This window comes from Anopheles ziemanni, chromosome 3 (genome assembly GCF_943734765.1).
Source record: "Anopheles ziemanni chromosome 3, idAnoZiCoDA_A2_x.2, whole genome shotgun sequence".
NCBI classification, from domain to species: domain Eukaryota; kingdom Metazoa; phylum Arthropoda; class Insecta; order Diptera; family Culicidae; genus Anopheles; species Anopheles ziemanni.
The window spans coordinates 42,631,029-42,733,488 of record NC_080706.1 but is presented as its reverse complement, the minus strand read 5'-3'; the positions used below and the strand labels follow the sequence as shown (position 1 = coordinate 42,733,488).

The 102,460-nt window shown below is 46.1% G+C and overlaps 11 protein-coding genes across 12 annotated transcripts; 4 read left to right on the top strand and 7 right to left on the bottom strand.

The window, feature by feature from the left end:
- Nucleotides 1-1,317: 1,317 nt before the first annotated feature.
- Nucleotides 1,318-7,502, bottom strand: LOC131286094 (uncharacterized). The gene is made up of 10 exons (XM_058314960.1): nt 7,427-7,502; nt 6,383-6,461; nt 5,950-6,050; nt 3,847-4,081; nt 3,546-3,738; nt 3,255-3,469; nt 2,999-3,163; nt 2,564-2,916; nt 1,805-2,505; nt 1,318-1,727 (listed from the first exon to the last, which is right to left on the bottom strand). Exons 2-10 carry the CDS (start codon nt 6,445-6,447, stop codon nt 1,572-1,574), a joined length of 2,184 nt encoding a protein of 727 aa, XP_058170943.1. The 5' UTR covers nt 6,448-6,461; nt 7,427-7,502; the 3' UTR covers nt 1,318-1,571.
- Nucleotides 7,503-9,285: 1,783 nt separating this feature from the next.
- On the top strand, nt 9,286-21,951 carry LOC131284773 (hornerin). Its single transcript, XM_058313632.1, has 7 exons — nt 9,286-9,404; nt 9,918-10,481; nt 10,559-10,929; nt 11,002-11,088; nt 11,186-11,286; nt 11,373-11,727; nt 12,248-21,951. Exons 2-7 carry the CDS (start codon nt 9,930-9,932, stop codon nt 20,418-20,420), a joined length of 9,639 nt encoding a protein of 3,212 aa, XP_058169615.1. The 5' UTR covers nt 9,286-9,404; nt 9,918-9,929; the 3' UTR covers nt 20,421-21,951.
- A 356-nt stretch (nt 21,952-22,307) lies between these two features.
- Nucleotides 22,308-23,797, bottom strand: LOC131289036 (methyltransferase-like protein 17, mitochondrial). The gene is made up of 3 exons (XM_058318232.1): nt 22,830-23,797; nt 22,488-22,768; nt 22,308-22,407 (listed from the first exon to the last, which is right to left on the bottom strand). Exons 1-3 carry the CDS (start codon nt 23,778-23,780, stop codon nt 22,308-22,310), a joined length of 1,332 nt encoding a protein of 443 aa, XP_058174215.1. The 5' UTR covers nt 23,781-23,797.
- Nucleotides 23,798-24,101: 304 nt separating this feature from the next.
- LOC131284772 (uncharacterized) lies at nt 24,102-25,709 on the bottom strand. Its single transcript, XM_058313631.1, has 4 exons — nt 25,520-25,709; nt 24,672-24,806; nt 24,335-24,596; nt 24,102-24,246 (listed from the first exon to the last, which is right to left on the bottom strand). The coding sequence occupies exons 1-4, from the start codon at nt 25,707-25,709 to the stop codon at nt 24,102-24,104; spliced, it is 732 nt and encodes a 243-aa protein (XP_058169614.1).
- Nucleotides 25,710-29,117: 3,408 nt separating this feature from the next.
- LOC131284771 (uncharacterized) lies at nt 29,118-62,192 on the bottom strand. The gene is made up of 12 exons (XM_058313629.1): nt 62,155-62,192; nt 60,008-60,091; nt 53,296-53,314; nt 52,453-53,116; nt 48,651-48,672; nt 41,199-41,207; nt 37,367-37,525; nt 31,390-31,607; nt 31,207-31,310; nt 30,745-31,138; nt 30,252-30,667; nt 29,118-30,170 (listed from the first exon to the last, which is right to left on the bottom strand). Exons 1-12 carry the CDS (start codon nt 62,190-62,192, stop codon nt 29,868-29,870), a joined length of 2,430 nt encoding a protein of 809 aa, XP_058169612.1. The 3' UTR covers nt 29,118-29,867.
- A 3,198-nt stretch (nt 62,193-65,390) lies between these two features.
- Nucleotides 65,391-68,356, bottom strand: LOC131286861 (protein prenyltransferase alpha subunit repeat-containing protein 1). Its single transcript, XM_058315866.1, has 3 exons — nt 68,037-68,356; nt 66,835-67,304; nt 65,391-66,655 (listed from the first exon to the last, which is right to left on the bottom strand). Exons 1-3 carry the CDS (start codon nt 68,117-68,119, stop codon nt 65,823-65,825), a joined length of 1,386 nt encoding a protein of 461 aa, XP_058171849.1. The 5' UTR covers nt 68,120-68,356; the 3' UTR covers nt 65,391-65,822.
- Nucleotides 68,357-68,826: 470 nt separating this feature from the next.
- On the top strand, nt 68,827-69,868 carry LOC131286668 (iron-sulfur cluster assembly 1 homolog, mitochondrial). Its single transcript, XM_058315652.1, has 5 exons — nt 68,827-68,996; nt 69,088-69,141; nt 69,214-69,289; nt 69,397-69,471; nt 69,535-69,868. Exons 1-5 carry the CDS (start codon nt 68,913-68,915, stop codon nt 69,636-69,638), a joined length of 393 nt encoding a protein of 130 aa, XP_058171635.1. The 5' UTR covers nt 68,827-68,912; the 3' UTR covers nt 69,639-69,868.
- Nucleotides 69,869-70,858: 990 nt separating this feature from the next.
- On the top strand, nt 70,859-75,765 carry LOC131286194 (ras GTPase-activating protein 1). Its single transcript, XM_058315117.1, has 8 exons — nt 70,859-71,119; nt 71,491-71,892; nt 71,962-72,075; nt 72,153-73,138; nt 73,207-73,553; nt 74,270-75,182; nt 75,271-75,427; nt 75,523-75,765. The coding sequence occupies exons 2-8, from the start codon at nt 71,715-71,717 to the stop codon at nt 75,672-75,674; spliced, it is 2,847 nt and encodes a 948-aa protein (XP_058171100.1). The 5' UTR covers nt 70,859-71,119; nt 71,491-71,714; the 3' UTR covers nt 75,675-75,765.
- Nucleotides 75,766-78,380: 2,615 nt separating this feature from the next.
- Nucleotides 78,381-81,083, bottom strand: LOC131289611 (probable isocitrate dehydrogenase [NAD] subunit alpha, mitochondrial). Of its 2 annotated transcripts, XM_058318904.1 has the most exons (5): nt 81,005-81,031; nt 80,594-80,728; nt 80,158-80,322; nt 79,538-80,068; nt 78,381-79,463 (listed from the first exon to the last, which is right to left on the bottom strand). In XM_058318904.1, the coding sequence occupies exons 1-5, from the start codon at nt 81,029-81,031 to the stop codon at nt 79,122-79,124; spliced, it is 1,200 nt and encodes a 399-aa protein (XP_058174887.1). In that variant the 3' UTR covers nt 78,381-79,121. The 2 variants fall into 2 exon arrangements, with proteins under 2 accessions (XP_058174887.1, XP_058174888.1); XM_058318905.1 differs by lacking the exon at nt 80,594-80,728 and having other exon boundaries at nt 81,005-81,083.
- A 3,273-nt stretch (nt 81,084-84,356) lies between these two features.
- LOC131284770 (uncharacterized) lies at nt 84,357-85,126 on the top strand. The gene is made up of 2 exons (XM_058313628.1): nt 84,357-84,395; nt 84,470-85,126. Exons 1-2 carry the CDS (start codon nt 84,357-84,359, stop codon nt 85,124-85,126), a joined length of 696 nt encoding a protein of 231 aa, XP_058169611.1.
- Nucleotides 85,127-87,193: 2,067 nt separating this feature from the next.
- Nucleotides 87,194-87,968, bottom strand: LOC131284769 (cuticle protein 8). The gene is made up of 3 exons (XM_058313627.1): nt 87,939-87,968; nt 87,447-87,881; nt 87,194-87,358 (listed from the first exon to the last, which is right to left on the bottom strand). The coding sequence occupies exons 1-3, from the start codon at nt 87,966-87,968 to the stop codon at nt 87,194-87,196; spliced, it is 630 nt and encodes a 209-aa protein (XP_058169610.1).
- Nucleotides 87,969-102,460: the final 14,492 nt, after the last annotated feature.

The window sequence follows — 102,460 nt, the reverse complement described above, 5'->3', positions numbered from 1 at the left end:
TCTACTTCCTTAAACTACGTAACTTAACACTTCGTTCGTGGCTTATTGTCTATCAGCTACATTTTTCAGCAAACACTTCGTTCCACAGGGCTCCGGTTCGTTGGAGGATTTCCCGTTTTCTGCCAGGGACGGCGCGGTTTTTGGGCAGCTTTTCTCGCCCGCTCTGCTAGTGGCTGGCTTCGCTAGGGGCGAAGGAATATCTGGTCGTAATATTGCGGACGGTACGCGGCGCTTAACTAGAACGAACGAGCGCGCAGTGTCTGGTCCGTCGCGGCCGTCACTTTGGCCTAGGCGAGGCGACGTTTTCATGAACCTTTTCCCTAGCGAACTATTTTTAGACGGCTCTAGACCAGATCCGACAATAACGTACACTTTAAAAATAGTGCCTAGATGGGAGTAGGCATAGAACGCCAGAACGGTACACGCATGCATGCCACCGATCGATCCACACAGCGGCCAATCGAGTCGCTTTTCTTACGCAGGAAAAGCCAAGATAGAATGTATGGCGCTTAGTGGAGCTAGCATAGAAAATGTTACAAATACAACGTATCTCAATTCTAGCTTTTTGACAATGATAACCATTATTGCCTCCGAATATATTTTTTTTATTTTATACTAAGTCTCCTCATTACATAACTTTCTTAAATCATCAGATCTTGTCGTAATTTCCAAATTTATGAACTCTACGTGGTTAACTAAATTTCCTCTTCTTTAAATCATGTTGCTCTTTACCAAATTACAATTTATAAAATGTTTTATTCATTTTTTTCATGCACGCACAAAAGACAGGTGGTTTTCCAACGACTTGTACGACGTGTCCTCGCTTATTTACCCTGAGGGCAGTCAAATAAAACGCCTGCTTTGTGATGTCACCGATCCGTCCTCGAAGGGACCGATCGTCACCGTAACATGCCGCCGTAAACGGAGAGCATAAATGCAGTAGAAATACATACATGTTCAACCGCAGCATGCACCCATGCTTGGGTTATTCTTGGCGCAGCACGTGAGCCGCGGTGACATCTCCGCCGCGCCCTGACCAGCCTCAATGGGTCGATTGAGTGTTCCCACGCGTTCGACCTGGCCCTTCAGAGTACGCGTCGGTCCGTGGTCTTGTCGTACGGAGAAGGACACTAGGTGACAAAACCTTTTTTTCAAAATAGAAAAGCAGCACGCGTGACCTTTCATACCTGTCACGTTAAGCTGGCGCACCATGCCCTGGCCCACGCGCTCTATTGGTGTTTGTGTGTGTTTATGAGGGAGTGCATAATAAACAGCAACATTACAATCGTCGAGTTCCTTAAACTTTATTATTTTGAAGCCATTCATTTTAAAAAAACATAGGTTTTCTTTCCAACACTGGATGTTTGTAAAGCAAAATCGCGTGATTGAGTGTGTTGAGTGAGTACAGGTAAATATTAAATTATGTTATTTTTACTGTTCCATAGTTTGTTTTATCATTAGTGCTGAAGATTTTTGTGTTTTGTTGTGTTTGTTAAAAAAAAAGGTATTAAACGAAGAGAAGTGGTAAAATAAACGCTAAATCACAATGCTCCGGGTACGGGTTGATGTTTCTAGGATGAGTATCTTACAGTACAATTGTTTAACCGATTGATAACGCTCTCGAACGTTTCCTCCAAGCCGTCGTACACTGGAATGTGGTGCCGTTTGGCTAGATCAATCAAATAGGCCCGCCCACGGTTGTAATCCTTAATGGCGGAAGAAGATAGCTGTAGGAAGAGAGAAGTGAAAGGGTTTTAAAACGTATGCCACATGGGTCAGCGCCCCCCAAACAAACCAGGCTTACTGTTGGTTGGTGCCCGTGTAGTGAAGATTCGTTCGAGGAAAGCATTTGCACGCACAGCACAACGTCATAACCTAGACCAATGTAGTGTGCGGCCATTGTCATGGGTGCTAAAGATCTCGTTTCATTCGTAATCGCAAAGATGATGATACGGCAAGCATCGAGCATGGCAGCATCGTAGCGCAGGGTACGCTGCGGGTCGAACTTTTGGCCCCCGTCGTCGATCGACGGTGGACGGCAGCAGAACCCTTCATGCAGCGCAGACACGTAGTAGGTAAGTTTGTGCTCCCTCAGCATCGGAAACGCCAACCGTTGACGCCAGCTCGTCTTCATCCAGCAGCTGCCCCCGAGGTAGACATCCCGCGCTTCGATGCGCCCAAACGATAGATCCCCATCATCGAAAAGGTCGCCATCGAAAGTAAATGCACGTGGTGGAACCGTGCCCATTCCGGGGGACGGTAACGGCACATTCGTCGTATCGGCTGACTGTTCACTGCTGGACAAACGTTGACAGACCGGACGGTCTGCCGTGTTGCTGCAGCCGAATGGATCCGGGGCCATGGAAGCATCGCGCTTTCCATTCTCAGTTACGGTCATCGGTTCCTCTTGGTTGTACGAGCGCAGCACATACCGACGGGAACTCGACTCGTGCTGAAGGATACCCTGTGGGATGGGCGAGTGCTCGGAATTCGTTTGATTCCATGCTGCCGAAGGTCGATTCATTAGAAATAGAATTTAAAAAATCGACCCCTCGCAACTCACCTTGCAAATCGGTAAGATACACTGGGGGTTGCTGCAAGTTGGTGCCCTTGATTGGGGACAGACAGTTTTGCTCGTAAAAGTCCAGCATCAGTATCGACACGCACGCGTCTACGATACAAAATTCGTCGAAGCTGATAAGTACCTCGTCCGCGTTACCTCGGCGGATGAGCTCCGTCTGGAAGGTTCGACCCGCGATCTCCTCGTAGCAGAGCAGAATGTTTTGAATGTCGTCCTCCGTGACCACATTCTTCGGGTAGCCCAAACTGTACAGAGCTCTCTTGCACTGCGCGATATCGATAGCCTCCGCGTTCGTTACGTCGGCCACAGTGCGCTGGTACGTACGATACAGAGAGCTACAAACAGGAAGGACACATTTTATCAATAGATCTTCACAAACAAACATCGGCCTACGGCAGTGATGACAGCGCTACATACAGTAACCGCGACGCCAAATTGTTGGGAGGCTGCAGGCTACAGCTGCCGTGCTGCAGTTTCGTTATCTGCTCCAACGCCGTTGAAATGTTGTCCAGCACCGGCAATCCACGACGCTGGACTAGTTGCCTCAGTATTAGCTGATTACTCATGAGATCCATATACTCGCTGCAATGCATGCAAAAGTAAAACAATGCATTAACACACATTTACCGAGATTGTTGCGAGCAGTTCGGTTCGAATTGCACTGAACACATACTCTTCCGAGAGGGTTTCATTGAGAATTTTCTGTCTAATGGAGTACGGCAGTAGTACAAGCAGTAAAAATTTCGAGTTCTGCCCTGCAATGTGCGCCACCTCGATCGCTCCGGCGGCGGATCGGGTCTGGGAGTCGAGCACAAAAAATAGTACCTTTGCCTTCTCCTTGGCACGGTGTTCGAGATCGATCAGATCGGGCGTCCAGTGCGATACTTGCTGTGGGACAAGTGGGTGTGTAAAAGTTGAAGTTAATTAAAATTGACAAGCGACGCACACGGCCCTTATTCCTTACCGGATTGTAGAAGGTTATGCCTAGTCGTTGCAACGTCGGCACGGCGACATCCGCCCGCCAGGTGGTCGGATTGCATGAGCCACCGAGGAACACTTCCGGACCCTTCTTCTCCGTATCAACTTCCGCCGTCTGTGTGTCTGCCGACGCTTTCGCCTCGTTTAGTGCCCGGATGGCGTAAAACGACGACTGGCGGCTGCGTTTGGTGAAGAAAACAGAAGTACGAAACACAACGTTAGTTGAAATCAATCCACCCTGCGTCCCACCGGAGGACATCCGACGTGCGAAAAAGGAGGCCAACTACCCAAAACATTTCGTACAGGATGCTATCGCAGTAAATTCACCGAATGTTAACCGTTCCACCGGGTGCCGTTTGTGATCGTTCGATTGCACATTGTTGCCCGCGGGATGATGCTGCGATTGTGGACAATACTGTGACGTTGGCGATAGTTCTGTTTCCGGCTGCGGCACGATGGTGGACGGTGAACACTTTGCCCCGTTGGACCGTATAACATTGAGGGTGAACAAAATGTCGCGAACTGCAAATAGGGAGTAAAAATATCGTCAATAATAAAAATAATAACAATAAATATAACTCACGTACTACATGGCTAGAAAAATGCTAGAAAAATTGATGCTCTATAATTTGGGAGATTACGCTAATGCGAAAAGAATGTCGAATACAACTGACAGAGCCAGCGACACCAACCGCAATACAGCTGATTGAATGGGTACGTATCCGTACGACTCGGAAGACCGGTGCGCCAACGGACATAAATAGAAGATGATCGCGGGCGGTATGGGGACAGATTGCAATGGGATAAAGATTATTATTATACCAATCTTTGTGGATACAGTTCCTGTCCTCGGTTACAGTACCAAAGAGCGTTAAAGGGGTCAAGAAAAGTTGAATAAGTGACATGGTTCACTGTAATTAACACTTACAAGCACAAGAATTTACACTACTTTGAAGAAAAGAAAAAACTGCAATCTTTGGGGTTATAACCCCCACATTAAAACTATTGAAAAAAATAAGCTCAAAATATTGAAGAGAAATGCCGGGATCTTGGGCAAGTGACGGATGAAGGGTTTTTACTTTTACGAATGTCTCGAAACACAAACTACGCTTTTCTTAGAATTTAAAAATGCATCCGCAAATTTTTTTTAAATTTGTCTGAATTTGGTTGTCGGTTGGGATTCGAACCCACGCCGTCAAGGATGCGCCTTTACCGTCGTGGGCCGGTTTTTTAACCGGCAGACCCGTTCGGCTGTCTCGGACCCCATCTTTTGAAAGAATATTTTTCCAAAACACCAGGACTATACTCGAATATTTTAAAGCAGGGGTCGGCAAAGTCCGGCAAGAGGGCCAAATTCGAGCCGCTAGCAGATTTTATACGGCCTTTAAGAAAATTTTAACATAACATATGTAAAAAAAGGTTATTTTTGTCGGATTTGTTCAGCATAATATACTTGTTTGTCAAAAATTTGCATTAAAACTGTTGAACTGTTTGCGTTAAACTCTTATTTTCACTATTAATCGTTCTGAAATCCCAATCTCATGAATCCAGTTCTGTATCCAGCGACAAAATAACATGGTTATTTTACTTCCACAATAGCTACTTTCAAGGAACATAATATTCGACCCCATTACAAAGTAAAATGTAACTCACAGTTTTCAAAACTTCTCTAAGCTAGCTATTTTAATTACTGACAGTACGCCAGTAAAGCCTCGATATGATAAAATAATTTGAGTAGAGGGTTTAATTTCAACTATAACCAAATTAATTAACTTACATACAACGAACCAAAATTGATGTTTTGGAAAAGTACAAAAATCAACGAAAATGAGACCATATGGCTAATATAGTGAAAAGTTATGATTTTATATATTTTATCTTGTATGTAACATTACTAATTAGACAATTGATCCTCTATTTCAAAAGGGTTTAATATTACTTTATGAACATTATACCATCGGTTTAGGTAACAGGCCCGCGCATTCGGGTTCGTTTTATTCAAGAAACATATGCCGAACCCTGCTTTAGAGAGGTAAATGATCAAACATTTTTAAAAACATGCGATAATCATTCATGAAGATTTTTATTCTCAAATATGCTGAAAATGTGTATTAAAAGTTACAATTAAATTTTAAAAAGGCATGGCTATTATGATCTGTTCTTCCGAAAACAACTCTTGTATACTCCAGTTGGCATCGTAAGGGTTATTGATGCATATCGATAAGAGCTTTCGGTTTCTGTTGTTGAATATTAAATTCTATACAAATTAGATAACAGAAATATTTTCATTAAGCAAACTAACTAAACAATGCTGTACTTCTGAAGGTTAAATGGAAACGGAAATACAAAAAATGTTTCGTATCAACGTGTTTCGTTCGTTATCAACTAACCTTGTTGCTGCGTGAAGGGCTGCTGCAAATCGGCGAGGTAATCTTCAATTCCCGTTTTTTCACATGATTCCATCCGTGATTTCCAGCATCTGTAAGTGTCCCTGGAGAAGAACAATTTTTTTCTTACAAATTTTCAAAAAAAAATTGAAGGGTGAAAATTAGTGCCTTCTACGAGCTTATTTGTTATATTTACAAGTGATGTGTGATTACAAGTTGGTCAAATTGATAGGCCATGAGATAAGCCGTTTGCGAGATAAATGAGAGCTCTTATCTAGAGGCTAACCACTGGAATCTACTGTACTCTTATCTACAGCGGCTGACCGCAACTGGTTGAACGTTGTAAATCAAGCACATGGTAGACCTGGAGGAGGCGCCATGCTCACACAAACAACAAACAAACAAACAAACAAACAAGTGACAAACGTTGGTTTACCTCATAAACGTGTAGTATCCATCCTGGTAGTTTGTTTTGATATCCAACGTGCTGGGGCGCATCATGACCGCGGGGATAGCTGCTAGAGGGGGGGAAAGGATAGAGGGAAACAGACGAAAATATGCTGATGAAGACAGAGCGAACGCGATTGGACACGGGGAAATCAATAAATCATCGCCCGTTCGTCGCCGATCATCCGGCTGCCGAATCACTTAGCCGTTGTTGACCACAGCTTAAAATCCCTTCTCTTCCTGCTACTACTGCCATCGTGGCCGCCGCCCGGAAGTGATTCACTGGAGGTCGTGTAAATAACGCCGCCGATGACCGTGGGCGACCGCGAGGCAACGTGTAGGTGTGGTAACCAGTCCCGGGAGAGCCACAGTCCATGGTGAAAAGGTAGCATAAATATTCGACCACTTTCCGCTTGGAGTTGACTGCTTCCTCATCGAAGATGACGACACTCGTCAACGGTGGATTGATGTTTTTTTTTTTGCTTATTTCAAAAAATGTTCCTTGGTCAAGCCATACCGTGCTGCTTTTGCGCGGGAAACAACTGACTCATGTGGGGCACGTATAGTGTGGCGCAATGTTCGCTCATCGACGGGTCTCGAGCTCATTATTCGCGCGGCGTGCAATCGTTCGTACACGGCATGGAACAATCTCCTCACGATTGATGACCGACGCGACTTCGTCAGCGCAAAGCAGTCGTCATCGTTTAACATTAGATCATTCCGATTATCTGACACTATCGTCGACGGCTGCCGTTAGCGTTATGCGTATTATCTTCGTTTTTCGTTTTTGCGCGCCACTTTCGAAAATCAACATTGCAGCTGCTGGGGAAACGGTCATGTCGACAACATATGTTGCTGGTAATTTACATTTTCCATCTCCAAACGCTGGACACCTTTGGTGCGTTCGTCGACCCGGACGCGTCGTGGAGGGGAGCACACTTTGGGAGCCAGCATGTAGCATATGGCGATATGAAAAGACTCCTGGGGGTACTGCGAGGGGTCAATTTCATGCTAACCGTTTATCCACTCTAACCTTGTCCGGGCAGCGTAAGGTTAACGGCAAAACAGCCAACCGCCGAGGCGTAAAAATCGATACCGTCCACCGCACTGGTCCGTTACGGGCTTAGTTGGATACGGAGCATCGACCGAAACCCTTTTACTGCGCTACAATGGCGGTTCAAGGATGGACGCACACGTGAATTATTATAGAAAGCTGTTCAGCACAGCATTAAACTTTTAGCCCGCGCGTTGGGTCAGATTGTGGGCAAACACTGGCACAGCATATGGACAACTAGACAAAAATCAATCACCTCCGAATCGACCGACAGCACAAGCACACAGCAAACTTCTTCTGCCTAGGAACATCGGTTCCCCGCTTCTGGTGCTGCTCGCATGTCTTCAGAACCGTACACAGTCCCTATGCTAGGATGGTTGAATGAAGCTATCCAACCAGTCTACAAGCCAGCCGCGGTTGATGTCGAAACAGTTGTATTTTTAGAACTGACGTCATACCCCACCAGATAAGCTAACGTTAAACCACACACACTGTTCGAATCACACGGAGTTTTGCATCCGACCTAGCCCAGTCCCGCAGGATACCTATATTCACCGAAATTTTTCCTCCCAAAAGCATTATTCATTAACAATTAACCAAAAACACTTACGACACTTGAGCAGCGTTTGCAAATCAACAGACAAAACAAACCTTCCACACCAACAAACAGTGCTTGACGTGCTGCAAAGGTTGACAGCTCGAAGAGGCCCACAATGTCAAAAACGGCGTTTTCACCGCAGTGCGCAGGGGTTCACATAAGTTGCACGCCACAGCTTTTGTGATTTGCTGGATTATTCTTAGTTGTCCTGTTTTGGAAGAGTATGAAAATAGGTTGGTTTTAATCATACAGATCTTTTAATTATTTGCGATTGAATAAGAACGTCGGCGGGAGCTATTTGTGAATGTATTGTGCCGAAACATTTGACCATTTCTCCACGACTTTTAGGCCAAAAACGATTGTTTTAAAGAATGCGTTTTGCTTTTATTCAGTAATCAATAATATTTTATCGATTCTTTCATCAAAGCTATGCAATTGACGGGCAAAATGTTAGTTTTATTCAATATTGCGAAAACAAACAGACAACCAAAAATATTCAAACAAGGTTGTTGTCAGTGACATGGAAGAACTGAACTCGCCAGTGTAAATATGATAGCCAGCTGAAATCCCTCCGTCTTGAAATGCCTCACGCACCCTATTTTCATTTTACTTTGTGCATACGAGAAGGGAAGAAATTGGCCATTTTATCAAGGACTTGAAAGTTGTCTTGCGGGAAGTAGTATTGCATCGCGCGAGTGAAAAAAACGCTATTCCGGACACCCATGATTCGGATGGCGTTCCCTGTCGGTGACTTGTTCTGTGCCGTTTAGATCGTCCACATCCTAGCGCGTTTTCGCTTCGCGTTACCGTACGCTAAGCTAGCACCGAATGGGCGCGAGAAAGTGATGAACATGTATATAAATATTCAATTGTGCTCCCTGACCGGGTTACCAAGCGTTTGCTGTCACAGGCAAAAGCATTCTTGATGCTTCTGTTTTGAATCGTTTTGTGAAATCCATCTTTTGCGAGCCAGATCTGCACTACGGTTCCCTCCCGGAGGAGGCCTTTGCACGACGTCGTGCAAGCGTACTGTAAATACGCCAGGCCCGCGTTAGTGCGTAGACGCACGAAGCGATAGGCGTAGTGCCAGCGAAAAAGAAGGTTAGTGTTGTTGGTCCTGTTTTGCAATCGAAGCTCGGCTGGCCCATCCGTCTTACGATTCGACCACCCGGGTTCGCCAATAAAGTGTAATTAAAACAATTTGTTATTAAAAAGACAATCAAAATGGCCGCCGCGAAGTGGTACTGCAAATTCGTGGTTCTAGGTGTTCGATCGCAGGATTAGCAGCGCAATAGTACGCTTCCCAAGAAGCGGTACGGGTGCTGTAATACGTGTTTATGCTGCTAATAATCGTGCACGGTAAGAATCTATTTTTGCTTGCGCTCCGCTGCCTGCATCGTGCGGAGCGGTAATTTGCCAGTGTGCTTTTGCGATGGCAAAAATTCGCGTGTGTAGTCCGATCGACGACGGGTTTTTCTGCACAGTGGTGTTGGTGACGGTAGACGTACGGTGCAGTGAGCGAGTGCTAACTCGATGGTAGATTGTTCTTGCCGGCGGGTTGTTCGTTTAGATTTTTCGGCCAACATTAATTCTACGTTTCAATTTTTAATGCGTCCCTGTTCCGTCCTTGAGAGTGTGGAAAAGAAAAAAATGATAATCCGTTCGCTACGTATGAAAGTGTGTATTTACGAAGGAAGCGCGTGTGTATGTGTGCGCTCAATGTTTACTATGATTCATTAATTCTAGATGCACCTGCGTTGCGTTTTTCAGTGAATGTTATTAGAGCATAATTCTCCTTTCTTTCATGTTCCTGCCTGAACCGGCCCTGTTCCATCGTTTGGTTTGCTTCTTGACCGTCACGCACCACGCTAGAAGTCTTAGAAAATGCGTGAAAATCCAGATGACGTGAGTCCGCAGGTTTGGAAAGAATGGATACTGGAGGCGATACGGCGCATCCGGTTCCAGAAGCAGCGACCAAGCATACAGCGTATCTGCCAGGCGATCGGCAGCCATCACAAGTTTCACGAGGATATTGTGGCAGATAAGTTGGAGGAAGCGGTTGAGGCCGGTGCGGTGCTGAAGGTGTACAATAAAGGCCTACACTCGTACAAAGCCCCGACGTCGACGCAACGGCGTGTCACCAACGTGACGAACGAGAGCAACCTTTCGCGGTTGGTGGCCAAAGCCGTGCGGGACCTGGGCGAATTCGATGGATCGTCGCAGAAGTCGATCGAGAACTATGTCCAGCAAACGAACAATCTGCACATATCGGCCGATACCGACTTCAAGAGTGTCATCCGGAACTCGCTACGGATAGCCATCAGTGAAGAGACGGTCCTGCAGGAGGGCAGGTTGTACAAACCGGGGCCCGTCTTCAAACCGCAAACGAAACGCAAATCCTCGTCGCCCAAGAAACGCGGTGGCAAACATTTGGATGTAAGTATTGCACCGGAACACAGCAAACGACATTGTGTTTGAATGGGTCTTCAACTTCCGATACATCACCCTTGCAGCGTTCGGCGGATGGCAGCATTTGCTTGGTATGCCAGGACGGGGACGGTAATGGTTCGGATGATGAGGGCGAAGCGCTAACCTCCTGCAACACCTGTGGTGCTGGCCTACACGACACCTGTGCCTCAGGAGCTGGGCATAGCAGCTCAAGCCGATGTCCACCGACGGTTTCACTATCGCGCCTGCTGGAAAAAGGTAACGTTTGGCACTGCGAGGAATGCAAAACCTGCGACGGTTGCTCGAGCCAGGACGACGATGAGGACGGCGTCAAAGGGATTTGTCTGTTGGACTGCTGGAGTTGCAAAAAGCACTTTCATCTTTCTTGTCTCAATCCACCGCTTTCGGAGTCGAAAAAGTGTAAATTTCCCTGGAGGTAGGTGAAAACATGCTGGTAGGAGTAAAGTGAAACACTGCTAACGCATTTTTTTCTCTTCGATTACTACAGGTGTTCAGATTGCTTGAGCCATTCCAAGGATAGTGATAGAAAATCTAGCGTCATGCGGCCAATCTCTGGTGAAAAGAAACGAAAAAGGTTCGGAACAATGTTCAAAGCTCAATCGATATTGAGGCGTTAAGTGCCGGTGAATGGCGGATTTGTTAATGTTTACTTTTTGTTCCAATCATAACAGATTGCTTACCGGCGATAAAGATCCAAAAGGAAGCACAGATGCTATCAATATACCAGTACCTTACAAAAATCCATACGACTCACCCAGCGAAGATGCGCTAGGTAACGTGTGTGATGATATCAAAAGTAACAGGACCGTTATTTGTTAACGTATTGTCCTTCAATGGCAAATCGTATCTTTCTTGCAGAAAAACAAACCCTCCCTGATGGCGTTACGCCGCAAGACGCAGAGCTGTACAAGTACGTTCGGGAGCAGTCAACAAAGATTGTTGTCGGCGTTTCGAAAGCATCGAACAAACATCAACATAACAACAATAATAGTGATCGCGCGCGCCATTTCTCGCCCGACCGACCAAGTCATCATGGCCACCATCACCAGCAGCAGCAGCAGCAGCAAGCACCTGCAATGTCCTCGAACAGTATTGTACAGCAGTCGCCCTCGAAACTCATGGCAGCGCAGGATCGTTGTCCGGCAGCGATAGAGTTTGGAAAGTATGAAATCGAAACCTGGTATTCGAGTCCATTTCCCCAGGAGTACGCGAGGTAATAACCAGTTTTCTATGATAAAACATAAATGTACGAAATAATGGCATGTTTCATAACACGCCATTTTAAAACACTTCCTATTGAAATTCTTTCTATCCGTGTTACTAAAATTATATTCAATTTTTCAATTGCCAATCAAACCCTCAATGCTAGTTCCATATGAATTTAAATACGACCACACAAAATTGAGCCTAATTTAATCACTTCACAATAGGGATAGCGGTGTGTTGTTGCACTGTTTTGCCCGAGTGTGGCTCGGACAGTTTTTCGAGACTGGAAGGTGTCAAGAATTCAGGAGACGATCGTAAAATCCCTCTAGTAATGTTGAGGCTTGCAAATTGAACAAAACTAGATGACCATAATGCGAGTTTAAGATGAATCTATTTGATGAATGTTTGAGAAGTATTTATCTTGCTAAAAATTGCTTTCCTCCCAAAAATGTTTGTTTGAAGCGTCCCCCAGCGTGTGCGAAAAGTTTGTAACACAATTTTATATTTATTCGTTTTGCTCCTGTTAGGTTACCGAAGCTGTTTCTGTGCGAATTTTGCCTGAAGTACACCAAGAGCAAGGCTGTGTTGCAGCGGCACCAGGACAAGTGCTCGTGGCGCAATCCACCCGGCACCGAGATCTACCGGCACGACGGCGTCTCCGTGTTCGAGGTGGACGGCAACGCGAACAAGATCTACTGTCAAAATCTGTGCCTGCTGGCGAAGCTGTTTCTCGACCACAAGACGCTCTACTACGACGTTGAGCCGTTCCTGTTCTACGTACTGACGCGCTACGACCGCAAGGGCTACCATCTGGTGGGCTACTTCTCGAAGGAAAAGCACTGTCAGCAGAAGTACAACGTATCGTGCATTATGACGATGCCGCAGTACCAGCGGCAGGGCTACGGTCGGTTTTTGATCGACTTCAGCTACCTCCTCAGCCGGGAGGAGGGTCAGCCGGGCACGCCGGAGAAACCGCTGTCCGACCTGGGCCGGGTGTCATACTATGCGTACTGGAAGTCGACCGTACTGAACTACCTCTACGCACACAGGCACCGCGCGGCGGCGTCGGCACCTGGAGCGGGCGGTCGCCTATCATTCTCGGTGCAGCAGGTGTCGCAGGAAACCGGCATGGTCATCCCGGACGTTGTGCTTGCGCTGCAGCTGCTGTCCTTCATCAAGTATCGAAAGATCGATCGGGGCGGTGGCTTCAAGGTGTACCAACCGCTGATCTGCATCGACTGGCGGGTGGTGGAGAAGCAGCACGAGCGGATGGTCCGCTCGAAGGCTCGGCTGTCGATCGAGAAGGAGTGCCTCCGGTGGACGCCTCTGTTTCTCACGACTACTGCATCGTTCTCCGAGCTGGACGCGACAGGACCGATCGATGCTCCCGAGGAAGGAACCGGTGGTGCGACAGTGCAGTCAGAATCGGCCCCCATGGCGAAAGAAGAAGATGAAGAGGAAGAGGAGGAGGCATCCGAGGAGCAGGGAGAGCAGGACAAAGTGGCAGCACGCAGCAGCGTGTCCCAGCGAGGTGTTGCAACCGTTACCCGCAAGGGTAATGCCGGCGACACAGGGCGAAGGAAAAAACGTGGCCGAGAATTGTCACCAGTGCCGGAAGATGTTCATAGATCACGTACACCATCCGAGACTGTGGCGGGTACAAGTGGTCATGGTAATTCTCATGCCACGCGCAGTAAAACTCCCCTCGAGGAACCTTCAGATGACGATGAGCCGATGGAGGCGTCTACTGTAGCAAATTCTATGTCGTCACGAAGCACTACGGCAGGCCCGGGACGCAAACGGGGGCGACCGGTAGAGAAGGATGCAGTGTTGATAAAATCATCAAGTTCGATGGCAACACCGAACTTCGAACGGTTGCGTAAACGTCGTCGATTAGATTCTCAGGAGGAACTGGGTGAAAAATCCGGTAGCAGCAGCTACGCACTGAAAGACTCCTCACCCGTTTCCGTCCGTGGCCTCAGCAACCTGAGAAGAAAGCGTTTGCAGCTGCGGCTGTCAGACTCGGAGCCGGAGGGAGAGCAACTCGAGAAACCGGTGGATCAATCGTCCCACGCAAGTGCGCCGTATCATAATCATAACAGCCACTCTCATCAGACTGTTTCTCCACGTGCGAAGGAAGACACTGGCCGGTTAACACCGGTTGCGCCAGTGTCAGGCAGCAAGCGCCTTGGAATGGGCATGCGAAACTCCAAACGGCTTGCAAACGTTAGTGGCAACAGCCCGGCTACTAACTCCGACCCGAACGCTGACACACCGACATCGGCGACGATGAACACCGATCTGCCACCGTCAGAAAAACTGTCCAAACCATTTCGAGCCTCGGTGGCAGGAACTGCTGCGGTGAGACAAAAGCATCACATCGAGGGTACTTCGTCGTCTCCCGTTGGGGGAACGACTCGAGCGACATCATCGTCACCAGGGAAAAAGGAACCGACGGTGGTACCGACCACCGCAAGTAACAACAGCAGTAGCTCCAAGCTTCGCCATAAGCCTTCTCCACCATCCACAGGCCGCCATAAGAAACGTCAAACGCAGGGAAGCAAGAAGTCGACCGTTCCCGTGGTCGCTGATGCCAGTGAGGATTCATCCGGTGAAGCGGACGACGAGATGGAGGAAGAAACACGCAGCAGCGTTCCAACATCGTCGTCGAGCATTCCCGCAGCGGGTACAAAGAAATCCCCCAACAAATCGAGCTCGCCCGCTAGCAACAGCAAGTACAACACGACGCCGTCGAAGATATCCCCACGGTTACGCGATCAATCGTCCAGTCCAGATATCAAATCATCGAAAACTATTGGTGGCAGTAATAATCGAGCTGCATCTAGTGACCGACGATCAAAGCAACCGTCCGATGCGATCGAAGCACCCACGCGTGTAAAACACTCAGTCAGTCCGCAGCCGGCGACTTCGCAGGAAGAGGCTCCATTGAACGCTACAGTTTCATCCGAGGCCGTCAACAGGCCAAACAATGGTGCTGATACCGTCGAAGAACACAACTCTCGGCTCGTAAAGGAGGTTGAACCCCCCATTTCCAGTACAAACGAACAGAAGCTAACGGAAGGCGACACAACAACATCACCAAATCGTTCCTCGCCATTGGAAGGAGGATCGGTTATTAGCCGGCAGGTAGCGACGGCAAACCAGTCCTCCGACCAGGATGAAACACGACTAAGTGCGAGCGCCATTGGTGGTGCTGCTACTGAGCCAAATGGTGAAGAACATGGACGATCTGCCGTTTCAGAAGTGAAGCGAAACGAAGGAAATGAAGCTGGTGAACAGCAGGCGGTGCAAACAGATAAAATGATGCAATCCTCCGACAAGGATGAGCAGCAACAGGCGCCGAAAGCCTGCAACAGCAGCACTCCTCCGGTAAATGGCGTTGAGCTCAACGAAAAGATTTCGGTGATAACAGAATCAAAAAACTGTTTCATGAACAACAGTAGCGACACGGAGCGGAAGGGAAAAGAAACGTACTCAACTAATAGCAATGGTAAGCTGGTGGCGACGCTGAGCCCAGAAAAGAAGACGGTAACGACACCGACGAAGACGCCACCAACACTCGCGGAAGGTGCTTCGAACGGTGCCACGTATGTGAGCCAGCATCACGACGCAAGACGCCCGTCCGGGGGTGATGATCTTGCAAACATACCAACAGGAAGTGCCGCCAACAATACGGCCAGTGTGTTGAAGATTAACGAAAATTACGAAAAACATCACGGGGAAATACTGTCGCGTAACAATCGACCGAAAGTTATCGTCGACGGTCCCACCAACGTTGGCGATGGAAAGGCAAAGGAGGATCGAAGCAGCAACGCTAAGGATGGAACAACTGAAAGTGGTGCGTCTTCTGTTGCGGGCACTGAAATGGCAGAACAGAAACATGCTTCTGGCACCGAAGCGACGGGAATTATTCAACCACCACTATCGTCATCGTCGACTTCTTCTGGTGACGGTCCGACAAGCGCCCACGAGCTTGCGGCGATGCATAAGAAAAAGTTTATGAAATCGACGCAACCGCAGTGCGACAACACGGCTGATCACGGTTCGCCCACGAAAGCGTCGAACGATCCGATGAATCCGATAGGTGATCAACAGCAACAGAAGCAACAACAGTCTAGTTCCGATCAATCAGTGATCAAGCAAAACGATGAAGCGGCCAGCACGAAGCTGATTGGCAGCAGTTTTGGTGACTTCAATAATACTAGCAGTAATGCTTCGAATATAGCCACGTCACAATCGAGCACGACAAACTGCTCGTCGGTTTCGCAAGGGCCGCAAGTGGATGCTTCGGAAATTAAGAAGGAAAAGTCACCGACAACTTCGACGTCGTCCAGCGCGCCGTCCACGACGGCGACGACGACACTAAAGGTGACAAAAAACGATGCGACGTCTGAAAGGCAAACTACTAAAACATCCAATGGTACGAGCAATGGAAGCAATACAAAGGCCAGCGAAAGTACGGCGACGTCTTGTGCGACGGCGGTAGTAACGAGCTCAAGCACTTCGTCGCTACCTCCCATGCTGCAGACGGCTGGGGATTGTAAGCGAAACAGCTCCGAAATGGGTGGCGTCGGTTATCATCACGCGGAGCCACTTCAACCGATGGTGGCCACTGTTACACCCAAGATTGAACCCCCCACCAAGCGGGGGAAAGATAAATCCAGCTACAGCAACACGGCGACCAGCATTGGTGGTGGCAGTTCGACGGTGACTGCCAGCATCAATAGTGTGGTAAATGCGGCGATGAATGCATCTGACGACCCGACGACATCGACGACGGCTGGAAGTAAAACAGGTCGTGTACCTTCGAGCATAACTGTTGGTAGTGATCAGCAAGCGGCGAAACGTGGTAGTGGTTCTTCTGCCACGTCGTCATCATCATCATCGCTGCCGAATGTTGTGTCGACCAAGAGTGAACATTCTTCTCCGTCCGTCGCTACGATGACGGCTTCAGGTACGGTCGTAGGTTCGACTTCGAGACGAACAGATGGTATGTTGCGGAAAGATTCCACAAAGGCTGCGTCCTATGGGAGCGGAAGTGGCGCTGGTGTCATCGGTGGCGGTGGCAGTTCGGTCCCGGGTTCGCTAAACCATTGTAAAGTGCAACCACAGGATCAGTATCATATGAGTACGAAAACATCGAACATGACACTCATGGATAGTGTTGGTAGTGGTGGTGGTGGTGGTGGTGGAGTTGGAGTGCAAGGTAATGCTGCAATCGTTACTGGTGTGTCGACGCATGGCGCATCCGGATCCGCCATGGGAGGATCTGGCGGTGGTGTAGGAGGTAATAATATTGTCTCCACCATAGCCGGCACCATGCCCGGAGGACCGGTTGGTGGTGGTGGAGTAGTGTCTACACCTCCCGGTGCAGGAGGAAGTATGATGATGTCCGGCACGTCCGGTGGTATGGTCGGTGGAACTGGCAGCAATAAACCACCGCTGTCATCCGAGTACGGTGGCGGCGGAAGCGCACTGATGGGAATGAATAACGCTTCGTGCCGGTCGGATAAAACGACATCGACTGGAAAGCATTCATCCAGCATTCACGACGCGAAGGCAACACTGGACCTGAACAAGGTCTCGTCACAGTTCGCGGGCATTAACCAGTTGCCCAGCTACGCACCCTCGCAGTACTGGCAGTTGGACCCGTACTACCATCAGGGCTACAATTTGTCGCACCTGGACGCGAGCAGCCAGAAGTCACCGAACAAGTTCCACATCGAGCTTACCAGCATGGCGTACAGTAGCTTCCCGTCGAATCTATACTCTCCTTTCCAGCACCAAGAGCAGCAGTATCAACAGGTTCCACCGGCTACTTCGACGACGCCGACACCCTACCAAACGGGCCCACCCGCTAAAGAAACGCGCACCGGAAACGTGAAGGCCGATAGGAAGGGAGCCGCCGGCAGCACTGTCGGGATGGAGCAGAGTTCTACGGGCCACAACAATACGACCACCAAACATGGGAAGTCATCGAAATCGGCCTCAAACTCCGGTGCCGATAAGTTCAAAGGTGCCAACCCGGCTGAGGTGCATCATCTTTCACATTCCTCGCAGCAACAGCAGCAGCAGCAACAGCAGCAACAGCAACAACAACAGCAACAGCAACAGCAACAACAATTGTGTCCCTCGCCGTACGACACTGGGTTGTTGTGTTCCAAGACAGTGACGTCGGCGAATCAGTATCACCATCTGTCGTCGGCGCAGGTAGTGCAACATCAGCACCAGATGGCTCAACATCACCAGCAACAGCAGCAGCAGCAACACCAACACCTTCAGCAGCAACAACACCAGCAGCATCAGCAGCATCAACAGCACCAGCAACATCAGCAACATCAACACCAGCAGCAACAGCAGCAGCAGCAACATCAGCAGCATCAACAACAGCAACAGCATAAATCCATCCAAAAGTCCAAGCACGATACCACCAACAAGTTGTCCGACTCTTCGTGCATGGTCGCCGCGACCAAACAGCAGCAAACATCCGCCGTCACCGATGCGTCCGGTTGCCATGCGACGGTGGTTCAACAGCAGCAAACGATGCACCTGATGGCGAATGCGGCGGCTCAGCAAAAGGTGGCCGGCGGGTTCCAAACCGAATCGGATATGCACGTCGATGGAACGACGGGCGGTGGTGGTAACGCACCGAACGATATGAAGCAAAGTGTCGTCCCAGGAGCTGGTGGAGGCAGTGCAGGAGGAGCTACTGGAGGAGCGCCTACGAACGATGTACATTCCATCGGTGTTTACACACCCGAGTCGACGACGAACTCGGTGCAAAGCTTACACCAGTACGGGCAGTGCGATATTGACGTCAGTCAGCTAGGGTTGGAGTCACCGGCCAGCATTGCGAGTGATGTAACGTCGCAGAACTCGGTCGATGCAATCCGACCGCCGAGCGTTGTGTCGCAGCATGTTGGCCCGTACTCGGACTGTTCCGTGCACCAGCAACAGCAGCAGTTGCAACAGCAGCAACACCAAACGCAGATGCACATGGGCATGCACACGCACGTGCCCGAAACTAGTCCACAACATCCGCAACAGCAGCAGCAGCAGATGACAATAATTGCGAATAGCAGTGGCGGCGGAAATGGTGGTGCAGGAGGTGGCGGTGGTACGAATGGAGGTAACAATCGCGGGAAGCAGCAACAGCAACAGCACCAGCAGCACTTGACGCAACAACAGCAGCAGATTCAACACAACACCGGTGGTCCGGCCAGTGGTGGACGAACGCAGCGATCGTCGACGCCGAAGGTGAGCCGGAACACTCCGACACCGGGCAGCCAGCAGCAGCAGCGGCACCAGAGCCGCACGACGCCACCCGTAGTCAGCAATGTTATCCAGCCGATCATTAGCCCTGGTCATCAGCATCAGCAGCAACAGCATCAGCAACAACAGCAAGCGGCAATGCAAGCGGCGGCGGCAGCGGCTGCTTCGATGAACCAACAACAGCAGCAGCAACAGCAACAGCAGCAGCAGCATCAGCAGCAGCAACATCAGCAACAGTTGACGCTCCAGCAGCAGATGCATCAGTCGTACGGAGCGCTCACCGGACAAACGTTGAACCATCATACTCAAAACATGCACCAAGTGGCGGCCGGTGGTGGCTATTTGGGGGCCCAACTGGGCCTTGCCGGTCAAGCACCTCCCTATCCACAATCCCCAACCTCCTACGGTAGCGTCATACAGCATCGAATGTCGAACAATCACACGCCAGCCAGTCTGCACAGTCCGCACCAACGTCTAGGCGCGTCACCCGTGTCCTCCTGTGCCGTTTCATCCGCCAACAATTTTTACGTCCAGCAGCAACAGCAGCAACAACAACAACAGCAGCAGCAACAGCAGCAGGCGAATAATATACCTCATCCGATCGGGTCACACACGCCGATCCCGCAAGCACCAACCCCAGCACCAACGCCAACGCCCACCCCTACACCCCAGCTGGAACCGCAATCCTGCCAAGGAGGTGGTGCGGGCGGCGCTGGTCCGCAGCTTGGGCAGCAGGGTGGTGGCTCGCTGTCGTGTCTCTCGAAGCTGCAGCAGCTCACGACGAACGTGGACATTTGCAATTCGCCCGTCACTCCGCCTCCATCGGCTCACCACGGTGGTGGCGCGGGAGGAGGCGGCGCTGGTGGTGGTGCGCCGGGAGCTGCCGGAAGCAATGCAAGTATGGTGGCGGCACAGAACGTCCGCAACATCTCAACGCCACCGGTTTCGATACATTCGGCGCAGATGTCCAGCATCAGCAACTACCACAAGTACTACGCGGGCAACATGAACATGCCGCCCGGCATCGGTGGACCAAACTCGGCCACGGCGGCCGCTGCGCGAAGAAATGCCGTGGCGGCCGCCGCAGCCGCAGCCTCGTCCGCCCAAATCCAGCACATGACGAACACGTCGAGCCGCGTCAGCCCGAACGTGGCCATCAGCACGAACCTCATGTCACCGTACGGTACGCTGAATGGCTATCGGATGACGACGGCTCAGTCGGCCAGCGGTGCCGGTGGCTACATCGGCAATCCGGCCGCCGGCTTCATCCAAAATCCGGCCCAGCTCGCCCCGGTGCAGATGATGAACATGCAGTCGCAGTACCAGGACCCGAGCGCCATTCAGCGCGCCCAGCAGAACTCGATGTACTCCTCCTACCCGGCCTATCTGCCGGCCATGCGTCGCTAGTAGGAGCGTGGCGGAACAGGAGCAGCACCACAGCAACCGCCACCGCCGCCGCCACCGACAACTGTAAATCTCTGACCCATTTGCAAATAGTAGTTAGTCAAAGCTCGCGTTTTCTCGATTTCTCGAACACAAGGGCAGCCAGTAGCCTGTGGCTGTGCTTCAACGAAACGACGACGAAATTAGTCATCATCACAGGGTTAATCGCGACGAAGGAGGAGGGGGGAGGGCACCTTAGGGAACTGGACAGCCATAAACGAAACGTTCATAAAATCCACAAATGATAAAGGATTGATTGGGATTTCACAAAACTGTCGCTGCAAAGTAGAAGCAGTAGCAAAATCTGCAAGATGCTTATGCAAATGTACAAAGTGTACACGCAACAGGTGGGGTCGATAGTGTTCCGGTTATTGTTGATGCTCTCTTGTTGTCAACGTTTTAAGGGGGAAAGTTATCAACAATCCGGTTGCCGGAATGCTTAAAATTAAAGCGTATCTGTATCTGTACAGTGGCTCGGCTACAGCCGTTATTCATTTTATTTTTATTATATTATTATTGATAATATTACCGGGAGATTGCTTTAGGTTGTTTTAAATATGATGAATGATGCGTCGTCACCCCAGCCACAGCATCGCCCGAATCTGTTTCCGTTATAGCTGCAAACTGTTCCTTGCTACTACGTGAAATTTGTCACTTCCGCGCATCCCAGAGAAGTAAAAGGATGTAGAGTAGAGGTGGAAAAGACTAAGACAACCAGAAGAGTGGTATCGATATAAGATTTTTAGAAGAGACACGCGTGTTTGATGTAACGGTTAATGCAGTATAGAAAGTAAGCAGAACAAACAAACAAACAGAACAAAATAATCAAAACCCGCTTGTGTAATGGTAGGAAAACGAAAACATAAGGCAAATCAAATCTCTTTCAGTTCACCCATCCTCACGTTTTTACTTAGCATTTTTCTCCGGCTGCGTTGAAGCGTGCGCATGATAGCTTGCCGTCTAAGGCGTTGTAATAATTTCCCGTTTTGTTTTTCAACTAGTACGAAAAAGAAAACAATAGCACACAGTTCGGTGCGATGAATCAGGAGGGAACTACGGCAAAGCGACAGGGCAATGGAATCTAACAGACACGATCGAGATCATCAACCTGGCTCTCATGTAACGTACAACGTCTCGCGTCTCCAGTTCCAGTGGTTAAGTTATATTGGTTTCCATTCGTACGCTCCTGATTTGAACTAGCATTTAAGGACAAAAAAAACCTCTTAAAAATGTCACCATCGAGAACAAATCCAACCCGGAAGGTGCGAGCCCGTCGAAGAGCAGCCTTCGGCGCGCGCGATCCTTTTAATTATTATCAATATATCTGACCAGTTAAGTTATCATTTAGTGCAGGTGGTTTTTAGAGCTGGAGGGTTTAAGCAATTAAGTATAAAATTAAACACATGCAGCAAACAGAAAAAATATGCAGCGCGTTAATGGAATACTAGAAATCGATCATTCAAGTGTACACAAGTTGTTTGACAAGTAATAAACAAAAAAAAAAATCCTACAAATATTTAAACATGCTACTTGTTCTTTTTTGCGTAGAAAGAGAGTTTGTACTAACGATTAAAATTAACACGTAAATTGAAATGTTCGAATGTGACAAAACCAATCCAATCTTTAAAAGCTGCAATTCGTAGCCGTAAACTTTATATTAGTTAATCCTGATGATTTTGAATGAAACTTAAGTGCATCTTAAAATGGTTGAAGGTTTCATTAATGTTGCAATGTCAAACATTTTCATTCGATATTCTCTTTATGCTCCTTCAAATTATTCTTGGACAGAGTGGACCTTATGCTCCTGTAACTCATTTCCTACTTTATATATTTTAAGGTGATTCCTTTCAGCTAAGTATTCTCGTCTTCTCTCTCGGTTGTATCCTCCCATTCAACGTGCATTGGGAGCAGGTCGGCCCATCGACTTGCCTTCGCACACCGATGAATAACTCTGTAAATTAAACATGAAATGTGTTTTTGTTTTTAGCTTCACGTATAATATCTCTTCCCTAGACGCTTCGATGCACTTACTGTCCATGCTTCGCGGTGGTAAAGGTAACGTCACGGAGCTTCCCATCCGCTGCGCAAACATGACAAACGCAATGCTTCGAACGGACGGCGGTTGGCCGTACGAGCCTCGGAAACCTTTGGGCACTATCTGGAGGGTTTTTCTTGTACACCAGGTATGAGTAGAGGATACTGCCATACTGATGTCCGTCGCCGGACGGGAAGTTGCGGGTATATGTGGCCTCAAAATTGCACGGTGTTCCATCATCTGCCGCTATCCGAGGGCACGGTAAGCTATGGGGGCACTGTTGAGGATGGAAAACGGAATTTAAAGCTGGCTCCAGCGAGAGAGCAACGAGGTCTTACCGGAGCGAACAGATGAGAATCATCCGCGTTGTAATTTTTCCGGATGTGATTGCGAATACCATCCAACAGCTGGAATCCCGCATTCGAGCCCTGCTCGACAAAGATCAGATACTTGTCGAACGTGGCGTAAAGTTGATCGACCAGCTCCAAAAGACCTCGACGGGTGGATTGATCGAAAAGCGAAAACGAGCTCAGCACTATGTCGTACTTTCGGTTCGGATTGGCCGGCAGAAACTGTCGATAGAAAACGTTGCGTACCATCGTCGCCTTGTTCGAATCACCCTGCCGAAGGACTAGCTCGGCCAGGTCGTTCATGTGACGCGATTTATCGACCGATAGAATTTCAAACAGATGATCCCGCCAGAACTGGGTGACTGCCCACGTGCCGGTACCGACACCCGAGCCAAAGTCCAGGAAACTGCGCGGCCGGAGCTCCGGATCACGCTGGCTTATTTCGGTGAAGATTCGTTTTAGCACCGCGTACTCAGCATCGGATCGTCCGATCAGTTGCGTGAGACAGCTATAGGTGTCATGCATATCGAAAACGGACGCTTTCTGGCGTTGGGCACTGCTGGGCACTTCGCGTTCACTCGGTGCATCCTTTCGGCGGCCAGCGACCGTGTCGTCGAGTGGGAACCATTTACGAGATCGAATGCAATTGTTCAACCGCTGGCCATCATTAATCAGACTTTTAATCGGATAATCCTTGGCACTCTTGACGATGGCATCGTGTATTTCTGCCGGTAATGCGATGTTGTTGCACTTGATACGACCACGATGTTTGCGCGGTTTCAACCCATTCTCGGTGATTTCTTTTTCGGTGATTGTGTCGAGCTCACATTTTACCCTGGTAGTAAATTGAAAACTGCTCAGGGCTGACGGAAGCGGGGTGGATCTTTTACTGAATATTCTATCACAGTGCGTTCTCAGTGTTTTGAGGAAAACAGCCATCGTTGTGGAGGTTTGAAAAACCCGGTGTTTTGTAATCCCGTCGTGTTCGGGTTTGTTTACCTCTGCGTACCAACTGTCATTTGGTTACGAATCTACAGCCGCCAAAGACGACATAGCCGCCAGCACTTTGGTTCAATTTGGCGGCTAATTAACCTCTTCGATGTGCTTTGTTAGCACCGGCTGTTGGTATCCAATCAGAGTGTGCTAAACTAAGTGAATCAAAACATTTTGCTACCGAAATGCGTTGCAGTGTGAAATAATTTATTAAACAGTTTTAATTTTACACATGTGAAACAGCGAGTGAACGCCTTTCGAACAAGCTTAAACAACTGCTTCATCGTAATCCTCAATATCGTCCCCGGAGTCGATCTCCGCCTCCAATGACGGATTGACGGAACCGCCGATCTGCTCACCAGGCTTCAAAATCTTCACACCCTTGTCGCCTATTCGCAAGCAGTTGAACGATCTGAATCAAAGGCAAGCACGAAATATGATTATCACAATATCCAAGGTTTCTCTCGAGACAGTGAAACAATCAAGCTCCAACAACGCACCTGTTGAACAGCTCGAATCCCTCAAAGTTTCCGTTCATTTCCAAGCAAACGTGCATGTTCCGCCCGACAAAGTACACATCGTAGAAGTTGGCGCAAACTTCGATGAAATCAAAGCGCGGCGGATGGACACAAATCGGCTTCGGGTTCTTGCCGCTGATGCGGTTCTTCGTCAGCACACGGTTGTTGAAAATCATGCGAAACTCGAACGCAAAGTCTTCCGGGATGTAGGTCAAGTTTGCACACCCGTTCATACTGAATACTCCTGTGGAAGGTAAGCCGACAAAGGCAGGTAAGTGATAGGTTAGTTCTATGATCCAGTAGCGGAAAGCTATCTTACCAAGGCAGCAGCTACAAATCCCACTCCGACACTTGCAGGGATTGGCCGAACCGAAAGGAGCGGCGGAAAATGTGGGCAGCTGTTTCCCTTCCAGTTGATTTCCGTTACTTTTCGGTGCGGCATTTCTGCTAAATGCTGTTTGAACAATTTGGGGAAATAAATGGGAAAAATGAGAAGGGTATTTAATGAAGCACCCTTAACTTCTTTTTTTAGTATTCTGCAATTCAGAATGGAAAAATCTGAACATTGTAGAATTGCAACACCAGGGAATAGCGAAACTAGTTTGTAAACATTGTTGAACAATGCAATATTTAAGAATGCGGATCCTTTTTATCATATCATCATCATTTTAAAATCCGTTGATCTTTATTTTTTAAGTTGACTAAAAGGAATATGTAGGAGGAACATGTTGGAGTGCGAAGATAATGAAAATCACTACATTGAATCATTTGAAAGCGGTTCTAAAAACATCTGGTTTAATTTTAAAGCAAAAGATTATTGGATCATAGTACAACATTTAAATAGTTTATAAATCTACCAAATACGCTTCATTTCGCCGATTTTATATAAAAACGTACGTGTACGAGTACGAGTGAAAATTAAAAAAGGTAATCGATAAATATTCAACAATATATTCAATAACGAAATAAACCTGCAAGGTTTTTTATGATTTCGGAAAGACCCATAATTATGCAAATTTGCTGGGCAAAACTATGAATCATGCTCACGTCACATAAGCACACACACTCACATTATTCATCGATTACTAAAAACCAGTATTATCAACACAGCGTAATTTCGTTCCAGCTTCGTTTTCATATTTCCCTAGTGCACTTATTTATACTTACATCTTAGTACAGAACGTAACTCGGCAGCCGATGAAGGTTCCCAATGCTGTGGGAATTCAGTTGACTCTATTGTTTCAACTACAGTGAGTCCTTCTGCCACATTCAGTACGGTAAGGAGTAGACCCACCACAAACAGGGAGTCAGCGATCGTTGGTACACGGCACCGTAAAGACACTGTTGACTGACCCATTTTCACAAAAGAACTTAAAGATTCGAATCCTTTTCGCTACAGCAACTTCTGGCAAACCGTCGATCGGACCACGGGATGATCACTTCAACGAAAGAGAAATGTTAGCGCGAGGCCACTATCACACAGCTGTGTTGTGCTGCGATGCGCCAAAAGAGAAATTGACCGCTCAACGGCAACGAAGAAGACGGTGACGACCAGCCACAACAAGAGCGCGAGTGAAATTGCCTTTCTTCCCAGGGGTTTACCTTTACGGACGCGACCGGTTACTGCCGTGTGGTGGTGGAACTAGTCCACTGCCAAATGATACCACGAGAAGGGATCGAGGAGAGTGTTTCGATACGCGAGCGCGTCCAGTCTTGGCTGACACCTTGCGGTCAGGTAGTCAGCTTCCTTCGTGCGAACGCTTTTATAAACCACATTTTTCGTGCTGAACAAGTGTCGGGGAGTTGGTTCGGAAGAATTCATCTCTTATCTAATGACCTGTTGGTGCGGTGACACACGAACACCTGCAACCGGTAAGGGATGCTGGCGAAAGTGTCATCATTTGCCAGTTCCGCGCGGGACGCATTGTCGCTCATGTGTGGGGTAATTTTTCAAACGGGCGAACGCCATCGTGAAGCCGTTATCATGCACCACAGTCGATGGCAAAAGGAAACGTTTAGGTACATTTTAATTTTCCTTCCTGTAAGCGGACCACGCTCTAAAACCGGGAAGAAAGTTTTAAGAAATGAGATACACATGCAAAAATTCCTTGAGTTTTTTCTGCACTCTGTCCACTGGAAGCATCCATTGAAAAGTGCATTTGAACGAAAATGGGTTTCTCATTATAATTATATAATGATAAATCAAATTGGTTGCAACTCAAATAATAAAGCAATTCGTCTTGTACCTTGCTGGCTAACGATATCATTTTCAAATGACACAGACATCTGCAGTTTGAACCGCCACATTGCATCCCAAAAAGCAAACTCTCTTATGATGAAAAGTGAAACGAACCTATTGTCGAGCCAATTATTAGCATGCGGGCCTTCCGATGGTGGTCTTGTTGACACCATCATCAATGGGCTGTTTATCACTTGCGATGGAAATGCTGCCGCAACAGCGAGATTTGAACATAGTTTTTATTGTCTGTCATTCACCGACACGGGCCATTCCAACTACCAATAACTGTGGCAAAGGTTGCGACACGTGCGATCTAGAGAAGATCGTATGGGGTTATTTTAAGTAATATTATGTTGATACTTTTATTGTGCACGAACGTTGATGTTGAAAACGAGCATTATAAATGTACATTTAATGTGATTGGTGATGGAAAGATGCCGCCATGGGTCAAGCGATCTAACTGGAAACCGATTGTTGATCATTCCAACACGTGATTGAATCCAAGTGCAACATACTTAAAGCAACAAAATGGGTCATGTGTTTAACGCTTTTTTTCGGATAATGTTTGTAAATGTTTTCATCAAAAGCCCAAAAGCTAGTTTAGCTCATGTTACGGGTTTTATTAGTTCGTTTGTCTTTAAATCCTACTGCATAACGACGTACCGTCAACATAGAAAAAAAGCAAGGATCACCCTCCTAAACTAACAAAACCGATACGGATCTCCAGGATTAAGCGTGTGTGTTTGTCGGGAGAAACAGAAGGGAGGTACTTAAATCAATCGGTAATTATACAATACACCTGCTTCGGGAAACGTGACCGTGAAAAGCCGTACCCGAATGGACATAGATGTAAAAAAAAACGAGATACCTAAAGCCTACTTTCGATCCCTAGATTGCATTCTGTAATTTTTATATGCCTCACTAATTGCTTTTCCCTTTTTTTCCTAGGCGTTCCGTTGGTTTCCTGTTCGTAGAGGATTATGCCATACCATCCCCACACCGGGATTGACCTCAGGCGGGACTGACTTGTTTGTTAGTGTTTTTTTCTAGCTTCGCTATATACGATCGCTTGCTTCCTTGCTTCCATGTATTTGCATACATATCACAGTCAGTTGTATTTTTTTTTTCCACATTTGTTTTTCGTGTATTCCTGTTAGTTCCTGTTTTTAAACCACTCTAAATCACTAGATTTGATCACTTCCAACGAAATTAAGTCCCTTCTTTTGCCTTTGGTCTTCTTCTCATTCTATATATCCTTTTCTTCTTCTTCTTTTTTCTTTTGTTCGGCCCCCAAAACGAGCAGGCAATGTCCGACCGAACCGAACCAAAATGCAGAATCGTTATTGTGCGCCGTATTGTGCCGGTTCGGTCATCGGGACCACAATTTTTACTTGTTCTTTGACCCCACAAGGGGCTAGTACTTATAAAAGCACTCTTGGAGCATGATCAAGGGCAGCTTCTTTTCTAGTTATGGTCCTAAAATGCGCAAACACAGATGCGCACCGTGACCATGATGTAAACTTACTTCAGTTCTTTATAAGAACAATTTCAATCGTGCGCACCAAATCTTCGGGTGAAACTCATCCGGCAGCCGGGCTTTAAGAAGATTGACACTTTTCCTGGTGAGGTTACAATTTTTAAAACGGAAAGCCCTAAACCTTCTATATGCTGTGCGCCGTTTATCCACGTTCGAACACGTGTTTGGGACACACTAGCGCCATCAGTATGGCACCGATTAGGCTCTTTGCGGGCTGAGCCGTGGATTGAGTAGTGTTTCCTAATTTGTTTCTGTGTCTTCTATTTCTAACTTTCACGCACAATTTAAGGGTTTATCGCGATGCTAAAGGAAATTATAGTTTTATATTACAAAATTGACCATAGCTCAGGGGTAGAATGAAAAAAATATGGTCACAGTTACTGCTGAGTTTACAACCAAGTAAATGAAATTTTCCTAAGCTCTGAACAATTCACGTTTCTCTACGATGGTTGAACAAACCCCCATCCTTGTCTCGATCCATTTCCGTGTTCTTCAAGGATGCATTTTTGTTTGTTTGTTTGTTTTTTGTTTTTTGTTCATTTGTTTGGTTCTTCGTTTGTATCAAATTTTCTAATCGGCGTACCATATCTCGAGGTAAATGATTCAAAAAAATCCTCCTATGTCACGCTCTTGCAAAAACGGGGCGAACATTATTCCGAGGTAACTATGTGTGGTTGTGTCTGTCTGTCCTGCGTGGGTAGGTTTTATATGTATAAACATTTTGTCTATTTGCGGCGGGATTTGTTGAAGGGGTTAGCGCAAAAGCAAACGCTGCCGCATGGATTGGTTGGTTGACTAAACGTGCTATAACCCTCACGCCATCGCACTTTCATCATCGGCACAGGAAAAAAGGCAATTGTAAAAAAGTAATATTTGCGCATTGCGTCGTTACTCTGCTAACTAACGGGTTTTCTGCTGAGGGTCTGGCAAGGAACTACTTTGCGTGTCTACGACCGGAGCAGATGGATTCTGCCCGTTTAACGTGTCGTACGATGGATGCTTTTACTTGGATGCGTTGGTGTTTCCTTAGCTTTCGTTCGACGTTATGAATTGTTTGGCATTTTTTGTAACTGTTTAAAAAAGGGACTTCCTATCTGCCTAACGCTCTTAAACCATCTTCCATTGGAGTTTGTCATATAGTGGAAAACAAAGCATAAATATACGGTTCCATTACCCTCATTGCCTTAAATGCATGTTCACGATGAACATTCCATTCCCGTGTGTGTCCGTGTGTATTGTTTTGTGTAACCCATTTTCCTGCATAAACAAAATAACCGGTATGCTTATGTAAGACAGTTTTTGTTTTTCTTTAAGAACTCTTAACCGTATAACTTATTCTTACTGTATGTCGTACTGTATTTCTTCTTATTTTTCTTGTTTTTAATCTTTTTCGAAACGTTTCGTTTCGTTTTCTGTTTTCTGTTTTCTAGTCCGCTCCATTAAATTAGGTATCAAAGTAATCTTCACACAAAAAAATAATAAATTACCGTCAACAACGAAATTTTTGTTAAATGTACAAAATCACACATGCGCGCACTGGCGCCGGGTGCACCGTTGCACCGGCACACGCTCCACCGTATCACTTTACCACTTCGTTATCCATCCCCATCCATCCACGTTCAGTATTTGTCTCTCTGTTTCTCTCTCCGGTTCTGCTCCCTAACGCTGACAGTTTCCCATAAAAGCGCAATCCGCTATCTAGGAAGGGAACATGCTGGTAGTACACCGGGTTAAGCTGGTTATGTGGCGTCCTCGTGGAAGTACTGCTGCTTAACGCTGCCTCCACTGTCCTCCAGGATGCTGCTGCTGGCCATCGCCATGGACCCGATTCGTTCGGACTCGTCGAGCAGACCGAAGTCTCCGCTTCCGTCCAACGGTGAGGGTGTATCTTGAATCAATAGCGACAGCGTTTCCAAGCTCTTGCGCACCCGAATGATCTGCTCCAGGTTGGTGTTGAGTACGATCTGGGCCTCCTCTTTGCTTTTGCTATGCAACCGCTTTTGCCACCGGAGCACATCGAGATAGAAATCCGTATCATCACCCTGAAGTGACGAGAGAAAACAAAAAGCATTCAATCATACGCTCTTGGAAAACGAAAGGGTACCGTGGATGTGATCCCTTACCAATCGGATGCGGGGCGCGGCAAGGCGCGCCTGCAGCACATGTATCTTGTAGGCCAGGAAGCAGGAAAATAGGGCCAGCAGGAAAGCTAATATTAATCCTATGTGTATAATACCAAAATCGGAGGGAAGGATGTGCCGGAGTTTCTGCTTGAACATGGCGAATTTACTTCTGCCGCCAGCACTGCGGCCACCAGCCAGCGGATGGTCACCACCGTAGGAGGACCCAACGATCCGGGTTGTTCCGGGCTCTCCAGCGAGGCTAGCCGCCAGCATGGGAATAGACTTTTCGCCCTTCATACCCTCGAGGGCTCCGGCTGCGACGGCCACCTTCAGCATGGCGGGGCTTTTCACTATCGCCGGTGATTTGAGCAGCAGTTCCTTTTTGATTTTCTTCTGCTTCTGCAGTGTAACGGAATCTGGAGCGGAAGAGGGAGAATACTCGATTTTTAATAACTCTCTTGCGATTGGAAGGAAGGCAAGAGAGAGGACCTACCATCGGAGGACTGGTTGGTGCCGCCACCTTCCGTGGCGTTCAGCTGCTTCTCGTTCGAGTCGCCCGAATCCAGCATGTCCGGTATCTCGTCCTTGCCATGGAACGAGCTCTCGTTGCCATCGTAGCAGCTACTGTCCTCGTCCAGCGAGCCTTCCGAACCCTCCGCGTGCAACGGCGCCAACCGACTGTGCTGGATCGTGCTGAACGAATCTCCGTTTTGCGGCGAGGTCGCGCGCTCCCACACGCTACACATCAGGTAGTAGGCAGCCTCCCGGCTCAGGAAGCTACCGAACACGTGCCGGTCATCGCGTGTCTTTACGCCGACCGCATTCGGGAACATGTAGGCCGTTTTTTCGCGCGATATATCCAACACTGAGACGGTTGGGATGAGAAGCTGAAAACGGAAGTTCGATAAAGATGATCAGTTTAAAACCGCACCGTTCGATTTAGCACCTCAATTACCTTCGTCACGTAGCCGAACACATTCGAGTAGAAGGCGAAGTAGTTCTGCGTAATGTACAGATATCCCTGGAGCAGAATATCACCGACCAGAGCACAGGAAAAGTCTACCGCGAAAAAAAAACCAAATCGTTCTAGCATTATAATAGGTCTGTTACTTCCGCACCTCGTGCTCATTTCACTTACAATCTAGCACCGCCTCCTCGTCCGGCACCTGGGCAAAGTGTTGGGCAAACTTTTTCTGCTCCCATGACATGCCGCCCTCCTTCTTCTTGTGGTGTTTCTCGGACTTTTCGAGCTTATCGACCGTGTCGCGCGTACTGCTGAACGACTTCAGCGGATGTGGACTAGAGCTGCGGATGGTGGCCGACGATCGGGCCGACGGCGATAGCGACTTGAGGGATCTGCAAACAGGCGGGGGAGGGCGAATGAAAGAAAGGTCATTAATGCAGGGAAACAATTGGAAACTTCACTTATAGTTGACTTATCGTGTCCTCGCTCGCTAAATCGAAGGTCAAGATCAATCGAGGGGGCAAACGATCGGTTTCTTCGGTTGCATTGCACCACGGCGCAGCAGATGCACTATGCACGGGGCAGGGTTTGCAATTTATTTTCCCCCAAGATTCGCTCCTAAATCAATTGCTCTGGGTGCAATTGTTTCTGCACAAGTGAGGTATGAATTATTTATAAGTGAGAATTGATGCACTCGGTGCGGTATCAGGTCTTGTACGGTATATATCATAGATGTAACCTTACGCCAATCAAGAACAGCTGTTCGCTGCTCCCCAATTGCACCCTACCTAGTACAAGAACTAACTATCTACTCCTCTTCCCTTTCCCACTAGATGAACTAATTCAATTTGCATTCGATTTGCATTTGATTAGTACACCTCTTCTACATCCAAGCCATGTCCCGGTCGAGACTAGGTGTGCTTTCGGCTGTTTGCGTGCCACCGTACTAACATGCTGATTATTGCTGTTGTTGACGATATTCCACCCGAATGGTCCTTTGGTCCTCTTTGCGAAGAGAGAGGCACCATTGGGAAGAAAAGTGCACCGAACACAAACGCCGCAAACAGAACAAACCGCTGCTAAACCCCGTGTAATGTGTCATAAATATTTACCAGCAGAATGTACGTGGGGTAGCGTACTTATTTTAGCCGCCGTCAACACCCATTAATGTAGTGTGACCGATAACAAGCGCAGCTGTTACCACTGTTGGGTGATCGAGAGCCGGTTCCGGTAACCCCTTTCAAGATTTTTGTATCAAAACCATCCGGTAATGGTGCAATCAGTTCTTGGAATCCTGTATTAAACAAATACCTTTCGTTGCTGTAGCCGTTAAAGTCTATTCGGTAACATTTATGACATCATTAGATGCTTATTTGAAGAGGCTAAAGAGCCAGTAACTGAGTAACTGAGGGCAGGAACGAATGCCTCTCTGCACCATAAAAGCAATTGAGATTTGATAGCACAAACTTGCGATAAGCCAAGGGATCAATAAAGTATCATATCATGCACCTGTTTGAAAGTTTTGGAAAAACTCACTGTTTGTGTCTTAAAACGGGGTTCAAACTAATTCGCTACTAAACCCATCAAAACCTTAAGTTGACGATTCCATGTCTCTGGCGTGTCGCCACTAGTTAATGTCCATCTAATTAGATTATTGCAGTTTTACATTTGATTAATACATTGTTAAAAAATACTACCTTTAGAGACACATTAAAATCCGATGGCCAATATAATTGCGAAAATTTGGTAGTTAACGTTTGCTGTACTACTAGCAAACATATTAACACATACAACGATGAGTCAGACTGCCTTGGCTGCTAATTTCAAGGATCTGAAATTCCCCCGGTTTGTGCCGATACTACGTGACAATCGAGGTCGTCCGGTGGGCGCCGGATTGTGCTTTGCCAACGGAACACACCTTCTTTATTCACCTCTTTTGCCTCTGCTCACGAGTGGAGGCATGATTGATTGCTTGCCAGCGATTGTGTGTTGACCCGCGATGGTGCACTTTAAATTGTTTCGTGGGGCCGTGTGCTAGGCAACTTCTAACTTTTCTTAATCAAACGACCAAGCACCGAGACTAGTTAATTACTGATTGTTTTTTTTCTTTCGCCGCCAATATCGAATAAATCTATTTCCTTTTCGCATGATTGACATGTGTGTTGAATATGGATGGCCTATTACAACGACCTTCGATCATAGAGTAAATTGTTTAAATCTGTTTTTGCCCAGAGGTTACTTTAATCATCCTGGGAGTATATACCATCAATTTATTTTTTTAAATTCTTAAATAAGATTGCAGTTTTTCTGCCAATGGATAGTTTAACCGAATCTTTATAGTTTTAGTTTGTTAGTCCGAATCTTTATAGTTTTAGTTTTAGTTTTTTTTATTGTCATCTCGAATGAACATCTATTATTTCTTTAACATCATGCCCAATTCAGTTTCTACACAGTTTTTGAACAAACGTTTCAATATTGTTTCTGCTTTTTGAACACTTAATTTCAAAATATATTCATGCTGGTTCTAAACCTCTCTTCTAATTTTCTCCGCTTCACTTTTCGTTTATTTGAATATAAGACGAATTGTCCCATTCAAATTCCCTATACTCAAACCTAGCTTAAAGGTTAACTGAACTTTTGACATGACTCGTAGTGTGTAAAAGCGAACCGGTTGAAAACAAGTGGAATGTATTCGAGTGTCCAATTAATAAGTTAATACAACCCAACCCCGGTCCGTTGCATTTGTTGGGCAAACGTCGAACCTCTGGGAAACCCGTCCTAGAGGCACCCCTAAGATCACCTACCGATAGAGTGCACTGTGCTTCCGCATGCGCACCACCCCATCGTCCGAATCGTCCGCCGGTCCTGAGACGATGTTCGGTGTAGAGTACGCTGGTGTTAGAGGCATCTCGTTGCCGTTGTTTGTTTTCGCGTTCTCGTGGTTGCTGCCAGATAATATGCCTCTGTTGATTTCGGTCGTGCCCGCTCGGAATGTTCTAAACTGTGGCTTTATGTGGTTTGCATCGTCACAAACCACACGAGATCACGTCTCAAACCACGGGGCAAATGCCAAACACAACTAACGTAACTACGAAACGCAACTTCTTTACAAGAACACAGAACGACTTCAAACTGTCGCGTCTTTCACATTCACGTACGGTTTGGCCTGTGCGTTGTAAACACCCCGGTTCCGATAAGAACCAAACGGCCTCGACGACGATCGATCTATTCTGTCTGATGAGAAATGTCAATTTCACTCCGCCCGTCTTTACTTGGCCCGGTGCGATCACTTTCACAACAAAGTGCCTGCCTTTGCGCCCGTCCGGATTCCGTTTCAATCAACAAATGCACGGAGCACACGAGCAGAATGGGAGCAGAACATCAACAAACGTACGGCAGCATACACACGACAATCCACGATCATCAAAGCAGGCATTCAGCATCTGTGTGTTTCAATCCCGTGTATTGACGTTCGCGCAGTGCACATTGAGAAGAACGAGGCAGGGCTGTACAACTTTCATCGACGCGTTTGACGGTGGTAAGTTCTTTGTGTCATAAAACTAACTGTTTATTCGTTTACTTCAGCTAACTTCGAGCACGAGGGTATGTTATGCTGTTCCAACTGTTATGCTGTGCGGAGGAAAAGAAAATGAACTGAAGTTCACTGATAACGCACTAAGCCGTGTGTAGACGGGCTGTCCGCCAGACGCAGACGCAATGGAACAAGATAAAACTAGCGTACCGAGCCGCTGTGTATAATAGATATTCTATCACCTCCGTTCGCTGTACTACGGTTCAGTTCATGTCGCTGGCAACGGAACACTGCGCGGTTGCATCAGCGCACCTAGTCACCATCTCGCAAAGGCTACACGCATTTCGGTGTAAATACAAGCGCCGCCAACAATTAGTTTCCTCGTGCCTTCGTTATTCGGAAATGTTTCGAGAAACTCACAGAAACCGGCACGACTACGGAACGAACTTCTCACGCTTGACGCATCGGAGATCGCGATACAGCAGCTTTAAATGGAAGGCGTACGTTACTCGATCGTTCAAACGTTCGGATCATCCGGTTGATTTGAAACCCATGGACAAACTGTTTCATCCAGAGAAGGGTTCGAGATGCCACGCACAATCCCTTTCACTCTTGTTCCTTGCGGTTGGTTTGTGTTCCAGTGGTAAAACAACATCTGACGGGTAGAGTATCTTCACCGGCTGCGTGCACGTCACCACAACCCGGCAAACGGTACAGAGCAGGTACTTTCGAGGCAAAACAGAGAGGTAGCAACACAACGATCTTGAAACAACAACTGTACAAATTGTACAAATGAATCAAATAGAGAAACGATCGGAGCCTCCGAACGCACCTAATGCTACTCGACAACTGACAGCGTCAGCTTCGAAAGCTGCGCCGGTTCGGTACGATGATCTGGTAAGAAATGGGTGCCGATTCCTATCGCTATCGGATGGGGAGGGGTGCAAGCAACGGCCCTAGGCCTCCGCAGTTCGAATTTCTTCTTGCGTTCGATAAGGATTATCTTATCGTGCGAGGAGAGCAGCATTATCGCACGTACCGTTTCATGCTTCGATGGACGCCAATGGAAGTTCTCATAGGGCTCATCTTGGCCAAATTCCCAATGCGATGTTAGGCTGTTGGTCTACTGAAAAAACGGAGCACAGCTCTTTATGCATCCTATGCCGTTCTTCGATCCCCCACACGTGTAACCTTCATGATGTATGGACAGTCACACACATAACATTTCTAATCCAGGTTTTTATATTTTTCAAAAACTGATTGTCACCCCCAGAAGCAAAACTGAAAGTCACTATCCCTTTTTTGGTGAAGTTAAATTTTGCAAACTCATTTTGTTTTCACCCGCCCGATCAACCTCCGATGAACCAGGCGGAAGTGTTTTATTTCTACCCCACGGCGTAATCTGTCCGATACACCCGATAAGCAACAACACGAGGGGGTTTGCCAAAAAAAAGGTGTGCTTTTGCGCTAATCGCTTGGTCCCATTTTTTGTGCTGCGCTGTGGAAACTCTATGGACCATTTTTATTTCTCGCCTATCTTAGCCTTAAAGGAGTGTTCTCTTCATCGATCCTATCGGGGTCGAATCGACAATGCTATTTGTGGCACTATTAAGACGGCATTGTAAAATGCGATGATATTGCAATCGTTCACGAATGTCACGAGTTCCGTGCGTCCGGCAATTGTTCGATGTGCACGGGACCGACCACTGAGACAACTGACGTAGCCCAAGCGGATCTCGTGCTTCGTTTGGCGTGCTTTGCTACGCCAGCACAATCGATAAGAGTGGCCATTTTTTCACGGGTTCCGTTTTCTCCAATGGATTTCCGGTGTTAAACAGACGGTAACCGGTTTCAGCAAAACAGATAATGATAATCTATCCTTCCGGTGGGCCTGGAAAGTGATTAGCATCAAACATCAGCCCCAGGTGCGTAGTAACTGGGTCGAACACCTGTTGCCCTAAGCCTGTGATGGCTGTGGGGGGGAGTATGCAGACAAAAGCAGTGGAGACATTTTGACTGATAACAAAAGCCGTTTCCGACATGCGTGTGATAACGACAGAAAATACTGAGCGATGTTTGAAGAGCGCTAATGAAGCTGTCCTCGTGCCTCGAGAAAATTGTTATGGCGTCGTGAGACATAGCGGCTTGGAATATGTATTATTTCAACGGTAATAACGCGTCTTATTTGTGTTTAAATTAGGACGACAGTGATGTCAAAGAGATTCAGTTTGGTCAGTCGTCGTCACATGTTGTGTCGATAATAATCATACGGTTGGTAACATTTTGAATCATTCTAGACAATCTATCCAATGTGGAGGATTGGAAATCCCTGCTGAAGAAGCTAGAGACTTTGCATGCCCAATGCAACCACGAAGCTACTTTTAATCGTTTGTCTTTCTACACAGGTGGCCGCAATATTAGTCATCCTAGATCACAGTCGTTGCGCCAGATGGTTATCAAAATGTATGATTCACCCTCCCAAAATCAAATGCCAACAAGATAAGACTCAAAACGAGACACCGCAATGACTCAACCCAGATGTGCCCCTAAATTGGTGTCTGCCGTCTACTTTCGCCAGCGGGGCCAGGTAATCCACACGGAACGCTATGTCTCACTTACTTGGGATCGCTTTTGGAGGTCGTATGACTAGGGCTGCGGGAGAGGGCATTCGGATGGGCCGCACCCTCCGGTTGCCCGGGGGTATCCACGCTGCTGAGGGGCTCTATCGTGGAAGACAGCGGCAACGGTCGCGTCCCTAGTCCAACGCTGTTGGCAGACCTGTCGAGAGAAGTGTGGAAAATGGAAAGGAAATACATCAGCAAAATTCGGTATTTGATAAGGCTGGGGGAAAAAAATAACAATTAATCAGAAAGCTGTTTGCCGGGGTAAAGTTTATGGTATTAATGTATACCCTTGAAACCTACCAAACAAAATGCGTGTGAATAAAATGGCACGAGCGAATGGTTTACATTATTGGCAAATGGTAGGCTGACGGAGAACGCCGTTCAAAATGTTCTACTATCGCTTACCAGCATGCCGTCGTGTTGAGAAGTAGCTTTCGAGCAAACACTTTTCCACGGCTATGGGTAAATAGTAGCAAAACGAAAGAGAAAATGAAAAAGAAAAAAAGGGAGAAAAAAAATATACAGGCATGCAAATGATGTAATTTTATTCCGTGCCTTTACCCCATTCCGCTTCTGGAGTTGCTGTGAAGAATATTTAAGCTTCAGCCATTTGGTAGTAGTAACCTAGACCGACTTCAAACCAGGCCGCGGCAATGAACTGTCCAAACGGGAAACTTCTCCACGTTGCCAAACCCGACGCAGCCGACCGAAGACGAAAAGTCCCCAATCGATCGACACGTCCACATGTGCCATACGATGATTATTATTACGCATCGTGATGCAAACGGGTTTCTTCTTTTAAAAATAACTTCTAGTTTTTCCTCGCGAAACGCACGTGCACGAGGTGCAACCGGGTGCTGCAGTGGCGCACCACGGCGTAATAGGATTAGGGAACTGTTGGCCCCATGGGGCCGGCTTTCCCCACCACGTGTACCCCTCACCCTCGGAGTGTAACTAGAACGCGCCATGACAGACACCACTCGCAGGTGACAGCTGAAAGAGCGGCGAAAGAAAATCGTTTCGGAAAAAAGCGCAAAATCGAGCGCAGGGTGTTTGGGGATGGGATCGGTCAGAGTCTTTATGGTTCACGGTGGTCCATCGTCGGTTTGTATGACCGTGTGTCCGCACGCCGGCTGTACCTATATTTGACTAGCGACTGGACACGGTCGGCACACGTTTTCCGAGGAGTATGCTAGTCTCACATTACACGAATGACGAAAGCGAAAGCGAAATTTGCATGCCATGGAAACTGTGGGATTATAGAAAAAAAGTGTAGGTTGGTGAATTTCACCTTGGACCATACTTTACGCACGCGATTAATCAAGAGATTAACGAGTGACCGGCCTAGAGTTCTGCGTTGAAAGAAATCCGGAATATCTGCAAACAAGTTGCAAATAGATGGTGATGATATCAGTTTCGCGCAGCTTCAGAGTTAAACATTACCGTTCGAGATAGTTACATTATACTTAATGTTATTGGTGTAACAAATTACAAAACAAAATTGTACACACATGAGTAAAAATCGATTCCAAGTTTTTTGAAGTTTTTCAATTGGCAAAGATATTTTTCATTTAATTTACATACAAAAATCTGTATAATTTATTTTTTGTTGCGAGGCGAATTATCGCCATAATTCGGTTCTTTTTGAGTAATCCAACATACTTGAGGAATTCGTTTCGTTTGGGAATGTTTAACCATTTAAGAAAACGGATACTATTCTAATTGAAATAAACCCAGCAATTTTAAACACATGCCCACAAGCTTACAGACCATTTCTATAGCGATGGCTTAGAGTGGTAAGACATTAACTCTCTTATCAATATATCAAACAATGTTTCAACACATCCAGGAGTTTAAATCATCTTTGCCTCCTTTTCGGTACCTGGACTTCCGGAGCATCAGCCGGCGTGCCTTAGTCAGACGTTTCTCTGCCGGCGAGGATGAAGACGCGGACGACGTTGAGGATGCCTCGGAAGAACCGAGTTTGCTGGTGCCACGTGCCATCGAAGAACCGGTACTACCGTGATTCATACTCGCGATACCTTGCACGAAGCACAACATGATCGTCGTAGTTGCCGACAACTACCGCCGGCCACCAGCTGAGTACATACAGCAGGGGCACGGAAACGGCGTGGCACGAAGAGTTCACACCCCGAGTCTCCTACGCGAACAATTTCCACTCGCTTGGTATAGGTTGTACTTTCGAAATGGAAACACACATTTCCTCCGGCACTAGAACGCACTACCAGATTACTGCTACTGCAGCCGGTGTATCTAGTGCCCGGGCCCGTGTACACTGCGTCCCTTACACTGAACTGTCAACGTTGGCTGTCGACGATAAGCGAGAAACGGTACACCACACGTCCATCGATCGATCATCCCCCGGTTCCGGCACCAGCGGACAGGATTCTCGTTCGCAACTTCTTCGACCAGGTCGCGATAGAGGGAGAGAAGACGAAACAACAGCACCTGAGTGGAGGAATATTTACGATTATGGAACGGAGAAAAACTTTGCACGCTTATGGGGTCGTGACATGGCATCGGTGGGAAAGGGTGTAGAGAAATCACTGACGAATAGCCACCGAGAGACGGTCGAGCCACTTGTTGACGGTTTTTCCAATTGGACCATAGTTTCTTTTCCTCTGCCCTAGGAAAATGTTCAATGTCAATGCGAGGTACCACGTGTACGTCATGGTTTTAATCCCAACGGGGGAATGTCGGCCTGTTGTGAACAGCAGACGAAGGTACTGCGGGTTAGCACCGTATAACTACGGTGTGAATTATGAAACGAATCCGTTGAATAATTGACCGCCAGTTGAGTTGCATCATCAACGGGGACCTGGCGGACGACTTGGCTCAGATCGAGTCCATATGAACCATCAACGACCCCAAAGGAGAGTCATAAACTAAATGCCGTCCACATCGGCCCTTCGGTGGAGCCATTGCCATTATGATATGCGTGTCAAACATTGTCATTGTCTGTCAACCAACCGACATCTGGGAGCAAATAGACGGCAGGACGTCGTCCTGTTGCCGGCATCGGGCTGCCTATACCGTCAAACCTTGGGAGAGCTAACAGATGAGCAAACGTATAGATGATGGACAGATAACCCTGGCATATAATGGCCACATCGACAACGGGCCGGAGGGAGGAGTGGTAATATGACAGGCTTACGGTGTTGGTACGGCAGTGTGTTCTACCACCCCGCACTCGGTGTTGATGTTACGCCTTTTCCCTATTATAATAATTATTACGCCCAGATACTTGGGGGTACGCCGCACGAGCAGAAGTGGAACACGAGCAATTTCCGCTTCTTATCACACCGTGCGCGTCCTTCCAGAGATAACGTTACTCAGATGCTGAACCGATAGCCCACCTGCAACCATTCTCATCCACCTGCCGCAGGTGGGACTCGGCTGGACGGTTTGTGCCAATTTGCCTGCACCTGTTTACAGCCATTTGAAGAGCATCAACAGACACACATTGGAACGCAAATGATTTCCCGAATATAGCTATTTAATTACGGGAATATATTTATGGGTTATCTATTCATTAGCGCAAATGCCGACGTCACGTATCGTCTAGTAGAGCTGCGGGCAGCGTTCATGTAGACACATCACTTCCGGCCACTACGCAGCCCTCTGGTACAGCTTTTATCAGGGAGAAGAAATAAGCTCACGAGATCCCATTTTGTTTGTATTTTTCAGGGAATGTTTGGAAAGCAATTTTGTATAACACCATTGGCCACAGTGTCTCTTCGGTGAATGGAATATCTTACGTCCCGCAGTTTACATAATTTCAACCATTCATTTATGTTTTGGATGACTGATGTCTTCTTTGGTCCCTTTCCTTTTTCATTTAGTCATTCGAGCTTCATGCGAGCATGAACTAAGAATTAATTTATAAAAAATGTTATTATCACTTCGTGAGCATTCATTATGCACTGCCAATTCTTACAAAAGATAATAATAGAATAATACAATAAGCAATAAAGTTTTATTTTTCTAAATATTTTAGTTTACACTCGCATTATTGCAACAGTCAAAACGACTGGGCCCGGTGGTGTTGCTGAAAGCATTTTATTAAGCATATCAACAAAAAATTGTTATTTTCGACTTCACAGGGATGAACATTTCCTAGTCCTTTCTATTGTAGAGTTTGGGCCGGTTCGGTGGTACCCTTCCACAGACCGATGGGTGAAACGAATCCGTAGAAAATCGTCGAAAGACGGCTGATGTGAGGGTTATAGTTAAGTTACTAAAAGATTAAATTGATATACCTCATATCCTGACCAAGTTACGTTTTCATATACCTAGCCCGTTTTCATGTGCCTAGTGTTTTCATATACACCGTTTTCGATCCCAGGTAAGCATCGTTCAACTGCTTCTGTATCACTGTTCAACCGTAAGTAAACATTTGACGTCCAAGTAAAATACTGTTGCCTATCTGTGCATGGTCCAAACGTAAGTGAATAAAGTTCAAACGCAACGAAACATTTGATGCCTCCGGTGTCAGTGCACGTTAATATTGCCCGGATTCGTTTTTTGTCCTATTATCGCTTTTTACAATCGTTGGAAAACAATCATTGAGTAGGAAATCTTATGGTAAATAATTAGACGCGGAGCACAAAGAGCTTTTTTAATCATTCAAGTGAGTTATTGACGAACATGGCAGACGAAAATAATGAAAAAATGTCATCCCGAAATCCACGAAAACTTACAACAACTGTAAAACGACTTCTTAATAAGATCAAGAATTTTTTACGCCGAATGCAGATTATCATAAAATTTTAATGTGACTGAATTATACAAATATAAATTAGTTATAAATTATATTTATTTTTATTCTAATGGTCTTTGCAAATGAAATCAACAAAACGAATTTAAACCTTTATCATGTAAACGTATCCGCTTGGATGCATCAAATGTTTCGTTGCGATTGAACTTTATTCATTTACGTTTGGACCATGCACAGATAGGCAACAGTATTTTACTTGGACGTCAAATGTTTACTTACGTTTGAACAGTGATACAGAAGCAGTTGAACGATGCTTACCTGGGCTCGAAAACGGTGTAATATGTTTCATATAATGCGTGTGTATATCTTTTTTCGTCTTGTGAAGCCCAGAGTGACTGGTAAGAATAAACAAATAAATAATTTTGAATAAATATGTAAAAGTCATGCATCAACTTCAATACAAACGTTTCACCTTTAAAAATATATTGCATTAGGAAGGTACCAAACCAGTCAAAATGGCCGGTCCGGTAGTGGTAGTGTTTTAATCGACTCGACAGAATGTCTTGCTCATGTGAACACTAGCTCCTACAATGGCTTGTACTTGGATCAGGTGGCGCCCGACTAGAAGGTAGTATGAAGCTAGTACGCTATGAACTGTAGACGAGCTTTATTGAAAGTCTGTGCGGACAAGGGATCCATCTAACCATCCTGGCTAAAACTCGTCCAAACACTTGGCACGTTTGTTTACATCAGTGTGGATGAGAATAGGATCGCAGGACCAGCGAGAGGACAAAATACTGTACAGTTGCGGTTATCATAGGGTTGCACACACGTCCAATGCAACGGCCATTCTCGACCGCACGTCGCCCTGTGAGCGATAACCTCTTCCCATGCGCCCATGGGGCCGGAAGTCGATTTTGCGTACTTCCATCGGCTGATGCCGTCTTTTTTTCCTGGCAACTACTTTTTTAATCGCAACTACTAGCCAATAGGCTCCGGCCTGCCCGACGTACTGGCGTCAATATGTATATGGTGCCGATGACCGCGGGCGGATTGCGTTTTGGTCGACTGAGGCACCTTAAAAGGGAATGGGGGAAATGGGGAAAAAGAAAACGAGTTGAAATCATTTCCCATGTTAGTGGGAAGCTTTTTCCTCGTTCACTCGCCACAAGGGGGTGTTGCGTATCCTCTAGCTGGGTTTTAATCGACAGTGGATCGATGGTGTTGGTGATGGTTGGGAGCAGCTATTGCCACCTTGGCAGCCATGGTTCAGGCGGGAAAGCCCTCGAAGGGAAATGCATTCCTCGGGCGGGTGATGGTTATGGAACGGGCGCATTTCCCAGTGGCCACCCAGAAACCTCCAAGAGGAAGCGGAAAAAAGTATTACAGCAACTTTGCACAATTCCTGTCGCTTCCGATCAGGTGACGCAATGCATCCCAACTTAGAAAGGTTTTCCGAGCACTTTTCGATGGTAAAGTAAATGCGCACACAAGCTTAACATGTTTGCTGGCCGAAAGAAGGAGGTTCGTTCAGAATTCAGAAGAAATCAATTAGAAAATTGGTTGATGAATTTTCCTTTTCCAACTTATCGTAGCTGATCATGCATTAGGTTATATATAATTATACAATTTTGAAGCACGTGTACAATTTTAGTTTCAGTTTTTTTAAAATAAATTTATATTAAATCCATCCTATTGACAGCATTGGGTTTCCATTGAAAGGGTGACACAATCGATCGACCGGAAATTGCCGGAAGCACGTGTACCGATGCCGCACACGCTCCGGTTCACTGCAAAATGCAACACACTGCAGAGCAAAGGTGGTTAGCCAAGGGGTGGGATGACGTTCGAAAGGAAGAGGGAGCTGTAGAGTTGCTGATGCCGCGTTTTGTATCCGATCTGACACCTGCCGGTGCAGCTAAAAGGCATCCACTCTGGTGAGGTCGGTGCATCAACGATTATTACGCTATTTTCAACATTCATTTAATGAACGTACGAACGGAAAACCCGGCAAAAGTAGAAGGAAAAAAACACCCTTAATAGAAATGAGGGAAAATCGATCCCGGCAGCGGCTTATGTCATGCTGATGTTCTGAAAGATGATGTGTGTCTGTATGTGTGTGTGTTCCTTGGGCAGTTGTTTTGTTTCCATTTTTGCATAACCCAACCCCCTGTGGTTGGGATGAAGCTGGCAGGCTTTTGTTTATTCTTATCGGGCATCAGTTGTATGTGCGCACATACACGACCTCCATACTTTGGCACATACGACCACCGCTTCCCTCGGGGTCGGGGTTGTTGGGTCGGGGGCAAACATTGATCTCAACCACTCCGATGTTTATTGCGTACGATCATCATGAGTTCAAAGCGGCTGATGGATTGCGACCAAGGAATGCCTTCGCACTACCAGACAGAGAGTTCAAATGGAAATGACGGTTGGGAACCTTAACGCGCAAATAATCATACACAGGCCGCCGGAAAAAAGTCACGAGTTTATCACTAGCGAACAAGCGTTTAATCTAGAGCAGATCCGCGACGATCGTGCTGTACTTTCGACCCGACACTCCGTAGGCAAACAGTCCGAAGGGGTGGGGGGTGAAAAAAGCTCCAACACACTCTCGACACACGCACAGGAAAAACAGGTTCCACCACCGAAACGAACTGCCCGGCGGACTGATTGCTGATGCTTCGGCGAAGGGTGGGTGAATTTTCTTTTGCAAAGTAAGCTTTTTTTCCTATGATCGATGATGAAAATGTTCACTCCCGATTGCAAACAACAAGGCTAGCTTACACCAACGACGGACACCACGGATGCACCGATATCGTACGTCACTTTTCCACCGAGACGCAGAATTCACGCACGGCACGTGAAAAACCCGAACCGAGGAAAAGCCAACCTTACCGGACGCCCGGACGGAACGGCAATGGAGTACGATCCCGGTCGGGCCTGTGTCGGCAGCAGACTGCTGGCTGGCAGAATAATGGCCACCCGGTGTCTATCTGTCTGGCCGGCGCGCTTGTGGTGGTAGAAACGGTAGTGTAGCCGTAGTTTCCGATGTGGTTGTATGCCGCCAGCAGCGGCTGCTCCACCGTGCATTCTCCGCGGCGATGGGGCAGGTTTGGCGGATCCCGCGCCTTTCGCGCATGTAAGCGAAATGTGGGGCAATACGCACTCCACGGAAAATGCATGAAGCATCGGTAAATCGACTAATTAAGTTTTGTGATTCAAACATTCCATCGGCTTTATAAAAGCTTGTTCAAAGACTGGCGGCTTGATAAAAGACTAACCGTAGCGAAAATTAAATTTAAAAATATTATTCGTTGTTAAAAAAGAGTAAATGAGGTCTCGGCTTTCGTTTTTTCAGTCGTGGCTACACCTCTTGTGCGAGGATATACCTAAATGTATGCAATTATTTGACAAAAGTATAACAAAATCCCTTTTTCAGTAGACCTAGAGCAGTCCGCTCGCTACGGGCGTACCGCTGTTTCAGATTAATTTCTTCGAGTAAACTAATTCTTTCCTACTGTCAATCCTGTGTAATATAATTTTCAAAAATGTAAATGTAAATGTATGTAAAAGTATATTACCCGGCATTCAAGCTAAACTGCATGATTAGATTAAACCGTTATGTTCTATTCAGCGAACCGTCGGCGTTCAAATATTCGAAAAGAATGCATGATTCGCGCTTTGCATAACTTCAGGCGCTTAATGTGAACCAGTAGGAAGAGGAAAATCTAGCCCGGTGCCTCATTTACTTCTTCTTCTTCTTCTTGGCGTGACGACCTCTTGGTCATGCCTGCCCGTTAAGGGCTTACGAGACTTGTTTCCCTGTTGTACGTGGATAGTCAGTCCTCTCGTTGGGATTCGAACCCACGCCGTCGAGGTGGTGAGCTCCGGCGCTCATGGGCCGATTTTCTAACTGGCGCTACCGCTCGGCTGTCGCGGATAATATTTTATTAAAATAATAAAATTTCCTAATAATGTTTTATAACTATCATACTTTTATTTTCGACGAAATACAACGATTCAATGTAGACGTAGGTGATCGGTTCAACCACACTTTATTTTTATTGTTTGTTAGCATTGAGCTTAAAAAGCAGCAATTACAGTGAATTACATATTAAAATATATTTTTCTGGTTCCCATTCAAAATCGTACAATCATCGGTGGTGCATTGTACCCCAAGCCTCTCTATATGTTCCCCTTTTTTTTCGTTGCGACCATTTCGCTCTTTCTCTTTTGTGTTCTCTTATTATCTCTAAGTTATTCTCATTCTCATGTGTCGTTACATAGGGCTTATGCATTTCATTCTTCTTTCAATGTAAAGTTACGTTTAAAAAAAAAACATTACATCGACAAGCAACACACTCAAATTTCCAGTGCGTTGTTGTTCCGTAGCTTCCGACGAGAAGACCGGGGAAAACATCCCCGCCGACGGTTGGGGTGCAGGGTTGTTCAGGCATGCACGCACACGGCCAAGTTTATCATACTACTGGCGCGACAAATTCGCGAACTGCAGAAGAGAACAAAACGTGGATCGCGTTGAACGTGGGGTGATTGTCTCGAATGATGATGAACGCATACCACTACCCTCGATGATCAGATGATCGACAAGAGCAGTACGTTGATAAAAAAGAAATGCCATAGTGTAAATAAGGCTTTCTGAATTACTATACAAACGGTATTTTTGTTTCATTAAACTCATGAACAACGCCATTGAACCTCAACACCTCCATGAGACCCTTTATAAACATAAGTGGTTGCTTGTAAAATGTGTAAATGTTAACGGTGCAATCGAAATCATACAACTCAGCGACTGCCTCAAAACGGAGCCCCAAAACTCCGCGGTTCGGTAGCGTTGTAACGGCATTTGCTGCCGAGCGACAGTGGTCCAAAAAGAAGTCATTAAATTACACGCCAAAGATACACGTTGCACGGCCAGGAAAAAAAGAGAACATCGGGCCACGTACTGTGGACACGTTCGTAAATTGTACGCGATAGAGAAACCGAAAACCCCTCGCAGCAAATAGCAAAGAACAACAGGAAAATGTAATCGAATAATACCGTTTCTAGTAAAACCCATACATCCAACGAAGTAGATTTGCCAGGAAGCGGAAATTTGGCCATTCGATTTGGGCGCGGTGTGAAAACATTAAACCGGTACGAGAAACAACAACTGGTCCGCGCAGACAACGAGGACGAGGGAAATTTGCGCCGATTCTGGTATGGGGGGAAAATACCCTTTTTGCCAACCGATCAGATCAGGTTTTTGCCGCTCGAAACAGCTGAAAGATGCGGGGCACTCTTAAGATGGCCATTTCCACCTTCGTGCGCACACCATCGCGCCACGTTGACCTAATTTCCACCGGTATGAGCGATATACGCGTCGGATTGTGGTGCTCTGCCATGTGTTACGGCCACAGATAATTCGGGGATTTTTTTCATAGCTTAATGCAAATTAAATCCACCCTTGGTTTGGGCAGTTGTTTTTTTCATTTTATAGTTTTATTCAGAACGAAGCAACAGTGAAAGGAAAATTGCATACATTTTCGTCTTCAAATGATTACCAGATTTATGCTATAATTGTTGTAAAGAAATTTCAGAGTACTTCCTCCTATGTCCCTGTACTTGGCTTACGCCACTCAACCACGCACGTGGGATTTTCCTGTGACAGAGTTTTCCCGGCGACAGAATACCACCAGTTTCTATTTTAAACGGCCATGACCAACTCTTAAGCTGTGACTCTCAAGAAGAACATGTGGCTAAAAATAATAAATGCATTATAGATGACTGTCGAAGATAATCATCTACGCAATATATACGTCGCGGTATCTCAGTTGACGTTTAAATAAACTGTATTTCACAATTAATAGATACATTTTACATAGTATTCTTTGGAATCTGTATCATCAAACAATGGATCGTCTGGTTTGATTGATAGGAAAATCCATACCTGTTGTCCACTAAGAACGAAACGTTTCGCTAGGAAGACAACAGAAAGTGGCCATCTTCAAGTCAACCACACACTGGCCAGTGGCATCAAGTGACATAAATGGCCACAAACAACAAAACGGAAGGCTTTCTTCGGTAGGTTGTAAAGCCTTTACCGAACATATTCGATATGGAAATGTAGACAAACCCAACACTGTCGGCTAGCTACTGGAAGATGGAAAAATACAACGGACAACGCGAAAATAATACAAAACACTTCTACAATGCCAGCCGTTGGAAGAAAATGTGAAATACCGGAACCGATGCGTTTGTTACACACCACCGTTGTTGCGCTGGCTGACTTTCGGGTCTTCGGGTTGCCTTGCAACGAGGAATGAGACATGAGCAACGGTACCACTTCATCATGCGGATGTTTAGTGTTGTCCTGCTTGGACGACATCCGAATTGGGCATGATGCAAGATTCATGAAGGGAAAGGTAGAGTTATGATAGCTACGGAACAGTGCTACCTCGAGCAGCTTTTTGGAGAGATGCGGTTTTTCTTTACCTTTTTGAAAAAAGAACCATGCAGGATTAGCAGGGATCGGCAAAGCCCCGCCCGCCAACTAATTTTATCTGACCCATGCGAAAGTTTTAGTACCACAAACGAAAAACCCATCTCAATTCTTATCGGGCTTTTACACCATGTCACGCTTGTTTGTTTACCCAAAAGTGAAGATTGGAATTGCTGAACGAGGTGTTCAATACCAGGCGACCTTTTAGTACCCTTGTTGTTAGATTTCTTTCTATCGTATTTGGATTATTGATTGTTCTCAAATATCCTAGTCTGGAGAATTTTGCATCTAAAAAATAGCTAGAATACAATTTTTAACTCTATTACGACATGAAAGCTGGCTAACAATATTGAAAACTTCTCAAAGCTGAGCTACTCCTCAGAGCTGGGAGTACTTCAGTAAAACCAAGATGTTGGAATTTAATTTGAGTCGAGGATTAGTTGCAACTACAATAAAATAAATTATCAATACTAATTAAATAAATACCAGGGTACAACAAACCAAAATTTATATGTTAACAAAGTACAAATTCAACGAAAATGTTTAACTATAAAATGTTAAATATGTTATGTTATCTTATTCTATGTAACTTATATGTAACTTTACTGTTTAGAAAGATGATATTCCATTCAAAAGGGTTCAGTACTATTTTGAAAACATACAATCATCGTTTAAGGTATCCAGCCCGCACTTTCGGGTTCTTTTGTTCATCTGGTCCTCCTTAGGAAATGTTTGCCGACCCCTGAATGTATAGAGATACTGTATTTGACAACAAAAACTTTCACTGTTTAGGAGAGAAGATGTTGAGATTTATATGTTTGCTCGATAGGTATCGTTCTGTTCGACGATAAAATGTCCACCAAACTAGCAAATTCCCATCGAAATCATTCATCAGTTTGCTTATCGACATACCGACATCCTGCAAATGTTATTTATTTATATCGAAAAACAGAAATCATTGCATAATGTAGCTACGATGAGCAGTTCAATGTTGTCGAATGTAACCGAGTTTGTTTAAAATGTTGTTCATCGATTATGTTCGATGAATCGATTCAACTTCGAAAGCCCATACATATTTTACTAGATTGGTTTCGAACGAATAACCCCTGCAGCCCCCGGGGAGGTTAAATGGTGGCCCATCCCACCGCATTGGCGCTGTGGTAAATCATCAGCCAGCCCGGCAGAACGACAGCACGGTTATTTGAACGTGCCCAGACCACCTCCGGAAGGGTGCAGCAAACTGGCGCAAAAGCGAAAGGAGCGCGAGCAGAACGCGAGTCCTAAGTGTGGGCGCATAACTAGAGCACGCTAATGGAAGAAGTAGAAGAGAAGAAAAGCGAAACGAAAAAGCTAACCCTCGTTAAGGGGGTGGGTGTGGGGTGGTGAATGTTACAGAAACTGCTGCTGCACCAAAATCGAATCCCCGAGCGGGCAAAAGGTGCTGCCGGGGTCGACCTTGACCTGTAACGATGGATGGCGGTCGCTCTCCTCTGGTGGTAGGAGTTTCCTTTGATTTCGGGTACTCAACCTGAAGCGTGTTGGCTCGCCGGAAGGTGTTGGAAATGGTAAATAGCACATTGAAGCATGCTCCTCAGGGTGGCCACACTTGCGCCCGGTAGTTCATCGGGAGTCTATTTTTATGCTACCGGGCGTGATTTGTTTATCGTAAAATGAACGACTATTTCTCCCGGTCTGTCCTAATGTTGGGCATAGGTAAAGGTAAACTATCGGGAAAGATTAAGCCCAGTTTACGATAATCAACATTCCTGGAGGAATTTAGGGTGTACTACAGTCGTGAATCTAATTGACTTGTTTTTTTTGTACTTATTTTCGATGGAATTGATGCTCTCAAATGTTGTTCGAAAAACTAAACCTGTACAAAATGGTTTTCCTGTTGCTAGCCGCTACCTGTGTCATAATCTGGTTTCTAGTAATAAAAATTAACCATTTTCGAATGACACGTTTGTCGTTGCTTAATTACATTTAAATAACAGACACAACAAGCACCTGGCATTTAGGTCAGCGTAGTGATTAGTGCTTAATGTTGTCTGAAACCACGTTTGCAAATGTCATCGAGGGGATTTATTTTTTATATCAACAACAACACATTTTTTCAGTATGTAATGTAAAACATTACACAAAAATAATTAAGCTAGTAAAACAAAAAAGAAAGAGGGGAAAAAGCATGCGTTCAACGACGGAAATCAAGCCGCACACATCGAGCCCCGCGCGAATAGAAAGAAAGATTAATGACGCGCGATGCTGCTATGTAAGATCTTGAGGTAAAGGTCAAAGCGATAAAGACGCACACACACAATCCTTCCCGCAGGGCCGGGGTCGTGCGTTCTATCGCCCGACCGGTTTCCGCGACTATCATCCAGAGATACAGGCGCAACTGAGGCCGCCCAGTCGCCAACGGGAACACATGGAACGGCGAAAACAAATTGGCAAGTGTGCACAGCGGGGAGTAAACGCAAAAAAAACAATGGGAAACGGGGAAAAAGTGGGCGTAAGAGTAGACACAACTTTGGTTCGGTTTTATTATTTCGGTTACCACGTGCCACCTGATAACCGCCCATGTGGTTATAACCGTTATGAACTTTAAGTAGATTTCAAGTGAAAGAATGACCAAGTGTATGCTTTGGAACGACCCACTCTTTCCTTTCCTGTGCTGACGCAATCAATGTCAGGCAACCGGATACTTTATGCAAGAGATATCCCATTATGCGGTTCAAATGAGAAGCTGATGAGAAAGTATTGTACAGAACCTCTAAAACTCTAACTCTTAATCATCGAAAGCATCGTTGGCTCTCGAACATGTTTTAACAAAATTACATTTTCGTGTATGTTAATATTTAACCAAAGATAAAAATATCGAGGTACTTAATAAGTTCAACAACAGTCACGAAATCGTACACTGTGCAAATAATGATGAATAACTGTTGGTTTTCACAGTGAAAGTAAATTGATTCCAACAAAATAAAAAAAAAATTGTAATGTTTCTTGAACTTTTGCTTACTTGTAGATATGTTCCCTAAATGATCACACCTTCTGCTCTGGTTCTGGACAATTTGATGATTTTAATTTTCGTACCCATGATTCAAACAAGTGACGATGGTTTTGCAATGTTTTAAAAACCAACAAAATTTCACAAAAAATATTCAATGCAGTACGTGTAAGAAATTGTGTTCAACCAAACACTTTTCACATGAGTTTGCCACAAAGGCAACGGTCTAGTGATGAGAATAACAACTCTTTTTAGAGATTTGAATCAGAGTGAATAATCATAACGATGATTCGAATCTTTAAGTCACTCTTTTGTGATTTAAAACGTGTAAAATGATTTATTAACCTTCGAGGTGATTTGAAACCTTAACTGGGATTCGAATCCCAAAAGAATGAACGAGTGGGTAAAAGAGTCACTAGTCGCCATAGAGATTCGAATCCCAAGTTGTGATTCGAATCCCAAGTTGTGTTTCGAACTCCCAAATATACGAATGAAGCAACAAAACGTTATGAAGTGCTTCTTCTGTGTTATTGTAAAAGTTTTACCAATACAGTATAACAGAATATCACTAAATTCGGTAAAATGTACCTGAAAAAAATAATGTGTGCTTTTCAACCTGGTGTTCAATCCAAGAAATATACTTAGAACGTGCTGTCCGTACAATAACGGTTTTGAATAATGGTAAACCGCCTGATCTTATAACGTGTTCTCTTAACAATGTTGCTGTAATTTGAAGAAAGCATGAGTAAATTGTCGACAGAACTCACTTTGGAAGGTTGATGATGGGCACGTTGAGCGTTATCGCCGGCGTTCCCTTGGCACCCGCAGCCCCGCCCGTCCGTCCGTAGCTCGTAGAGTCCGAATGAACCCTCCGATGACGGGTTCCGGCAACCCGTAGCGATTGGGCCCCAGCGCGCACGTCGGCGTCCAGGTCTTCGTTGAAGATGTCTCCGGTGCTGTGCCGTTTGGCCGGCACCTGCTCGGGGAGGAACGCATCTAGGACGGGCCGTCTCGCACCGACCCTTGCGTTGGCCATATCCTCGTCCAGCTCGTGCACCACGTCGCTATCGCTGGTGCAGGATCGCTCGGTCAGCTTCGGTCGGTTGCGCTTCAGCAGGAAGCTAAGGCTTTGGCGGAACGAGTTGGCACGCTTGAAGGGTGGTGGGGCGCTGGCGGCCACCGTTCCGCTCACCGGAACCATCAGCACCATCGTGGAGGATTCGGCTCCGGAGCTGCCCCCGGTGAGCGCATCGTCCGGGCTGGTGGCATGACGCAGGATCACCAACTCCTCTTCAGAGTCCGGCTCGAGCACGGAGCCTCCGTTGCCACCGGCGGCCTTCCCCTTCGATCCCTTGCCAATGCGCAGGCGGCGCGCAAAGGTGGTCAAGAACTTGGAGCCCTTCTTTGGCCCCTCGTAGTACGGTGGTTCGCTCGGGACGGATACCATATCGCTGGCTAACCTCGTCCCCTGGACACCGATCTGTTCGTTCCCTCCGATCTGTCACAGGCTCACACCTTCACTTCACGTCACGTTCACGTCTTAATTCCTCGAGCCACGTGCGACTGATTGGGCACACGGCAGAATTCACTTAACACATTCACGCAGTCACACCGGGGCTCAGTTCACAAACGGTTTTCATCTCTGATCGGCCACTTCTAGCTGATTGACGACCGCACCACGCTGGCACCACTAGAGCTGTGTACGGGAACGGGGCAAGTACGAAACTGATATGTAAATTAATCTTTCATAACGCAGCCTGTCGCACAGACGCCATCGCCCGATAGCCTCCTCCAACGCCATTGCATACCGGAATTACATATCATGTTCCACGATGTCGTCACCGGTAGCAAAACCAAGTGTCTTATCTAAACATGGTTTGTTTTCAGAGTTTCACCCTTATTTAACATATGGGAAATGCAATTTCCGCTTTAACAAATATTTTAATTGCTCCTTTTCTTACTTGGGTTTGTGTTACATTAGTTTTTAGAAGATAAATTAAACGATCTGTCATTTACATGTAAACAGTGACATTTACATGTAAACAGTGTCATTTACATGTTCTATTGATCTTAGAGAGTTTTAGTTCACTTTCGTCTGTATTGCAATCTTATATTTGCTTTCGGCACGGCGTTACGCTTATAAATATTTTACAGAAGAAAAAAGGGGGGTGGACAAACACACCAAACGCGGAAAAGGCAATAAAAAACCAAGACAGCTGTCCGGTCGTAAATTTACGGTGTCCGCCTTTAACAAGAAATTTCAACGCGCTATCAACTTGTTTTTTAGATGTTTTGCATTACTTTCAAGACTTATACGGTCAGTAATCTTTAAATGTGAAATTAATTCAATTTCTCATTTCAATGTTTGGTAGAAATTGGAATGATACCAACAATTAGTAATACAGCGCTTTTGAGAATCACACAAACTATAAAAAACATTGATAAATATATTCACGCAACTGCTTCTTAATCCCTAATCTATTAAACACCGCAATATGTGTTAATTTTTTTAAAACCAATGCATTTTTTTCAAATTGTAATGCAATTGAAATTAAAAAAAACTGTGACAGTATTTCACTACAAGCTTGTAAACTTATCAAAAAAAAATTCATCAATTTGTCGCAGCGGTTTTGCGATGTTTTAAAAACAAAATTTCACAAAAAATATTCAATGCAGTATGTGTAAGAAAGTGTGTTTAGCCAAACACTTTTCAAATGAGTTTACCACAAAGGCAACGGTCGCTGGGAACTTTTCGGTCAACCCCACCAATCGCGGAATCGCTTGATGGCGTGTACGTAAGATTCGCGCATCAGCTGATTATGTCGCGCAAACCGCACTAACATCAGCAAGTATTGCTCGCCGCTCGCACGCGGAAACTCAGCTGACATCACGGCCCTTGCTACGTGCCGTATAGCTGCTACCGTTTGTTCCCCATACAACCGGCAACGATAGCTCCAACATCCGGCCGATGTGTGTACGTGAGTCGAGTGTCGATAGTCCGCGACATGCTTGCTCTAATCATTATAACCATTTCGCTGTGTCCTTTTATTTCAACGATAACGAACACCGCAATTTGTCATCCGGTTTGCGATCGCACCCGATCGGTTCGGGGAAAACCAAGAGAAGAAGGTAATTAAAAACCGGCTCTAGGAATCGCGTTCGAAGAACGCTGGGATAAAGTGATCGCGATCGTTTCTTTTTCACACGGGAATGGGACGGGAAATTTCATACCGAGTGGTGATTTCCCACTTACCAAACGGGGGAAATACTTTGAATAAATATTTATCCTATTACGCCGAAGCGGTGGAAAATGAAATAAATAGGATCATTACAAGGAACTCACTCGCAAGATGACGAAGCGAGCGAATTGCGTATTTTGTTTACAGAAATATAAAATGCTCCTGCGTAGCCGAAGCGATATTACTCACTTCACTCGGCCCTCTTTTTTCCTCAGTTATCGGAAACGCTGTGCAGTCACAGTTTGTTTTCGTAGGAAATTAATGAGATGAACATGATTTTCTCGCTAACCAAACAAGAAACCGGTTGATAGGTGGTTCGAGCAAGGTACAAGCAATTTAATTAATAAATCAGCGAACACTTGGAGAGGGACAAGAAAACTATAATCCTCCAACACCCACCCGGAGACGAAAAAAGAAATCTGACCAGCCGAAAGAAACTTCAGTTCACAGCGTCCGAAGGAAGCCACGTCTCAAGCGCTTCTTTCCGACCGACCTAGCACTGACAAATCCGGACCGCACAACACCAAATTGGCACAACTCTGCACGCTTCCGCGGTCGTCGTTTGCCTCCAACGCCGTACCCACTTTCTCCGGGGCAGTGGTCCACATTGGGGCGGTGTCGGACGTTTGCCTTGATGATGCTGCCGCCCGCGTTTGTTGATCCGTGATAGGAACGCCGGACGGTTGGGGAAATTAAAATACAAGAAGCGATATTAACGTTCTCGTGCGTGTAACGCGGCGCTGTGTTTTGATTGGCTACGCAATGCTAAAAATACGTGACGGGTCGACTTTGCCGGCTTTCCCGAAGGCACCGGGTCCCCCAAAAATAGGAACCCCATTGCGCATTCCGGGTGAGATAAATACGCCGTTCGAACGGGGTGTTGAATTATATTTTTTGCGTTGCGCCCGTGGCAAAAGGTAAACATAGCAATTTCCCATTAAAAAGCTAAAAAACAAAAACATATTGCCAGACGGCCTATGAATGTATGAATGTACAGGCCGTTGTAACAGCTCGTAGTGCGGTTCGGTCCAGGGTTAATAAAATTTGCACGCTTTATTGCACAAAAACACGACGGAGAAATAGGGTAAATCTTGGGCTGATCGCGGAAAAAGTGCCGCACCATTTGAACTCTCACCCGTCTGCTAACGCAATAGCTTTCTTTTCCGAACTAGTTGGGGATCACTTTACGAGATACCAGCCTTCACAGTCGGACGCTACCGGACCTTGTCGATCGGATGACAATCTCGCACTTCAAACACTTCACCACCAAATGCCGACGTTTCACCGAGAATGGTGGACAATAGCGAGGAACACAAAAAGCAGGGACACAAGAACACAAGACATTTCGCGCAATCCACGCAAACTCCGCTATACTGCGTCCGGTGGAACCCGCGCGTCTCGTCGAACTACAGCGCTAACCCTCGATGTGTGATCCACGGGCGACGGGCCCAGTCGACGACCACCCTCCCACCCCCCCCCCCCCCAAAAGGCCGGACTCGACGATCGTTTGGCACACACGCACAGCCAAAGCTCGCGGCCGGTACCAACACCACCATCAGTGTCGCGGTTTTGGAGAAAAATACTCGCGGTTCTGCGATCGTGTGAGAGTCTTTCACTCCGCGGGACGCGATCGCGTTTATATTTCATGCGCGAGCTCGGTACGTGAATGTAATGTAATGGCTGTATTGCAGCCGTACGTGTAAGGGTGGTTCAGATCTTTGGCCGATGGCGGGGGTAAATATTTACCAACAGCCAACGGGGTTGGTTTGACCGAACCCCCTGCGAACCGCCGGTCGAAACGGCTAAGAAGAGGCCGCCGAACTTCTCTCACGTATACATTTCTAAAGGTGGTTCATTTCGCGGTTTTTGGTGGTGGTGTGGCGTAGTTCAGTCGCAATCTTGTGGTTTTTTTCCCTTTACTATCGGCTTCCATTTCCCTTTCTTCCTTTCTTATACTCTCTACTTTAACCCTTCGATGGACGGTGTATTGTAAAATAAATTAAAGATGAGAATTTATGTTTTCAACATCTTTTATCGCGATGAGTGATAATTTTACTGGATTTATCCCTCTCATTGTAGTGACTGCAACAGGTTTTAGCGGAATCCCATAGTTTAACAGGTTTACCCATCCTATAGTGAATCCATCCAATCCGAAATTCTACAAACAAATATCGCTAAAGGATGCGCCCATCGTACTATTGCTTGCGCCATTACAATGTATCGGTTGGCGATCTTTGTATAGTTGTAAATGGTTCCACTAAAGGATGGGACATCAGAAGCTGCTGCAGAAACAGTAAGAAGTTGAAAGTTTGGATTTAGTCAAAACATCACGGAAAGTGTTGAATGATAGAAAAAGGAGCATTATTATTTAAAACATAAGTTGAAAAAGTTGGTCTTGCTTAAACTGTTCCGACCGTATTAGCACATACAGAATATTACAAACTTTCACGTGTAACTCCGGATATTGTTTGAAGTTTTTTTTTTGTAATTGATCAAAAATAAGTAAAAATGCGGTAGTGTATCTAGTGGGTGGTTTTCGATGGTTTTTGGCTCATAACGAAAAAAGTTCAAACAGCCAAGATCGTAGTTGTTAGTTCTAAAGTGACTCATAACATGACAGAATTTGCTTATTCTTCTCTTTCGATAGTATGGACAATTTAGAACTTCAAGCAATTCAAGATTGCTGAAATTGTGGTTGACTTTAAAAGTATCGCGTATTATTTCAATTATTTATATTATTTTACTTTTATTTTATTATACTTATACGTATTATTTTACTTTACTTATCTGTAGGAAGGGCTTTTGAATCACTGTCTTTTAACGAAACTAGCAAGGGATAGTTTAATAGAAACAATTTTCATTGTTTTCACCACAAAAAGATCGCGAAAAGGTATTTCTCTAAGGGTTAAAGCATCCCTTCCAGTGCTTTTGCTCTTATGCTCGATTTTTATTGTTCGCACATTGTGGCACATACACGACCAAAGCCACAACGTTACCCACCGCGGTTCCGAGTGACAGTAAACGTGCATCGGCAGTTAGATTTAAGCAAACAAACATGCGTCCGCGACTTACTTAACATCAACCCGCGCGCCCGACGCCCTTTCCATCATTGTTGCTGAGGGTATGAGTTTCAATCGACAGCGCGCCCGAACAGTACACCACCACCCGGCCTCCCTTAAATCAACCCAAACTGAGGCCCTCTCCCTCCCCTCCCCCGTGCTTTCGGCCGTGGTAGTGAGGCCCGCGTTGCGCGAACCCATCCGGCGGTTGGTGGTTGTGCAAGATAAGATACGCGATTAATAATCAACGTTATTAAAGCCGCTAATTATCATCGCAACAAACTGCACGCGTCCGTGCACTTTGTTGGCTTTTGCCTCGGCGTCTTCTAGGCGAGGTGTGTAAGATGTTTGAGCGCATATAAGCACAAACGTGCCGGAGCGTTTCGATTGTTTCACCGACTCTCGTGCGGGTACTTCAGCAAAAAAGAAAATATCTGTACCAACGGAACGGCTGTGTCGCAAACGAAAGCACATAACCGACCGACTACAGTAAACATGAGGCATTGTAATTAGCTCCCAAACGACTTGGGATGGTTGTACCACCACCCGTGCCACCCGGGAACCGATTGGCCGCTTTTTTACAACTTCCGGTACCAAACAGGGGCGCGCCGAAGCTCATCTTCCGTCATGTCGATCGAAAGGTGCGCAGCAGGGTGTGCAGAATTTTGCAATGGTTCCCTGAGGGTTAAACGCCCCTGGAGGTTGTGTGCGAAATAAGTGTTCAACCTTGCGGACTCTTTGACGCGATGCGTTTTGCATGTTAATTCAACTTTTCGCGCATCTCGGGCGCTTTGTGGAATGGGAATTTGATTAAAAAGGATCACCGAAGGCTTTCCACGCCACAAATCACTTTCGATCAGATGCGAATGTAGCCGAAAGGCTCAAAGTCTCTATAAAAATCAATCAACAACAACAACAACAAATCACTTTCGATCGGATGGCTGTGGATGCAATGTGTATATGCAAAAGGAGATAAAATTGTCGAGGGCACAAGAAGATTTAATTGAGCATAGAACTGCACTGGCAACGGTTTGCCCCTCGCAGTACAGGCTTCACTCTGCACCACACTACGTTTGTTTCACTTTTCTTTTCGCTCCCGGAACTGACCACAACTGTTTGCTGCTCCTCGCTGGCGGAAATGGGCGCGCCAATGCAACGCGTGTAGCCGATGCGAAACCGTCCGTAAGACTGGTTCCAGCTCGCCTCCACATCGCAACATCGGGTCAGCAATTATCAGATCACACCCGGGGCGCACTCTCAAAGCGGCCGTTGTCAAACGGGGTGTTGATAAATGGCGCACAGGTGTTTTTCGCGGGCCCCAAAATTACCAACACGTCCCAGTGCCGCTTGCTTGTAGACATGGAGGGTTTTCTTGGACGTTGGAAGTAATTCATTTGTTTTTTTTTTCTCTCTACACCCTTTTTGCTCCATTTTATGGACTACGAGCTCTGGCGGAACACCTGTTCGTCACACTGGCAGCTCTTATCAGCGCCGGGCAAAAAGTGTGGCAGCGCCTAGAGTCTACACCTCTTTTTTACAATCAATAAAAATCTCTGACGAAACCGAGGGATCATAAGTGCAGACTGTTGAATTTGTCCCATTGCGTCATGCATGACGAAGTTAGACAGATGGAGGAAAATTGTTTCCGTTGTTTTTTTTACATCATTTAACTATTTAATATACGGCACGCATTATGGAAATAATTAGAATTTTGCATGTATATTACAAGAAAAATGGTTTTAAAATATTACCAAACAAGTGATGTGCAATACCAATGCAATTAAAATAGAGTGCTGTCACAAACTTGGTAAGAAATGTACATTGAAAAATAAAATGGTGCGCAACTTGCTCTAAACATTCAACATTTATTGGCTTTCGTTCTTTTTTATCTACATAAATCTTCCATATCTTCCATATCCATAGCGCAAAATCTCTATTCTAGTCGAGCACAATTAAAAAGCATACATGCGTATCTACTCCTCTTATGCTGTGGTTGTTGCTCGGCCCTGCTTCCAAAGGCCAAGTCCCACCATCCCGACCTACACTACACGAACAGCGACGATTGGTACTTGGGGGGGGGGCTTCACTTACCCTTCAATGTCCAGACGAGCGCATTCGGCGGCAACGATTCCGCCCTTGGCATGGAACGTTTTGGCCAAACCCTTGCGGGGCGATCTGGAATGAGCGGGGAACGGAAACGGAGAGAAAAAAACGTGGCGTTTGAGCATCTTGTGGACGGGCGAGGGGTTGGCAGGTGACCCACAGGGAATGGATAGATCGATGCCTGTACGTGTGGGATGTTAGTTTGTGGATGGCTTTTGGTATGTGAATTCCAAAACAATTTTGGTACTACAGCGAATAGTTGATTAATGATAAATGATGCTTCACGATAAAGCTTGAAACAACGGAGAGGATTTTTGAAGATTTGCAAAAAATCAATCGCGGATTTTTATGTCAGATGTAAGTGAAAAAATACCCAACCTCCGATAAGGGGCAGCTCCCGAGTGAAAGAAATCATAAATCCATAAATATGTAGAAGTCACCAGAAATCTTAAAATTATACTTTTCAATTGAAATTAAATTAAAATATGCTTTTAAAAAGGAAATCATAATATTGAAAGAGTACGTTACATCATTCTTCAGTTTCTGTTACTTTTAAAGTCAACTTCGCTGAATAAAGGCTTATAGTTAAAAAAAACAAAACCACCAACCAAACAACCACTTTATGAGCCACTGTGCCCTTAAGTAATATGCCGGGATTATTAAGTCTCTAAAGAACACATTTTAAACCTTCTGCGTACGTGATGAATAATAAATAAAATGAAAGTACCTCAATGTGGGGCATATTTCCAAACCAAAGCGTTGGAATAAAGAGAGATAATGGACAAAGATTTCGCTAGCCTCATCTTCGTTAAATTTTTAATGATAAAATAATGCGCAAGATTAGTTTACATTCTTGACGGGATAAAATTTACGGTTTTTTAGTGACTCTGCACGAATTGTTCTTTTTATGTATTCAATTTCGTTTGCCAAAAGGTAAAATAAAAACATGGAAAAAATAATGTAAAGAATAACTCAATTTTATAGTTACAGTAAACGTCTTAGCGCGCCTGGCTAGTTTTTATCCTTTGTGGAAAAATAAAATGTTAGTTTCTTTTCACAAGAGCTTTATTATTTGATACTAACTTTAAACATCTTCTTCAAGAGCTCTTGTGAAAAGAAACCAACATTTTATTTTTCCACAAAGGATAAAAACTTTTAATATCTTCTTTAGCTCTTGTGAAAAGAAACTAACATTTTATTTTTCCACAAAGAAAATAACCAGCCAGGTGCGCTAAGACGTTTACTGTAACTATAAAATTAAGTTATTCTTTACATTATTTTTTTCATGTTTTTTTTTACCTTTTGGGAAACGAAAGTGAATAAATAAAAAGAACAATTCGTGTACGAGTAACAGCTAGTTTTCACAATCAAAAGATAGCACAATACTGCTTCATTCTAGACATCACTTCAAAACTTATTTTGAATCTTATTTAAAAATTTATAATTTATGCTTAAGAACATTTCACTCACAATATATTTCCGTTTTAGGTTACCAACTTAACCCTGAATTCCGTAGCAAGGATATTTGTTTTAATTTTTTTCCGATTTGTATTTTTGCAACACGCACTCCCAACACCATGATCGGAACAGTACGGGTTTTTACTCCTTAATTAGCTATTTATTACTCTCACGCTAATTTATACAAAATAGTAGTTTCGACAAGTTCCACACCAGAGCCGTTCATGCTCGCCCCCGAATGTGACTGGGAATTAAAATACAAAAGAAAACAAATAGAACCTCCTCCAAGCCACTTTCCCAGCCCGAGAAAAGCCCACGTCACACTTGGACGGTGGTGGGTGGAATGGAAAATGTGGTAAAAATCAATGAACGACGTGTGTGTGTGTAGGGATGGTATGTGTGTGTGTGTGTGCGTTCCAATCATTATGTAACTAAATGTTATGTTTCATGTTGTTGCAGCCAAGTACAAGGACGTTTAAAGTAGATCGCTTGTACGCAGAGTAACGTTTGCATCATCATCCATGATAACGCAGCAGATGACGTGCGGATGGCGAATGGGCATGTGTGGGAGGGTTGTGGAAGATCAATGCCAATGTAAATCCTCCAATCGGGTTGCTTCGGGAAATGATCGGTAATGGTGGCAGGGGAGGAAATGCAAGGGAGGAAATCAAACGTACCCCTTCAGATCCGCTAGGCTGCGATTTTTCCGCAACATTTTTGCGCCGGCTGGTGGAGCAGGTCGGTACCGACGTGATCCGGAGCTAAACCGACCTGTGACTCAACAAATGCCGTTCTCCAAGAGGTACCCCGCGGCTTTATGCGGTGTCCTCGGGCTCTCCCGCACGGTCCTGCGGTGTTCCAGCGGCGCTGGACCGACACGTTCTTTGAACACAATCCATTTGAGGCGAGCTCAGTTTTTTTTTTTGGGCAAATTTCACACTCACCCCGTCCAGGGCACAAGAACGTCTCAATAAACGTCAACGGTGACGCGATTGGCAGCTTTTTTTTTCGATCGCTCTCGGCTCCCTTTTGGTGAGCCTTGAGATGAACAGACGAACAACCTAGCTACGCCATCCAACGATGACAGGATTTCCACTTGATTGCAACGGGACAGACGGGGCTTTCGCTCACACTATAGAACCGCGTCTCTTCCGATGGCCAACGGAGGGACGAAATATTCCAGCAGGCAAAATGCCTTCACTTCGCTTGCCACTCGCACGCCGCGAGGATAGTTCAAGGGCAATCGGAGAACCTGCAGCAGCATCAGTGCTGTCCGTTTGTGGACCTCGAGCAGTTCCTCACCGGACCTTCCGATGCTGAAGGGTTCGGTAATGGGTTCACCGGAATTTACGCAAGACCTACGCGTAACACACACTACACCGGACGGTGAAAGGAAGCCCTGGACCGAAAAGGACTCCCCCGAAAGGACGGCCGCACGCCCAACGAACGATCTCAAGAAAACCAGTTGGAAGACTGCGGACGATTCTTGTGGGCTTCTCGCTGGTTGGTAGACATCCTTCCTACGGGGGAGGCATTTCTTATACCAATGGGCTCTCAAGCAGGGTTTTGTTGAAAATATCCCCCCCCTTCATATGCTCCTAAAAAAGGACTCTCTCTCCCTCTCTCGCTGTCTCTCTTTAGTTTATTTTTCTCTCGGCTTTGAGGCTTTTAGTAGTTCAAGCTCAAACTCTCCCTTGTTTGTGCGAGTCGTCGAGAAAGCAACTATGAAGCGAAAAAAAAAACCCACCACAAAGTGTTCCGTGGCCAGGGAACTCCCGTCCGATGAAAGCTGTCATAACCGGCGTACCAAAACACGCATGTGTGCCCCAGGCGTTCTTGGCGACATGCCTACCGTGTAATAATGGATCAATCGATTCCGTCGCAACGGGGCAGGAGTTGGAATTGGTGGCAAACAGCCAACGGAAAAGGTGTCAGATCGAATATGTACAGCAAATCATCAATCATTCATTTCGACCGAACCGAAGAACAGGTATTGCGGGTCAAGGGGTGGTTCCGGTCGCGGAAGGCATTGGGAGAACGTACCAACACAGAAGGGGTTTTACGTGGTGGCCTGTTCTGGTGACCAGTAATCCCTTATCCTTTCCACCGCTGTGATGTAATCCTTGGCACCGTTCCTTGGAACAGAGAACTGGGGGTGGGAGGGAAAACCTTCTTCTGACACATTCAAACCACATTCCCCCAACAGGTGCGGTGGTGTTGGTATGTGTTATGCGTAAACAATCCACGACTTTCTGGCGGTGGTAGGTCGGAAAAGTGTGACGACGCGTCGGAAAATCGAATATTACGCACCAACAACAAACGGACGCGCAAACGAGGGGAATCCGGGTGTAGAGATGGCGTCGACGCGGCAACACTTATGCGGGGGGGTTGCTCCACCCCCTTGGAGCATGGTAAATTCGAATTCCGGATCAATCCGGCTCGATGAACCTCTTTTCCGACCAGTTTTCCCCGAACCTTAAGTTGATACTTACTGGCAACCTTTTGTTTTGTTTATATGCAAATCGTACAACCCCTCTTTTTGGCGAGACCGACACACGGTTTCACAGACAAACACGCACACACACTCAAACACGGCACCACTTCCGGAGGCACACACAGTCCGCGTAGGGATTCACTGATTTTTCTGTTCGGCGTGTGGAAATCGCGTCGCGGCCATCTCGTCGGACAGCGCACGGTGACGGCAGAACATGCCGGCCAGCGGACACACCTCACATGAAATGCATTTTCATTGATCGGAAGCGGACAGTTAGCGTCGGAACAACGTAGCTCGCGTAGTCAACTATTTGACAGCACTTTGAGGCTCTGCGTATTCGGAAAAATGGATCGAACAGGGACAGCGCATGCGCGCCAGAGTAGTAAGTGTGAGCACCGTCGGCGACTGTAATGTTGTATTGCATGTTGCTTCGAGCGCGGCATGTTCTAATGCGAGATGCCGGCATCGAGATGGCGAGAGCAAATCTACTCTCCGTACTCTCCGACCTGCATGTGGTTGGCATGGCCACATGGAACAACATTGATCGGGCGAGCTCTGATGCTCCGATCTGGTGTTATTTTGAAACGCGATCGCAGTAAAGGCAAAGAAAGATTCGCGCAGCACGCGACTTGCAAGTCCGTTGATTAGGTTTTGTTTTGTGCAATTGTTTTCGTTACGCAATTGTTCCCATTGCACGAAGGTGTGGCTGAGAGTGCCACGTGCTAGGTAGTCTAAATATGGTGAGTGCAAATAAAATAAAATTAAATTCTTGATATCATGATACACATGCTAACTGTTGGAAAAGAATGTAACAAAATCCATGCATCCATTTTAGAAATTGGAAGAAGGTCAATTTTCAAACAAATCATGTGCCATTACGGAAAATGGCATCTAAATCTTTCAACTTTTTCTCATGCCTATGAACTTCAAATATCTGTATTTCGTTTATTTAAAAAAAATTAAGTAGAACAATTTTTAAAATTTTTAAAAACCACAAAAGATATCATTTTTATCCCTAAGGGTTTGTTCGTTCGTACCTTAGTAAATACAGTAAATCGATGATTTGATAGCTGATACCTTCTTGTCAGTATAATTTAACTCATCAGAATTTAATTTGATACGTTGTGATAATTAGCGCAATTTAATATAGTGTTTTTGTTTAGATACTTGAAACGGCCTAAACGTTTAGCAATTCAAGAGATAAGCATAATCCTTAAGAAACGATGTCGAACCATTATCTAAGAGATAGTTATTTCTGAATTTTAAGATTTAATTTAAAAAATTTTAATTATGTTTAGGATTATTCATTAAATTACATCAAGCAAATCGGTAAAAAATCGGAATAAGAATACCATCAAAACAAACGTTCATTCCTTGTGTTTCATTACATCTTTATTATTTATGCTGGCAGGTGCGGACAAGGAAAAAAATATTCTAAAACAAAGTTCAACTTTTGGGCTAATCTCTAAAAATAGTTTGCTTTATTGATTGTTTCGGAGTAAAATTGGCTAATAGGAAGTCGAGCTTGTGCATTTGTTGTCATATTATTGCTTGGTAAAACGAAGCCCGCCTGAAGCTCGTCGAACGATGGGAAGCATAAACATTCAAGAGCGTTTGCAAAATTTGCACTTACTTTTGATTTGTAAATATTAGAAAAGAAGGAAAAATACATATTAAAATCTCCTATGGTGTTCGCTTCAGTTACCGAGCAGTAAGTAACTGATCATGAAGATAACGAACAGATCGACAGCAATACGATAACATTCGAGCTACTGCGTAACAGTGGGGGGTCTAGGACTAGGAACATGATCGTAGCACCAGTTGCTTTTAGCAAAGGACACTCTCAGCCTCCTATTGTTCCGATTCGATCCCTAGGAAAGATTTGCACCATTGCGCGTGCCGTGGGTCCGCCTGTGCCCGGCGCAGCTCGTCCACTTTCAGGGCCTGCAGTAGCTCGCTGGCATCCTCATCGAGCCGGGTGATCTTCGAAAGTGGCTGCTGGCAGCCGGTTCCGCTTGGTCCAGGATAAGCTTCATCCGCCGCCCGTAGCAACCAGCCGGGTGCATGCCGCAACCGGTCGATGAGAAATTTTACCATAAATTTCCTATGATTTTCCAGCGCCTGCGAAACACTGTGAAGGGCGCAAAGTTCGACACACATCCGTAAATCGTATGCGGCCTGGTTGAGACAGTACAGGAAGGTTTGCACCCGCAGTTGGCTCAGCAGCTCGAGCTGCTCTTTGGTTATGGCAGGTATCAGGTAGCGCAGGAGACCGTGCACCGTGGCATCCTGCGAAGGTACAACGGTCGGTGCCGGGCTGCCGGTGAGCGATTCGATTAGCGTACAGAGTGCGTCATATTTGCGGCGTTTCCGAGTGGCTGGCTCGGTGGAACCAGATGCCGACCCTTCACCACCATCGTCGTCGTCGTCGTCATCGTCCTCGTCGTCGAAGTAGCACAGCTCGAACATCTTGGCCAGTACGAACTGGCGGTGGTTGTAGCAACTGTAGTCGTGGATGTGCTTGCGGATGAACTTTTCCGTTTTGTACACCTCGTACTTCAGCAGCTGGGGCGCTTTCATCAGCACCCATTGCCGGTGGCACCAGGCGTGATAGTTGGTGTTGCTCTTGTCCGCACTCTTCTCGCACAGGCTTATTTCAAACGACCAATCGATGGCATCGTAACCTGCAAAGTAAAACAAGGTGATAATTAACGAACATGTAGCGTTGTTTTTCTCCTGCTCTGAACGAATAATTTCAACGCTTCCTTTTGAACTTGACCGCTTCTTTTGACACATTCGATTCTAGTTCAACTGTGATTATCTCTATTTCCTTCACAAAAAGTCTCCGGTGATTAGCACTTACTCTGGAACAGGTACAGCCATCGTCGGTACGCAAACGCTTCGTTCGATTTGGGCTTTTTGCTGAGTACGAGGGCCGAAAAGTGGAACTCCCTCGAAATGTCTAACCGATTCTTCGCAAACAGCTGCCGGCGCAGGTTCCAGAAGGTGGCTACATCCGGGTTGATCAGTATGGCACAGTTTAGGTACTTGATGATCGGTACACTGGCTCCGTTCCCGGCATTTCCGCCGCTTCCTCCACTGTGCAGGCATCCACCGAGTTTGCCCTTCTCCGACGCCATCCAGCAGCCGGTTCCGCAGCTGACGGGCAGCGCGTTGGAGGCCAGCCATTCGTTACGGTACTGCAGTATCAATCGGTGTGCGTACGCGTAGATAAACTCCACGCACCAGGACTGCAGGCCCAGGTTGTGCTCGACATGGATCACCGGTGATTTGTTCTGGTTCAGTGGCATCGGTATGATTTCGAATCCAATCCTACACAACAACAAAAAAAAAGCCCGAGAGCGAATGGCGAACGAAAGGGAGAGTTATTTATGGTCCAGTGGCATTGACGGTACGAAGGGAGAAACCATTTCGAGGCGTTATTTTTGCCTCCCACCGGTTCTAACCGTCCGCATTCTCCAACGACGGCAGAGGATGGGCGGATTCTGGCTTAATCAAAATAAATTGCTCCCGCCAATTATGCGGAATTACTTCCAATCAAACGAACTTGTGTGCGTCGGCCAGCTGCATGCGCGCAAACTGATCGTGTTTCGCCGCCTCAGCCTATCATCGCGAGTCGTCCGTTTTGTTCATCTCGGGCGCCTCAAGGCCAAAGCACCTTCACGCGATAAAGGAGACAGAAGCCGAAAGAAACGTACACACAAACTTCCGAAGGACACGCAAAGATCATGTTTGCGTGTTCGACCTGCGGATGTGTCCATATCCCAGAATCGCAACTTTCCAATGTAGTTCGCGAATGTGGCGTGTGTCTTCGCTGTCTTGTTGCGTTGTAATTGTTTCTTAAATTGATATGACCTCCAATCCACCGATCCTCGAATGGCACGTCGATCAACTGCGCTTTCGGCGATGCTCCACTTCTGTAATCTTTCACGCGAAAGCCATCCGAAAGAAGCTCGGAACCGTTGCTGCACAAAGGCCCCCACCACGGCATCCTTGAGGCGACAAAGGGGACCTGCAGAAGTTAGCGATTTTCCAGATACTCACAGCTCAGGATCGCGTACAAACACTGCGTCGATTTCATTGATAATCTTTTCACAGAAGGCAGCATCCTCTTCGTCCTGCCCCATGGTTGGTAGAGTTGGAGGAAAAAACACTGACTGTGGCGCGATATTTTGCAAACCCCTTGGTGCTCCTTTCTTCGCAGCGTAAGAATAGATTGCCCGAGACGTGGTTCGCAGATTCGCTGCGCGGTGAAGTGCTACCGTGAGGTCAACCAGCAATGAAGATCTTGCACGGAATTCGGTTGCCTTTATAGACACACTCGTGTGTGGACGAACACGAAACACTTGTCCCACTGCTTCACGTCGTTCTCGGACTGCCGTCGTTTCCTAAAGAAAACAATCCGCAGCTGAACCTTCGAGGGATGACAGCTTGCGCGAGCTGATTGTTGGTGCGAACGGGTGCTCCGATGTTATTGTTTATGCATCTCTTTTTGTCCCATGCTTGATGAGATTCGGCAAGGTTGTATCGTACAGATTCGAAACAAGATTTTTTTCCAAATAACGCTTCAACTAAAATTGTATGATATTACATTTTGAGTGACGCCTGATTTTCTAACCACAATAGATCAGCCAAATAAACGAATAACTATCAAAGCCTTTCAAATATGGTTCGAAATATCACATTTGTTTACGTATAACAAATACACCACCATTCTCCACGCGAACAGAACTGGGTATGTTACGAAACTGTATTGCAATGTCAACACATCAAGCTGATTGTCATTTTTTTAAAACTTCTCGAGTGCGAAGGTGCTTTTGTTGTGAAATCAAGTCCAAAGCGTAGAAAAATAATCATTCGTCTATTCTTTCCGGTTGTTGCAGATTAAATTAAGAAGTCTGTGAAATCCTACTAGCTAACATGGCTTCTAAAATTGTGGCTACAGCCACCGTACGCGCTGTGAAACATCGCAAGCTGCTGCCGATGAGAGCTGCGCTATCGTTGGTAAGCAGCATTATCGATTGAAAGATCCGGATTATGAAACGTGATGGTAATGGGGATAATTATGTTGTTGTTTTTTCACTTTTATAATCAGACACCGGCTGCAGTGAACAGGATAAAGCAGCTTCTGGATGGCAAAACAGAATATGTAAGCAACTGGAACGGCCAAACAAGCAGGTGATCCTGATGATGTTCATTGTTTTTATTTGTATATTTCTAGATTGGACTGAAAGTTGGCGTACGGCAACGTGGATGCAATGGGCTTTCATACACTTTGGATTATGCTTCCACAAAAGGTTTGCCGATTTCTTCCGCCTAGACAGAATGTTTTTATGTGGTTACATAAACGTTATGATGCACACGCAGATGTTTAACACATGTGCTATTTATTGTTTTTTTATAGATAAAATGGACGAAGAAGTGGTCCAGGATGGCGTCAAAGTATTGATCGACAAAAAGGCACAACTTTCATTATTAGGTAGATCTTGAGAAGTGATAGTATAAAATTGGCACCCAAACTATAAAGTTCATTTCATTCTAGGAACCGAAATGGATTACGTTCAAACCGATCTATCTGCAGAGTTTGTATTCAATAATCCCAACATCAAAGGAACGTGTGGCTGTGGAGAATCTTTCAGCATCTAATAAGAGATCGTTCTTCATGCAATTGCTGCTACGTTGCGCAATGACTAGAAGGCTCCCAAGAAGCCGGCTACACTTTTATGAAGATGCTTAATTTAGTCTGTTTTGTTAGGTTGTTTTAATTTAGCGTGAACAAATGTTTCAAATGTACATAAAAGATAGCTTAGTAGCGGAGTTAATTCTTTAATAAATTGCTAATGTTGTAGTTCATTGTTGGTAATGAATGTCAATGTGAAATAAGGTGGCGAACCATTAATCTGTTGTTAAAATTAGAAGCCTTTTATAATACTTTTCGGAATCGGAATTGGAGATCAACTTGACGAGGAAATAAAGCATGCAGTCCAGTTCCATATGATAGTATATATATTATGACCATAATTTGAAGACTGATTTGTGAAAAGAATTTTTAAAGCTTTTCTGGAGAGCGTAAAATCCTTTTTCTTCTCTTTGAAGTGGAAAACCTCTCGTTGAAACCAAGGCTACTAGAACAATACGTGAAAAGCCTCATAAGTCATAAGTGTAAATAATGCCTGCAAAGATAATTTGTTGATAACTTTTTAGTCCCTGAATCGATTTTTACAATTAACCCCTCAAATGAAAGGTTTTATCGAGGCAAAAAACGTTGTCAACAATCAAATTTGCAACGACCACTCTTTTTTATAGATCTTGGGATATGCTCCTCGTCGCTTGGGTTTATACTGTCGGATCTAGAGCTGGAGGAACGGTAATTACCGATTCACGAACGGTATATTCTATCCGGTGCGGTAAGCGGTGGGACTCATCATCATCATCATGTAAACAAATCAATGTCGGTCTGGAAATTGTTAATCCTAATCTGAATCCCCAGAATCCGATACAGAATCGGGTAAAAATGGTCTGGTCCTGATGAAATGGGTTTGGTTGGGTGGAACAACTCGGAGATAATGGACATTCTACTGTATTTTTTTGTAAAAAATAGGTTCCAGGAAGTTTTCTAGAGCCTAAATGGGATTCGAATCTTTGGAATCCGTCTAGGGATCGAATCTTCGAATCTTCCGAATCCCGATTGTGCCAACACTAGTCTAGTCGTCTCTTTCTCGCGCTAGCTGACAGTTGAATTTCTAAAAAACCAGATCCGAAGGAAAAATGTTTTCTTCGACAAAGTTGTTTGTCTCGAAAAGACCATTCATTTGAGGGGTCACTTGTTAAAAATCGGCCAGAGTGCAAGAAAGTTATAAACAAATTAGTAGCGGTCGTGTCTCGGCGACTCGCGGATGACAACGACATCATCTCAGTGGTGGATTAATCATCGCTATCGGGGAGTTGGAAGTGGAAAAATCCTGTTCGTACATGCATATAAATTGGTGCAGCAGTCGTCATCGTGTCACAGCGGCCGATAGTGTGCAAATATTGTAAAAAAAAGCTGCCCAGCAAGACAATCGAGTTTGCTGCAGGTTTTGTGAAATGGATTAATACACCGAGGCGTTGCTGCTGATGGAAGTGATGTGAGTAAAGTTGAAAAAATGGGACATCCTTAGCTTCGGGTGCGGACCTTTTGTGTGTTCGGAGTGTTGACGCAGAAGAAATCACCCAGTGCATTGTAGGTGGAAAACAAATCAATTTCCACCCGTCTTTCTGGGTCACTTTTTCTCTGGTCCCTGGTTATTATCTTCAAACCGGGGGGCAAAGTTTTATTCCACTTTCTTCCAAAGTGAACGATAAGTGTATCTTTTTTTTTTTCATTGGTCCCATTTCCTCCTTCCATCGTCAGTCAATCGTGGCGATAAGTTTGCAAGCAACATAATCGAATCGACCTCCTGCCGATGGTTTCCAGCTTTTTCTTATTGGTTCTGTTTATTTTTGGTTTTCTCCTCAGTTTCTCTCCGGCATTGCAGTTGCACATCCGTCAGTCGTGCGGGGTGGAAGAGGGTAATGTACTAAACTAGGCGTGCTGCGTCAGAGACAAAGAAGCCGTGTGAAAAGTACATCCCCCGGGGCGACATTTGGCGATTGGTGACGGTTTGTGGAGGTTTGGTTTGGAAACGATTGCTCGAATACTTCACCATCGCAGGACCTTGACCGCCGGACAAGGCATTAGTCATGGCAGATATGATGCGTCTGAGTAGTAGCGGTGGTGCCCTGGGCGGTGGTTTCCATCGCGACAAGCTCGGATCACCGTCTACCGGCTCGGAGGATGGTGGCGCCGGATGTATCGATTTGGCCGAGATTGCTCAGGAGCTGGATCAGGATGAGTTCGACGGACCGGCCACTTTAAACGGTGAGATGATGTGCTTGAGGATTGGTTTAATGTTGGAATGACGTTTTCTTACTATTCTGGTCATTCTAGGAGATCGGCCGGCGATTATTGCCCCGCCGGAAAGCGAGTGGTACCATGGGCGACTCGATCGATACAGTGCAGAGCAGCGGCTGAAAACTGCCTCGAAGTTGGGCAGCTACCTTGGTGAGTTATTCAGTTGCGTTACGTCCCCAGTAGGCGATGTTGTTTAGCAGAACCTCATGGCCTTCTATATTTTGCAGTGCGGGAGAGTGATCGAAAGCCGGGCTCGTACGTGCTAAGCTACCTCGGGCGCACCGGTATCAATCACTTTCGCATTACGGCCGTCTGCGGCGACTTTTACATCGGTGGCCGTCAGTTCTTTTCGCTTAGCGATCTCGTCGGTTATTACACCTCGTGCAGCGATCTGTTGAAGCGGGAGCGGCTCGTGCAGCCCGTTGCACCGCCGGAACCGGTGAACGACAAGAAGCGTGTCGTCGCCATCCTACCCTACACCAAGATGCCCGACACGGACGAGCTGACGTTCCAGAAGGGCGATATCTTCTTCGTGCACAACGACATGGGCGACGGATGGCTGTGGGTGACGGCACACCGGACAGGCGAACAGGGAATGATCTTCCGTGAGCTGGTCGAAGACCTCGATCCGGCCATCGATCCGAATACCGTATTCCCTTGGTTCCACCCGACGTGCACCAAGAACGAGGCGGTCGACATGCTGGTGAAGGCGGGACCGGGCAGTTTCTTAGTGCGCCCAAGCGATAACTCTCCCGGCGATTACTCGCTGTTCTTCCACATCAACAATCAGATCCAGCGGTTCCGCATCGAGAAGAAGGGCGTCCGGTATCTGATGGGTGGACGGACGTTCGAGTGTCTGGACGCCGTCATCAACCGGTACCGCAAGGAGCAGATCGTCGAGGGGCACACCCTTATGCACCCGGTCATCAATGGTAGCCAGCCGGAGTACCACCCGCCGACGAACCTGGCCAGTGCGGCCGAAAAGATTTACGCCACACTGCGCGAGTGTCGCGATCAGAACATGCTCAAGAAGACGAAGGGCATCAAGCATCACGGGTACTTGCACAAGAAGTCGGACAAGACGGCGAAGTGGAAGCAGCTGTTCTTCGCCCTGCTGGTGGAGGGCTCCGAAACGCACCTGTGTTTCTATGATAGCCCGAAAAAGACCAAACCGAAGGGTTTGATCGATCTGTCGTGTGCTTATCTGTATCAGGTAAAACGAATCACTATTCAATCATCTTAAGTTCCCTTTTTACAGACCCTTTCTTCTGATCCCATTAGTGCCATGAATCGTTTTGGGAGCGCCAACACTGCTTCCAGATAGTGGAGCGAGCGCTACCGTGCCTCGCCACGATTACCTATCTCTGTGCCAACAATCAGGAGAGCTACATCGAATGGATATCTGCGCTGAAGTCGCACTGTGTCTCGCAGCTAAGCAAAGCACAGTCAAAGGTACCGCGGCTGCGCGAACTGCGTTGCCTCAATCTGCAGATCCTGGAGGCACATCGGCTGCCGTTCAAGCTGGTGCCGCATCCGTACTGCGTCGTTTCGCTCAACCAGGTGAAGGTTGGCAAGACGCGCGTCAAGACAGCCCCAGATCCAGTTTGGGAGGAAGAATTCGTACTAGAGTAAGTACAAAGTTTGGATTAACATTGATTTTTTTAAATGGACACATTTTCTATGGTGATAAAAAAACTACTCAAAATAATTGCATGGAGTAAATTTTTATGTAAGGTCTTAAGTACTTAAGTATTTTTAAAAAAATATTTCTTTTATGACCTTGACGAGGCCGTTCTGCTCCGTTTGGGCTTTAAAGTATTGCAATCGACCCTACGTTTAATTTAAATGTTTTTTGTTTTCGATTGGTAGTAATGTGGGAGATTGAAGACATTGGAGAGGTTAAAGAATGTTTGGTATATTGATGATATTGCAACTACTCCGGTGAACTTTAGGTATGATTCACTATGCCAAATTAGTACAAAATTGTTTCTTTGTATCGTACTTTGTGTGATGTTTTCTGTTAAAATTAGCCACTTCCAGAAGGCATTACTGCTATATAGCTTTTGGCAAATTTGACATAAACATAAAAGAAACGCTTCACTTGATGATGTTTTCAAAAGAAAGTGGTTAGCGTTTTTTTAATTTTTGCATGAAAAATCGAAGAAAATACAAACGTTAATGCACCAAATTGATGTAACTGTATGTTACATACTTAAGGTATGTTTGCATGCGAAGATAGGGTCGTTCCATTATTGCCACTCTCATATATTTTCTTTAGTAATCTATCTTGTTTGAATAAGCCATCAATCAAAGTCAACGTTGACATCTCCTCTCCTTCCTGCAGTGACGTGCCACCGGATGTAGTGACGGTTACGATAACCGTCCTGAGTCGTGGCAAACGAGGCAAGGACTCGGAGGTGGCCGAGTTGACGGTGGACCTGTGCAGCCTCAAAAATGGTCAGGAAACGGAGGAGTGGTTCCCGCTCAACGGCATGACGCCCATGGGCGAGTGGGGCTCGATCCGGCTGCGCATCCGCTACTTGGACGACCTGGTGATGCCGTGCGAGGAGTACAGCCCGCTGCAACAGCTGCTGGTCGAATCGGAGCTGAACGCCGTCCGGGCGTTGTCAGAAATCTGCCACAACGATCGCATCCCGCTGGCCACCTCGTTGCTGAAGGTGTTCCGGCACGAGAAGCGCGAGACGGAGCTGCTGCGGATCCTGTGCCAGGCGGAGGTGGCTCGCGAAAACGAAACGTCCACCCTGTTCCGGGGTGCATCGCTGGCCACCACGCTCATGGATCTGTACATGCGCGCCGAGTGCACCCTCTTCCTGCAGTCGGCCGTCTCGGACACGATCCAGCGGATACTGGAGAGCAAGCAGTCGGCAGAACTCAACCCGACCAAGATGGACGTCAACGATGATGCGTGCTCGAACGCCGAGTTTCTGCTAATGATTCTCGACCAGGTGACGCAGTCGATCTTCACGTCGCCGGACGCGTGCCCCCGGACGGTGCGGTACATCTGTAACTGCCTGCAGAAGGCGGTCGTCGCCAAGTGGGCCTCACCGAACGAACGGCTCGTCCGCACGCGCGTTGTCTCCGGGTTCATCTTTCTGCGGCTGCTCTGCCCAGCGCTGCTCAACCCCCGTCAATTCGGTCTAGTCAATGAAACGCCGCACCAAATGGCCACCCGGTCGCTGATTATGGTCGCCAAGTGTCTCCAAAATTTGGCCAATCTCGTCGAGTTCGGTGGAAAGGTATGTACGATCAACCGATTTATTCGTCCCGTTGCAATGGATATCTAACTGTTAATGTTGCTCTTTTTTTTGCTCTTGTTTACCAAAGGAACCGTACATGGAAGTTGTCAATCCGTTCATACTGAAAAACAAGGAGCGCATGATCGTGTTCCTCGATCAGCTTTCGTCCGTCACGGACCCGAATCCACCGCCCGGATGCATCCCGGAGCAGAACAACTCCTGCACCCTCTCCAGCTCCGACGCTGGTAAGTGAATAAAGATTTGCTTTGTTGCATCGCATTCTGAATGTACCTCTCATCGGAACATGTTACCCCAAACCCTCCACCCCTACCCCATACAGGCCGCGAGCTCGCCACATTGCATCACATCTGCGTATCGTACCTGCCGGAGCTGCAGGCCATGAGTAAATCGAACAATTCGCTCAAGAAACTCGTCACCGTGACGGAGATGCTCTCCAAGCACAAGCTGAAGTACCGCGAGATGATCAGCTAATCTGTGTGCCGAAGCAAGCCAACGTACCAACGTCTCTAACGTTTAACCGACGGTCGAATGGGTGCTTCCTGCAAGCGGCACATCATGCATCACCACCAGGGAACCTCGAATACTTTTTTCTGTGAGGTTAACTTTAACTTTTCCTCCTTTCCGCCCTTCAGTAACCCGTCTTAATTTCTCCTACAAATATTTTTGATTTAACTAAAACCCATCCGCCTTCTCTATCGTGTATGTATGTATGTATGTATGAGTGCGTGTGTACGTTTATGTGTGTGTGTGTGCGTATGCGTGAATGCGTGCGTGTCCCAGTGTAAGAGAATTGATAACCGTTCACTCAGGAACAACTAACTTTAGGCATAACATATGTACGACTGATGAGGATGTTGAAGACCGACGACTAACGGCGATGAGTCATCAAAAAAAAAAAAAAACCACACGTAAACCGATTTTTGGAAAACTACAAAATGATATAGCAGCAAGAGGAAAAACAAACAGAAATTTTTGAAATCAATTCCGACGCGGGGAAACCACGAGCCGGAAGGGAGAGAGAGAGAGTGAAATACTTAGCAGAATGCACTTCACGTTTGGCTTAGTGTAAAGAATCTCGTTTTAATCTCCAAACTTAAACATATTTTTTTCTCCGCGTTTCCCCCATTTAACGACATTTTGAACGACTGATTTTTTCTTCTTATTGTGTAGAGACTTTGCTCAGCCCGAGCTGGATAGGCTTGAGTAAAAGTGGGTATTGTGGTGGTCGAAAGTAAAACCAAATGAAACTCGAATATTGCGGTATTGCGGTATATAAACGCCAGATATGAAGAAAGCAACAAATAAAAAAACGTACCGTTAAGCAACTCTTTGACGCAAGACATAAGTTAGTGATCCAAACTAGTAGGAACCATCCCCCGGGGGAGTAGTGCAGCGCGCTGGCACTAGATCGGCCACATTACCAGCTCTTTTCCATATAGCAAGAACCAGTAAAACGTAATACATTACATTAAACCATCATACAAGAAAATAAAAAAAAAAAACGAACGATAGGGGCCGTCACGCTTCGTCGATCTTAGGCTTAGCGGTCCCCGAAGAGACGGCATTAGATCAGGTAATCAAAACTTAAACATATGCCCGACCAGTGTTTGAAGGCTTTTCGTCGCGGGTCGTAGAGTTGGAAGACAACATTTATTTATTCATTATCCCGGACCGATCGATGGTGGCATTCGGTGACGAGGATCGTTGCTGTTGATAACGGTTGGTGCTCGTAGGGTTCAAGTCGGCCGCTAGTCTCGCGATAGTCATGAGGAACGAAAAAACACCCTCAAGCCGCATTTTGTGTTCTGTGCTTTCTTCCTTTACCATGCGCTCTGTGAAATGTGTTGTTTGCTGATTTTATTGGTATTATCCGCAATGCCTCTAATAAAGGATTGCAATTAAATTTAGATTTTCCACTGCAAGCACACACTGCAGCAATAGCATGCTTCGATCGCATGCCACATTTCGCTGTTATTAAGATTGAAATGAATTTTTCAATATTACATTCTTCAGAAGATATTAAGAAAAATAAATACAACCCATTAACAGGGAAGAATGGTAGAAATGGAATATGTAAACAAAGTTAATTCCCCGTTGCTATTAGACCAAAAAGAACAAAGAAAAACGAAGAAGATTATTTTATGAAATTTTTACTCTTTTACAACCACCAACTGATGGATTTGAGCAAAAGAGGTTTTGTGCTCTCTTGTACGTTGTGATTTACGCTATTTTGAACCACTTTTTTCTGAGCTTCATGTTTTGTAAAACACCCCCTTCATACACATAATAACGAATCGCAACGAAGTTATTAAAACATATACGGTTAGCAAAGGAAATGGTGTAGCATGGGTTTAGGCGACTTTAGTGTTTAGTTCCTCGCTAGATTCTGTATGTTTCCATCCCGAAACGTATTCTCTAGCTTGATGGTAAAACTCCCACATGACTAACCCGCCCATACTCTCAACTGCATAAGCATCGCCCAATGTTTCCTTGAGATCAATTAAATAAATTAAATAACCAAAACTCCAAGTATAGACAACGCAGGGCCTCCGCGTCCCGTCGTAAAAAAGGGGGTGGACAATTTATTAAATAAACACACCATGAACGGGAAGAGGGGGGATGAAACCGAACAAAATGAAACACGAAAATATGGAATGTTCTTGCTGCTTTACTGTTTCCACTTCACGGATGCATTTTAATATGAATCGAAAAACAAAATATATATACACAATACATACGATTATTTAGAAACAACTATTAACATGCTACGGATAATAAAAACCAACGGTACGATAATCAATCATCTGTTTCAATTCATCACTGTTGAACGAAGTTAAAGGACATAACGCAACAGTACATGCAATGGAATGTACATTCTTCGCAAGCAATTTTCAAAAGGAAACAAATAAGGTTCAAAACAAATTGGTTTGAATCAACTATATTCGAAACATTGTTTTTATTTCCATTCTGGTGGTTCTGGTCGCATCATGTACAATTACTGTTGGCGCTGGACTAGTGTTAGCAACCGCACGCTTTTTTTGTCGTACTTCCACGTCCTATTCTCTGTCGCGTCCTGCCGCGGGTTGAGATTGTTTCGCTTCACCAGTAGAAGCATTTGCATTCCTGTTTTGTGGGGCGCATATGTGGTCGATTTATTCGCGTCGTTTGGTTAGGTCGTGCTCTACCTCTACTATTTGCGATGCTTCCACCAATCCGGGCGCGCGCGCACGCTATTGTTTGTCGGTACAGTGATTAGTTAAAAACTTAAAAAAACTCCACCGCTTGCCTTGCGCTCCTTCGAAGCAGACCGTATTTTGCTGTTATTATTGTCGTCTCTCGGGGGGTGGGAGGTTGAAATAAAAACAAACTTATTCCAGAGCTCCACCAGAGGAAAGTTGCCTGTTCGGATCGCGTGTTTGTGTGCACCATCGATTGGCAGGATTCGTTTTTCTTTTCGTTTTGTCAAGCAGTGTGGTGGATGTTTTTTGTTTGTTTGTTTTAGGATACTTGTCGGTCTTTGGACGCCATCGGTGTGTCTGTATTCAGCTTAATACTGGTTCCCATCTCAACAGGCTAGATTGGGCCATTGCGGGCGTATCTATCGGTTTCAATGTTGGCCTGCTTTAAACTCGGTCGGCGGACGTTTGCTCGGATCGGAGCGATGGGCTCTGCGTTGGTGTTTTATGTAATTTTTAAAATTATATCAATAAATAGTTTACTAGTTGCTTGCTTTACTTGGTTTGCTTGGTTGCTGCGATTCGCTTCCTCTCTTTTCGCGTCGTAATTTACTAAGAACAGCCACTATGAATTCAATTCTTCGCTCCTGCATTCATTTCCCTTTTTTCTCTTTCTTTTGCATGGCATCGTGTGGGATGTTATCCGCTTTCCCAGCTTCCTCCGGACAGTTAGTCTGGCGCATTACTTGATCCGGTCGCAAATGGCGTTGGTGTACTCCGAGCACTTGGCTTTGCCACCGAGATCGCCAGTTAAGTACTTCGCCTCCTTGATCGTCTCGAAGCAAGCGTTCTGAATCTTGTCCGCATGCTGGTTCAGCTCCATGTGCCGCAGCATCATGACCGCCGACAGCAGCAGGGCGGTCGGGTTGGCCAGATCCTTGCCGGCAATGTCCGGGGCGGTACCGTGCACCGACTCGAACAGCGCACCGTTCAGGCCCATGTTGCCGGACGGGGTCAGACCGAGGCCACCGACCAGACCGGCACACATATCGGACAGAATGTCACCGTACAAGTTGGGCATGACCTGGCGACGGAAGGGAGATTTGTTTAATTGTTGATTGCATGGCACACAATTTGTCGCCTAGCGATGGAACTTACCAGCACGTCGTACTTCCTCGGATCCTGCACCATGTTGAGGCAGACCGTGTCGAGGTAGCGCTCCTCGAACTTGATCTCCGGGTACTTCTGGGCCATGTCGCGGCAGCAGCGTAGGAACAGACCGTCCGACATACGCATGATGTTTGCCTTGTGTACGACCGTGACCTTCTTGCGGTTGTTATCTTTGGCATATTTGAACGCATATTCGGCCACCCGGTTGGAGGCTTCCTCCGTGATCAGCTTGATACTCTGCACCACGCCGTCGACGATCTCATGCTCGATGCCGGAGTACTCACCCTCGGTGTTCTCACGGATCGTTACCACGTCCACGTTGTCGTACAGTGTCTTGTAGCCCTCGAGGCTCCGGCAGGGGCGCACGTTCGCGTACAGGTTGAACTCCTTACGGAGGGCCAAGTTGAGCGAACGGTGACCCTTGCCGACCGGTGTCATCAGCGGTCCCTTAAGGCCCACCTTGTTGCGATTGACCGAGTCGATGGCACCTTGCGGGATACCAAATTTGCCATCCGGATTCTATAGACAAAAGCATAAAAGAATTTAAATTGTAATAGTTTCCTAAATTTATAAACAAAAAACAAAGCCTCCCTTGATCGTTAACTTACCCGCACCGGCGTCACATCGACCGTTTCCCACTCAATCGGCACGTTGGCGACGGTGAAAATCTTCTGCACGGCTGCGGAAATTTCCGGACCAATGCCATCGCCGGGGATGAGCGTCACCTTGCGCACACCGGACGCATACGAGCGCGTGCCGAACGGAGCGACCGTCTGCAGAGGAAAAAGTACACCGTGAAGAAAATAGTCAACGCAAAGTTCTCCGTTACGTAATGGACCGGATAAAAGTACGCTCGAACACTAAAACGACTGCTGTTGCTACTAATACTAGAGGATTTTTTCCGCGTGACAAAAACCCTTTTTAAATGCATTGAAAAGGATCAAGCTCATCCTTGCACCATTTACGACACTAGTTCAAAAGTGCTTTTGTTTTTGTAAAGAAGCAATATTGCACCTGAATGAAACGGTGTGGGGTTTTATTTACTTGAACTATCGGTTCGGCTCTTTCGACGGTAGTCGCAGTGGAAGAAGTGGAGGAGGAGGTTATGTAAATCTTGACCCAGTTGTCCTTCAGTTGGGCGGAAATTTTCCCCAGCAAACTTCCAAATTCGCCATCCAACTAGAACGGACAACAAGATCGTGTACGGGTGGTGAGAAAATGTTGCCATGTCCCCCATGCTGTCCAGGAATGATTTTCGCTGCCAATCGGATCCGGAGGTGCTCGCTTTGCGCAACCCCTTAGCGATTACGGACACATTTGCAGCATTTTTGCACCGCGGAATGGTTAAACGGGAAACAGAAACAAACATAAACCAGCGGCAACGCGCGTGGAGCGTTCCAACATGCACAGCAAAATCGCACACCAAGGGTAAAGAGTCACATGGGATTTCCTTACAATTTGCTTTATCAATCGCGCTGCCATTCCTGTCGTTTCCGATTCACTGCGGCTAAACTGTGTCTGCAAAACCGACAAAACACGACTGACTGAACGACAGTAGGTTTGGCAACATCGGGATTCAGTAGATCCGAATACTCGATCCGTTGGCGGTTTCTAAAGGATTGGATTCAAGGGATTTTGGATTTAAATTAAATGATATTGTTGTCAAATTTGTTCTAGAAACAGAAGAATAGCTACTTTTCTTGCATCAAGTCGAGTAAATCAGTTAGCTAGTGCATATTTGTCCAGAAGCGCCAAGGAAGACTACTGCATTTTGTTTGAATTTACTGTGAAGAAGATTATAAATACATTGAGTTTATTTCGTAAAACGAAGCCTTAATTCTTTCAATTTAAAGAAATAAACGAGGTAAAAGAGTAAATGAGGCCCCGGGCTAGATTCTCCTCTTCCTACTGGTTCACATTTAGCGCCTGAAGCTATGCAAAGCGCGACACATGCATTCGTTTCGAATTTTTGAACGCTAACGGTTCGCTTAAAAGACCATAACGGTTTAAACTAATCACGCAGTGGAGGTTGAATGCGGGTCAATATACTTTAACATGTTAAGTTACTAATAAGTAAACTATACCACACATGCTGAACAGCATGAAACAATGAGTTTAGCCGAAGAAATGATTTGGAAACGGCGGCGCGCCCGCAGCGAGCGAAGCGAGCGGACTGCGCTAGGTCTACCGAAAAAGAGAGTTTGTTATAGTTTTGAGAAATAAGGGGGCCCCTCATACCGCACCCCTAGGTTGATTGCGTAGCCGAAATTAACGGTACACACTACGGTTCAAATACTCGTAGGTTGAATTTAACGAATTAATGTATCACCAATTGCATACATTCAGTTTAAACGTCCACAAGAGGTGTAGCCACGATCGAAAACATGGCGGCCGGGGCCTCATTTACTCTTTTACCATAAACGATAAGTTGAATATGCATGCATAATATGCCGTTTCAGAGATCCGGATCTTAAACAGGATTTGATTCGAATGCTTGGAATCCCTTCATGAATTTGGTTTTCCCAACACTAGAGCTAACGCTTGACAGTCGCTGTCACCGGTACGAGGTGAATAGAAATTTAGTAACCTTGCGCACGGATTTTGGTGGAACTCGTAAACCTTAATTACAAACGAATAACTTTTTAATTTAATTTTTCAAAAAACCACGTCCTTTTTAACGATAACGAAAATAGCTTATTCACGTTTAGTTGTTCATTATTAGGCTTTTGAGTTTGAAACGAACGATTTATTTATAAGCATCTATAAAATTTACAAAAGATAGTTCTTTATTTGGCCACTGAAAAGACTTTATTTCTCATCACGTGGTACAATATTATCGGGTATCGCGTAATACCTGGATTCATTTGGTGGTTCGCTAGATTCGCCAACGACCGGACTGGGTTGGCTGGGAGCGAGCCGACGACGCAAAAGCATTCATCAACATTTTAAAAACATCGAACGCATTGTTTGCTTGAGAATTCTGCTTGCCATAATTGCCGGTATAAGAGGGACTGTAATTCCTACGCTTGGTAGTCCTAGCATAGGTCGGGTTCCAACTGTTTTGGCCATATCTACCGTTATAGCCTTCCGGGGGGGGATTGGGGTAGAAAAAGATTTCAGTAACAGTGCCACAGGATATTCCGCAGTGTGTTACTCACCTGACCCATACCAGGATTCGAACAGGGATCCAAGAGAGATCTTATTGCGTTCGGGGGATTTATTGCGTCCACGATTGGAGGAGTTTTCACGTCGTTTGTTTTCTTGTTTGTGCATTCCGTACATACCTGTGTAGATGTGCAAGACTATTTCCGGCATCTGGAATGAATTCGTACGTGGTGTGGTTCCTGTCCGTAAGCATGAAAAGGATGGATGGAAACGGTGAGTTTCTGATCACGTGGCAACGACAGTACATTTCGTACGTGTGGGTGTCTTTGGCGGAAGCGGTTTCCCTCCATTGAACTGCGTTACTGTTTTATTACCAGTAGCAGTTGTGATGTAAATTGGACGCATTGTGTACTTGATGGACAAGTCCTCTTGTTCAGGATGTTTAGTTGTATATTCTGTAGAAACTATGATAGCAGTTTCTTTATCTAATGCAGTAACAGTTTTTTCATCAACTGCAGTAGCAGTTTCTCCATCAACTGCAGTTTCGTCATCGGTACTACCGCTGGTTGGTGATGGTACCAAAGGTATTGCTGACACCGGAACCTCAGTTGAGGGATTACTAGTGGTAGTTTCCTGCGGAACTAACGTCACAGTTGTCATTTCAACTGCCGTGGATGCTATTGGTTCAAGCGATGTACTTGCATTTTCTATAAAGAAATTGTATTAGTCCTAAAACTGAGCAATCATCGACAGATTTAATAATAAGAATATTGAAGAAAAAAGTTTACCATAGTCGTAATAATATTCGTATTCCTCGGTTTGCGCCGAAATGTCCCCAAAGCTCAGAAAAAGCAATAGCACGACGGCAAAGTATACCGCGCAATTCTTACCCATGATGGTGCCAGCAACGCTCGACTAACAGTCGATTTAAGTGATTTACGCCGCTTTTTAAATGGTCATTCACAAATGCGTCAGCATTCAAATTATTAAATGTACATTACCTCTTTACAAATGCCATAGCTGATAATGATCCAGACAAACAAGGCATCAAAATGTATTAATGATTGTTACCGGCTGCAAAACTATTATTTAATGGCGTCTGGGTAATACAAATCGTTTTAAATGACTATTTCTTATATCACTTCATAAGTGTCCTCTAATTGGATAACTAAAAAGCAAATTACTAAATATTGTGAAAGCGTTAGAATAGAAATGAAAGAAAAAAAACAGTGCTTTGGAGAAATTTCAACGCTTCACGATATGGACAAATTAAAGGCACAAATTTGTTTCTAAAAAACACATCTTCTATTTAAGTACAAAATTAGTAAATATTGTAACAAGATAAGTGCTATAAAAACATATCGTTTATCGATACTAGTTTAGGTTACTTCAAAATCATGGTACACTGGAATATTAGGCTTTAATTTAGTTTTAGCATTTATTTTTGTTTTGCCATTGAACATCCGTAATTGATTTTAATTTGAACAAAACTACTGCTTCTTGAATATTTTTCTGTACTTAAGCTCAGGTAGATTACGGTATTACCATAATAAGTTTTTAATGAGTAACGTGCTGAAAATTTAAATTGTTCCTGTTATAGTTTATTTTTCTCTTCAATTAATCGCTCGGTAGAATTTGAGAACGTTACCAACAAACAAGGCCAGTGGTTAATCAGAACTATTGGTTTATCGAACCGAGCAGGATGTTTCCCGTACGAGCTATAGTGTTTGGAGTATTGTGGGTAATATAAGGAGGTTCTAGTATTTGGTAGTGTATTTGAGTAGAAATGTTGAATTGTCTTGTGTACCCATTTAGGCTTCAGCTGGCGCAGAAGCGTTCTGGCCGTTACTAACGAACATCTACCTTAACGGCCAAGGCCGTTCTTCTAGTTCCTCCATTTGCGATTATTACAATTTATGGGGATCGCAGGGTCAGAACCGCAACCCTGGAGGAAATGGTGGGGGCAACGGTTGGCCTGCCGGCTGGGGGGCTACGGATTTGGATCCATCGAGGGTCAACGGTAACACAGCAACGCTTCCCGGAATATTGGGGCTACTGAACAGAGTGTATCCTTCGTCCGTCCGGGGCACATCGCAGTCGGGGCGCCCGGGTGTGGTAGTGCGGGTCGAGGAAACGAACCCCCGGGGTAACAGGGGCGGTTCGAACACTCCATCAACGGCAAGCACCAGCGCTGACGGATCCCGTGAGTTAGATTATTACGACCAAGACGCACCATACTACTACGAGGACGACGGCGATTACTACGGGCAAGATTATACTTACAGTGATCCCGACGAAGACGCGGACACTGTTGTGTACTATGACACGCTGCTTCAGACCGAGACACCCCCGACAGTTGTTCAGCTTTTACAGACCCTATATGGCACACGGTTTGGCACCCCGAACACGGCTGGTTCGAACGCGTGCGGTGCATGCGCAGCATCGATGCTTAATATGTTGATGGGCAAATAAAGACCGTGTTTTCCCGCGGGGAACTAGCATCCGTAGATTTCAAAGGCTCTGGAGTATCACTAATGTACTAATAGAAAGAAAATTCTCTGTGCGTAATAGATGACCCTTTATTTGAGACTTTTATTCATTTCTTTTTGGAGGATTAATAACTCGCAGTGTTAGATGAACTACATCGAACAGATTCTTAGAGATACCACTGATGAACAATTCTATAGCGCCGCTGTTGCCGTCGCGTCGGACTCGGTGTCACCACCCGAGAACGGACCATTCGTGCCCTGTAGAATGACCCGGCTTCATACGGCCATGTATTGGATGGAAGGTAGTACAGACGCACTATTCTGTTCCCTTGTCTTGCCCAGGATTGTCGCCTCGTCGGGTTCAGACGCCTAGGAGTAGTTTGCCTTCTTCTCGGAATACGGGTCGTGGTCGTGGTGGTCGAGGTCGTAGTTGTTTCGGTACTTGTTACAAACGTCTCCACGTTCGTGTAGTCCGGATATTGTGGCTGTGGCTTTGCTGTCTCCGGGTTGGTGCCATAATTCGGATACTCCGGAGGGTTCGTGTTGGCCGCGTAGTCCGGGTAGCTCGGAGCGTTGGGATCAGCTCCGTAATCCTGCGTTTGCGCTAGGCTGGCAATCTTTCGATTGGCGGATCGAGATATTACCAAAGACGATAACAATTAAATGGCAATACTGAAAACTTACCACAAATAGTAGAATCAATTGAAGCAACATCGTTGAAGTGTGCAGTAGAACTGCGATTTGTCTCGCAGGGGTAATCGAAACACTACCAGGCGTAACGCGCAATTTTCTCTTTCAAATTTGAACTTGACGCCTTGTGATTTTTATTAACCTCATTTAAAAGTAATTTGCAGCAAGCACAGAACTTCCCATGGGCTAATAGTTTATAATGTTTCAAATCGAGGGCTGCTTACAAAGTAGTTTTCGGAGCTATTCCAAAGCCTTGAATGTTTAAAATGTGAAAAACGTCTATTCTACTATGAGTTCTGATTTAATTTAAATAAGACTATCTTTTATGACAGCCTGTAATACTTTGTAATGTTTGCAATATTCCCATCCATCAACTCTAATACTTCATATATCGCGCTTTTGTATCGGACAAATATATGGCAGCTAAAAAGCATAACAAAACAAATTAGACAATAGAAATTGTTCCCGGACTATGCTTTAGTAAAAGCCCATGATCCATAAGTTTTACTATAAACGACTACCAATCATCAACCACATCGTAAAAATGTGAAAAAACACATTGGAGGAATACAAATTGGGGAAAGAAATAATCTAAATTGAAAGAAAAAAAAACTTTGAAACATTCTCCTTCAAGTATATATCACTGGTTAGTATCCAAGCTCATAATGTGGATTCTTCTGTTCGGATAATATTTTTTGAAATAATTTATTTCAAATCTATTTTCCCTAAGAATCAATTAGGCTCCAAGTGTAAAAACAACAAAAATAAACTCAATATTAATCTGAGGTGAGAAGAATGTTGGGGGTGCTCATGGCGCAGCGGTAGCGTGAGGAAACACCACACCACAGGTGTGGGATCGAATCTCGAGTCTGGCACCCTCCGGTGTTACGAACGGCTGACCACCGATCTATAATATAATATACCGTCTTTCGGTCACACAAACTCTCTTCGGAGAGAGGCCTTGTCCCACTAGGGGATGTCGTGCCATTAAGAAGAAGAGAAGAATGTTGATAACATATCAAAAGATAGATTTCATATTTAAGATAGATAGATCAGATATTTGCGATAATATAACTCACAAATCCCTGTTTGTGGAACTCTTGCGAAGGTAGCAAGATGAGTAAAAAAAAAAAAATGAAAACAATCTCATGAAAACAATTTCTTTCATTTATACAAAAAGTCAAGTAAAACAAGAGTGCTAGTTAAGATGTTCCAATGAGTTTGTTCTTCATGTTAAAGTTCCAACGGCAAATATCATATTCAAATCGGTTCTCAGTCAACCATGCACTCGTGCAAGCATTTGGGATCCTGCTTGCTTTTTGATCTTTTGAAATGAGGTTCAGGCATCATGATCTACATCTCAATGCTCCTCCTCGTATTTCAACGAGGTGGCTTCAAATGCCAGACGCTGCGCTTCCTGTTCCGCACCGATGCGCGCGTGATCTTGCGCGATCTTTTCGTACAGCGACAGATGGCGATCCTTCGCCTTCGCGACGGCGACCGTGTCCTTGGGCAGTTTTGGCTCCTGCAAGATGGATTATCGATTATGTGTGGTTGTGTATTAGATCAGCAGATTTGCCGTCGACTTTCTCTGGCACGTTGCGGATACTTACCACCACCAGTCCACTGTGCGCATCGGCATGCTCTTGCGCAATTTTGGCGTACAGCGCGTAGTGCTTCTGCTCCGCCAGTGCGACCGCCTCCGTTTGCTGGGTCGTTTTGGGCAGGTGGCTCAGGACCGGGTAGAACCCGTTCGAGTCGGCCGTGTACTCGACGGTGCGCACCTGATTCCGCGGGTCGACGTACGAGAAGGAACCGCGTACTACGCCGTTTCCGTCCGACACCTCGCTGTGCGTCCGATCGACGTGTCCTGGCGCGCGACCCGCCGAGTAGGTGAAGGCGTACGGTTTCGGCGGCGGAGGCACCGTGGTCACTTTCTCCTCGTACTCCTCCACCAGCACAACCTGCGGGCTCCGCTGGCGAAGCACATCACGGCGTGCGGCGCTGGTGGTTCCACTGGCCAGCAGCACTACCAACACCCCCAGACACTGCAACGGGACGTTAGTGTGGACAGGATCGGCACTTCCTCGTCAAAGTGTACTCACCAAAACCGACGACGACGACGACTTGAACATTCTAGCGCAACACACTCGGCACTCCAGCACTATGGCAGGTGGAACAACTTGTACGATCACTCGAGGGGACGTGTTCTCCCGTGCACAGTCAAGGATAGAATCTTCGCACACTGGCACGCCAACCCGTTGCCGCCGTACTGCGCGATCGCGGAACCTTTCCAAAGACCTTCGAAAAAACCCACCAAACGGGCGGGAGAGGATGACGTTCGATGTCTGCTGGCAACGCAACGTGGAGTTTGCTTTACGAAATACGTGCACCTACAACAGCACATATAACCGTCTAGCAGCAACTTCCCTCGGCTCGGTTGGAAGAGTTTCCTTGTGGTGGTGGCCGAGCAAGCAAAAGAGGTAGGGATCACAGTTTTGCCTATGGCGTGTTGTTTTTGCTTGCATAAGTCTGCCGAAGCGTAGATGAATCCGGTTGAACAACCCGTGCATGAATTCCGACCATCTGGACTCGAGCCATTAGGGGTGGGGCAGGAATTGAAAGCACTAGGATGTTCGCGATCGTCGCGAGTGAACGCGAAGTTGCTAGTAGTTCGTCTGTACTAATTAAGCTTTGTATGTACTAAAGTTTTTTGGATGTACTAAAGTTGTTACTTTTACCATGTTTCATGGGTGAAACAGTTTTTTCCAATTAGTAGTAGAAAAGAATAAAATTGGTTGGCAATTAAAGAATTTATTTCACGTTTCCTAGGAACTTCCTATGTTACTCCAAAATAGAGTTCATCCTTCAGAATTTGAATCTCTATCGATTTTTTGTATTTAATTTGATGATGTATACTGTATTTGACCTAAGTTTTCTTCATTCTATTTTGGGCATAACAACATTCAATTCATTTTTAATGTCGTCTGGCGAAGCATTCTTTTTTGTTTTGTAAGGTAAAGCATTTGGAGGTTCACAGGGAATTTCTCCGTTAGTTTGAATTGATCTGGATTGAAATGAAAATATGAGACGTTAAATTTAAAAGAAAGAATTTATTTACTCGCATGAAAGCTCTTTTTCTACGTTCATTTGGTGATTCGTGGTGTTCATTTCACAGACTTCCGAGACGCTTCGATAAGCTTCTCGGCTGTGGCTTCCAAGCACCGAAGACTGGGGTTTAGAAGATCGTACCGCAATGCGTACTCTCCCCTCCCTCAACTGCGCACCATCCTCGTTGATCGAGATCGTTGGAGAAGTGGTTTTAGCAACAGTCGACGTGGTTGGGGACGTAGAGAGCCCCACGAAAGCTCGACGAAAAGCGGTAAGACTTTCGTGTCGCAAACCAGTTTCCCCTTCCTCGGGCGGAATGTGTCGTGCTGCTGGTTTGGAAAGGTACCAAGGCGAGGGGCACTTCAGCTCCTTTTTTCTTGAGTTCTTTCCCAACTCTGCCTTAAAGCACACGGTACCTTCCACAAATACACATGCGATGGACCACTGGAGGAAGTTGAACAGGGTCCCACAACACAAACCGTGTTGTACAGATTGTGGAGCGCATCAAACTGTTGAAATACTTTCAAAGAAATGAAAATGGAAAAAACTGGCTCAATAAATATGCAAAGTTTATAAACAAACTATGAAAATGAGCAAAATTGATTTTTTTTAATTATTTTATGTACCGCGATCGATAAATAAATGAAAATTAAAAAAATATCATTATAATTTAGTTGGTTCAACGACATGGAGCAAAAGCTTGTCCGGATCCCAAAAACAAAACAAGCAAAATCACTGGCAAAAGTTTGGAATTTTCGGTTAGTTTGTCAAGTGCGCACTGTATAACAAACGTTGAAAACAAGTTTCGTTATCGCATACATATGGTGAATATATTAATGCGGTGCAATAAGTGTCTATAAAAATGGACTATATCGGCCATAAAAATACGTACTATTTTTATCACGGAATCTTTTCGTGGAATGAAACCGGAGAAACATGGAGAGTAACTTATAACTGATTTTTAAAACTTCTGTATGAATAACCGAGTGTAACTTATAACTAGTTTTTTTGTTGAAATTGTAAGGTTAGCGTAAGCTAATGAAGAAATTTAAACAGCTAAGGCTCATCAACTTCATGCAAATGTTTCACAAACTAAATGATTAATTTTTTCGCTATTTGGCTGCAAACTACAAGGAATACAAGTATGTTGTGTTATGCGTAGGTTGCAGTTTAGCTGAAAAGTGCATCGTATTGATGAAACCTTTACTTAATTTTTAAACTTTCGGTAAAAGCAAAGCGCCCTACAATCCGTAAAGTACGGTACTTCGCGATCGCGGAAGCTTTGCGCGCGACAAGAGAAAGAACACATCCACAAACCGCGCGACACCAAAGAGAAAAAGAGAGAGAGAGAACGAAAGAAAATTTAAAGAGAATTCGCAAAGGGTGCTTCTCGGTGGTACCGCGGGTACGGGGTGGGGCGGTTGTGGGGAAAAAGCGACGGTTCGAAAGGCATTCATCGAGTGCCGCTGACGAAAGGCCCTGTAAGGTCAGCCGCTGGTGGAGAGGGAGGGGAGAGGCCGTGGGAGAAGTGTGCGCGAACGATCGCGTCTCGGGCCGTAAGATTTCGTTCCCAAGACAGTCACCGTGCGATCGTCGAGCAGAGTGGTTTTTCCAGCGTGGCGCGTCGAACTCTTCTCGCCCGTCGGACGTTGATCGTCTTGTAAAGAGGGTTTTTCTTTGGCGACCGTTTTCCATCAGCTTCCACCTCGGGACAGTCCTTGACGGGTGTTGCGAGTTCAGTGCAGTGAAGGGCGGTAGTTGCGCCCAATTCCGGGTGAAGAAAGAAAGGAAACCGTGTTCCGTGGGTGACAAAACAACCCCAAAAACCTTCCCCCGTTGTGGTGGTGCACTTTGGTGAGTGGAAAATTGGGAAAGGCTTTTGTTTCGGTTGCAGTTGCTAACTCGAGAGGGTGAAGCAAACAAAAAAAAAAAACAAAACACAGAGCGTTCGAGAGTTCGTGAAAGGGCCACCCGAGTGGTCTCTGAGTGTGTAGCCGTACCGAACCGACCCAAAACATCGTGCCTGGCCAAGAAACGACACGGCAGAAGAAGTAACCAACCCTTCTCCGGTGAACGTTTGCCGTTCGAGCCACGAACACATCTACCTTCGACGGTTCTGGACGTCGCTCCACTCGTCGTTGTAACAAAGTAAGTGTGCGTGTGTGTGCTTGTGCGTGAGTGTGTGTGTGCTTGTGGATGGCATTTGCAAAGTGCAGCGGTGCATAATCTGCCTTGGACGAACGCGCCAAGTGCAGTGCGCAAACACTGGGCGAACGGAAAACCGCCGTGCAGAGAATGTTCGCTGGAAGAATTTAATCTCCCCTGCCTGCGCAAATCCGGTTTGTACCGCTTCGTCAGCAACAGCCCCGTGCTCGGTCTTATGTTATCCATCGGTTTCTTCGGGGTTTTCAAACGACATTGTGTAACAACAATCTGATCGTGGGGCGCGAGTGGTCCACGCTGGTGCGTTGTTATTTATCCAACTGTTGTTAATACTCTCGCTTCGGCGTGTTGTCGTTCTGCAGAAGTGGCGCCCGGTTCCACCCAAACCTCCCACTATAACGGCCCGCAGTGTGGGTGCATGTCAGTGTCTTTTACCTAAAGTGTATCTTTTGTTCGTCAGACAAACCGCTCCACCACGGTGTGTTTCTCGTCCGTGCTAAGAAAATCATCGTTCTGCGTCCGGAATAATTTCAACGGTACACGACACAAGGCCCGGGGTGTGTCCCGTGTCTACGTGCCGCTCTGTGCGCCCTTTCGATTCGGCTTAAGGAGCTGGGCAACGCTGCGTACTAACCTGTTCTGGCATTCCGGCGTTCTACGTAACGACCCGTGGCCCTTTCTCCACGGCTCGGCGCGGGGGTCGCACCCAAAAGGAGAACGATTTACGGTGTGGTCGCGTTTGGAATTTAAACCGCGCCAGATAACCCCGGCGACGGGCACGACGTCTCAATAGAAGTATATAAAAGCCAGCGGCGCGTAGGATAGCGAGAACGAGCGCGCGAGCGCGGCCAGGAATTTGTAAGCAGCTTGCGCCGCCAAGAAGGTAAGCCCTGGGACAACTCGGATGCGCATTGCTTCATTCGACCCTTTTCCGTGAGCGTGATCATCCCTTTTAGCCGGTGATCGAGCAAAAGAGCCCAGGGAAAATGGAAAACGGTCGAACCGAACCGAAACCGCTGGGCCGCGTATTCAAAACTCTATTCGACTCCGGTTTTAGTTTTTTTCTCCCCCCTTGTGAAGATTCCCTTCCGGTCCACTTGTCGCGCCACGAATCGTTTCGTTCACCCCGTCCCGTGCCACCTTTTCCCCGCCTCGCAGGCTTGCCGTAACTGTAAAGAGTTTGTTTTGTCGTCGAAAACCGCTGGGGTCGCCAAGGGGAAGACCCAGTTTCGTGGCCCGCCTCGTGTTTGCGTACGCTGCGCGCGGTGGCCCGTTTTCGAAACATTCCGGCACCGATCTCCCTCCATCTCTTCCGCTTTTTCTCACTGTCTCTATCTCTCGCTCTCTCTCCCAGTCTCCGAAGAAACCGGAAAATTAGGCCTACAATTTCGTGTATGTCCACCCGTTCCATCCGTTCGTGGTTCCAGGTTGGAAAACCTGTTTGCCGTTCGCCCGAAGACGTTCGAAGCCGGAGAGGGCAAAGAGGGCTGAATCGTTAGATTGCCCTTTAATTGATCTTACACAATGTTCTACCTCCACCTTTCACATTTGTCCTGTCCCTTCCGTATGCTCGTCTCGTCCGTTTTCTGCTTTTAATTCTCCTCTTTTTTTAAGTCTATCCCGCCGTTAATCTTCCCGGTCACCCCTCCTCCCCATCTCGGTGTGGCATAATAATTGAACCGCAGATAAAACCGACCGGAATGCGTCCCCTTACCCGCGGTGAAGAACGCACACACCAACATTGCCAGCTCAACGCTGGAGCGAGCGCGGGGCACAACACGCCCGGTTCGTCGCTTCATTCTTTCGCCTCGACGGTACGAAAGACTTGGGCGAGCGAAAAGAAAGGAACCCGGAACTCCGGAGTGTGATTGCGCGCACTTTCGTGATGGCACAGGGATAAGAAAAACCCAACGGTGATGGTGATGATGATGGTGATGAGTGAAAAATTGCTCTCAATCACTGTCTCTAGCATTTTTCCTAAGCTTCACGTGTACATTCCGCTCGCAAATCGTATCGCTTTGAACTGTAAAATGGGGGCGATGAAAAAACCAGAAATCAATTAATGCCCCCGGGGCTAGAACATGTGTTGCGCTGTTTGCAGGATTACGTAATGAGACGTCTTGGCGGATCGCGCGAAACGGTGCCCGTTCTTCTTCTAAAAACGATTCGGTATTCGTATCATTACGGCTATCGATTTCTTTTATTTTCCTATTCAGAGTTCCTGTTCGGGTAACTGAACAGCGTGTTTTCGTGCCGGGGTTTTGCACGAACGAGCGGGTTTGGAAATGAGTGTTTGCAGTCAAACCTTCTCCGCCATTCCGGTAAATGTATGCAAATTTTTGGCTTATGTCATGCTTTAGTCTGTCGTGAGTTCTTCACATGATATGTCTGTGTGTTTGAGTATGTCGGTGTTTGGTTATGTGTGTTTCATTTTAATATTTAATCGCCAAAAGCGAACAGGGAAAAAGCACAAACGTTGGTGATGTGTACATGTGTATCCATTTTAATGTACAATTCCGCCTCGCGTGCTGCAGCCTTATGACATCAACGCTTCGCGCGACCGACGGCCGAAAGAACGGCTCGGTGGAAAGTTTTGCAGAAGCAAACAAAACGGTCTTCCCTTTGCGCCTTCCCAGGCCGCACCGGGGCCATTCTAATGGCCAAGCGGGGCCGTAAGAAATGAAATGAAACCGGCCCGGAATGGTTGCCTCAGCGAATGTTTTCGGATGGCCCCGGCTAGGATTAGCTAAGCCGTCGCTGGATCGTTTGCCAATTAAAGCGAGGCAACCCACCCGACCGAAGCCGGCGAAAGAACGAAAGTTTATAAATCATTCATAAGCGAACTCCGGGCGGACTGGCTTTTCCGCCGGTTTTCCGTGCGCCACCGTTCAGCGTTGCTTCACCGCCACCCGGTAATTTACGAAGTGTTTCGTGATCTTTCATGTGTGTGTGTCCCGGGTTTTTTTTTATTCTGGAGGCATTAGTGGTGGTCGGCGAATGGATTAGAAGTATTACAATTTGGCGGACGGTGGACGGGCGGGGGTAATTCGCGGTGAGATCATTAAAGAAGAATAGGCAATTCTCCTTCGCTTATCCCTTTGCGAGGGGGTCGGGGTTTTGAACTGGGAAGGGATTTATTGCCGCACCCAAAAGTGTACAGGGCGGCCAAAGTTCTCGCGGCAACACTCTTTTTGAATAATCCCCACGCCGTGGATCGCGTTTATTGCCTTCGGTCTGAATTCTCGATCATTAGGGGGCGCTCGGTGGGGCTCGCAGCACGGTAGAAGGGGCGATGGGGCAGAATATCTATACATCTTTCTAACAGTATTCTCCGGCCAGCACATGCCCGAAGTGTTCCCCCTCCCCCCCCCCTCCCCATTTCTTCCCTTCTCGTTTGTCGTTTGCGTGAAAAGTTTCCGGCATTAAAACTGGGCGGCCCAAAACCAACCCACCGAACCCAACGGTACATGAATATCTCACGTTGATGCTGGCGTTGATGATGGTGATGATGATGTGGTGGGGATGATCGCACCACAAAACCACAAGAATCGAACAGAAGGTGTTAATAAGGGCAATAAAGTTTACTGCGCACTGCACGGTTGCGGGTTTTTTTTTGCGCTGCGCTGCGCAGAACAAGCTTGGAAAAATAATAAAATCACATGCAGACATCTTGTAAGCAGATGTTGTTTGCTTGGAAATCTGGTTCCGGTCGATGATCGTCGGGCGGACGCTGATTGGGGCACATGTTTGAAGGTTAAGTTGCTCACAAACAAGAAGCCGCACCGTCAAAAACAGGGGTAGGTAAATTAATCCCAACCCAAACTTTTGACTCCGAGTATTTTTTGGTAATCTCGAGAAAGAGGAAAATTTGCTGTTAAATATTCTCTAGTGTATACGATAATTCATCGTTCGGTAAACAGGTAAAATACTTTTTAACTTTTAAAGACAGTTAATTATTCAATTTTACGATCCATATTTCATTTTTCAAATGGAATGAAACATCAGTTTGATCAAAATATTTCCAATGTAAAATTTGAATTTAGATGCAACTGTTGTCTAATGTGAATGAATTAGTTTTATAAAGTATTGTTACTAATAGTTATTGATTTCTTTTTTGTTTGCTTCAGTTAAATTACGCTATGGGAATTTTGTTTAAATACTATAGCCACAATATCTAGAAACGTTCCGTAGCTTTCACTGTAGAAATTCAACATAAAATAGCAAAATAAACAAAACTCAACGCTGTCTCGCCCGGGGGGGCATCCCATTTCTGGTCCAATCGAACGCGTGCCCAGCAAACATTTTTCGATCCCCGATCAAACACGGCTAGCTAGGTGGCCAGCTTTGTCGGTCCAAAATGGCGATCACGGGAAGGCAACCCCAGCAATCAACCGACGGTAATGACAGCCATTCTGGATTGTTTGGGGATAGATTTGGGATGGGGGAAATTTTTCCGTGTGCACCGTTGAAATTCGGTTTACCGACACAGACTCAAAAAAAAAAGAAGAAAATAATCTGTTTGTGAAATAGTTTTCACTTCGGGATGATAAACAACCATGCGATTCCGTTTCGAGAAGCTAACCATTCAGCATCCGGCATTTTTGGGTTTCTTCTCCTTGTTTGCGACCTTCTTCTCTCATCCAATGTCACGGTTCTTGCCTGTCCGTATGGGTAGCTGTGTGTCTGTCTGAGTACGTGTGCTAATTTCCCCCCTCAATTGTGTGTGGAGTTCCAAGATTTGGCGTGAAAGTGCGGTGTGAGATTTCGGGTGCCAAATTTCTCGTAGCTCGAATGCCGTCACTCGGGGCAAGTAGGGCGGAATGATCTCCAGCGTTTGCTCAATTCTTCGCGACACCCTTCAATTCCATCCATCCGCGGACGGATATGTCACATCCGGGAATGATGGCATGGAGCAGGAAGCGACGATCCGGGTTGCCATTTTGCTCCAGTTTTCATCGCGACGCAATTGCGCTACCCGACCGAGACAAATAAGAGCTGGAAAGCGAACAACCGAACGAGCAACCTAACGGAAAGCCGTTGCCCGGTTGGCATTCGATCCGATCGCAAAGAAGAATTAGAATAGCTAGCTAGATTAGTTCAAGCTTTCCAGGGTGTGGACATTTGTTGTAACGATGCCATAGATCAAATGGCAAGCCGCCACGAACATCGTGTTGTGGTTTCATTTGTTTTCACAAAGCACCCATTCAGCGCCAGAACATGCACCGGAAAATTACTTCATTAGCACACGATCCCAAGAGGAAGCTGCTGGTGGTTTCGTTGAGGATTTCATTTGCAATTAGCTGGCGGCCCATCCGTTGATACACCTGCGCCACGGCGCCACCTCTTTTATGCTCGTTTTGCTTAATTTTTCCGACACCTTTCTCAGGTGATAAAAATGAATTAAAACCATTGCAAGCCCACCATCGCCGGCGAGTGAAAGGAACCGCAGGAACACAATTAAAGCGACAAGATACTTTGGGAGCAGCCTCCGATAGCGGCAGCCCAGCCCAGGAGTGATCTCCGCTCTTTCCAACGTCCCATTTCCACACGATGGTGGGAAAGCGTCCCACCAGCGGGCGAGATCTGGCGATGGAGTGCAAAGTTGAGTGTTTTCTGTGAAGGCTCGTTTTCAGTTTTTCCCTTTTTTGGAATCCGACATGATAAAAATCCACCCCTGTTTTCGCTGTTCCGGACCGAACCAACCCCGTTTTCCACGCGCCTTTTAATTTCGCACGTGAATGGGCTTTTCTTAAGGTCGTACCATTTGGCCCTCCCGTCCTCTCTTTTTCGCTAGAAAGTGCCAAAAACCGAGGGGATGAAACGGTCGGACTTAAGCTCTACGCTTGCGATCATCTTCATTTTCCCCGCGACGTCGGTCATCGGAAACTCGCGGCCTCTGTTTGCCTTTTCTTTCCCCATTTTTCCACAATGAAGAAGAGCAATCGACTTTATGGTCAACCGGTGGTCGGTGGTTTCCAGTTCATTCATTTATGGTGCGCACCCGGGTACTCCTGAGGTACCAGTTTCATGATCGCCAATTCCGCGTCCAACCCGGGAAACCAGCGGTTGTGTTTGGTGGTTGTTTGTGTTGTGTCCACGCGACCACCACGCTCGGTGCTCGGGCTTCTTTATTGCCATATCTTGCTCCTTCCCCTTCCCTCTCTCCCCACCTCCAGCGCCCTCGCCAACCAAAGCTTTTCCCGTTTCCAACTTTTACTGATCCGTTTTCTCTTTTTCTTTCGCTTTCAATATCGGTTGCAAGCGTATCCGTGTCCATTTTTCCATTTTTGCCAAACGCTACCCGCCGCACTGGTTTTTCGGGCCCAACAACCCTGTTCCCACCTCCAGCCACTCCGTCGGTTTCGTGCACATGATTCCGGTACACGTTTTTCCCCCCGGTCGGTTCGGGGTTTTTGCTTTCTTTCCTCGCGGAAGGCAAGAAGTTTCCCTCGCCATCTACTGGGCAAACAGTGGAAACGAGCAAATGGCACCAAATGGTTTTCGGAGGTTCGAGGAACGGAGTTGACTCGATAGTAGAAGCGTTGGCCTTCCCCTCCCCCAACGAACGGACGATTCGATCGGACAGGTTTCGATTTCGAACGATGGTCGAAACAAACAAAAAAAGCACGAAATAAAAACATGGCCGAAGAAATGGCCGAGGAAGAAAACAAAAACTTGCACAAAAATACCACACTCCATGGTACCACTTTCTTCAGCGCTGGCTTGAAGGAAGGTGCGAACAAAGGGTCTCGGTTCCGTCCGCTTGGCGGAGTTGCGAAATGTGCAAAAATGCGAAATCACTTCCACTTGGGCGCCCGATGCGGAAACTGGAAGTACTGGTTCGACAACTTCCACTTGTCCGGCGAGCCCGCGACAGGTATCGTTCACGCTGGTGCTGGTGCGTTTTTGTTTGGCATATTTTGCGAATCGTTTTCATCGTCAACCGGAATACTGTTTCTTTTGCCCATCCTCTCTAGGTTTTGTTTGTTTCGTTCCGAGTCCAAATCGGACGTTTCCGTTGAGATGTGCAGACTTTCTTCGGCCTTTTGCGGTGTCTTTAGAGGCGGAACTACGCTATCCCGTGGGCCTTCACACCCCGGCAGGAGGTCCCTGGGTCAATTGGTAATTAGTCACCGGCGAACAAACCCGTGCCATTCTGCCGGTAACAACCGACCGACGCTCGGTGATGATTCCTGTTTGTTTGGTTGTTTTTGCTCCCTTGAAGGAAGCGGTTTGTGTGCAGGAAGCAAGAAAAGACGATTTATAAAATGATGCTCAACAAGGGTTGAGTCAGCGGTTGGTAGCGATTGGGTGGCAAAAAGCAGCAACGCCACATCAGAAACATCATGTTAAGTTATGGTTTTTGCCTCACAGGCGAATGGCATGCGCGGTGTATGTGTGTGTATGGTAGTATATGTATATTTCTTCCCTCAAAGGTCATGGTTGGCGGTGAAAACGGACATTAACGGCCAACGAATGGGCGGTTCGGCGGGTTTGCCTGATTGGAGCGCGAGGATGTAAATAAAAGCAAGAGTGAAGGCACAGTGTGCAGTGGAGCGGGAAGGAAGCGGATAAAAATGTTTTCTTAATCGTCCATGCTTTGAACGTAGTAATTTAATATTTTGTAATACAGTAATGCATCGAAGCGGTGTTTGGCGAATCGGTAGTGGTATGTTTTAGCGGAAAAGTTGTTGGAAATAGGTACGATTGATGTGTCTGCAAGCTGGGGTATCTTTACAGGCTGGCCCCGGATTTCGTCGACCTCGGTTTACGTCGTTTGACAAATCGTTCGAAGCTAGTTTATTGTATCGTGCTTTGTTCTTTATTCATATGATTTTATGCATTGTGTATGAAAGAAGATTCGAACATGGCCTAATAAACAACTTGATGCAGGTTTCCCGCTTCAGGCTACTTTGCTCAATTAAAAATGTCTTTCAATTGAAGTAATGAATGCATTATTGCAAACCTACACGGCGTGGAAACGAAGGAAATAAAACGAATTATAAATCGATTGATGGCCATTGATTGGAGAAACTTTATTTTTGTTTAAATAGGTATTAAAAGCATAGGAAACTTGACAATTTGACGTGCTGTTTAGTGCGTTTGCCTCGGTTTATATCGCCACAAAGTCCCATGATAGCGGTGACGAAAACCGGCCTGTATACTTTTCAATTAAATATTTAGTCATTTGGTTTTCAGTACTTAAAGTATTTGAGGCATGGAAAGCTTAATGTGACAAGAAACAATGAATATTTTTTGGTGTTTCGCTCAACTTTTTTTTTTTGAATTATCTGAATCAAATATATCAACTAATATTGTGGGTTTTTATTAGTTTGGTATTTGGATCGTTTTATTGATGGTCATACATTGATTTGGTTGTTTATAGTTTTTTTTTAAATGTTTTCTCCTTTTTTTAAATATTAACCAAAGGGAATCGATGTACAAAGTGTAGGAATTTAGGTACAATCCTTGTAAGTCACTTTGAACAGTTTACCATTGCAAACCAAATTCAGATTTCATTTATCGTGTACGGTTTCGTTCTCTCTTATCTTGGTGAGAGTAATTCTAAGAAGTTGGTTTTATCCTGTACAAACATACTTTTGTCCGAAACAAAACTTCAGCTGACATTTTGCCTTTACATCAGTTGCTAACCACTGTGCAATGGTGGAAACAACGCAGTGGAGGTTAAAATATGCACCCAACGATCCGGTGATCACAAAAAGAAAAGGAAAAACATCATAAATATGAAAAAAAAACAAATACCGCGATTCGTTCCTGAATTCCAATGTCACCGTGATAATGAAACAAACGGTGCAGCTCGCCGCAGCCGTCGGAATGGCGACACAGTTTCGATAGGCCACGCCGGCGCACATGGGCCGGGAAATGGGAAAGCGGGGCGGAAATGGTGTATCTGTTTTGTCGTTTGTCGAGCTCGGGCGATCATCAGTTCCGGTCAATAAAACACTCGATCACTCGATCACTCGATCAAGTTACACATACAAACACACACACACACACAGGCACACACGCAAGCACCGAATTGCGTACCCACATATCGACAGCTGCAAGTGAGAGTCGATGAAAGTTGTTTTGGAGCCGTGTACGAAATGGAGCTAGTGCTCGCTGCGAAAAGCGAAAACGCGACCTGCGTTCCACCGTTTGCGGCGTTGTTCCCAAGCACCCGCTGGCCCCCTTTATGGCCCCCCATCGGACACCCTACTCCTCTCCCCTCGTTTCGTCGACTCCATTTGCGCCCTTTATCACAAAACAAACGGGAGGAAGACAGCTCCGGGATGAACGAGCACGCTACCGGTTCCAACGCCGGCCGAAGCCATCAACGAGACGTTGACTTTCTCCTCCCCGTCGCATATAGCGCGGGCCCTCTTCGGCAGGAAGTTGCAACGGAGGCTTGTTCTCTGGAGTGGAACAGTGGAGGAGTGTGTGTGTGTGAGAGAGTGGATCCACCTCGAGGTGCCCACATCGGGAAGTTGCTTCACCTGATTCCGCGCCGGCAACTTTCATTCTGAGGTGCACGGTGTATGTCACAGGTGGCGGCAGTCACTTAACCATGACAGTAGCCGTTGGCAAGCGTTACCAAAGAATCGGCTTGACACGAATGCGGTAGAAAGCGTGGTGCAGCTCGCATGCGGAGAAAAGTAAAACTCGAGCACCCTTTTTCCGTAAAGGGAGTTGAACGAACGAACGAAGGAACGAACGGGAAATCGGTAGGGACCGCACCTTTGGTCTCATCAACGTCATCATCATCATTATCGATGCCTCAAATTGGATCTACCACTTGCACTTGCATCGAGATGTGAGGCTGCACCCTTGGTGATTTTAAAACAGACCTAGGGTACCTCCAGGTGTCGTTTCACAAACCTCCACCTCAACAATATCTGAAGGCTCACCGCGCCTAGCCGGATCTGATTGGCCAAGTATTTCGAGTGCCTGAGGTTGTTCGCTTCAGAATCACCGGCGTTGGATGGAGAGCCATAAACCACGGCGCATGGTTTCAGCTGGATGAGCACGCGTCGGTTCGTCGCTTGCCGGAGGTTTGGCTTTCAATTCACCCATCCACGAACTCCAATGTCTAGAGTTAGCCGCGGTGGAGTGTCCCAAGAGCTCGCATACCGTTCGAGTAGCCCCTGCCGACGAAGACGGACGTCCATCCCCTATTGCCAAACTCTTCCCATCGCGGTTGTCGTCGCGTGTATCGACATTGTACGCTTGCCCACAACGACGACTTTCGGCGCGATGGTGTCATCTTGAACGGGTTTGTAACTTGTACTTTCGTTGCCACCGAAGCAAACCCGTCGCCGATTGAGCCACGGCTTGACCCCGATTGGTCCATCGCCCCGAGATGGGTGTCGCTTTCGATGGCGATGGATTAATTCGGACGCATGTTTATACCGAACCAGTCATCCAACGCGTCTTGAGCACTGTGCAGCCGAAACGGGTGAGAGCGCCGATCGCGAGGTCATCTCGCGTCTTCTCGCCGGCCGTTCGTGAAGTGCATTCGCTGATGGTAATCGTTGAAAAAGGTCATCGGATGTGCCCGACCGATGGACTTATCGTCCGCGTGCGCGCGTGTGTGTTTGTGTTAAACGTTTTCGATGGGGCAAGCACGGTTTTGAAGATGCGCCACGAAACGGCCCACAACAACGGGCCCTGGGAATGCGCGATCGCGGAGATACCACGTTCCGATAAACACTCGACTGAGCTGCTACACACGAAATGAGTTACAAAGTTTCCTCATTAAACGCTCATCAAGGTCTCGTCTCGATGCGGGATGGATTTGTAAAATGAAATGAGTAGAAAACAAACCCTCCACGACGGCGTGGATGGCGTGGATTCGGATTTTCTACGACGTCTCGACCCATTTCGATACTGCTCGCGCCGCCCGGTGTGAGATTTATTTGTTTCCACTTTGGGAAAGACCTAATTTCCACCAACAACCTTAGGCGCGTCCCGGTTTGAGCGGAACGGAAGTGGGTATTTGTTTGCCAGAAGCACTGTTCTTATTCACTGGTAAACAGAGATGGGGGAAAAAAGACCAAATCAAACCACTTCAATACAAAACAACGAAATTGTTGACCTAATCATCCGCTGCAGCGTTCCTTGCAGTGCTTGGCCAAGTCGGGATGCGCATCGAATGCACTTGGTCGAGTAACCTATTTGGGTGTGATTGAAATTAAGCCCTTAGCCGAGCTGGGCAGGGGGCGTTTGTTTGCTTTTCCTCCCCACTGCGGATCTTCCTGCCACTTTCTAGCTGTCGCTCGAGAGGCGCGCACGGGCTCGGATTTGATTAGTTTTCATTATTTCACGTTAGTTAATGAGATTTTCTTTATTCTTT

What these genes read in the sequence shown, in the direction of transcription:
- LOC131286094 (XM_058314960.1), bottom strand. Translation starts at nt 6,447, where the DNA reads ATGATGCGCCCCAGCACGTTGGATATCAAAACAAACTACCAGGATGGA. An exon ending in TCCTGTACGAAATGTTTTGG is followed by an intron (nt 3,739 to 3,846) that starts GTAGTTGGCCTC and finishes CACCAAACGCAG; the next exon opens with CCGCCAGTCGTCGTTTTACG. An exon ending in AATTTGGCGTCGCGGTTACT is followed by an intron (nt 2,917 to 2,998) that starts GTATGTAGCGCT and finishes TCCTGTTTGTAG; the next exon opens with CTCTCTGTATCGTACGTACC.
- LOC131284773 (XM_058313632.1), top strand. Translation starts at nt 9,930, where the DNA reads ATGCGTGAAAATCCAGATGACGTGAGTCCGCAGGTTTGGAAAGAATGG. An exon ending in GCGGTGGCAAACATTTGGAT is followed by an intron (nt 10,482 to 10,558) that starts GTAAGTATTGCA and finishes TCACCCTTGCAG; the next exon opens with CGTTCGGCGGATGGCAGCAT. An exon ending in AAGTGTAAATTTCCCTGGAG is followed by an intron (nt 10,930 to 11,001) that starts GTAGGTGAAAAC and finishes CGATTACTACAG; the next exon opens with GTGTTCAGATTGCTTGAGCC.
- LOC131289036 (XM_058318232.1), bottom strand. Translation starts at nt 23,780, where the DNA reads ATGGCTGTTTTCCTCAAAACACTGAGAACGCACTGTGATAGAATATTC. An exon ending in ATTCTCATCTGTTCGCTCCG is followed by an intron (nt 22,769 to 22,829) that starts GTAAGACCTCGT and finishes CATCCTCAACAG; the next exon opens with TGCCCCCATAGCTTACCGTG. An exon ending in ACCACCGCGAAGCATGGACA is followed by an intron (nt 22,408 to 22,487) that starts GTAAGTGCATCG and finishes TTTAATTTACAG; the next exon opens with AGTTATTCATCGGTGTGCGA.
- LOC131284772 (XM_058313631.1), bottom strand. Translation starts at nt 25,709, where the DNA reads ATGGGTCAGTCAACAGTGTCTTTACGGTGCCGTGTACCAACGATCGCT. An exon ending in GTTACGTTCTGTACTAAGAT is followed by an intron (nt 24,807 to 25,519) that starts GTAAGTATAAAT and finishes TTGTTCAAACAG; the next exon opens with CATTTAGCAGAAATGCCGCA. An exon ending in GGATTCGAGCTGTTCAACAG is followed by an intron (nt 24,247 to 24,334) that starts GTGCGTTGTTGG and finishes CCTTTGATTCAG; the next exon opens with ATCGTTCAACTGCTTGCGAA.
- LOC131284771 (XM_058313629.1), bottom strand. Translation starts at nt 62,192, where the DNA reads ATGTTGCGGAAAAATCGCAGCCTAGCGGATCTGAAGGG. An exon ending in CGAGGAGGCGGTGCTAGATT is followed by an intron (nt 31,311 to 31,389) that starts GTAAGTGAAATG and finishes TTTTCGCGGTAG; the next exon opens with ACTTTTCCTGTGCTCTGGTC. An exon ending in CCGCGCCCCGCATCCGATTG is followed by an intron (nt 30,171 to 30,251) that starts GTAAGGGATCAC and finishes TCGTCACTTCAG; the next exon opens with GGTGATGATACGGATTTCTA.
- LOC131286861 (XM_058315866.1), bottom strand. Translation starts at nt 68,119, where the DNA reads ATGGGGCAGGACGAAGAGGATGCTGCCTTCTGTGAAAAGATTATCAAT. An exon ending in TTTGTACGCGATCCTGAGCT is followed by an intron (nt 67,305 to 68,036) that starts GTGAGTATCTGG and finishes GTTGTTGTGTAG; the next exon opens with GATTGGATTCGAAATCATAC. An exon ending in ATGGCTGTACCTGTTCCAGA is followed by an intron (nt 66,656 to 66,834) that starts GTAAGTGCTAAT and finishes TTTACTTTGCAG; the next exon opens with GTTACGATGCCATCGATTGG.
- LOC131286668 (XM_058315652.1), top strand. Translation starts at nt 68,913, where the DNA reads ATGGCTTCTAAAATTGTGGCTACAGCCACCGTACGCGCTGTGAAACAT. An exon ending in TGAGAGCTGCGCTATCGTTG is followed by an intron (nt 68,997 to 69,087) that starts GTAAGCAGCATT and finishes TTTTATAATCAG; the next exon opens with ACACCGGCTGCAGTGAACAG. An exon ending in TGGATGGCAAAACAGAATAT is followed by an intron (nt 69,142 to 69,213) that starts GTAAGCAACTGG and finishes GTATATTTCTAG; the next exon opens with ATTGGACTGAAAGTTGGCGT.
- LOC131286194 (XM_058315117.1), top strand. Translation starts at nt 71,715, where the DNA reads ATGGCAGATATGATGCGTCTGAGTAGTAGCGGTGGTGCCCTGGGCGGT. An exon ending in CGTGTGCTTATCTGTATCAG is followed by an intron (nt 73,139 to 73,206) that starts GTAAAACGAATC and finishes TGATCCCATTAG; the next exon opens with TGCCATGAATCGTTTTGGGA. An exon ending in GAGGAAGAATTCGTACTAGA is followed by an intron (nt 73,554 to 74,269) that starts GTAAGTACAAAG and finishes TCCTTCCTGCAG; the next exon opens with TGACGTGCCACCGGATGTAG.
- LOC131289611 (XM_058318904.1), bottom strand. Translation starts at nt 81,031, where the DNA reads ATGGCAGCGCGATTGATAAAGCAAATT. An exon ending in CGCGATTGATAAAGCAAATT is followed by an intron (nt 80,729 to 81,004) that starts GTAAGGAAATCC and finishes TGTCCGTTCTAG; the next exon opens with TTGGATGGCGAATTTGGAAG. An exon ending in CGAGGAAGTACGACGTGCTG is followed by an intron (nt 79,464 to 79,537) that starts GTAAGTTCCATC and finishes TTCCGTCGCCAG; the next exon opens with GTCATGCCCAACTTGTACGG.
- LOC131284770 (XM_058313628.1), top strand. Translation starts at nt 84,357, where the DNA reads ATGTTTCCCGTACGAGCTATAGTGTTTGGAGTATTGTGG. An exon ending in TAGTGTTTGGAGTATTGTGG is followed by an intron (nt 84,396 to 84,469) that starts GTAATATAAGGA and finishes GTACCCATTTAG; the next exon opens with GCTTCAGCTGGCGCAGAAGC.
- LOC131284769 (XM_058313627.1), bottom strand. Translation starts at nt 87,968, where the DNA reads ATGTTCAAGTCGTCGTCGTCGTCGGTTTTG. An exon ending in CGTCGTCGTCGTCGGTTTTG is followed by an intron (nt 87,882 to 87,938) that starts GTGAGTACACTT and finishes GTCCCGTTGCAG; the next exon opens with TGTCTGGGGGTGTTGGTAGT. An exon ending in CGCACAGTGGACTGGTGGTG is followed by an intron (nt 87,359 to 87,446) that starts GTAAGTATCCGC and finishes TCCATCTTGCAG; the next exon opens with GAGCCAAAACTGCCCAAGGA.